We start from the raw sequence: 144179 nt of genomic DNA, 5'->3' as shown, positions 1-144179 counted from the left end.
GTTTAATCAAGGTTTATTAAAGATTTTACAAATGCAATAAAGAAAGGACAACAACAATGTGTATGAACAAATGGCGCAAAGGAACGCAGGCCTCACCTGTATACAGGAGGCTAGGGCAGAACCCCGCCCAACACAATATAATAACAAAGGGGTGGAATTCCCAGGTGAATGGAACCATAAAAACATCTACGATGTTTCATCATAAATGCAATCAAGGACTGGCACCAAACTGCCATGAAAGCTGACACACCCTCACCCTGCAACTAAATTGAATAGTAACGTACCACTTCCCCATGCCCGTCTAGGGAAAGGAACTGAATCCCAGCTATTGCTAACCACTCTTCCACTGCAGACCTAAAGCAGCCCCAAAGTCTATGGTGCCCACCATATCAGTAAACAATTCCAAATGCACATTGGAGACTTTATCCTCTTGCCAGAGAGTTTTGCTGTTGAACTCCCAAAAGAATATGTGCAATACCAAAATGTCCTCCTTCTGGGATGTCAGATAGATAAAATGCGTAGGCACCACTACACCTTTTGTGGCTATTGACAGTCTATGACAAACTGCCCACCCCATGGGCATGACATGACATATTAAGGTAAGCAAACCTAACAAGTACTGGAGCTGTCTAAATGTACACTTCTTTATACCCATGAACTGGGATAATGAGGCTGATAATCTCGTCAATTCATCCTCAAGCAAACTGAAAAGACCATCTCTTCAGAATCTATATACCCAAAAAGGATGAGCACATTGATGGACCTTTGGTCTTTTACTTGGACAGCCGAATCCCAACTTCCTCCCAACTTATAACAAAAGGAAACCCCAGCTATGTATTTTTTCTCTGGTGTATCACTACTTGTTCATATTACTCCTACACAGTGTAGTGTTTATGACTGTTATCAAACCCTTTTGTTGTCCTATTTCTAGCTCCATTTGCATACCCGTGCTAAACTTGTTAACTCGGCAGGAGATCTCCTGGACTATGTGGATTGTAACACTGTTTAGGTCCAAACTGGCACTGGTCACACTACAAAGGAAATATGGTTTTGTGATATTATTTCCTTAGGAGGACACACTACAGTCACACTGATAAATTCCTCAGATGCGTAAGATGAAGTCGCACACTTCCAGTCCAGACATGGTACTGTTGGGAGCAAAAAAAAAAAAGGTCCAGACACTGAACTCATTACCCAAAGGGGAGTGGGGTGTCATTCTTGGTGTCTACATGATGGGGTTCTCACCACGAACCCCATCATAACTCTTGCCTGACACTATGATCATCTTATGAGAAAATATGATGATTCATAGTTGTTTGGGTTTCAGGATGGAGGGCTGGACTTCCCCTCCTAGTGACATCACTCCGGGAGAAGATTGGGATAGTTATATGGTCTAACCTGGGGGGAAAAGGGGAGTTCTTATTCTGGGAAGCATGTGAGTACATGCTCATTTACTGACTGAAGAAAGTACTCTGAGATAACTAGCTGAAGCTCAGAGACCCCGACTACAAACTCATTTTGGTATTATTCTTTTCTATCTTTTATTCCAATTTCATTTTCATTTTCTGTATTGTATTGTGCTTTTATCTGTATCTGCTTAACAATCCTCTGATGTGTACTCTGTATATGTTAGTGGCTAGTACCGACCTACTCGGATTAAACAATATCTTCTTTCCATATATTCATTAGTGAAATAAAGAAATAAAGGGGACATGTTCATATGTACAGTTTCTGGCCATTATCACATACACAAACATGCCTGGGCCCAGGTGCATCGGGGAAGACCACATTGCCGTCGCATCAAGGATTGCATCCCTAACCTCAGGGGAAGTGTGTTTTCTGTCGGCCAAGCTGATGAGCTTAAGCACGACCTGCTGAGGACTCCACACCCCAGTGCTGGTATGGTTGAGGTTGCAGCGGAGTAGGCTTTCAGAGAGACCCTGCCAAGAATTTTGAGCTGGGGGAGGAGATAGGCCACCCCCATTTGAACCCCGGGCCCATCCTCAACTACATTCACCCAGTCTGTCATTACAGAGAAGCTGTTTCCTGACCGCAGGCGCATGTCTATGGTCGGTGGTCAAGTGGATCTTACAGCAAATCTCAGAACTCAGGGCATGACTAATGTTAGGGGACACATGCTGGCGCAAGGCGGAGACGGCACACCAAGAGAAGTAGTATCGGCCACAAGCCGGGACGGCAACATCTCCTGGGACAGCAGTTTTAAGATGAGGCTGTTGAAGGCTTGGGCATGTGGGTGGGATGCGCTGTACTTCTGCCGGCAATGAAAGGCCTGGGAGATGGGGAGTTGCTGGGAAGAGGCGCATGATGGTGCAGGCAAAAGGAGCAGTGGCAGGAAGAGGGGCAGATGAGGGTGAACTCAGCAAAGTGTCAGAAGCAGATGTGGAGGTGTCCAGGCTGGTGGTCTGGACTGCAGCGCCAGCACTGGCGTGACTGAGGACGGGTTGCTGGTCCACAACAACTAGATCACCCAGAGATAGCGGATGCTCCAGTGTTTGGGCATCAGGACACACAAAGTCCTCTGGTAGCTCCTGGGATTTGTGAAGTGGTTGAACAGACTGGGAGACAGTTAAAGGACCTGAAAACATCTCCTGGGAGGGGGATTTTGGTTTAATGCATATTGCACATTTTCTGTTAGTACAATAAACCTCATTTCAATCCTGAAATATTACTGTGTCCATCAGTTATTAGATATATCAAACTGAAATGGCTGTTGCAAACACCAAAATATTTAGAACTAAAAATGATTAAGATTAATAGGGGTGCCCAAACTTTTTCATAGGACTGTATATCACCAGGAACTTTAGTAGAAGTTGATCCAATATTATATCTAGACCAACAGCCTCTTTTACATAAACTGTTCTTCCCTGAATCTCAACAGACATTGAATCAGGGACTAGGATAGGAGAGTAACAATGTTTATAGTATATTATATAAGTAGTGTGGGTAGTGAGTGAACAAATATAAATCAAACCCCAGTACTTTTGATTTATTTCATTTTTTGATTTTATTTGTACTCTACAATGGCTTGCAAAAATATTCATACCCTTTGAACTTTTTCAACTTAGCCTCTGCAACGATGTGCAGAAGTTGACGGTCCTTTCCTTGTGTCTGCTCCCAGCTCTCTATTTTTGGGTCTCAGGGGACGGGCTGGAACCTCCGCGGCAGTGTGTGGGAGTTGACGATTCCTTCCTGAGTCAGACCCAACACTTCCAGGGCTGGAGGTAAGGTGGCGTGCCTATTTAAGTTGGGCTCTGGCCCTGGCTCGCTGCTGGCTATTCAGTTTTCCTGGAAGTTAGCTCTCCTGTTGCTCGTGTTCTACTTGCCTCCGTTGTGATTTCCTGCTCTGCTTTCTGACACTGTCTCTGCCTTCTGATTTTTGTACTCTCCTGTTGACGACCCTGGCTTGCCTTTAGACCTCTGCTCCCTTAACCCGATTCTGTACCACTCTGTCCTCCTGTTACCAACTTGGCTTGCTTGACCTTCCCTTTGGATGAGCCTCTGTACTGTGCTGCCCTCACGTTGATGACCCAGGTTGGACGAATACGCTTTGGTACTCTGCTGCCATCTACTGACCACTGACTGCCCCTGCCTTCTGGTTTCTTTGACTACTCTGAAGACCTGCTGGTAAGAGTTCCCAGTTTCTGGTTTTGCTGTGATTTGTGGTGCGTTGTATGTCCAGCTTTCCCTGATCATAACACTCTACCCGGCAGTAGCCAGTCCATCCCCTCCATCAGGGGCTCTGGTGAACACCTCTGTGGAGTTGGTGTGGCCCAGAGTGTGCTGGACACTCAGCGCCGTGTTTTGCCATTTTGATTAGTGTGTCTAGTACTGGTTCTCACTGTTGGCTCAGTACTGAATCTGCTATCCTAACAGTATGTTTGCAGTTGTAGAATACTTTTTCAATTTTTGGATGATGGATTGAATAGTTCTACTTGGGATGCTTCAAACTTGGGATATATTTTTAAAACCTAACCCTGCTTTAAACTTCTCCTTAACTTTATCTCTGTTCTGTCTGGTGAATTCCTTGGTCTTCATGATGCTGTTTGATCACTAGTGTTCTCTAACAAACCACTGAGGCTTTCACAGAACAGGTGTATTTATACAGAGACTAAATTGCACACTAATTAAAGGGACTCTATCATTGGAAAAAGTCATTTTTAGCTAAGCACATACTTGCATAGCCTTTAGAAAGGCTATTCCACAAGTACCTTTTGTATGTAAATCGCCTCAGTAGTTTTTGAATAAGTCCGTTTTTATGCATATGCTAATTAGCTTTCTCTGTGCAGATCAGAAGTGTCTGTTATTCTCTATGTGTATGTACAGTAGAGGCTGCTGTGCTAATGACTCGTCTCTCTGTTCTCATACACATAGAGAATAGCAGACGGTGATTACAAACACTTCCGGAGTGCACAGAGAAGGTTAATTAGCATATGAATAAAAATGGACTTGTTTAAAAACTACTGAGGCGATTTACATACAAAAGATACATGTGGAATAGCCTTTGTAAAGGCTATGCAAGTATGTGCTTAGCTAAAAATGACTTTTCCCAATGATAGAGCCCCTTTAAGTGACCTCTGAAGGCAATTGACTTCACTGGATATTATTTAGGGGCATCAGAGTACAGAGGGCTGAATACTTTTTATTTTTATTAATTTTGAAGGTGTCATGTTAAGGGCCACCAAAGTGAATTTTGTAAGGTCTTACCACATCACACACACAGACACACAATGACAGTTAAGGGTGGGGGCTGTTGGATTTCTTATTGCCTATGCCATCTGTGGTTGTCATGGGCAACGTGATTTAAAGGAGTTCATGCTAATGTTACTTTTGCTTAAAATTGTTGTTTCTGTCCATAATAATGTTCAGGAAAAAAGGTTTCAAAGTATTTAGACTTTCATAGAGGTTCTATTGAGTTTGTAAAGTGTCCAGTGGAAAGGATGGGATAGGATTTCACATAAGTCTGCCATCCATGGGCACTCATGGTTGAGAAACTGAGGGAGCTGACTTTGAACCCTTGGGTTTTGGAGATGTAACTCCATCAAAGGGCTCTGCTGCTCACACACCCTGCTCAACATAGGGTATTTAAGGTATCAGCGTGCGGTGACCTCGCACAACAACCGGTGCTTCAGGCAGATTTAGGTGTAGCTGGAGGGTTTTCCGGCTAGCAGCGGCTACTGTAGATTTACGGAAGTGGCTGCTCTTTCATCAGTAGCTCGTGAACATTGGTGTAAGTTTTTAAAAACGTTGGCACCACCAAGTTGTTAGGTCCTATATACTGTATGACAGTACACAGGAATGAGTGACTGTCCTGTGCCTCTGGACATGCCTCTGCCTCTAGCCACCTTTTTTGCTGCTGCGCTTGCCTCCATATCTACACTGCTTTCCCCCTAGACCTCACCCCTGTCCATGCCTCTGCCTCTAGCCACTTTTTTCCTGCTTAGCTTGCCTCCACATCTACACTGCTTTCCCCGCTAGACATCACCCCTGTCCATGTTGGGTCAGTGGCCTCATTGTCCACCAACTCCTCTTTCAATTGATCACTCTCCTCTTACTGCAAACAGCACATAACCACAGCTTGCCCTGATGGAAACTGTGTCTTGTCATCATCACTGAGTCCGAGAAACGCCGGTTGCGGGTCCACGACCACAAAATTGGCAGGAAATGGTGTATGCTCCAGTATTTGAGCATCAGGACACAAAGTCGTCTGGTAGCTTCTGGGATTCGGGAAGTGGTTCAACAGAGGGAGAGACAGTAAAAGGATCCGAAAATAGATCCTGGGAGGGGGAAAGGGTGGAATAACTCTGCTGGGAAGATTGGGCATGTTGGGAGGAAAGAGCACCAGACTCTTAGCAAGGAAGAGGACTTGAGGTAGTGGCTGACTGGCTGGTGGATAAGGAGCTGTAAGCATTAGCCGCTAGCCATTGTAACACCTGTGTAGGGATTGGAGTCAGGGTCAGGCAGTACAAAGGGACACAGCTGGAAAACAACACTGTGCAGCTAATGACAAAAGGGGTCGTAGGCCCTGCAGCTATAACTATGCTGTAATATCTGAGATGAGGCAGACCAATGCACTTCCTAATTGAAGTGCGCCTACCACGACTCCTACGCTTCTATCCCGGTGGCTAGGATAAGGGGAGAGGAGGCCCTGAAAGTGCTAGGGACTGGAGTCACGGGGTCACACCTAAACAGAAAGCACAGTGTAAATGCAATGCAAAACAAAAGACTAAACAGCATGGAACCAGGGAGGACCACAAGTCCCAGCAAGACACAGAAGAGAAGGCGAGGTCAGACGAGCAAGAGGTCGAGCCAGGAGATATAATAAAGGTGCCAAATCAAAAGACAAGGGATAGTCAAAAATACAAGCTGGGTATACAAACCAAGAAACAGACCGAATACAAACAGACAGGGAATCAGACTGAGCAGGGGAACCAGGAAACACAAAGTGAATGGCTGGCAAGGATCCATGCCTGGGTGGGGTTTAAATAGCAGCAGAGAAACACACCTGATGGCTAATGGCATGGAGACTGAAAGCAAGGATAAGATTAACCCTTAATGACCTAAGCACACCCAATGGAACTCCTAACACGTCTCCCAGGGAGACGCCGCGCAGCAAGGAGACCGCGGCGACTCCGTATCCTGACAGTACACCCCCTTTCAGGAGGGGCCTCCGGACCCTCAAGAGGACCCCCTGGCTTAGTAGGGCAAGAACGGAAAAACTTCTCCACCAATCTAGGAGCGTGAAGGTGTCTGGCTGCCACCCAAACGCGCTCCTCTGGTCCATACCCCTTCCAATGTATGAGGAACTGAAGGGAATTCCGCACTCTACGCGAATCAATGACCCTTTCCACCTCATATTCTAGTTCCCCCTGAACGATCACAGGTTCGGGTGGGGAACGAGTGACAGTTGCTGGAACATACTTTTTGAGTAGGGACTTATGAAAAACTGGGTGAATATGGAGGGACCTAGGAAGTGATAATTTGAATGACACAGGGTTGATTATTTCAGAAATGGGATATGGACCAATAAAGTGCGGGGCAAACTTAGAAGATGGAACACGAAGTTGGAGATTTTTTGTGGATAACCAGACCTTGTCACCCACCATAAAGTCAGGGCCAGGGCGGCGCTTTCTGTTGGCGAAATTGACTTGATTAGCCTGGGCTTTTCTCAGCGATGCCAGGCTTTCAGCCCATACAGTACAGAGAGATTTAGCAACGTCCTGTACTGAGGAAAAGGCGAATTCATTGCCTGTTCCTGAGGAGAATCTAGGGTGAAAACCATAGTTAATGTGGAAAGGAGACTACCGAGTCGAGGAGTTGACATGATTATTTAGTGCAAATTCAGCCATGGGTAAATATTCACTACATTTATCTTGGCAATCAGACACAAAGCACCTCAAATACTGTTCCAAAGATTGATTCAATCTCTCTGTTTGACCATTAGTCTCTGGGTGGAAGGCTGAGGAGAAAGAAAGAGAGAGACTCCCAACCTGTTACAAAAAGCTTTCCAAAACCTGGACACAAACTGTACGCCCCTGTCCGACACCACATTTGAAGGAATACCATGCAGACGTAAAATGTGGCGGAGAGACAACCAGGCCAACAATTTAGCTGAAGGCAATTTTTTCAAGGCAATAAAGTGGGACATCTTAGAAAAACGATCTACTACAACCCAAATTACCGATTTCCCTTTAGAGGAAGGGAGATCGGTAATAGAATCCATGGAGATGTGTGACCAGGGTCTATTGGGTAGCAGGAGTGGATGTAAAAGACCCGCTGGAAGTTGATGGGGCACCTTAGATCTGGCACAGGTCTCGCAAGAATGAACAAACTTTTTTACATCCCGTTGCCAAGATGGCCAGCAATACGTACGTGATAACAGATTCCAAGTACCAGTAATGCCTGGATGACCTGCCAGAACAGAGGAGTGGATCTCCTCTAAGAGCTCCAAGCGGAAGTGGCTAGGAACAAACAATTTACCTGGTGGTAGCGCACTAGGGGCAGCATCCTGAGTGTTGAGAATACGGGTTTCAAGATCCGAGGTCAAAACTGCCACTACCACCCCAGGAGCAAGTATATTTTCAGGTTCCCCATCAGAACTACCACTAAGACCAAAACTTCTAGACAAGGCATCTGCCTTAGTATTCTTTGAGCCGGGACAGTAGGTAATTAAAAAGTGGAACCTAGTGAAAAATAGAGCCCACCTGCCTTGACGGGGATTTAACCTTTTTGCCTTGTCTAAATATAATAAGTTTTTGTGGTCAGTTAGTACAGTAATTTTATGTCTGGCCCCCTCCAGGAAGTGTCTCCACTCTTCAAAGGCCCACTTAATCGCCAGAAGCTCTCTATTGCCAATATCATAATTGGCCTCGGTAGTGGCGAACCTCCTGGAAAAGTAGGCGATAGGTTGGAGGTTGGTAAATGGTTCAGTGCCCTGAGACAGGATCGCTCCTACACCTACTTCTGAAGCGTCAACCTCTACAATAAAGGGCAATTCAGGATTAGGATGGATCAGGACTGGGGCAGAAGTAAAAAGTTGTTTTAAGGTGGCAAACGCTATCTCCGTCTCAGGTGTCCAGGAGGCAGGATCCGCCCCCTTTTTGGTCAAATCGGTGAGAGGTTTAACAATAGAAGAAAAATTTCGGATAAATTTTCGGTAATAGTTGGCGAAACCTAGAAACCTTTGAACTTCTTTTAAGGTAGCAGGTTTCTCCCATTCAAGTACTGCAGATACCTTTCTGGGATCCATACCAATGGTACCAGGAGTAAGGATGTATCCCAAAAAACCTATCTCCTGGACTCCAAATTGACACTTGGATAACTTAGCACAGAGGTGGTTTTGACGTAGCCAAAGAAGAACCTCTTTTACATGTTGCTGATGTGACTCCCAGTCCGGTGAGAATATGAGGATGTCATCTAAATAAATTACTAGATATCTACCTAACAGATCCCTAAAAATGTCATTCACAAAACGTTGAAATACCGCCGGAGCATTGCTCAAACCAAAAGGCATAACTAGGTATTCAAAATGACCTTCAGGGGTATTAAATGCGGTTTTCCACTCATCCCCGTCTCTTATCCGAATCAAGTTGTAAGCTCCGCGGAGGTCAATTTTAGAAAACCATCGAGCCCCCACCACCTGGTTAAAAAGATCCGGGATGAGTGGCAGAGCATGTTGGTCTTTGACCGTAATCTTATTTAATTCCCTGTAGTCAATACAAGGTCGGAGGCCACCATCTTTTTTTTCAACGAAGAAAAACCCCGCCCCCACAGGAGAAACTGAAGGTCGGATATGTCCTTTAGATAGGCTCTCTTTAATGTACTGGTGCATGGACTCACGCTCTGGAGCTGAAAGGTTAAAAATGCGACCTTTGGGTAGTTTAGCTCCAGGAACCAAATCAATTGCGCAGTCATAAGGTCGATGTGGAGGCAAGGCCTCCGCACTGAGCTCGTCAAAGACGTCTTTGAAGTCAGTAATAAATTCCGGAATTTTGATATCGTTTTTGATAGTACAAACAGTATTAATATGAGAAGTACAGGAATCTTCCCATCTAACCAACTCCGAAGTTCTCCAATAAAACACTGGATCATGTACACGCAACCAGGGTAAACCAAGAATAACGTCTGCAGCCAGTTTTTTCATAACAAAAAATGACACTTTTTCAACATGTAAACTGCCGACAAAAAACTGCACCTCAGCAGTACGGGCAAAGATTTTCCCTTCCGACAAAGGGGTTAGATCTGCTCCAGATACCTGAAATGGGTATTTCAAGGGAATTAATTCAATTCCTAGAGCTTGCGCCACAACTTCATGGATGAAGTTCATGGCGGCACCTGAATCCACCATCGCCTGACATGCAAAAGTTTTGTTACCATTAACAAGAATAGCAGGGAGTAAACATTTCTCAATATTATTAGGAGGTACCTGTGTGCCTGAGTGACCCTCCCGGCAATCACTCAGGCATTGGCGTTTCCCGGCAGTGGTTTAGGTCTGGTTGGACAGTTTCTCAGGATATGTCCAGGTTTGCCGCAATACAGACACAGAGCGTTTTCTAGGCGATACTTTCTCCTGGAGGCGGTTGTGGACCCCAATACCATTGGTTCTTCTTCAGGTATAGAACTAGAGGTAGGAACAGCAGAAGGAGGTACAGGTTCCGAAAGGACAGACCAGGATTTAGCTGAGGACCCAGGTTTGCTTAATTTCTCTCTACACCTTTCCCTAAGCCTCCTATCAATAGAATTAGCCAAGGACATAAAGTCTCCTAGATTTTCAGGGACTGGATGACTTACTAGAGCATCTTTTACAGAATCAGATAAGCCTTGTCTAAAAAGGGTTAACAAAGGTCTGTCTGTCCACCCTGGCTGAGAGCTCCACTGACGAAACTCCGTACAATAATCTTCAGCAGTTCTAACTCCCTGCTGAATAGACAACAGATGGGACTCGGCCAAGGCAACTCTATTAGAGTCATCATAAATCTGACCTAATGTTTGAAAAAACTTATTTAATGAATTCCATTCAGGAGCTCCAGCAGGTAGAGCCAAGGCCCAGTCTTGTGGTGACCCTCGTAGAAGGGACATCATCAGCGCCACCTGCTCTGCTTCAGAAGAAAGGAAATTAAAACGGAAAAATAAACGGCAAGATTCCTGAAATGTTCGGAATCTGTCTGGTTTAGCGTCAAAACGGTCAGGCAAGAGCATTTTAGGATCCTGACGGGTATTCAACATGGGAAAAACTGGCGTTTGAATAGAAGAACCTGCAGCGGCTGATGCTGGATCAGGCAAAGCCTCCAGACGAAATTGAAATTATGTGGCTAGACCTCAAAAGAGCCGTGCATGCAAGAAAACCCAAGAATCTCACAGAACTGGAAGACTTTTCCAAGGAAGAATGGTTGAAAATCCCTCAAACAAGAATTGAAAGACTCTTGGCTGGCTAGAAAAAGCGTTTACAAGCTGTGATACTTGCAGACAGGGGAGCTACTAGGTACTAACCATGCAGGCATTTAAAACAGGTAAACAGAAACAGGGCGCTCATAGGGTAGTATATTAAAATACAGTAATATGATTCAGGATGGAGTCCAGAAAGGGAGGCTCAGCTTAGGTGGTTGTGCAGTTAGACACAACATTAGGGAAGGCTTATATATGAGACTAGTTGCTGGCGATGTCAGACCTCTGATGACAGTGCCAGGCTGTATTTGACATGTTGAAATGTAGCTGGAAAAGTTCCTGAAGGTACCAGGTGATGACATCTTCACAGGCGCTGGACTAAACACTCCCACAGCTGAAAGTGTATTAAAGATCTCTTTATTGGAATAGACAAGTAATCTTGTTGACTTGAAAAAGGACACACAAGTGCACAGATTGTTACCAGGCAGATGTCCAACTACTGAGCAGTGGCTGTAACGAACTGTGCATCTGTGTGTTGTCACATGACCATGGACTGTAAATCACATGACCACTGGCTGATTTTTATCCACTGGAAGTAAGCAGAATGATTAACAGCAAACAGAAATAAAAAAAAAAAACGTTAGGAATTGATACAGAAAGTATATTGGAAAAATTGTGCAACTTTACATTATGCAAACAATAACATTTGTCTCTCATTATTGGTCTGAAACTGAACCCATGTAACCCCTAAACATCTCGTAATAGTACGGTGTTGTCATCAGTACCTATATGCAACATGGCCTAGCGGGCTGCCTCTGGAGTGGGTGTTAGCTATAACTTACAGCTAGGACTCATCAACTAGGACAAAATTGGCTGAGGCAGGAAGGGAATGTATAAGCTGTGCAAGCGAATATCAGCGTACACCCCAGCTTTAGAGCTTATTAGGAACTAAGACATGAGAAGTGACCCCAATCATAGGAGTTACTAGGAAAATAGTAGGAAAATTGATGTACCCAATGCACTCTGCACGACTTGCATATTCACTTTTCACAACCCGCTGTGCATTCACGCCTGGGGTACTAATGCTTACTAAAGCCCTTGATAAATTCTTTGAGAGGTGCAGTTTTCAAATTGGAGTTACTCCCTAGATGATTTCACTTTACTGGCATCTTAGGGGCTCTGCAAATATGACATTATGACAAGTATTGCATTACTTTATTTTCCAAACATAATATTGCAGCTGATGGTGAAAATGGCCATTTTTCCAGAAATACTTCATTTCAGTGCGCAATATGCTGTTTCCAGTTTGTGTCTAAGTTCCGAACACCAAAAGCTATTGTGCCCGAGATAACCACTTAACAGTTTTTGGAGTGTGTGTCTCTGCTTACACAAGATGAGCGCAACATATTGGGAACTGAAATATCTGGAAAAATTGCAATTTTCACTTTTCAGCTGCACAGTTATTTCTGGAATCTAAATTAATGCAAGGGCTAAAAATGCCTGCTATGCTGCTTGATAAATCCCTTGAGAGGTGCAGTTTACAAAATGGGGTCATATTCTGTGGAGTCCCCTTTACTGTCAATTCAGTGGCTCTGCAAGAGTGACATGACATCCAAGAACCAAATAGTACTCCTTCCCTTCTGTGCCTGGCTTTGCACCCAAACGGAAGTTTATACCCACATATGGCATTGCTAGCCACATTATCCTGGTCACAACAGTGTCATACATATGGTTATAAATAGAGATGAGCGAACAGTGTTCTATCGAACTCATGTTCGATCGGATATTAGGCTGTTCGGCATGTTCGAATCGAATCGAACACCGCGTGGTAAAGTGCGCCATTACTCGATTCCCCTCCCACCTTCCCTGGCGCCTTTTTTGCTCCAATAACAGCGCAGGGTAGGTGGGACAGGAACTACGACACCGGTGACGTTGAAAAAAGTAGGCAAAACCCATTGGCTGCCGAAAACATGTGACCTCTAATTTAAAAGAACAGCGACGCCCAGCTTCGCGTCATTCTGAGCTTGCAATTCACCGGGGACGGAGGTTTCCGTCCAGTTAGCTAGGGGTTAGATTCTGGGTAGGCAGGGACAGGCTAGGATAGGAAGGAGAAGACAACCAACAGCTCTTATAAGAGCTAAATTCCAGGGAGAAGCTTGTCAGTGTAACGTGGCACTGACGGGCTCAATCGCCGCAACCCAGCTTTCCGCGGATCCTGAATGGAATACACTGACAGTGTATTCCCGTATACCCGATATATACCCCGATACCCGTTCCAACGGTGTGCCCCCCCACCTTCACCCCAGAAATACCCTGCAAGTCCCCTAGCAATAGAATTGGGGCTATATACACCCACTATTTTTGCTACTGCCATATAGTGCCATTGTCTCACTGGGAATTCAAAGAATATATTGGGGTTACATATAACTTCAATTCCAGGGAGAAGCTTGTCAGTGTAACGTGGCACTGACGGGCTCAATCGCCGCAACCCAGCTTTCCCAGGATCCTGAATGGAACACACTGACAGTGTATTCCCGTATACCCCATATATACACCCCAAATCCCCGTTCCAACGGTGTGCCCCCCCACCTTCACCTCAGAAATACCCTGCAAGTCCCCTAGCAATAGAATTGGGGCTATATACACCCACAATTTTTGCTACTGGTATGTAGTGCCATTGTCTGACTGGGAATTCAAAGAATATATTGGGGTTACGTGCACCCACAATTTTTGCTACTGGTATATAGTGCCATTGTCTCACTGGGAATTCAAAGAATATATGGGGGTTACGTGCACCCACAATTTTTGCTACTGCTATACAGTGCCATTGTCTCACTGGGAATTCAAAGAATATATGGGGGTTACGTGCACCCACAATTTTTGCTACTGCTATATATTGCCAGTTTCTGACTGGTAATTCACAGAATATATTGGGGTTATGTGCACCCACAATTTTTACTACTGGTATATAGTGCCATTGTCTGACTGGGAATTCAAAGAATATATGGGGGTTACGTGCACCCACAATTTTTGCTACTGCTATACAGTGCCATTGTCTGACTGGGAATTCAAAGATTATATTGGGGTTATGTGCACCCACAATTTTTGCTACTGCTATATAGTGCCAGTTTCTGACTGGTAATTCAAAGAATATATTGGGGTTACGTGCACCCACAATTTTTGCTACTGCTATACAGTGCCATTGTCTCACTGGGAATTCAAAGATTATATTGGGGTTATGTGCACCCACAATTTTTGCTACTGCTATATAGTGCCAGTTTCTGACTGGTAATTCAAAGAATATATTGGGGTTATGTGCACCCACAATTTTTACTACTGGTATATAGTGCCATTGTCTGACTGGGAATTCAAAGAATATATGGGGGTTACGTGCACCCACAATTTTTACTACTGGTATATAGTGCCATTGTCTGACTGGGAATTCAAAGAATATATTGGGGTTACGTGCACCCACAATTTTTGCTACTGCTATACAGTGCCATTGTCTCACTGGGAATTCAAAGATTATATTGGGGTTATGTGCACCCACAATTTTTGCTACTGCTATATAGTGCCAGTTTCTGACTGGTAATTCAAAGAATATATTGGGGTTACGTGCACCCACAATTTTTGCTACTGGTATATAGTGCCATTGTCTGACTGGGAATTCAAAGAATATATGGGGGTTACGTGCACCCACAATTTTTGCTACTGCTATACAGTGCCATTGTCTCACTGGGAATTCAAAGAATATATTGGGGTTATGTGCACCCACAATTTTTACTACTGGTATATAGTGCCATTGTCTGACTGGGAATTCAAAGAATATATGGGGGTTACGTGCACCCACAATTTTTGCTACTGCTATACAGTGCCATTGTCTCACTGGGAATTCAAAGATTATATTGGGGTTATGTGCACCCACAATTTTTGCTACTGCTATATAGTGCCAGTTTCTGACTGGTAATTCAAAGAATATATTGGGGTTATGTGCACCCACAATTTTTACTACTGGTATATAGTGCCATTGTCTGACTGGGAATTCAAAGAATATATGGGGGTTACGTGCACCCACAATTTTTACTACTGGTATATAGTGCCATTGTCTGACTGGGAATTCAAAGAATATATGGGGGTTACGTGCACCCACAATTTTTGCTACTGCTATACAGTGCCATTGTCTCACTGGGAATTCAAAGAATATATTGGGGTTATGTGCACCCACAATTTTTACTACTGGTATATAGTGCCATTGTCTGACTGGGAATTCAAAGAATATATGGGGGTTACGTGCACCCACAATTTTTGCTACTGCTATACAGTGCCATTGTCTCACTGGGAATTCAAAGATTATATTGGGGTTATGTGCACCCACAATTTTTGCTACTGCTATATAGTGCCAGTTTCTGACTGGTAATTCAAAGAATATATTGGGGTTATGTGCACCCACAATTTTTACTACTGGTATATAGTGCCATTGTCTGACTGGGAATTCAAAGAATATATGGGGGTTACGTGCACCCACAATTTTTACTACTGGTATATAGTGCCATTGTCTGACTGGGAATTCAAAGAATATATTGGGGTTACGTGCACCCACAATTTTTGCTACTGCTATACAGTGCCATTGTCTCACTGGGAATTCAAAGATTATATTGGGGTTATGTGCACCCACAATTTTTGCTACTGCTATATAGTGCCAGTTTCTGACTGGTAATTCAAAGAATATATTGGGGTTACGTGCACCCACAATTTTTGCTACTGGTATATAGTGCCATTGTCTGACTGGAAATTCAAAGAATATATGGGGGTTACGTGCACCCACAATTTTTGCTACTGCTATACAGTGCCATTGTCTCACTGGGAATTCAAAGAATATATTGGGGTTATGTGCACCCACAATTTTTACTACTGGTATATAGTGCCATTGTCTCACTGGGAATTCAAAGATTATATTGGGGTTATGTGCACCCACAATTTTTGCTACTGCTATATAGTGCCAGTTTCTGACTGGTAATTCAAAGAATATATGGGGGTTACGTGCACCCACAATTTTTGCTACTGCTATACAGTGCCATTGTCTCACTGGGAATTCAAAGATTATATTGGGGTTATGTGCACCCACAATTTTTGCTACTGCTATATAGTGCCAGTTTCTGACTGGTAATTCAAAGAATATATGGGGGTTACGTGCACCCACAATTTTTACTACTGGTATATAGTGCCATTGTCTGACTGGGAATTCAAAGAATATATTGGGGTTACGTGCACCCACAATTTTTGCTACTGCTATACAGTGCCATTGTCTCACTGGGAATTCAAAGAATATATGGGGGTTACGTGCACCCACAATTTTTGCTACTGCTATACAGTGCCATTGTCTCACTGGGAATTCCACAAATAATTTGGGGATTCATTCACCCTACATCTCAGGCTCTTGCCATATTCACCCAGGTTGTCAGTGCTGCACCAGCTCGTTCCCAGACAGCTCGGCCCGAAAAACACGTTACCTATATAGAGGATTTGGACAATGAAGACAACATGTTCTAAATCAAATGTCTGCACCTTCTCCAGAATTAAAATAAAGGCAGCGTTTAACTTTCAACTAGCACTGCACAAAGGAAGAGCTTATCAGCTTGTCTCATGACATGCTACTGAAAAGTGTCATTTGTGTATCTTAATGTAAATATAGTTGTATAAGCTTTTTGGGTTTTAGGCACTGCCAAGTTATTTATTACCACCCGCTCCCTTATAATGATGATGACGCCAAAGTCACTGTGGGTGTTCAGAGCTCACAGCTTTGGTTGACATTTGTCTTGCTCTCTGTCGGTACCAGCTGTCTTTTTGGATACCGTAAAGTTATGTTGACTTTATTAACAGCTATAGAAGCTTTAGCCAGGTTGTGACGGTGTGTAACCCTAACAACACTAAGTGGGATACACATTAATAGTCAGTCTATGTACGCTAAACGTATCACTGAAGTAATTTTTTTTCCCTCTCCCCTAATATAAGAAAGGAACAGACATTAGACCTAGACCGGGGTTCGAGGCTTGTAAAAATCCAGTATTATTTGTTCTTCATGATGTGAAATATGTGTTGAAAAGCAACCCAAGATGAAGTCAGCCATGTGTGCCAGTGTGTTACTTGGCATGCCTTTGCTGGCCCCAACTGTAAGGGTCACTCTCCATTTCCTCCATTTTCCACTCCCCTTCACACCATTTGTGGTGAAGCAATGGGATGCACTGAAGTGCACCCTCTAGCCTCGTGTGGGACAGGGACATCAGATGCCACTCCAACCCCCTCGTCTTCCTCCGCCAGCCAACGGTGCGAAGATGAGAGGAGTGTGCTCTGAATGTTTTCTGCCTAGCAGAGGCTAGTTCTCACTTACGAAAATGGCCCCACTTTGACCTGTATATCAGGCACAATGGTGTAGGTTTCAAAGAAACATGGCACCAACAAGTTGGAAAACGTGGGCCATGCGTGGACCGTGTTTGAGTCTGGCAAGCTCCAGATCTGCTACCAGGTTCCAGCCATTATCACAGGCGCAAAAATGCCAGGCCCCAGGTGTAGCAGGGAAAAAAAAATGCCATCTCAGCCAGGATGGCATCCCTGACCTCGGAGGCACTGTGCTGTCTGTCCCCCAAGCTGATCAGTTTCAGCACGGCCTGCTGACATCTCCCCATGCCAGTGTTACAGTGTTTTCCGCTAGTAGCTGGGGTGGAGGTTGCAGCATCGTAGGGTTTCAGTCTACTCCTGCCATGAATTTTGGCCTGGGAGAGGAGATAGGCCACCCCAGTTTGCACCCGGGGAAGAGACTCCACCACATTCACCCTGCCTGTCATTAAAGATAAGCACTGCAGCATCCCTGACCACAGGCGCTTGTCCATGTGTCGGTGGTCAAGTGGACCTTGCAGCAAAGCGCAGAGCTCTGGGCCCGACTGATGTTATGGGACACATGCAGGCGCAAGGCAGGGACAGCACACCAAGAGAAGTAGTAACGGCTAGGCCCAGCATAGGGAGGTGCCCCAGCTGCCATCTGCTGACGGAAGGCCTGGGTCTCCAGAAGCATAAACAAACACCAACATCTCCAGGGCCAGCAGTTTATCGATGAGGCTGTTAAAGGCTTGGGCATGGGGGTGGGTTGTGTTGTACTTCTGCCTGCAATGAAAAGCTTGGGAAATGTGGAGTGGCTGGGAAGAGGCGCATGATGGTGCAGGCCAAAAGGGCGCATGAGGGTGAACTCCCCAATGTGTCAGAGATAGGTGTGTAGGTGTCCTTGCATCATATACTTGCACCATATTTGGCTTTGGAAGTTAATTTTGTGCCAAAAAGTGGTTAAGACAGCGATCCCTCAGCTACTCCCGTTACACTGTCTAGTGAAATTACCATCTTTGGAAGTGGACCACCACTTGTAAGATCCCAAAGGAAGCAGGCAAGAGATGTGCAGTGCAGAAAAAAAGATGAGAAAATAAGTGTAGGCTGTAGAGCACAGAGGGATCGGAGAGGACAGAGCTGGTGTCGGCCAGGTATTCCCACAACATGCGCCTATACTTGTCCCTCCTGGTGACACTAGGCCCCTGAGTGGCAGTAATTTGTCCAGGGGGGCCATTAACGTGTTCCAGACCTAGGAATAAGTCTTCCAGCAGGGTAGAGTTTTGCATGCCTTTGCTTCTACCCACTGTTTTTGCTGCTTAGCTTCCCTCCACATCTACACTGCTTTCACCCCTAAACATCACCCCAGTTTATGACTTTGTTTCTACCCTGTTTTTTTTGTTGAATTAGCTTCCCTCCACATCTACACTGCTTTAGCCCCTAAACATCACCCCAGTTTATGCCTTTGCTTCTACCCTGTTTTTTTTGTTGAATTAGCTTCCCTCCACATCTACACTGCTTTAGCCCCTAAACATCACCCCAGTTTATGCCTTTGCTTCTACCCAGGTTTTTTGTTGATTTAGCTTCCCTCTACATCTACACTGCTTTAGCCCCTAGACATCACCCCTGTCCATGTGGGGTCAGTGGCCTCGTCATCCACCAACTCCTCTTCCAATTGCGCACTGGCCCCTTACTGCAAACCGCACATGACCACAGCTTGCCCTGATGGCAACTGTGTCTCATGATCCCCACTTAGGTCCAGACAAGTCGGTGGCGGGTCCAAAACCCCAAAATTGGAAGGAAATGGCGGATGCTGCAGTATTTCTAACACCTGTTCCTGGTGCTCGGGCCTGGTCTGTGTTGTACCCTGCACCCTGCTTAACGCAGCTGCCATATCCGAAGTTGTGCTGAGCGCATGCTAATGTTTCGTGTCCAGTGCAATGGATGGGATGGGATTTCACATAAGTCTGCCACCCATGGCCACTCATGGTTGAGCAACTGAGGGAGTTGACTTTGACGAACCCGAGGGTTTTGGAGTTGGAACTACATCAAAGGTCTGTGCTGCTCACACACTCTGCTCAACACATGATATGTTTAGTGCCAGCAGTGTGGAGACGTCGCACAACAGCCGTTGTTCCAGCAGGTACAGGCGTTGTAGGAGTGCATAGAGGCTAGCAGCGGCAACTATAGACTTTAAAAACTATCCGCACAAGCGCCACACTTTCACCAGTAGCTCAGGAACATTGGGGTACCTTTTTCAAAAGATTAGCAGCAATGAGTTAAAAACGTGGCCCAGGCATGGAATATGTTGCAGGCTGCCAAGCTACAGAGCCAATCCCAGGTTACGGCCATTATCACACATGACAACATGCCTGGGCCCAGGTGCAGTGGCAAAAACCACATTGCCGTCTCATCGAGGATGGCATGACTCACTTTGTAGGCAGTGTGCTGTCTGGCCCCCAAGCTGATGAGCTTCAGCACGGCCCGCTGATGTCTCCCCACACCAGTGTTGCAGCGTTTCCAGCTCGTAGCTGGGGTCAATTTAACAGCGGAGGAGGGTGGTGTTTCAGCCCTCCTCCCAGGAATGTTGTGTGGGGAGACAAGTCAGGCCACCACATTTTGCGACCCGGTCCACGCCTCAACTACATTCAACCACTGTGCCCAAATTGAAAGGTAGCGTCCCTGTCCGCATGCACTTGTCCATTCGTAACTGGTCACATGGAACTTTAGGGCTAAGCGCTGAATTTAGGGACCGCCTCATGTTTGGGGGAAAGTGCTGGTGTGGACGGCACAGTGCGGTGGCGCAGTAGACACTCTGCCGAAGAAGGGCAGAGTGTCCCCCAGCCGGGATTCCAACATCTCCTGGGCCAGATTTCTTGAGATGAGGCTGTTGAAGCCTTGGGCATGTGGGTGGGTTGCGCTGTACTTTAGCATGAAATGAAAGGCTTGGGAGATGGGGAGTTGCTGGGAAGAGGCGCATGATGGCGTGGGCAAAAGGAGAAATGGCAGGAAAAAGTGAGGATAAGGGTGAACTCCCCAAAGTGTCAGAGGCAGATGTGGAGGTGTCCTGGCTGCTGGTCTGGACTGCAGCGCCAGCCCTGTCAACAGTGGGAGAGGCAGTGGCCGCCAGGCCAAACGACGATTATCCTGCGCTTGCTCTCACCCACTGAGCCCAGGGCTTGCCTTCCAAATGATGGCACCCGCAAGAGGTGGTGAGATTCCTCTCCGCAGATCTCCAAACCATCTTGGACTTGAAAATTGCACTAAATTTGTCATGTAACTGACATGTATATGATGAGTCTATCCATTGTCTGTTCATTTTGGTGAAAGTCAGCCTGTCAGCTGACAGACAGCTGTGCTTGTCAGTGATGATGCCACCGGCTGCTTGTACCCCCAGTTTTTGCTGCTTAGCTTGCCTCCACATCCACACTGCTTTTGCCCCTACACATCACCCCTATCCATGCCTGTGCCTCTAGCCATAAGTCTGCCACCCATGGAAACTCATGGTGCAGAAAGTGAGGGAGCTGACTCTGAGGAACCCTTGGGTTTTGTAGCTGGTACTCCATCAAAGGTCTCTGCTGCTCACACACCCTGCTGAACATACGGTATCTAGGGTTAGAGCGTGTGGTGACCTCGCACAACAGTAGGTGCTTCAGGCAGATGTAGGCCTTGCTGGAGTGTATTGCGGCTAGCTCCAGGTACTGTAGACTTGGGAAAGTGGGTGTCCAAGTGCCGCACTTTCACCCTTAGCTCAGCTAATTTGGGGTATGTTTTTAAAAATCATTGCACCACTACATTGAACACGTGGGCCAGGCATGGAACGTGTTGGAGGCTGGCAAGCTCCAGAGCCCTCCAACAAGACAAAAAAGCCTGGCCCCAGGGGCAGCGGGGATAAACAAATTGCCATCTCATCCAGGATGGCATCCCTGACCTCAGAGGCAGTGTGCTGTCCGTCTCCCAAGCTGATGAGCTTCAGCCCAGCCTGCTGACGTCTCCCCACACCAGTGTTGCAGCGTTTTCAGCTCGTAGCTGGGGTCAATCTAACAGCGGAGGAGGAGGAGGGTGGTGTTTCAGCCCTCCTCCCAGGAATGTTTTGTGGGGAGACAAGTCAGGAAAATTCTTGAAACGGGAGAGTTTTGCATCTTTGCCCTTGCTGCCTATGGACATCCCTTTGCCTCTAGCCACCATTTTCCCTGCTTTGCTTGCCTCCACATCCACACTGCTTTTGCCCCTAGACATCACCCCAGTCCATGCCTTAGCTTGTACCCCCAGTTTTTCCTGCTTAGCTTGCCTCCACATCCACACTGCTTTTGCCCCTAGACATCACCCCAGTCCATGCCTTAGCTTGTACCCCCAGTTTTTCCTGCTTAGCTTGCCTCCACATCCACACTGCTTTTGCCCCTAGACATCACCCCAGTCCATGCCTTAGCTTGTACCCCCAGTTTTTCCTGCTTAGCTTGCCTCCACATCCACACTGCTTTTGCCCCTAGACATCACCCCAGTCCATGCCTTAGCTTGTACCCCCAGTTTTTCCTGCTTAGCTTGCCTCCACATCCACACTGCTTTTGCCCCTAGACATCATCCCTATCCATGCCTCTGCCCCTAGCCATAACTCTGTCACCCCTGGAAACTCATGGTGCAGAAACTTTGGGAGCTGACTTTGAGGAACCCTTGGGTTTTGTAGATGGAACTCCATCAAAGGTCTGTGCAGCTCACACACCCTGCTCAAGATATGGTATTGTAGGGTTTCAGCGTGTGTGAATGACGGACAACAGCCTGTGTTTGGACAGATGTAGGCCTTGCTAGAGTGTTTTTAGGCTAGCAGCGACTCCTGTGCACTTGCAAAAGTGGGCGCACAAGCGCCGCATTTTCAACAGTAGCTTCGGTACATTTGGGTATGTTTTTAAAAAACTTTGCACCACTAGGTTAGACGAGGGCCAAACATGGAACGTGTTGGAGGCTGGCAAGCTCCAGAGCCGCTACCAGGTTCCAGCCATTATCACAGGCGTAAAAATGCCAGGCCCCAGGTGTAGCAGGGAAAAAAAAATGTCATCTCAGCCAGGATGGCATCCCTGACCTCGGAGGCACTGTGCTGTCTGTCCCCCAAGCTGATGAGCTTCAGCACCGCCTGCTGACGTCTCCCCACACCAGTGTTTTAGCGTTTGCCGCTAGTAGCTGTGGTGGAGGTTGCAGCGTCGTAGGGTTTCAGTCTACTCCTGCCATGAATTTTGTCCTGGGAGAGGAGATAGGCCACCCCAGTTTGCACCCGGGGAACAGACTCCACCACATTCACCCTGCCTGTCATTAAAGATAAGCACTGCAGCATCCCTGACCACAGGCGCTTGTCCAAGTGTCGGTGGTCAAGTGGACCTTGCAGCAAAGCGCGGAACTAAGGGCCCACCTGATGTTGAGTGACACGTGCTGGTGCAAGGCGGGGACGCCACACCGGGAGAAGTTGAGACGGCTAGGGACGGCATAGTGAGGTGCCACAGTTGCCATCAGGTCCGGGAAGGCGGGAGTTTCAACAAGCCGGAACGCCAACCTCTCCTGGGCCAGCAGTTTAGCGATGTTGGCGTTCTAGGCTTGCGTGGGTGGGTGGTTAGCGGTGTATTTCTGCCGGCACTCCAATGTCTGAGAGATGGTGGATTGTTGTAAAGAAGCGCCTGATGGTGCCTTTGATGGTGCAGGAGAAGGAGATAAGACAGAAACAGGGGAGGATGAGGGAGAAGTCAACAAAGTGGCGGAGGCAGATGAAGTGATGTCCTGGCTCATCCTCTGGAGTGCATCGCCAGCACTGTGAGCAGAGGCAGTGGCATGAACGGCGGGCGACGTTTGTCCTGCCGTTGCTGCCTGCCACTGATTCCATTGCTTGGATTCCAAATGACGGTGCATTGAAGTGGTGGACAGGTTGCTCTTCTCAGGGCCCCTACTCGATTTCGAGAGGCAAATTGTGTAGACGACACTATATCTGTCCTCGGCGCATTCCTTGAAAAAACTCTACACCTTCAAGAAACGTGCCCTCGATGGGGGAGTTTTTCTGGGCTGGGTACAAAAGGGAACATCTTCGGACATTCCGGGTCTGGCCTGGCTTCGGCAAAGCAGCTGACCTCTGCCTCTGGACATGTCTCTGCCTCTAGCTACCCTTTTTGGTGCTGCACCTGCCTCAACATCCACACTACTTTCCCAGCTTGACATCCGCCTTGTCCAGGTGGGGTCGGTGTCCTCGTCGTCCACCACCTCCTCTTCCAACTCCTGTCTCGCCTCCTCCTCCTGCACAATGCGCATGTCAACTGGCTGCCCTGACAGCAACTGCGTCTCATCGTCGTCGATGAGGGTGGGTTGCTGGTCATCCGCCACCAAATCGACCGGAGATGGAATGGAGGAGACTCTAGTGTTTGAGCATCTGGACACAGATACTCGTCTGTTAGGTCTGTGGAATCGCGAAATGGAGGGGCAGGTTGCGGTACAGTCAAAGGAAGGGAGAACAGCTCTGGGGAGCAGGGACAGTTGGGGTTATTGTTCTGGGAAGATTGGGAATTTTGGGTGGAAGGAGGACAAGACTGTTGGGTAAGAGGAGGTAGAGGCTGACTGGATGGACAATGTGCTTTAAGCGTTATCCGACAGCCATTGCAAGACCTGTTCCTGGTTCTCGGGCCTACTAATCTTTGTACCATTCAGCCTAGTTAATGTGGAACTTTTGTGCAAAGCGCAGAACTTAGGGCCCGCCTGATGTTAAGGGACACACGCTGGTACAAGGCTCAACTCACCCTAAGTGCCAAAAACACTGCTGGTGCAAGGCTCTACTCATGCCAAGGGCCTCAATCTCTGCTGGTAGCTCAGCTTAAGGTCCTGTAACTTTGTTTGGAAGGGCTCATGTTAAGGGCTAGAAAAGTGAATTTTGGAAGGTCTTACCACATCACACACACACACACACACACACACACACACACACACACACACACACACACTCAAAATGACAGTTAAGGGTGAGGGCTTTTGGAATTCCCATTGCCTATTCCATTTGTGGTTGTCATGGGGAACGTGATTTAAAGGGGTGGTTGTTACTGTTTGTTGAGCTTAAATTGGGGTTTGTGTCCATCCATTTGGGGAGTAAAGAAGGTTTCCAGGTATTTTCCCACTTTGATAGAGGTTTTTTTGAATGTGGAAAGTGTGTAGTTGTTAGGCAGTGATGTTGGGGTAATAGAGGGTCTTTGGTGTGTTAGATGCCCCCAGACATGCTTCCCCTGCTGTCCCAGTGTCATTCCAGAGGTGTTGGCATCATTTCCTGGGGTGTCATAGTGGACTTGGTGACCCTCCAGACATGGATTTGGGTTTCCCCCTCAACGAGTATCTGTTCCCCATAGACTATAATGGGGTTCGAAACCCGTTCGAACACACGAACATTGAGCGGCTGTTCGAATCGAATTTCGAACCTCGAACATTTTAGTGTTCGCTCATCTCTAGTTATAAACTGCTTTTTGGGCACAAAGCAAGGTGCAGATGAGAAGGCGCTATATTACTAGATTGTTGGTTTTTGGATACCATGTCACAATACAAATAGAGAAAAGAAGAGAGTCACAGAACAAAAGGTATGATATACAGTGTGTATATATATATATATATATATATATATATATATATATATATATTTGTATCATTCCACTTTTGTGGAGCCCCTGAAGTAGTAGAACAAGAATTCATTAAGTTCTCATATGTTTCCGTGAATGGGAAAAAAATGTGGTTTGGAAGGTGGGTAGTCAAAAATAAAAATCTAAAAATGCCTTTGACAGGAAGGGGTTAATGTTCAGTTGATGATGAAAATGGCAATTTTTCCAGAAATGTAATTTGGTGTGCAATATGGGCACAATATCTTGGACATTGCAATTGTGTATCTCTTAAAATATTAGTCTTTTTAGAAGTTTTTACTTCTCATTCACTGCTCATTTAGTTCTGAAAATTAAATTAATGCAAGACTCAAGGGTTAATGCTTGTTACGCCACTTGATAAATGGCTTGAGGGGTGCAGTTTAAAAAATGTGGTCTCTCCTTGGGGAATTCCATTTTAGGCTAAGGCCCCGAGTTGTGGATACGCTGTGTTTTTTGTTGCAGATTTTGCTATGTTTTTTTGAGCGTAGCTAGAAAAGGAATTAGAAAAAAGGAAGTTCTTAGGATATGTTCACACAAAGGTTTTTCCAAGTTGAAAAATTCTGCTTCAGGTATTAAGAAACATTTTATTTACATTTTTTTTTTTTTTTTTTTTTTTGCATGATGCGGTTTTTGACACATGTTCTTCATTATGGCTTTTGTTATGGTTTTTGCTGCGTTTTTTTTGCCCCAGCACAGTGTATGGACCTGGAAACTTCCCTTAAAAAATTCCTGCGGTTTCTGATTTGTCTTTTTTCAAAACCGTGTCAAAAACGCATCAAAAACCACCACAAAAAATGCATTGCGTTTGTTCTGCCTCCTATTGAATTCAATGCGTTTTTCATGGCAGAATCTGCCTGAAGACAGATCATGTCACTTTTTTTTTTCTTCTAGTTGAAAAAAATCAGTTTGAGGAAAAAAAACTGCTACGTACTCCCATTGAAATGAATGGCGGCATTTTTTTGAGGTGGATTCTGTCTCAAAATCAGCCTGCAAAAAACTCTGTGGGAACATACCTTTAGGGCTAGTAAAAACTGCCTGGCTTATTTTGGTCCAGAAGAAAAAGACGGGTAAGTGTGATTGGTTACCTTACTTGGGACCGCCGTTTCCACTGTAAACTATTCCGTGGTTGTGGAGTTGTTCCATTGTTTTCTATGAGGTGACATGTCAGATGTGTGACTTTTTTATATTTTTGTGTATATTTAATACTTTTAACTTATATCATTAAACGTTAAGAGACAATGTAAACACTTACAGGTTCTTATCAGTTCACACGTTTCTGTAAAGAGACATGAAACTCTGTGACAAATTCAATCCACACTCCAGTGTCTGAAGCAGGGTCATGAATTTGCACTCATGAATGCGTCGTTCTTCTTTGATCTGAAATTCCCTCTCAAAACCAAAACTTTCATGTGATCAGTCATATTATGATCCTCATTGCAGAAATGTTTTGATACAGGAAGGTCCATTCTTCGTTCTTTAATTGTATGGCGATGTGATTTCATCCGCATTCTAAGTTGCTGTCCGGTCTCTCCAACATACAGATTATCAGTGGAACATTTGGTACACATTATTAAATACACCACATCAGATGTGCTGCAGGTGAACATACCTGGAATTTTATATTCCTTGTTCGAGTTCGGTATCTTTATCCTGTCAGTCGTTAGTATGTGTGGGCAGGTTTTGCAACGTTGCTAACCGCATGGAAATGATCCTGTGTTAGTTGGGGTTGACAGTGAGCTACTGACCACCATATTCCTGAGGTTTGGTGGCGGTGCTACAGACAGTTAGAAGGTTGTTAGTGACTTTGGTTAGGGCAGTTTCTGTGGAGTGATGGGGTCTGAAGCCTGACTGTAGTCTATCAAGCAGCAGGTTGGACGAGAGATAGGATGAGAGTTCGGAGTGGATGTGTTGCTCAAGCAGTTTTGAGGTGTACGGGAGCAGTGATTACACACAGTTGGACTCTGTTAACTAATTTAGTGACTTCTGAAGGCAATTGTGCGCACTTTTTTTTTTTAGGGCTATCAGAGTACAGAGGGCTGAATACATTTGCACATCACACTTTTCAGATTTTTATTTGATTAAAATTTTGAAAACCATATATCATTTTTATTCCACTTTACAATTATGTGCTACTTTGTGTTGGTCTATCACTTATCTCAATAAAATACGTTTGTGCTTGTGGTTGTAAGGGCTCGTTCACATCTCAAATGAATGGGTTTGAAAAGAGTCCGGCCGTGAGCGCCTGTGAGCATTTTGTGCTCTCCGCGGCGAAACCTTTTTTTTTTTTTACCGGACACAAAGTCGGACATGCAGGACTTTGTGTCCGGTTTAAAAAAAAAACGGTTTCGCCGCCGAGAGCACAAAACGCTCACTGGCGCTCACGGTCGGACACGGTCTGACAGGTTTCCGTCTTCTGCCTGCAGAAGATGGAAACCTCTGAACGGAGACCGGATGCTGGTGTGAACCCAGCGTCAGGTGACAAACTGTGAAAAAGTTCAAAACAGCAAGACCCAAAATCAGAGATTATCTCTGACCACAGGTTCTAGATTTTCAAAAACGGACGGGAGGATTAATTGATAAAAGGTATGTCTAGAATAGGCTTTCTAAAGGCTATGCAAATATATGCTTAGTTCAAAATCACTATAGCCAATGATAGACTTCCTTTAATTTTTACACCTAAGGGTACGTTCACATTTGCGCTGGAGTCTCAGTTTGAGATTCATTTGCAGAGTCTGAAGAAAGAAATCCTGCATGGAGGACTTTTTCCTTCACCGGTTAGTTTTAAAATGACAGACTCCATTATAGTCAACACCGACGGACGAGAACAATGTTGATGTAAAGTCCGAACCTAGTGTCATCTACTGTCTACACCCATTTTATTTTTTTTTTAAATCCCGGACAAATGATCTAATATAAGAGGACATTAGGGAGCAGTATCTAAGCATGGGGGCACTAGAGGGCATTTACCACTGGAGAATTGAGCTATGTTAATTTAAGGCGGCACATGGCATTATTAGCTAGGCCTGGTTCACATCTGCGTCCGGGCACCCCCCGAATGGAATACTGAGCGCATTAAAAAGCGGTGAGCAATAAAAGCACAAGGACCCCATAGGCTGTAATGGGGTCCATGTGTTTTCCGTGCGGTGTCATGCATATAAATACACAGTAAATGAGGTCAAATGTCAGAGTAAATAATTATATAATTAGTAAAGATTATTTACTCTGACATTTGACCTCATTTACTGTGTATTTATATGGTCCTATGGTGGTTTATACCTTATCTATATCATTAGCTTCTTTAACCCCTTCCCAACATGTGACGTAATAGTACGGCGCATGTCGGGTCTGTAACTATGGCGACCACCCGGGAGCTGGGCGGCCGCCATAGCCGCCGGGTGTCTACTGCTTTAAGCAGTAGACAACCGGCTCTAATGCCTCCGATCGGTCCCCGGACCGATCGGAGGCATTAACCCCTCCGGCGCCACGGTCAAAGGCGCCATTTTCCCGGCGGCGCATGGGCGCCGCCATTTTGCCGCTGATCGCCAGCTCCTGGAGCATGCTCCAGGGCCGACGTCACGTTGCCATGACAGCCTTTACAACCTTTACAAGGCTCCCAGGCTTGTCTGCAAATTCTTTCTTTTGCAGGCTGGTCTATGCAGCCTTCAAAAGAAATGATGATTTTTTGCAATGCATTAGCATTGTAATACATTGCATTAGTGATCAGACCCCCTGGGGTTCAACACCCCCAGGGGGTCTAATAAATGCAAAAAAAAAATAAATAAATAAAAAAAAGTTAAAAAAATATAAAAAAATATAAAAAGTATTAAAAATTCAAATCACCCCCTTTCCCTAGAACACATATAAAAGTAGTTAAAAACTGTGAAACACATACATTTTAGGAATCCCCGTGTCCGAAACCACCCGCTCTACAAATCTATAAAAATATTTTTCCTGTTCGGTAAACGCCGTAGCGGAAAAATAGTCAAAAGTGCCAAACCGCCGTTTTTTCACTGTTTTGATCTGATAAAAATTTGAATAAAAAGTGATCAAAGCAATAACATTTCCCGAAAATGGTAGAACTAAAAAGTACACCCGGCCCCGCAAAAAAAGATGCCCTATGCATCCCCGTACACGGACGTATAAAAAAGTTACGGCCGTCGGAATATGGCGACTTTTAGAAAAAAAATTTTTTAACACAGTTTTGGATTTTTTTTAAGGGGTCAAAATGTAAATAAAACCATATAAATTTGGTATCCCTGGAACCGTACCGAAAAACAGAATACAGGGGACATGTAATTTTGGCTGCACAGTGAACGCCATAAAACCAAAGCCCGTAAGAAAGTCGCAAAAATGCATTTTTTCTTCAAATCCACCCCATTCTGAATTTTTTTCCTGCTTCCCAGTACATTATATAGAATAATTAATGGTGGCATCATGAAGAAAAATTTGTCCCACAAAAATTAAGACCTCATATGGCTCTGGGAGCGGAGAAATAAAAAAGTTATGGGGTTTAGAAGGAAGGGAGTCAAAAACGAAAATCAAAAAATGCCGTCGTCAGGAAAGGGTTAAACTTTTCACCTGAAGCTTCCTTAGGCTATGTATCGTCCTATACCTGAACTTGTAATTGTAACCCTTGGTGACTATATACACCATAGCCTATTATTGTACTTTGGTACACTTGTACATATTGTATTACCGTATTTTTCAGACTATAAGACGCACTTTTTTCCCCAAAAATTTTGGGGGAAAAGAAGGGTGCGTCTTATAGTCCGAATGTGGCCACAATACAGACCCGGCAGACGCTGTAATAGGAAGGCGGATGTTGGGGAGGGCTAGACGCAGGCACATGTGCCGGGGCCTGAGACATCGCTACACTCCTGCCCTGATGAAGCCAGCAGCGGCAGGAGTGATGCTGCTATTCCACTCCTCCGTCCCTCCCCGCAATAGCAGCACCGCAATAGCGATGTCTCAGGCCCCGGCACATGTGCTGGCGTCTAACCCTCCCCGGCATCCGCCTATTACAGTGGATGCCGGGTCTGTATTGGCGGCCCCTTCAACACCCCCCCCCCCCATACCTGTAAAGTTGCAGGCCGGCTCTGCGTGGAGATATCGCAGGAGCCGAACTGTTCGGGTGACAGCCGGGAGCCTAGTGAAGGCTTCCAGGCCTGTCACTGCTATATTACTATTGCGGCTAGTCTATGACCAACCGTAATAGTAATGTACAGAATGTCCCAGGGTAAAGCGCTATTGATCCCGAAACCGTAGCGCTTTACAGTCAGAAGGGCGTTTCTGACCATTAGCCAAAGACGTCCTTCTGCCCAGCAGCACCTATCGCACTGTACTGTGGAGTGAGGAGGAACTCCCCCCTCCCGCTCCTGATAATACTCGTCTATGGACGAGCTGTGTGAGCAGAGGGAGGGGGCGTTCCTCCCCGCTCTACAGTACAGCGTGATAGGCGCTGCTGGGCAGAAGGGCGTCCCTGGCTAAGTGTCAGAAACGCCCTTCTGACTGTAAAGCGCTACGGTACCGGGACCAATAGCGCTTTACACCAGGCACAGATCGGGAAAGCCGACAGTGCGCTGAATTCAGTGCACTGTCAGCTTTCCAGCAGTATATAGAACTGCCTGTGTCCAATCTGATGAAAGGTCCTCTTTAAAAATATATAATAAAAAAAAATGAAATAAATAAGAGTTCTAAATCACCTCCTTTCCCTAGAATATAATGTGGCCTTGCAGCTGTTGCAAAACTACAACTCCCATATATTAAATATTTTTACCATTTTTTGCTGCAAATTTTTTCCCCCTATTTTCTTCCTCTAAAACCTAGGTGCGTCTTATAGTCCGAAAAATACATTTCTGTATCACTGTCTGTTGTCCTATTATCTTATTTTGATTTGTATATGTATTATATCTTGTATATAATTTTTCAGACACACTGAAGAAGGTCTTTTAGACCGAAACGTTTGTATTTGTCAGAATAAAATTTCATTTTGGAAGCATATTCACAGAGTGCCGGAAATTTCATTCCTATGTAACAACATTACTGGCCTTCTCAACTCAGGTGCCACATTTCTCCTGTTTTCTCCTCACCTGACCCCACTTAAGCGCGCACCCGACACCTCCCACCGCAACCAGGCGCGTTCACGGATTTATCACGTGACCGAATGAGGCGGGGCGTCAAGCTGCTAAAGCGGGAGGCAGAGGACACTTCACGGGACACGCAAAGACTGGGACCCCGCGGGCAGAAAACGCGGGGACCGTGCGGCCCGTGTGTGACGACAGAAAGAAGCTACAGCTCTATACGTGTAAATATACTGTATACATAGAGAGAGCGCGAGCGAGATGTGTATATGTGGGCTGAGCAACGTGAAATAAAGGCAGCCGCCTCAGGCCGAAGTAGCGGCGATAAATAAAGCAGAGTACTGTCCCTACTATAAACCGCGGGGGATAGTGGGTGAGCTGCGCCCACATAGTCACCCTCCTGTCTTTCCCCCCTCCCTTTTTGCAGGTCCGGTTCGTGAGAACTTGGTGACGTCAGAGTTCTCGCGAGATCTCTGTCCGGAGAGGCAGCGCAGTGTCTGAGAGAAGGAGGAGGCCAGAGAGACATGATGATGATGGAGCCGCCGTTACCGCCAGCCCAGGAGCCGCAGCAGACGAGTGGAAACCACGAAGACAACGAAGAGAAAAGCCCAAGCCGGGCCACTAACGGGAGTCACGGAGCAGCCAGTGAGGCACCTGCGGAGCTCAGCAAATCGGCCAGGGGCCTGGTCAGGATGTGCGACCTGCTGCTCAAGAAGAAGCAACAGCGCCAGCGGAGACAGCAAGGAGCTGGGGCCCTGCCGGCCTCACCCACTGGGGTCGGCCCGCCGGGTAGAAGTCGCAGACAGAAGCGGAGCCGGAGCAGCCGCACAGCCAGCAGCAGCGACACGGACAAGAGCAGCGAGAGCGGCAGCAGCAGCCAGGACGACGAGGAAGAGGAGGAGGAAGAGGTGTCCGAGGTGGGAGCCCCGGGCAGGAGGGAGGGGAACAGACTAGGCAGGACAAGAGACATGGGGCACACGTGTGAGGTAATAAGAGAGTCCTGACTCGGTGGCTGCTGTATTCCTGCCCCCAGTGCCCACGTACCTGTTGCAGCCCGAGCTCAGTGATCCTCTTATCTACAGCCATACAGATTAGGTCAGGGCTGTTGTCTCCCCATGGGCCTGGTTGTTTTGTAGGCCTTCTGTTTGCTCTTGGAGAAGGCTGATGTAGCTTTTTTTTTTCTTTTTTACACACGAGCTTTAGGTCCTGCGATTTGTATGGTAAAGTGGACATCAAGGGGGCAGAAATATTAGGTTCTAGACTTCCTGGCAGTAATCCAATTGATGAGCAATGGTCAGCCTCTCCTCAACCTGCAATGACTGGGAATAGTTGATGTGGAGGTTATAGAAATCTAAGTTTGAGTTCCATTTCAGTGGCAGCCCTTTTCGGGAAAGGGATCTCAGGTGGAGGCACTTATGTTTTTCATCTGTCTAGGTTTTGTGAGCTTTGGCTACTTACGGTATGTTCTTATGAAGTGGTCTGGGGTCTTGGTATGGAGCCCCGTGTATAGGTTTGTGTATGTGACATGCATGTAGGTGAACTCTGATGCACAATTCAGGACAAGCAAAAGATGTTTCTCGATTAAGATGATGTGGGAAGAGCTGCCGCATGGTCCTGACTCACAGGAGCCTGAGCCACCAGCAGGGATCTCTCCTGAGCTGCTGACTTTATGCATCTTGTTTCCGTTTGTCATATTGGTGTGCTATGGCTATGTTCACATTAGTGTCATATGTACAAACATCCAGCTGTTTTATAATCTGTAAAGTTTCCATTTGTATACCTTTTTTTTTTTTTTTTTACAGTGAGACATGGCTCTGTAGGCTGCACTATCCTGGTTGTCCTGTTATCTAGTCTCATTGTGAACAGGGCTTAAGGCTGTATTTACATTCATTTGCAAAGATGCAGGAGAGCAGTTGTGGTTGGAATTTGTTCCTATTGTGTGTAAAACAGTCTCAGGTTTATAGAAAACCTTATGAAATGCTTTTTGCAAGGAGTATGACTTTGGGTCATGTTTGTACTTTAATATGGAAAGCAGCTGAAATAGCAAAATTGCTCATCTGTGGGATATATAGACAAATCTGAAGATACATAAGATCTGTAACTGGAAGGGCTTTCTAAGGCATTTAAAAGGGATTTCACATTATTGACCTTTATCCCATTATCCACAGGATGGGGGCTAAATATCTGATTGTTGGGGGTCACTTCATGACAATTGGCTAGCAACCACGTTTTTTTTTCATCCCATTTACTTCAGTGGCATGTGCAAGACAAATCTGCCTGAGAATAGGTCATGATGCGTTTTTTTTTTTTTCCCCTCCCCCTTTCTGGTAGCTGAAATTAGCCAGAGGGAAAAAACAATCTACTACTCACTTTCATTGAAATGGATGGGAGTATTGCAAGATACTTTGAGGTGTTCCTGTCAGTTACCCCTGTAGAAAACCAAGCAAAACACGAAAACAAAACTGTGTGAACTTACCCTTAAAAGGAACTTTTTAAGAAAAAAAGGTATAGCACACCTGTTGCAGAAAGAGAGGCTCTAGACCTTAAGGCTATATGTAGGGGGCTTCTAATGCTCTCTAATCCTTAGTTCACATCTGCGTTTGGTAATTCGTTCGGGGAGTCGGCATGGGGACCTCCGAACGCACTGGCAAGCGGTGTGCTGTGAAAGCACACGGACTCAATCGACTATAATGGGGTCCATGTGCTTTCTGCGTGCTGTCTGCATGATTCGTGCGGACATGAAAGTAGATCACAATCTACTCTACTGTCCGCGTGTTCTGTGCGCAGAGCACATGGACCCCATTATAGTCTATGGGGTCCGTGTGCTTTCACTGCACACCGCTTGCCAATGCGTTTGGTATTCTGTTTGGGGGAAGGGTCCCCATGTGGACTCCTTTGAATGGATTACCAACGCAGATGTGAACGAGGCTTAAGCCTGTTAGGGTGTGTTAAAATACACAGGAACAGGAGAACAGTGGGACACAGAAAAAATGTAAGCATCAGTGGTGGATTCTGCAGCTGAATCAATTTCAAGAAGTCAAAAATCAGACAAAAGTCCCCCTGCTGATTAGGCCCAATCAAAATGCTGCATCAGCTTTTAGTCCATTTAGTGGAAAGTGGAGTGGATGTCCTCAAATTCCTCTCAAACGTTGTAGACCCCTAAGCATGTCGAGCATTAGAGGCTTGGTGTGCCTCCATATAATGCTCTTCAGGAATTATTTCCTAGAGGTTATATCTCTAAAGGAAAGTTGCTTTATAATTTTGCCTGTTTGATTCATACAGAAGCAGACCAATTAATGACTTATTCAGTGTTCCATCCACGTGTGGTCTTGATTTCCTCTGTCAACTATGGCTGCTGAATGGAACTTGTTGCATCATGGTGAGTTATGCTACAGTGAGCTCCCAAATGGCTGAATTTGCGATCATGCTGAACCAACACCTGTGTCACTTCACTACAGTGGTGCTCTGGCTGTTCAGGGGGCCCGTTGCTGCGTAAATTACTATGATTCATGGAGTTTTATTCACATCTTTGAAACTTTTTTTTTTGCACAGACACAATGTCAGACATACAGGACTTTGTGTCCATGCAAAAAAAAAAAAAAAAAAATCGCTGACCCCCACTGGTCATATACTGATGACTCTTCTCCATAGATTTGTGTAAAACATAGAGCAGCCTGGTAAGTGAAGGCAACACATTTCTATACTAAAATATAATTTTATTTTTAATTGTTACTATTAATTTGTGTAAAGTTTTTACTTTTAGTTGTGAAAGGCCCCGTTCAAACGGGGATTCCGTGGTGCATATTCCATCACGGCTGCCGCAACGGGATACTGGTACAGTCCATCCTGTCGTGGCTTTCCACTCTGGATTAGGCCCAAATGAATGGGCCTAGTCCAGAGGGTGCTGTCGCGAGGCAGACGCCACGGCTGGAACCCTGCATGCAGGGTTTTTCTGTCCGCTTGAGAAGTCGGACATCTTCTCTTGCGGACAGAGAAGGACGGGCACGGAGTGCAAAAGAACGCACCCGATGCCCATTCAAGTGAATGACAGGTGTCACGGACACATCTAGTGTCCGCTCCTAGTGTCCGTGACAGATTTTGAGGGACACTACATGTCGGACACCGACGGTAGTATGAACGCTCCCTTACTGTTTGACGTGACCCTCCCCTACTCTCATTGTAGATTTTGTACAGCCTCCTAATCCATACTCAGAGGCAGGAACAGTTCTCAATGCAGAAGCAAGGGAAAGAATAGAGATGCAGGGTATCACAGAAAATGTAATAAAGTATATTCCAAAATTTATAAGTGACGCAAATGCTACCAGAAAATCAAGTTGTCCGAAAGTTTAGTTATGCTCTAATGTTTATGTAGGAAATCTAAGACCTAGGAAGTTACATTAAGGCCCTATAAAAGGTCTGTAGGCGCCTTTTTTTTTTATTTGTATAATTTGGTGGATGTTTACAGGTGGTTATTCTGCATATTTCATCTATACCTTACATCGGATTTCTCACATGCATTCGAGCACTATATTAGGGTAACTGACCTGTGGTAATGATTCTGAATTTGCAGCGTGTCAATTTATATTGCAGATATTCCTCATAGACTTTACCTTTTGCAGTGCATAGGGTAAAAACCGCAGCAAATCTGTGGCAAAATCTATATGGAAAACATCTGCAACAGATGTCAGGCTGTCACGTATGGATGTAAGCTGCATAAAGCCATTGACACATTTGTACACATTTACCAGGTCTGGGCGATCAATCGAAGAATAACCAAAGCAGAATTTCAACCAGGATAACGGAAGTGATTTCATTATTACAGTATGTTTGAGGTTATACCTGCAGTTTAATACGGGCTGAACATGTCCAAATTGGAACTACAAGTATTAAACTATATGGTCTCTTTAGAATAGAATAAGTGGAGGTACAGGGGACGTCAGGGACCACAAGACTTCTGATTGTGCCTCAATAGGTCATGTGACTTTCTGACCGCTGAGGCTCAATCACAGCCCTCAAAACTTTACAACAGGAAAAAATAACCATTTAGATTGGCTTATTGTGGCAGTTCGACCACAAAATTACATCTAATTTATTGGATTATAATTTCTACAAATCTTATGCACAAAGAACCTGACCAGTTAATGTCTAAAAACAATTACAATTAGACAGCCATTTGTCAGAACTATGGGAAGCTTTAGGTTGGAGAGCTGTGTACAGTACCATATTCCTAACTAACATCCACTGAGTGTTTCACTAGACATAAGCAGTTACTGCACTCGGTCTGACAGCTTTACAGTATGGCCCCCTTTCCCATAGAAGGTTGATGTTGAATCCATGCATGCAAAAATGTAGTGTGACAAGTCAGCAGTTTAAGGAGGCTGTGCGTGTGTTTATACAGCCAGGGCAATTGTTGTTCTCGAACTGTTAAGCACTGATGTAAATAGGGACACAGTTATTTGCCTGAAAAAGTCTGTTGCATTATAAAAGTTGTTGGAGGTGTAAGAAGATTATCTAATATCTTGAATCCTTTTGAAATGTGAATGTCCTTCGTGGAGGCAGTTCTGTACTGGGGCTGAGAAATTTATTGCAAAATAACCAAATTATTTTGGTTCGGTTATTTTGCATCAGTTCAGTCTCAAACTGCCTTTGACTGTACACATGCACAATTGGTATCACTTATGTGATCTCATGGCATACAGTAACTGACTTATCTCTTAGGCAATGGTAATGTGAGATGGGCTGTCTCTTACAGTATAATATGACTGCGCAGTACGGGAACTGTTTGACTAGTCAGGAGCAGATACAAAATGGCTGCATTAGTTTGCCCAAAAATACCAATTTGCCTTTCAGGTGGTAGTCACAGGATGTGGATAAGACTTGGTGAAATGTCATCCACGATGCTACTGTTGTATGAAGCATGTTGCAGCTAACCCTTTGAGAATACTTTCTGTCCCAGCTTTAGTGTCCTTTTACACAGCCAATGGTGCAACTACTGGGAATGGACATTCCTAGAAACGTTTGTTCGCAATTACAAGTGACTGCGGAATGTAAATGTGGCCAGTCATTACTGCTGTATTTGCCCTTTTTATATATATATATATATATATATATATATATATATATATATATATATTCAGTTATAAACTCCCCCCTCTGTATTTGGCTATTATAGTTTACATGTTACTGCCTGGAACCATGAAAAATGTTTCATAAGAGGTTATTGAAACAATCTCAGTAAATATAGAGCTTTATGCGCTTTTAAGTACAAAGGCACTCGTGCCCTTGGTTGTTCTACCTTTCTCCTTCCTTCATCTATCACACAGGTATTTAAAGTGGCTCTGTCATTGGGAAAAGTCATTTTTAACTACCGTATATACTCGAGTATAAGCCGAATTTTTCAGCACAGTTTTTGTGCTGAAAAAGCCCCCCTCTGCTTATACTCAAGTTGGCCAAAGAAAAAAAAAAAAATAGGGGGGGGGGGGGGGGGGGTCTATGACCAGCCACAATATCAATGTATAGAATCTCCCATACAATTGTGCAAAAGAAAAAGATTTTTTTTTTTAAAAAAAAGAGAGAAATAAAAGTTGTAAATCCCTCCTTTCCCTAGAATGGATACAAAATTTCCCCACTGTGGGACTATTAAAGGATTATCTTAAAAGTAGAAAATGGCTGTGAGACTCATACACATTAGGTATCCCAGTGTCTGAAAGTGCCTGGTCTACTGAACATAGGGTATCTGCAGTGCTCCCGTTCCGTCGGGAAGGAGTTAATAGGAGCACTGCAGATACCCTATATTCAGCCATGCTGAATTCCAAGTGGGGGAAAAAAAAAACGGTCCTCAAGCTCAGGAAAGGGGCAGACAGACAACCAAAATACCCCCTCCCCTTTCCCAGCATCTACTGCACCCAAAAACTCCGACCATTTTATTTTTGAAATTTTCCAGTAGCTGCTGCATTTCCCCCCCTCCCCTAAGCTTCTACTCGAGTCAATAAGTTTTCCCAGTTTTTTTTGTGGTAAAATTAGAGGCCTCGGCTTATATTCGGGTCAGCTTATACTCGAGTAGATACGGTAATCACATCCTTGCATAGTCTTTAGAAAGGCTATTTGACACCTACCTTTAATATGTAAATTGCCTCAGTGGTTTTTGAATAAGTCAGTTTTTATTCATATGCCAATTAGACTCTTGGTGCACTCCTCTTTGCTATTGTTTCCTGTGGGTTTATACAGCACAGACTGCTGCTGACTTCCTGTTTGCACACACACATAGGAGATAATGGAAGAAATGAGTGCTGCTGGGAACTTCCTGTGCTGGCTGGAAGCTAAATAGCATGTGACTAAAAACGGACTTATTTAAAAAGCACTGAGGCAATTTACATACTAAAGGTATGTGTGGAATAGCATTTCTAAAGGCTATGCAATGATGTGATAGTTAAAAATGACTTTTCCCAATGATAGAGCTCCTTTAAAGGGAGTCTCACTGCCCCCTGCTATTTTAAACTGCTCCCATAGTGCTGTAGATGCTGTTAGCAGAATAAAAACAATACATTTCAGGGTCCCAGGTATGCTGAGGAAAAAAATTACTTTATTCAAATGAGGATCTCGGAGCACAGGAGGCATTTTCTTCTACTACTGAGCATTGCTGCATCATCCCCCCCCCCTTTCCCCCAGGGGCAGTGTGAGGATCATCACAATGTCCAGGAGGATAGGTGTGTTTAGTAATGATATATCAGTGCTCAGTAGTAGAAGAAAATGGGAATCACTATAGGGATGGTTTTAAATTAGCTGTTGTCAGTAAGACTCCCTTTAACTTTCCCACAGCTTTGACCTAACCCTGCTTGGGACAGAAAAAAAGGGTTGGGTGAGTATCATTGGGAAAAGTCATTTTTAACTAAGCATATATTTGCATAGCCTTTAGAAATGCAATTCCACACATACCTTTTGTATGTAAATCGCCTCAGTGGTTTTAAAAACAAATATGCAAATTATTCTTACCGTGCACGGTGGGCGATCGTGCACTGTCCAACGTAATCTTCTATCATGCCTTACTCTTCTTTCTTTTGGCGACGCCCTCCGCTTCTGGCTCTTCCCCGCCTTGATCTTCCTCTTCTTCTGGCGGGCTTGGTTCAAGTCCTGCACATGAGCAGTATCGCTACTGCGCACGCTCCGGTGCCATTTTTCCCAATGGCAGTTCGCGAGCGTACTGTGCAAGCACAGTATGCTCGCGAACTGCCATTTGAACCAAGCTCACCGGAAGAAGAGGAAAATCAAGGCGGGGAAGAGCCAGGACCGGAGGGCGTCGCCAAAAGAAGAGGAAGGTATGACAGAAGATGCCGTCAGACGGTGCACAACCGCCCACCGTGCACGGTAAGAGTAATCTGCATGTTCGTTTTTATAATTTTGCTGATAGAGCCCCTTTAACAGAAAAAATGTAAAAATTGTGTGCTCCTATTAAGGGGGAAAAAAAAACGCAATTTGCATCACCATATCCACAACAAAAAGTATCTGTGGTCTAACTTCCTTAGAAACAAAGGTGTTACTGCAAAATTAGCTAGAAGTGGCACCTAGTGGCAAGAACTTTACACAGATTTTTCTGGCCGAAAACCACTACATTTGTAACTTTTTCCCAGACATCCATTGTAAGGGTGCATTCACACTTTAGATACGCTCAGCTCATTCTGAGCGTAAAACACGTTCAGAATGAGCGCGTACAAAGCAGATCCCATTCATTTCTATGGGAGCCAGCATACGTGCGCTCCCCATTGATATGAATGGGCTGCTTTTTTTCCCTATTTTCAATGTGATACGCGCGTATCACACTGAAAGCAATTGAGAAAAAAAGCAGCCCATTCATTTCAATGGGGAGTGCACGTATGCTGGCTCCCATAGAAATGAATGGGATCTGCTTTGTACGCGCTCATTCTGAACGTGTTTTACGCTCAGAATGAGCTGAGCGTATCCGAAGTGTGAATGCACCCTAATAGTTTGGCAGATGGCAAGTATTTACGTAGCTGAGCATAAAAGCAATATTAACTTTAAAAAAAAGTGTTGAATTGCCGTTTTTTCACTGTTTTACCTCTGAAAAAAGTTTAAAGAAAAAGTGGTCAAAGCAATAGTTCCACAAAATGGTATACGGTAACTAAAAAGTACACCTGGCCCTGCAAAAAGACACTATGCATCCCCATACACTGAAATATAAAAGAAGTGAAGGGTGTCAAAATATGGAGACTTTAAAGAGGACCTTTCATCAGATCGGGCACATGCAGTTTTATATACTGCTGGAAAGCTGACAGTGTGCTGAATCGGCTTTCCCGATCTGTGCCCGGTGTAAAGCTCTATCGGTCCCGGTACCGTAGGGCTTTACAGTCAGAAGGGCGTTTCTGACACTTAGCCAAGGACGCCCTTCTGCCCAGCAGCACCTATCGCGCTGTACTGTGGAGCGAGGAGGAACTCCCCCCTCCCGCTCCTGATAATACTCGTCTATGGACGAGCTGTGTGAGCAGAGGGAGGGGGCGTTCCTCCCCGCTCCACAGTACAGCGCGATAGGCGCTGCTGGGCAGAAGGGCGTCCTTGGCTAAGTGTGAGAAACGCCCTTCTGACTGTAAAGCCCTACGGTACCGGGACCAATAGCGCTTTACACCGGGCACAGATCGGGAAAGCCGACAGTGCACTGAATTCAGCGCACTGTCAGCTTTCCAACAGTATATAAAACTGCATGTGCCCGATCTGATGAAAGGTCCTCTTAATTTAAAAATAAATACATTTTTCTTAAAGAGGTTAAAATGTAAATGAAACCCACATAAATTTGGTTTCCCTGGAATCAAACAAACATAAAATACAGGTGATATGTCACTGCCTGCAGAGTGAATGCTATAAAAACAAGTCCTGTAAGAAAGTTTCACAAATGCTCTTTCTCCAATTCCTCCCCACTTTTTTTTTTTTTTTGTATATCCCTAGAGGCCAGAGAAGGTGCAAAATAAAAAACAAAACCCATACTCTCCTGTTGCAGCGCTCCAGTGTCCCATCCAGTGGAGCCTTGGGGCTTATTCCGGTGAAAGTCCTCACCGGACGTGAACACAGAGGCCAATCAGCAGCCTAACGAAAGGATCCCGGACATCACAAGTGGTTCCTTTCCTTAGGCTGCTGATTTTTAGTGCAGAATTCCATCCTCTATGACATAAAACAAAGTTTTCTGTAAAGTTATTGAGCCTTTAACTTGCTTATGTTTGAACAATATCCACTTTTTCTTTAGTAAATAATGTAACTGCAAGCACTAAATTTCTTAGAGGACCTTTCACCACTCCAAGCCTGTGCAGCTTTCTGCCACATGTTATAGGCTCTGCTGCACAGACTCTGGTGCACTTTGAATTATCTCCCTAGCCCCCCTCGTTTTGGAGCTCTGAGCCCCGTTAATTCTGGCGCCCTGTATGTTAATGAAGCCGTTCAGTGTCAGAAGGGTGTTTCTGGCTATAAAGACAAGAGCTACGTCAGTCTGACACTGTCCAATTAGCATTGGACAGTGTCGGAGCTGCTTCCAGCTGCGTGTTCTCCTGAGTTCTCATGAGATCAGGCAGTTGTCTCTTCACAGGGCTGCACAGAAGACCCGGAGAAGCGATCCAGGCCGTGTATTGAAGTGGATGAAGGGGAACTTCACTGACACTGCTACAGGTAAGTAAAGAAACCCCTAAGCAATGAGCATAAGTGCCCAGTACACCCTGTGGACCTAGGTCTAGCCCCTATACAACGAGCATTAACCCCCTATAGCCCCTAGGCAACGAGCATTAACCCCTATAGCCCCTAGGCAGCGAGCATTAACCCCTATAGCCCCTAGGCAATGAGCATTAACCCCTATAGCCCTTAGGCAATGAGCATTGCCTAGGGGCTATAGGGGTTAATGCTCGTTGTATAGGGGCTAGACCTAGGTCCACAGGGTGTACTGGGCACTTATGCTCATTGCTTAGGGGTTTCTTTACTTACCTGTAGCAGTGTCAGTGAAGTTCCACTTCGACGTTTGCCTGATCTCATGAGAACTCACGAGAACACGCAGCTGGAAGCAGCTCCGACACTGTCCAATGCTAATTGGACAGTGTCAGACTGACGTAGCTCTTGTCTTTATAGCCAGAAACGCCCTTCTGACACTGAACGGCTTCATTAACATACAGGGTGCCAGAATTAACGGGGCTCAGAGCTCCAAAACGAGGGGGGCTAGGGAGATAATTCAAAGTGCACCAGAGTCTGTGCAGCTGCATCTATAACATGTGGCAGAAAGCTGCACAGGCTTGGCGTGGTGAAAGGTCCTCTTTAAGCCCAGTCACCCTCAGCTGTAGGACTAGGGCAACTCCAGAGTAGGCCCAAATGAATGGGCCTAGTCCAGAGGGATTTTCTTGACGCGGACACCACGGCAGTTTCCACCTCAAGATAGGGCAAGTCACGGAAAAAGGAAATAACCGGCTCCCATTGAATTCAATGGGAGAAAGTCTTTTGAGACGAATTTTGACGCAGATTCCGCATCAAAATCCGGACTATTTTGCCCCGTGTGAACGGGGCCTAAGGCTTTATGGCGATCTTTGGCTGCAACTCATTACCAAAGACTGCCTTCCTGCGCTGTAAAACCCGAGTTAATGCAAGTGAACGGTGTTTGCTTTGTCACCCTGATGTTTCTGCAGCTGTGACCTCAGGGTTGCTATAGAAATATAGCTTGACAGCAGAAAAACCAAATGGTCTATCTAGTCTGCTCTTATAATATTTCCTTTTTATCGTTGTATAGAATTGCTGTATTTCTCAGCGTCTTAATGTTAGAAAATCTGGTGCACTTTTAGATTGTCTAGTTTAATCTTGCACCGCTATTTGTTCTAATGGTGAATCATTTTACTTAATGTACAAAATACACAGAAATAACTGGAGATGTGAACTCTTACAGATTGATGCAGGACTTATTGGTATTGGTATATTATTTATCTGCTATAATTTATCAACCAGCTTTGTTGCAATCCTATAATAAACCTAACATAACTGCCAGCTAGCTTGGTAAGTACTGTGTACTGCACAACTTGATTCAGTATATTTCACAACTATTGTAATATAGTAGTAGTGTGATATTACACTCACCGGCCACTTTATTAGGTACACCTGTCCAACTGCTCGTTAACACTTAATTTCTAATCAGCCAATCACATGGCGGCATCTCAGTGCATTTAGGCATGTAGACATGGTCAAGACAATCTCCTGCAGTTCAAACTGAGCATCTGTATGGGGAAGAAAGGTGATTTGAGTGCCTTTGAACGTGGCATGGTTGTTGGTGCCAGAAGGGCTGGTCTGAGTATTTCAGAAACTGCTGATCTACTGGGATTTTCATGCACAACCATCTCTAGGGTTTACAGAGAATGGTCCGAAAAAGAAAAAACATCCAGTGAGCGGCAGTTCTGTGGGCGGAAATGCGTTGTTGATGCCAGAGGTCAGAGGAGAATGGCCAGACTGGTTCGAGCTGATAGAAAGGCAACAGTGACTCAAATAGCCACCCGTTACAACCAAGGTAGCCAGAAGAGCATCTCTGAACGCACAGTACGTCGAACTTTGAGGCAGATGGGCTACAGCAGCAGAAGACCACACCGGGTGCCACTCCTTTCAGCTAAGAACAGGAAACTGAGGCTACAATTTGCACAAGCTCATCGAAATTGGACAATTGAAGATTGGAAAAACGTTGCCTGGTCTGATGAGTCTCGATTTCTGCTGCGACATTCGGATGGTAGGGTCAGAATTTGGCGTCAACAACATGAAAGCATGGATCCATCCTGCCTTGTATCAACGGTTCAGACTGGTGGTGGTGGTGTCATGGTGTGGGGAATATTTTCTTGGCACTCTTTGGGCCCCTTGGTACCAATTGAGCATCGTTGCAACGCCAAAGCCTACCTGAGTATTGTTGCTGACCATGTCCATCCCTTTATGACCACAATGTACCCAACATCTGATGGCTACTTTCAGCAGGATAATGCGCCATGTCAAAGCTGGAATCATCTCAGACTGGTTTCTTGAACATGACAATGAGTTCACTGTACTCCAATGGCCTCCACAGTCACCAGATCTCAATCCAATAGAGCATCTTTGGGATGTGGTGGAACGGGAGATTCGCATCATGGATGTGCAGCCGACAAATCTGCGGCAACTGTGTGATGCCATCATGTCAATATGGACCAAAATCTCTGAGGAATGCTTCCAGCACCTTGTTGAATCTATGCCACGAAGAATTGAGGCAGTTCTGAAGGCAAAAGGGGGTCCAACCCGTTACTAGCATGGTGTACCTAATAAAGTGGCCGGTGAGTGTATATTGTTGCTGAAGGAGCAATGATGGGGAGTACCACTAGCAAATGTTGGCATGCACAGCGGAACTAGCCATCTTTCATATGGCTCCGGCTCACTAGACTCTGGAAGAAATGTGATCTCCCTGCTCAGGACAATATAAATCTGTTGGTTGTGATGTTCGTCAACTGGGCTGGGAGACTGAATCACTAAGGGATGAGAGGAAGTAGAGTATACAAGTCAAGCATAGTTGCACCCTGAAGCTTTAGATGTGCATAGACAGCAGGTAAGCGCTTAGACACTGCTTCTGCCACAATTTACTCACACTGATATCCGTACACAATTTCATAGAATTGGAAATCTTGGCACACAGGACTGACAAACATATGCCACTACACCACAGCTACCTCTTAATAAATTTAATTTGCACTTTTCTCTATGTGCAGATATGTGATTGAATTTTCAATTTTTTTTTTGCAAAGTATTGGAACAGTCAAGTTTCAAAGAGATTAGTCCGTTTGCGATAAGAACATTTGGCTAGGATCACATAGAATCTCTTAACTTCACTCTAAGTGGATTTTAGATATTTTGACTTCAGATTACTTTAAATTGCATCTATTATAGTTGCACCATGGAAGCAGCTTACTGATCAATATTGATGGCCTATCCTTATGGTACCAAATTGATCGGGGTCCAACCCTTGGCACTGGCGCCAGTAAACTTATTTCAATTGGCCGATGGCAAATGATAAAAGCTGCAATAGCTTAGTGCATGATGTTCTGGTGAATGGACCACTATAAACAATGAAGAGGCTACAGTGATGCTGGTGGTTTTTTTTTTTTTTTTTTTTTTTGTTTTTTTTTTTTAAGCGAAATCCGCTGTCAAAATCGGCCTCTTTGCCCCGTGTGGTGTTAAGCCATGAACAATATTGAAGACCTATAATAAAGCCACGAATATACTGCTCTCGTGAACCCCCCTTAAACATAGATGTTCATATGTTACACATGGCTGACTGTGACTTAAAGGGGTATTCCCATGTACATAGTTTTTTTAAAAAAAATATTTGTAGATAATTAAAAGTTAAACATGTTTGCAAATATAAGTAATTAAACACACTCACCGGCCACTTTATTAGGTACACCATGCTAGTAACGGGTTGGACCCCCTTTTGCCTTCAGAACTGCCTCAATTCTTCGTGGCATAGATTCAACAAGGTGCTGGAAGCATTCCTCAGAGATTTTGGTCCATATTGACATGATGGCATCACACAGTTGCCGCAGATTTGTTGGCTGCACATCCATGATGCGAATCTCCCGTTCCACCACATCCCAAAGATGCTCTATTGGATTGAGATCTGGTGACTGTGGAGGCCATTGGAGTACAGTGAACTCATTGTCATGTTCAAGAAACCAGTCTGAGATGATTCCAGCTTTGACATGGCGCATTATCCTGCTGAAAGTAGCCATCAGATGTTGGGTACATTGTGGTCATAAAGGGATGGACATGGTCAGCAACAATACTCAGGTAGGCTTTGGCGTTGCAACGATGCTCAATTGGTACCAAGGGGCCCAAAGAGTGCCAAGAAAATATTCCCCACACCATGACACCACCACCACCAGCCTGAACCGTTGATACAAGGCAGGATGGATCCATGCTTTCATGTTGTTGACGCCAAATTCTGACCCTACCATCCGAATGTCGCAGCAGAAATCGAGACTCATCAGACCAGGCAACGTTTTTCCAATCTTCAATTGTCCAATTTCGATGAGCTTGTGCAAATTGTAGCCTCAGTTTCCTGTTCTTAGCTGAAAGGAGTGGCACCCGGTGTGGTCTTCTGCTGCTGTAGCCCATCTGCCTCAAAGTTCGACGTACTGTGCGTTCAGAGATGCTCTTCTGGCTACCTTGGTTGTAACGGGTGGCTATTTGAGTCACTGTTGCCTTTCTATCAGCTCGAACCAGTCTGGCCATTCTTCTCTGACCTCTGGCATCAACAACGCATTTCCGCCCACAGAACTGCCGCTCACTGGATGTTTTTTCTTTTTCGGACCATTCTCTGTAAACCCTAGAGATGGTTGTGCGTGAAAATCCCAGTAGATCAGCAGTTTCTGAAATACTCAGACCAGCCCTTCTGGCACCAACAACCATGCCACGTTCAAAGGCACTCAAATCACCTTTCTTCCCCATACTGATGCTCGGTTTGAACTGCAGGAGATTGTCTTGACCATGTCTACATGCCTAAATGCACTGAGTTGCCGCCATGTGATTGGCTGATTAGAAATTAAGTGTTAACGAGCAGTTGGACAGGTGTACCTAATAAAGTGGCCGGTGAGTGTATTTTGCAGAGTTTTAAAGATTTTCTCTAAATATCTTGTGGTCACAGTCTGTCGTCTTGATCGGTTGCCTGTGGATACGACCATGAATGCAGGAACTTTCTAAGGTCAGAAAATCAGCTATGATGTCTTTATTGTGGCCGGGCTATCTTCTCATGAATGTAGTGTCCCTGCATGATAACCCAGATACAATAAGAAAATCATAGCTGAGTTCCTGACAAGTCCCAGACCATAGAAACTTTCTGCGTTATTGGTCGTAACCATTGGCAACTGATCAAGATAAGACTGTCACCACTAAGAAAGTTAGAGAAAATCTTTAAAACTCTGCAGAATTTTTAATTATATTTGCAAAAATGCTTAACTTTTAATTATCTACAAATATAGTCTGATTATGTACATGAGAATACCCCTTTTTTAAGGCCTTTTGTACTTCATAGCTAGATGTATAGTTCGTTTGGCTGTTGGGAATAGCCAAACATGTTATCGTGCCCATGACATCTCAACTGCTTATCTTTGTAGTGGAACTGTTTTACTCTGGTGTTGTGGTATCTGATGGATCAGTTTAGTATTTTTGGCTCATAATAGATCCGTCAAGCGACTAACAGTTTGAGTTTTCTTTTAATGTTTGATCAGACTCTTTACCTAGCTACTGTACTAATAAAAATAAGCTGGCTCTTACAGGGTTTTGTCCCATGGATAGAAGACTTCAGGACTTTTCTCCTATTCCACATTCATCCGCAGTGCAACCAGGCTGCATAAGGACACAATTGGTAGTGGTCAGCACTTCTATTCACTTCAGTGGACCACCAGAGATGCTGAGTTCTGTACTTTGGTGAGCTCTGACATTCCCATTGAAGTGAATGAGTGGCAGCCACCATGACCACATTCTCACGCATTTACAGTAGCTGAGAAAAGCCTAGGTGAATATAATCCTAAAGACTTTTCTTGTATTGTAAGCTGTGAGATTTCCAGAATCTTCAGTCCTTTGCACAGAGTGACAGTTTGCAGATATGTATAGGCTGTGAGGTAGATCAACCCTTCCCCCTCCCCTTTCCAGCAATAGTAAGTGAACTGCAAATTAGAAGGGAGACTCCTTGTGGCAGCAAGTTTAGAGAGGTTTTTAATGCAGAAAGCAGCCACATTTTTTTTTTTTTAACTAAAGTGTACTATATTGTGGCCCAGAATCATGTGGTCTATTAAAGCTATCTGTTAAGTTGTCTGAAAAGTAAGTGATCATTTAAATGTGTAACTGGATGCTAGAGGTTATTATCACATACGTGGACATGCAGATGAATATCAGTCAGGGAAATTTAGCAGTCTGTTTTCTTAAGTCGTCTTAATTGCATAGGTGCAAAACATGGTAACATCAATACAAGATGTCTGCTACCCACATGGGCTGCTAGTGTTGTCAAGCTTGCTCTTTGCTGATGAAAAAGTGATTATGCATGATCAGGATGTGTTTTTCTGTTAGTGTGTAAAGGTCCAGTTTCAAGTTTCACCTTCCCCTGACCCACTTTTTTTAAATTTATTTTTATACATATACGTCAACCGTTAGAGTATCAAATCTTATTGGACAAACCTCCCAATGGTGTGGTGTTTTTGTTTTTTTTTATTCACAAACTAAAAAATCATCCACTGTTCCAAATTATGCGCAGCAGAGTTTCTAAAGAGCAGAAATGGTCATTTGATGAATTTGCAGCATTAGAAGTTCACATTTATTGAAATTTTAAGCCATTTCAATTAAAAACTTGACAAGTCAAGTATCATGTTAACAGAAGATCCGTTCTTTGATGTCACATTCACAATTCTTTTATCTGTTGAACTTGTAATTTTTTTTTTTTATAGTTTCTGCTTAAGTTTCTTCAGGATGTCAGAATATCTTCCATGCTGCTGTTTTGATGTAAACTTCCTTCACCCTCATCTTTTGCCTGCTCCAAGGTTCTTAATAGGTTTGAGTTCAGGGAAGGATTGTGACCCTAAAGGTGCCTATTGGCTCTCTCCCCCATGATTCCTGCCAAAAACTTAACACTACTATCTCCTTGCAAACTTTGCAGCCTTCTGATCAGTAAACTAGACTGCTTCAAATTTAGTCTTCATGTATGTTTGGGCCCAATCGTTTTGTCTTGTGAGTACTGTTTAAAAGTGGACAAAAAAATTGTACGCACAACTGCAAGCCTATGGAGGATTCTGCACCTTGAGGTTCGCGGAACTCCAGAGCTTCAAATATGTTTGCTGCGTCGTACTGGTATTTCAGCAACTGCTCTCAATCCAATGAATTTGTCTGGCGGAAACCTCCTTCATTATGCCTTTATCTGCACAAACCCATCTGTGTGCGAGACGAGCACAAATCTCTTCACAGTATGATCGACAGGGATCCTGTCACTCAGACATGATTTATTCTAAGTACCACTTTGGAATAGCCTTAAGAAAGGCTATTCCTCTCCTACCTTTCGTCGTCTTCTCCGGGCCGCCGGTCGCCTACAATCTCGGGGTTTTTTTGGAATGCAAATTAGCTCTTGCAGCACTGGGGGCAGGCCCCAGCTCTCAAAAAGCACTGGGGGTGTCCCCAATGCTGCGAGAGAACTCTCTTCAGTGCCGCCTCCATCTTCGTCGTCTTCCGGCGGTGTCTTGTAATTTCTAGGCCTCGGGTAGAGCATGCCCAGAGACCACAAGAAAATGGCCGCTTGCACAGTATTGTAAGCAGCCATTTTCCTGTGGGCATGTGCAGTCCGCTCTGCCCGAGGTCTAGAAGTTACAAACCACCGCCGGAAGAAGACGCTGAAGAGGATGCTGCTGATGAAGATGGAGGCGGCGCTGGAGAGAGTTCTAACGCAGCATTGGGGACGCCCCCAGTGCTGTTTGAGCGCTGGGGCCCGCCCCCTGTGCTGCGAGAGCTAATTTGCATACCGAGAAAAAAACGGGATTGTAGGCGAACGGCGGCGCGGAGAAGACGACGAAAGGTAGGAGCCGAATAGCTTTTCTTAAGGCTATTATGACGTGGTACTTAGAAAAAATCATGTCTGAGTGATAGAATCCCTTTAAGCTTTTGAGAAACATATGTTTTCATACCTTGTCCATGGCATTACACTACTTGACTCTTTTTAGCATCAGAGACACCCCCCCATTTATTTTTTCTTCCCCATATTGCTTTAAAGCTGTGGCCTTTATAATAATGTGGAACATTTTTTTTTTAGATTAAGACCCCATGTAGCAAGCTGCAGCAAAAAAAAAAATTGTTCAACAGCCCTTCTCTGTACTTTATAGAAATCTACTGTGAGGGTCAATCACAAATACATAAGGCTTAAAAACCAACAAACTTTATTGATAGAGATGATCAAGTAGTATTCGATCGAATACCTCCACTGTATAAATATTGGTGTATTCAGTTGAATACCACACGGTAAACACTGTAAAAATTTGACTCCTCTTCCACCTTCCCTGGCACTTTTTTTTACACCAATATTTATGCAGGGGAGGTATTAGATCGAATACTACTCTCTCATCTCTATCTCTATTGATATATAAAAGGTATATCTTCAAAATACCGTCTCTGTACTTTCCTTCCTTTTATACGGTAAACGCCAATGTTTCTGTAGGTATAATTGACATGCTGTTACTTACAAATAGTGACAGTTTTTGAAATTACAGTATTTTTGTTGTTTTTCTGTAATGTGTGGATGGGAAGTCAGAATCCCATCCACTTTGCAGGTACTGTAAAACGCTGCGGGTTTTGCTGCAACATTTCCACCTTGGCTAAATCCCGGTGTTTTCACAATGTGTGGCCTGGCTTAGATTTCCTTTCTTTTGGTTTCACCTGGCAAACTAATCTATCACAGATGATTGAGATTTGATTTCAGTGATCCAAACAGCTCTGAGACACAATTCCAGCCATGAGTGTAATTGACAAACGAAAAATGTGATTTTTGATACTTAAATCTGATTTGCGCAATTTGGAACGCTGCATTTAGCATGGCAGTCCATATCAAAGAATTACGCAAGATATAGAGTGCCTCGGCCAACCACAGACATCAGGAGTTTCCACCATTTGTGTTGAACCTGTTTTTAACTAATCCTTTTTCTATCAATGGATCAGTTAGACAGAAATGCTAGTGCTTGCCACTAAATGTCCTCCCATAATGGTAATCATTACTCTACTTACTATTTTTTTTTTCTAGTTTTGCATTATGTAAACATATTATTCTGCCAACTCAAGATTGCAGGCTTACTACTGCTGCTCTTTTAATAAATATATATATATATATATATATATATATATATATATATATATATATATATATTACAAAAAAAAAAGAAATTCTAACACTATAAATTCTGTCCTAGTTCCAACTACCTCACACTAGGTTCACACCTGCGTTCTGGTCTCCGTTCTGTGGTTTCCGTCTTCTCCATGCAAGAAGACGGAAACCACAGACCGGGTGCGGCGGTGAGCGTTTTATGCACTCCGCCGTGAAACCGTTTTTTAAAATCCAGACACAGAGTACTGCATGTCCGACTCTGTGTCCGGATTAAAAAACCCGGTTTCGTGGCGGAGAGCATAAAACTCTCATCGCCGCTCACAGCCGGACAGCTTTCTCACCCATTCAAATAAATGGGTGAGAGAGAATCCTGCAGTTTTCCGTCTCCTGCTCCGTTTTATGCAGGAAACGGAAACCTGCATAACAGAGTGCCGGGCGCAGATGTATTTTAATTAAATGACACATTTTGGAAATAACGTTGAACCCAGGCATTTGACTGTACCCATGGCTTCTGAGAGGTTCTTCACAATGACTGCTGCGCTCATTGGTACAAATGAAGGTTACAGATTGTCCTGCAGAAAGCAACTCTTTAACCTCTTCCTGCCACAGGCGTTGTACGATTTTTCATTTGACTTCCCGCCTTCCAAACCCCATAACTATTTATTTTTCTGTTCAGTCATATGAAGGCTTAATTTTTGCAGCTTTTCACTTCCCATTGTTATAGGGTCTTTAAGTTACAGATGAGAACATCTCAGGAACCCCTTTTAAAGGGGTATTCCCATAACTCTTGTTCTGCAGCCTGAAGGCTCTGTGCTCTCTTCACTTCCTGGATTTCTCGGCACATTGGTGGGCGGGTTTTCACTTGCTCTATCTGCTATGCATTAGCACAGTATGAAGCTGATGTGGAAACTGATGTAGCAGAGCTGGATTTGAGTCAGCTTGCATTACATAAAGAGGTAACAGAGTCCTTATCTCAGCCCATACCAGCCAAATTCAACTAAACCCCCCTCCCCTGTCTGAGGAGCTCCATTGCTTGTCAGCCCCCCCCCCCCACCCCCCCCCCCCCAATCTCAGAGCAGGCAGCTAGTCACTTGGGAAATGAGCAGATAACCCCAGAGGCCATAGAAACGCAGTGTCAACAATGAAGTGAATAAATTAAGGTAGCGGCCAAACAAAGCAGTTTTGATAAAGCAATGTATTTAGGAAAATGTATTAGTACCTAGGGCAGTGGCTTCCTAGTAGTCCTGTGATTGTGCTACCCCCGCCCCCCGTTACTGATATCTCGTTCATGGGCACTTCTGAAATTCTCTTGTATGCTGGCAGACCCTCCTCCTGAGATATACTGGTATCCCATGTGGCACCTGGTCATCACAGGGGGATAATTTGTCTTTTGTATAAACTTTATTTAGAAGGGGTGGTGTTTTTGAAATTGGTGGAGTGTTCACATTTAGTATTCTGTGGTCACCTTGGTGCAGTGAATATTAATGAAGAGATGGTTCTAAAGTCTCATTTTATGTAAATCTTAGGTTTGTCATGTTTTAAAAAACACACAACCTGCTGTGATATACAGTCATGGCCAAAAGTTTTGAGAATGATACAAATATTAATTTTTGCAAAGTCTACTTCTTCAGTTTTTCTAATGGCAATTTGCATATACTTCAGAATGTTATAAAGAGTGATCAGCTTAACAGCAATTACTTGCAAAGTTAATATTTGTCAAGAAAATGAACTTTATCCCCCAAAACACATTTCAACATCATTGCAGCCCTGCCTTAAAAGGACCAGCTAACATTGTTTCAGTGATTGCGCCATTAACACAGGTGTGGGTGTTGATGAGGACAGGGCTGGAGATCAATCTGTCATGATTAAGTAAGAATGACACCACTGGACACTATAAAACGAGGCTGGTGCTTGGCATCATTGTTTCTCTTCTGTTAACCATGGTTATCTCTAAAGAAACACGTGCAGTCATCATTGCACTGCACAAAAATGGCCTAACAGGGAAGAGTATCGCAGCTAGAAAGATTGCACCTCAGTCAACAATCTATAGCATCATCAAGAACTTCAAGGAGAGAGGTTCCATTGTTGGCAAAAGGGCTCCAGGGCGCCCAAGAAAGACCATCAAGCGCCAGGACCCTCTTAAAAGTGTTTCAGCTGCGGGATCGGGCTACCAGCAGTGCAGAGCTTGCTGAGGAATGGCAGCAGGCAGGTGTGAGTGCATCTGCACGCACTGTGAGGCGGAGACTCTTGGAGCAAGGCCTGGTCTCAAGGAGGGCAGCAAAAAAGCCACTTCCCTCCAGAAAAAACATCAGGGACAGACTGATATTCTGCAAAAGGTACAGGGAGTGGACTGCTGAGGACTGGGGTAAAGTAATTTTCTCTGATGAATCCCCTTTTTGATTGTTTGGGACATCTGGAAAACAACTTATTCGGAGAAGACGAGGTGAGCGCTACCACCAGTCTTGTCTCATGCCAACTGTAAAGCATCCTGAAACCATTCATGTGTTGGGTTGCTTCTCAGCCAAGGGAATCGGCTCTCTCACAGTCTTGCCTAAAAACACAGCCATGAATAAAGAATGGTACCAGAATGTCCTCCAAGATCAACTTCTCCCAACCGTCCAAGAGCAGTTTGGCGATCAGCAATGCCTTTTCCAGCATGATGGAGCACCTTGCCATAAAGCAAAGGTGATAACTAAATGGCTCATGTGAACAAAACATAGAGATTTTGGGTCCATGGCCTGGAAACTCCCCAGATCTTAATCCCATTGAGAACTTGTGGTCAATCATCGAGATGCGTGGACAAACAAAAACCTACAAATTCTGACAAAATGCAAGCATTGATTGTGCAAGAATGGACTGCTATCAGTCAGGATTTGGTCCAGAAGTTGATTGAGAGCATGCCAGGGAGAATTGCAGAGGTCCTGAAGAAGAAGGGTCAACACTGCAAATATTGACTTGCTGCATTAACTCATTCTAACTGTCAATATAAGCTTTTGTTACTCATAATATGATTGCAAATATATTTCTGTATGTGATAAAAACATCTGACACACATAGAAACCAGAGGGCAGCAGATCATGTGAAAATATAATATTTGTGTCATTCTTAAAACGTTTGGCTATGACTGTAGAGATATATATCTGTGTATCAGTATGAAAATTCTGCACGGAAACAGTCACTTTTGACACTTTGGATCAGAAAAATCACCTATTTACAATGGGTGTAGATGTGGTGCTGTCTGTCAGGGGGTTCAGCTTTAAAACCCAAAGGGGAAAGTTTTTTTTCGGCTAGACTCAGTTGGACATTTACGCATATAATATTCTGCTGAATAGGGATCCCTATGTACCAGTACCATTATGCAGGGAAGTTAATTTACTATTTAAGGCCCAACAGGACGGAAACACCGCAATTTGCCCGTGGCAGAAACGCTGCAGGAAAAATCACAGCATTTTACAGTACAGGCAAAGTGGATGGGATTCTATTGAATCCCATGCCCACTTTGCGGTAAAATCCGTGGTGCAAACACTCCATGATTTCCAAAACCGGCGCGGTTTTGGAAATTACAGCATGTCAATTATACCTACGGAAATGCTGGTGTGTTTTCCATAGTAACAAAGTCCTCGTAGGAAAACTCGGCGTACTTTCTGTTTAAAGCGCTGTGGGAAGAACTGCGATGCTTTCCCACAGCGCTTTATTGCTGCGGGATATCCCATGGGGCCTTAGCCTTAAAAATGGCTGGTATAGTGGTAATGTGCTCGCCCTCTCTACAAAGCTAAGACTTCAAGGACCAAAGTAAATTGAATGGAGAATTAAAATGGAACTGAAATTTAAACATTGAGATCAAATCTGTTTGTGTTTCAGTATAGGAAATAAATAAAATAGGGTAATAAACTTTAAATGTCAGCAAATATGATTGTGGCGATATATGGGGTTTCTATATAAAATATGATTTTTATATATACTCTCCACAATCCTTGGGGGAAAAAAAAAAAAAAAAAACGCTCCCACTTTTGCTGCTATTTGCTTTTTTACGATTCACCTTGTCAAGGCCTCTCCCAGGTTGATGTACAGTGTTGGCCAAAAGTATTGGCACCCCTTCAATTCTGTCAGATAATACTCCTTTTCTTTAAGAAAATGATTGCAATCACAAATTCTTTGGTATTTTCATTTAATTTGTCTTCAATGGAAAACCACAAAAAGAATTGTCAAAAAGCCAAATTGGATATAATTCCACACCAAACATAAAGGGGGTGGACAAAAGTATTGGCACTGTTTGAAAAATCATGTGATGCTTCTCTAATTTGTGTAATTAACAGCACCTGAGGCACCTAACAGGTGGTGGCAATAACTAAACCACACTTGCAGCCAGTTGAAATGGATTAAAGTTGACTCAACCTCTGTCCTGTGTCCTTGTGTGACCACATTGAGCATGGAGAAAAGAAAGAAGACCAAAGAACTGTCTGAGGACTTGAGAAGCAAAATTGTGAAGAAGCATGAGCAATCTCAAGGCTATAAGTCCATCTCCAATGACCTGAATGTTCCTGTGTCTACCGTGCGCAGTGTCATCAAGAAGTTTGAAGCCCATGGCACTGTGGCTAACCTCCCTAGATGTGGACGGAAAAGAAAAATTGAGGAGAGATTTCAACGCAAGATTGTGCAGATGGTGGATAAAGAACCTCGACTAACATCCAAACAAGTTCAAGCTGCCCTGCAGTCCGAGGGTACAACAGTGTCAACCCGTACTATCTGTCGGTGTCTGAATGAAAAGGGACTGCATGGTAGGATACCCAGGAAGACCCCACTTCTTACCCAGAGACATAAAGTCAGGGTGTAGTTTTCCAAAACTTACCTGAGAGCCAAAAAACCTTTTGGAAGAATGTTCTCTGGTCAGATGAGACAAAAGTAGAGCTTTTTGGGAAAAGGCATCAACATAGTTTACAGGAAAAAAAAGAGGCCTTCAAAGAAAAGAACACGGTCCCTACAGTCAAACATGGCGGAGGTTCCCTGATGTTTTGGGGTTGCTTTGCTGCCTCTGGCACTGGACTGCTTGACCATGTGCATGGCATTATGAAGTCTGAAGACTACCAACAAATTTTACAGCATAATGTAGGGCCCAGTGTGAGAAAGCTGGGTCTCCCTCAGAGGTCATGGGTCTTCCAGCAGGACAATGACCCAAAACACACTTCAAAAAGCACTAGAAAATGGTTTGAGAGAAAGCACTGGAGACTTCTAAAGTGGCCAGCAATGAGTCCAGACCTGAATCCCATAGAACATCTGTGAAGAGATCTCAAAATGGCAGTTTGGAGAAGGCACCCTTCAAATCTCAGGGACCTGGAGCAGTTTGCCAAAGAAGAATGGTCTAAAATTCCAGCAGAGCATTGTAAGAAACTCATTGATGGTTACCGGCAGCGGTTGTTCGCAGTTATTTTGTCTAAAGGTTGTGCTACCAGGTATTAGGCTGAGGGTGCCAATACTTTTGTCCAGCCCATTTTTGGAGTTTTGTGTAAAATGATCAATGATTTGACTTTTTTTTTTTTCTTTTTTTTCCCCATTCTCATGTTTTTTCATTGCAAGCAAAATAAATGAAGATGTTAATACTCGTTTTCTTCCAGAAAATATTGCAAGCACAAATTCTTTGGTATTATCTGACAGAATTGCAGGGGTGCCAATACTTTTGACCAACACTGTGTGATGTGCTGACACCTTATTCAGAGATACGTGGACCTGTTCAGTTCACAACAGATTTATTTGGTGTTTGACAAATTAATGTGGCTGCATCTATTGTATGTATGTGAGAAGCTACTGCCTTATCTAATGGCGGCTTTTCACAGACAAGTGGCATGTACAGGTCACAGGTCAAAATGATCACTCTACTGTTAGATGGGGGAATTTGAGGGGTGCAGTTTTGAAAATGGGGTGATTTATGGGGATTAGACTTGTAAGCATTGTAAAAGACAAAGTTTATTAAAGGGATTCTACTACTAAAACTTTTTTTTTTTTTTTTTGTGCTTAAGACGTTGGAATAGCCTTTAGATAGGCTATTCCTCTTACCTTTAGATGTGGTCTTCGGCCAACCGTTCTGTAGAAATACCAGTTTTTTTACTGGTATGCAGATGAGTTCTCTCGCAGCAGTGGGGGTGGGCCTCAGCGCTCAAACAGCTGCCAGAGAGCTCTCTCCAGCGACACCTCCGTCTTCAGCTGAAACCGCCTCTTCTGTCTTCGGTCTTCTGTCTAGGTCCAAAAATGGCCAGTGGCCATTTTTGGGAGGCCGCATTTGTTCTTGTACTTCAATACAGAAGTACCACAATACCACGTCTAAAGGTAATAGACTAATAGCCTTTCTAAAGGCTATTCTGACGTCTTAAGCACACAAAAAAACAGTTTTAGTGGTAGAATCCCTTTAAAAGATGTAATCGTAAATCATTGATATGGTAAATAAATAACTTGGGTGATTTTTCAAAGTTTACCACGAACATGATGTGCATTGGAGATGGAAATTTATTCATCCCTCTATGCCACTTTTCAGCAATTGGTCTAAGGCTGGATTCACACTACTGCCGCTGTCCGCCCTGGGGTATCCGCCCTTTTTGCACAGACACAAAGTCCTACATGCAAAAAAGTTTAAAAAAAAGAGGCTACCTTTTATTTTGTAGCAGCTTTTAAAGGGGCTCTATCATTGGGAAAAGTAATTTTTAACTAATCAGATCCTTGCATAGGCTATTCCACACCTACCTTTACTATGTAAGTTTCCTCAGTGGTTTCTGAATAAGTCCCTTTTTATTAATATGCTAATGAGCTTCCAGTCAGCACAGGAAGTTCCCAGCAGCACTCATCTCTATTATCTCCTATCTGTGTGTGTGCAAACAGGAAGCTGAGTCATCATCAGCAGCAGCAGCAGCCTGTGCTGTACACATATAGGAAACAATAGCAAAAGGGTGCAGGATGCATCGTACATCAGTCTAATTAGCTTATGAATAAAAACAGACTTATTCAAAACCCGCTGAGGCAATTTACATATTAAAGGTAGGTGTGGAATAGCCTTTCTGAGGGCTAGTTCACACTGAGTTAACGCACGCGCATTCTGGCACATATACCCATGTCAGAATGTGAGCGCTCAAAACAGATCACATTCAGCTCACATTCTGACACGTGTATACGCGCTAGAATGCGTGCGCATTAACTCAGTGTGAACTAGCCGTAAGGGCTATGCAAGGATGTGATTAGTTAAAAATGACTTTTCCAAATGATAGTCACTTTAATAAAACTTTCACAAGCCTGCAGTATTGGTGTATATGGTAGAGTGCTGCCCAAACTGCATTTCCATAGTCATCGCTAATTGCTGCTGTTATATCTCTGTGGCAACAAAAATGCTTAGTGACCCTTCACCATAGTACAAATCCCCTATAACTCTAGTTCTTTAGGGTAGTGATTCTGTGGTATGGCTGTCATACTGGTCAATATCAATGCTAGAACTAAAAGAACAACATGACATCATTTGTGCAGAACTGTATATAAAGTGCCAATTGTTTCCCACTTGTCCTTGAATACAAACAATACATTGACACTCTGGGAGGGAATATTTCATCATCGTGCAGTAGAAGGAACTTTAAAGGGATTCTACCATTAAAACCATTTATTTATTTTTTGTGGATAAGACGTTGGAATATCCTTTAGAAAGGCTATTCGTCTCTTACCTTTAGATGTGATCTCCGCCGCGCCGTTCCTTAAAAATTACCGTGTGCAAATTAGTTCTCTGGCAGCGATGAGGGCGTCCCCACTGCTGCTCGAGAACACGATCCTGCGACGCCTCTATCTTCGGCTGGATCCTCCCCTTCTCTGTCGTCTTCCTCCTGCGTCACCTCTGACACCTGCGCAGTTGGCTCTGCCAGTGGGACACTAGAAGAGCCGACTGCGCATGCCAGTTGGCGGACATTTTTGGGAGGCTGCTCTTGCTCTTGTAGTTCAGTGCAGGAGCGGCCTCCCAAAAATGGCAGCCAGCCGGCATTTGCACTCTGCTGGTGTCTCACTGGCAGAGCCAACTGCGCAGGCGTCGGAGGTGATGCAGGAGGAAGATAGAGGTGACGAAGGATCGTGTTCTCGAGCTGCAGTAGGGACGCCCCCATCGCATTTTCAGCGCTGGGGCCAGCCCCCATAGCTGTGAGAACTAATTTGCATAGTGGTAAAAACCGGTATTTCTAAGGAACGGCGCGGCGGAGATCACATCTAAAGGTAAGAAATGAATAGCCTTTATTCTGACATATTATCCACAAAAAAAGAGGTTTTAATGGTAGAATCCCTTTAATCTTTTTATGGCTTTCTTTAGTAGTAACTCTCCATGGAAAGACTGTGTAGGCATTTGTCACTTATAAAATTGTTTGGAGGTTGAATACTGATCGATGCACCCGGTGAGTGTGTGCATCATTCCCTTCGCCTTAGTATGCCCTGTACTAAAAGGCCAAGACGTAATACATTTTGCCAGAATGAGAATTTAAATGGCTGACGCAACTTAAAGGGAATGTGTTGCCAGGAAATGACCTATTTTAATTTCAAAATCATGTTTTTGTGTTATATTCAACCCTTTCCGACGTTTCCTGTACTAGTATGGCAGATGTCGGGTGTCTAATTATGGCAGCCGCTCGGGAGTCAGGCAGCTGCCGTAGCTGCTGAGTGTCTGCTGTTTTATACAGTAGACACCCAGCAGTAACGCCCGTACTGATCACATTCACTAACGCCTATGGCGCCTCGGTCAAAGCTGACAGAGGCACTTTTTCAACGGCGGCATGTGGGCACAACCATGTTGCTGGGGATCGCTGGCAACCAGAGCAAGCTCTGGGGGCTGGCACTCAGTTTCCACAACAGTTGGGAGCCTTGTGAAGACTCCCAGGCCTGTCTTTCATTATATTCTATTGCAGGCTACGCTGTCAGAAACTAAAATTGAAAAATGATTTTTTTTTAATTTTTTTTTTGTCTACCAGCGGAATTATAAAAAATGACTTCTGTTCATCAAAATGGGAGCAGTATCGGGTGTTCCTGCAAAAGAAAGGCTTTACTCAATTCCATTGACAAAAAAGTGGTGTTTGATGCAAAAGTAGGGGCGATAAATCAAAAATAACGAAAACCGACCGTTAACCAGGATAACACATGTGATTTTGTTTGCATCAGTTATCTACGGTAGTGTTTAGTTTGGACTGAACATTTCCAAATCAGAACTTGTAATACTCTGGGACTGAAGAGACCACAGGGGGTACAATAAGTGGAGGCAAAAAAACATGGTTTCTTACGATGAGTTCACACTAGCACCCGGACTCCGTTTTCAGGTTCCAGTCTTCTGCATGCAGAAGACGGAAAGCTGTCAGAGCGGGTCTGGCCGTGAGCGCCGGTGAGCATTTTATGCTCTCCGCATGCGAAAACGTGTTTTGTTTTATTTAAACCGGACACAGACGGTTTAGCGGCAGAGCGCATAAAACGCTCACCAGCGCTCACGGCCGGACATCTTTCAAACCTATTCAAATAAATGGATTTGAAAGAGTACTGCAGATTTCAGTCTTCTGCTCTGTTTTGTGCAGGAAACTGAAACCTGTATGAACGGAAACCGGGCACAGATGTGAACGAGCCCTTACCTCTCTTGGGCTCTGATGCGACTGATCTCTTTTTGGTTCATCTGACTGTCAGGGACCTCCGAGGCCTGTAACTGGGCCTTAGTAGCTCACGTGGCACTGTGACGCACAGACACAAATATCACAACATTGCATGAACCATGTTTAAATGTAACGGGGTTGTGTAGAATCAGAAGGTTATGCAGGTACTCTTTCTACTTGGTTACATCAGTGCCTCATTCACCCCCTTCCTTTTGTCAACAGGAGGAATGGGAGCAATGCCACCAATTTAATTTCCTTCGCCCTTCTAATCTTCATCACTATTCATGATTGCACGTGTTTTTTTTTTTTTTTTTTCTCTCCCTCTCCAACAGTGCACGTAATTCAGCGCACTGACGGCTTTCGTGTTATGTGCCCCGGGGCTGGAGATATCGGAGCTGTTAGTTTCCGCACCGATCTCTGCCCAATGTCAGAGGGACAATCTTGACAGTCTAGCTGGGCTATGAGGAATACCCTTCCTGACAGTACTGTCCGTAATGCCTTCCCCACTGCATGGGTGTTATGTTTGTGTATCTGGAGAAAAACAATTTTGAAGTCTTATGTAACAGAGGCAGTTGGTGCACTCTGTCCTGGGAGCGCTGCACTTGCAAGTAGTAATGGGTGATCAACTGTGAATACGTGAGGTGGCGCAGGCAGGAGATGGGGAGCTTCTAGTGCACCAACCTCATTTACGTAAAAGGCAGTTTTTCTCTAAAGCTAGAAAAATGGTGTGTGTAATGTATGTATATATCACCGAAATATACTTAGGAAATGGTGGGGGCAGCTGAATATGCTTTAGGAGGCAGTACTCTGTTGAGGTTTTCCAGAATCACAATATTAAACAATGTCTTTAGACTTTCGGATTAGAAGAGCTCTGCACCTCTCTTCACAACGTGTGTGGCATTGCAGTTCAGTCTTTCACTTCAGTGGAGCTGAATTGCAGTGCCGCACCTGACCTGTATACAGGTGTGAAACTGCTTGTGGGAGAAGGCGGCCATATATTTCACTTCCTGGACAGCCTCTTTAAAATGTATTGAAAAGGGTCTTCTCAGAATATTTGCACTGTCTCTGTTGAATAGGTTTTTTATGTATGAAAACATTTGCTATGATTATATACTTAGCATACTGGTAACTGTTGTCTTCTGTCAATGCCACTTTTTTTCTGTCTGGAAATGCCAACCCCATCGTCTTCAATACTGTGAGAACTATATTTTGTGTTGGGGCCTTTATAAATATATTAGTTTACCCTTAACTGTGACTAGTGGTGTGAGGTGCAGCCTGGTTGTGGCTACCTGTGACTAACATTCAGCTATGGTGCTATTCAGTCTGTATTTGATATGTTTAACAAGGGGTTACAGAGAATGTCACAGGTTTAAAAAGCCTAGTGGTATAGATCATGCCATAGGTGCTGTCATCCTGAGTATTTAACAGTTGTAAAGCTATAAGCCCTGTGCTAATTAGGGTATACTAGCCAAGTGGGCAGTAACACTGTGATTTCTCCTGGGGCGGGCTATTTGTGTGCTATGTCATGCCCACTTGGCTAGGTATACATAAACAAAACAGCAGAATACACAGGGTGACAGCACCTATCTGATGCATACATCTGAGCTTTTTAGACCTGTACTTTGTACTCTTTAAGTAAATCTGTCACATGTAGGAACCAGGTTTTGCCACATCTGCCCCTAAATTCTTCAGTATAGCACAATGTAAGTGGATGGAGGCCTGAATTAGAACCTAAGACCTGCAACTCTATCTGGCTACTGTATATTTCATTTATTGGATGAATTCTAATGCTATCTGCACCAAAAACCACATGCAACAGGCAGCTTCAACTGCAGAATCGCAATGTTTAGGTTGTATTCACACAAGGCAGACATTTCACTGACTTGTCACTATTCATGTGAACAAGGTTGTTTCAGCTCCAAGCTCATGTACCCCATTATAGTCTGGATTTGTTCATGTTCATCATTTTTCTCATTCTTCTGGTCATGTCATGCCAGAATAACCAATTTCTGCTAGGTTCACACTAGCGTGGGTCTCTGTTGTTCGGAACTGAAAAGGGACCAGAACGATGGAGAGCCAGACCGCTACAATAGTGGATACACATGGAGACTATAAGGGCTAGTTCACATGGGGCATGGGACCGTGTATTTTGGTCCTGATTTTGATGCAGGAAGCCTTGTCAGAATAGGACCAAAATGAGCCTGTTGTGGCTTCCGACAGTTGTGGCTTCCCGCTCCGGAGTAGGCCCAAATGAATGGGCATAGCCCCGAGGGTGCTGTCGCGAGGCGGGTGCCAGGGCTGAATCAGCCGTGGAATCCGCCTGAAGAAAGGGCAGCTTGCTCCCCCCCCCCCCCTTTTTTTCTGTGAGCGGGAACATGCCGTTCATGGTAAAAAGGAAACTAGCAGTCTACATAGATCTCTATGGTGAGGGGGCAGATTCTGAGGTGGATTTAGCGTCACCATCTGCCCCTTCTTGCCCCTTGTGAACAAGCCCTAATGGAACCTGTGGCTTCTTAACTGAAAGTGGTGGAGAAAAAAGGCCTCCTTGCAAGACTTTTTTTTTTTTTTTGCTGATTTTCGGAGGTCTCTGTGAATCTTCAATGGAAAGTGATGGCGATGTGAACCCGGCCTTCCTGATTTAAGATTTAAATGCATCAAAGCAAGTAAAGATGGCTGTTGTGTTAAGTTCACACTTGTACCTGGTATCCAACCACCTGCAAACAGTTTTGGTTTTTCTAAAAAAAAACCAAACAAACAAAAAAAAAAGTTTGGTACAAAAAGGATTCCAAACTGTTAAATAGCGGATACCCGAATCCGTCCCGAATCTACCCTGGTTGCTGTCCGTCTGGTATCCTTATTGTCCTGCAAGTCCAAATTTTCTGCCCAAAAAGCGGATATCAGACAGAAATGCTCCAAACGCGCACCTGCGCATGGTTTTTACAACCCATTGAAATCAGTGGGTCTTAAAATGAACTGTTCAAAATCAGCTTTTGGGCCTTTGAAAAGTTTTCAAAAACTGGATTTGCATGGAGCGCCAAACGCAGATGTGAACTAAACTGTATTGAGTATGGTGTCAGTGATGCAAGCCAACACTACAGCAGGACAAGCAGCAATGTTCAACAGAAAGCCATAGTGGGCGCTATAGATGTATCTGTCCAGTGTTTAACACCAGCAGAGCCTGACAAATCCTATAATGGGGTCCATCATATATCCGTTATGGTGCCAGTCCTTGCCGGGAAGGCTTTGAGGGAACCAGTGCTTAATGGCTTCTGAAACACGTGAACCTAGACACACATATATATATATATATATATATATATATATATATATATATATATATATATATATATATATATATATATATATATATATATATATATATATATATATAAATATTATCGATGGAGGCTACGAATTGACCCTCAAACGCAGATGTGAACAGAGCCTTGTTGATCTCAGCCTGGTGACAACTGCTGGAGTGTGGCTTGGCACTAGTTTCTGTAGTGTGCCTTCATGTGCTGTGTGTAGATGCCTTATATATGTAGTGTTTTATTCGCGATGACGTCGTTGAGCCGTGTTTTGAGTGACCGGTCACCACGTCCATATTACAGAAAGTGGTGGGTGGAAAAACAAGCGTGTGACTTTAAGATCAGACTGCGTGAGTCACCCCCGTGTGTGTTGGTAGAGGCCTGCGCGGTGACTGCAGAGCTGCTCCGGGCGAGAATAGAACGTTCCATTTCCTGTTCCCTGGCTGACAGAGGAGGGTTCCTGCTGGCACAGATCTAATCATAGTGCAGCAAGAGCTATGGCTGTGTGAGAAAACATGGTGGATACGGCAGCCGACATGGAAGCATATGTTCTAGAAGACATCCTGGAGGTACGGCGTGAGGGGAGGAGGGAGCGGAGCCGGGGCTAGTGGCAACTCATAGCTAGACCTTGTACGTTCTCCTCTGCTGCGGACTCCGCCGCTGACGCTGGCATCTGGCTGTTCTCTGCTCGACACCGGCGTGGATGTGTGCTGTGGCTGCCGGGCCGGGATCGTGGTGGGGGCAGCGAGGGGCCTGCCATTACATAAAATGCCTGCGTGCCTGTGACCTTTAGATTAACTCATTAGAAGGTGGGGTCTGCAAAGCAGCTTTCTCTTAGTATCAGATGTCTTGCACAACTCGTCCAGAGGCCTAGCACTCTGCACCGCTCTCACATGACTGTCAGCTCCCCGAACTAGTGGCATTGGAAGACATCCTGCTGCTTGTACACCAGATTAGTAGTAGATTCAGCTCTTGGCCTAGCTAGTGGCACACAGCAGTGCTGTCAGTCACATTGTGCACTCTTACCACCAGGAATGCCAAGTAGTCCTTTATGATATACCAGTTAAATGCCCCTCAGAATTTTTGCAGGCCTTTTGGCTGCCACTCAGCTTTCCCAGAAGCTGATATAACTAGAAAGTAACTATAGAGGTGGCAAATGGTGGTGGGGGGCATGTTCACACCAACCATGTACAAGAAGGAATGGTGTGTCTGGGGATCTCCATGACTTGGAGGATTATAGAACAGACATCCAATATTCTGACATGTCAGGCAATGACTAAAGAAAAGGGCTAAAGGACTTGTGTATCAGTGTGTTGTGGTGAGGCACTCTAGCTTCTTATTTTGAGAAGGATTATTTGCACTAAGCTGCATGATCAATGAGCATATTCTGTGGTCCGTAGCTGAGTCTAGAGCTGACTTTGCAGAAGAGATGGTCCAGCGTTTAGCAGTACTACATACGTAAATGAATCTGCTGATAACCCTGTGATGTTCAGAGACATCACTTTAGTTAATACACCTTAATCTCTAGCCTCTTACTTTTAGATTTTTCCTAGTTCAGCTGCATGCATATGACTGGTCTTTGGCATTTCTAGCTAGAATGCCAATTGGGCACGTATCAAAGGAACACTTAATGAATTAGTCAGCAGCTGATGTTTAGCATCTGTCTATAGCCCATCTAGAGATACAAATTGAAGCAAGTTCATGCCTCCACTACAAGTTATCACAAGGGGTGCTGCCACTACTGATGCCATCTAGCCTGTAACTGCAAATCTACGCCATTAAACCTTCACATCTCAGCTGACTTGCTGTACAGGACGGTTTTCTGGACTTCCTGTCTGTTGTCCAATTACTCAGTCTCTCAGCAGCATAATATGGCTACTCACAGGAAACAATTACATTAAGCCACTCATAGCTTGCAAAAATTATCGGTCTATATTGTCTTCAGGGCCAGCATGTAGAAAAAGAATTGCATATTTTTGTGACTGTTTTTACATGTTTTTTTTTTTTAATTGCTACCCTTACAGTAACTTTATGCTATACAACTGTCTGGCATTTGTATATTCATTCATAGAGGTTATATAATCTTCATCATGGGTGACCTTATAGGATATGAAGAGGAATCCAAGCAGCAAAGTGGTTGAGCTATTGGTAGGGTGAGCCATGGGGTATGGTATATCACAGCTACCCCCAGGGTGGGTGAGTATGGAGGAGAGTCTGATGGTGGTATGGATCTCAAATGAGGGTACTGGGAAGTATGCCTATCCCTCCACCCTGCCTGCTCTTAGGACTAGAAGAATGGGAGAAATCTAGATCACCATGAGGCAGTATCAGAGTGCTGGCTCCAGGTTTCAGTGAGGGTGGGTTAGCAGGTTGCGGATTTTATAAGGAAAAGTCATGATTATACTCGTGCTTGTTGCACATTGACTGGGCATTCCAGGTAACAGATAAAAGGAACAGTAGAAGGATAAGGAGATGAGATGCAGTGGATATTAGCAGGACCTCTGTGCTGGGGGAGTTGAAATTGAAGGTGGTTTGGAAATGCCCAGCATCTAGGAGAAGGTTGAGAATACCGTGCCTTACAGGGGCTTTAAGTGGCCAGTTTTGTTCTGGTTTGGAGTAATGTTGTGAAACATCCTACATATAAATTGGATGTCCCATGCCACATTTGGCAAAGTAGCCAGGCATTCTTACTGTGCCTGAGACACTGGATCATTTGTGAACATGTTTTTCTTAGGGTAAGGACACAATGTTCGAGCCCTGCTTCTGAAGCATTGCTTCATACATTGGGGTATATGTGCGACTGGTCGACTTGTATTTCTCCACTCTCAGAGATGTCAACCGGGTCACCCATAGTAAACGAATCACACAACATTGTGAGGCACTTCCCAATATCTAAAATAATACCCTTGTTATGGGCATTGCTGGTGCATTGCAGAGAAATGGATAGAGTGCTACTTTTGTGTGTGAATTTCATTCCAAGTGGCACAGATTTCTTTATGCCTTCCTGCCCCTCTTTCATTGGTTTCAATTTGATATTGACTTGTGGCAAGACAGCCTGGGAAATCGCACTGGTGCACTAAGAGATCTCGCTCCTGTGCAGTATAATCTGAATTCTGAGGCATGCGCAGTATATTTCCTGTGGTGCCACAGAGGACTTCTGCACTTGCTGTACGATTCACATGTTCTCTACCGGTGAGATATCCCATTGGTGTGGAGGCTGTGCTGGTGTCAGTCTTTTTATTGAGTATCTGCTTCTCTGTAAAGGTGCAGTGGTCTCCTCAAAGCTGTGAAGTGTCCTACAATGCAGTGTGGTAGGTCATTACGCCACTAGGCTCCCTTTTGGCACCTTCTCGCTGCAGCCTTTTTAATTTTTACTTTTAAGCCCCGCTCTTTCTAAAGACATAATAATTTTCTTTCGATGGACTAAATGTACTTACCGGTAATACAATGTACTAGGAAGTATGGGGTGAAATTGAGGAAAATGCCCAGCTGTGCAATTTTCAAATGGGTTTTAATTTTGCGTCACTAAGTTTGAAAAAAACTGACTGTATAAAGTACAGTATATTCTTTGAATCCCTTCTACTGTTCTGACTCAATTTATAGTCTTCACATTTTTTTTTAATGCCTTTAAAATTAAACTTTGCAGAATAAAAAGTTCCTTGCATTTCCGTAGTTCAACACCAATATCTTATTTTAATTTTTTCACTTTTCAAGTAGGTGTATAGCAAGCTGCAGGTTTTGATACGATTTTGCAGAATGTATGATGGTTGGTTCCCTTTTCGTTCAATTGTGATGTGAAGTGATGAGAAAAGTGATTCATCTATTTTTTTTTTTTTTTTTTAAAGGGGCTCTATCAGCAAAATCATGCTGCTAGAGCCCCACATATGCGTGCATAGCCTTTAAAAAGGCTATTCAGGCACCGTAAAAGTTATATTAAACTACTCCCCCCGTTTTAAAATAATCTAAAAAAGAATGTGCTCTACTTACCGAACGTGCACCCTGGGCGGGCATTCAGGGTGTGTCTTCATCTTCTTCCCCGCCTCTTCTTCCTCCAATGTCCTCCGGTCCCGTCTGTCTCCAGCGCTTGCGAATGGACAGTGATAGCCTGGGCGCATGCGCAGTAGCTGTAGTAGAAGCCGCATGCTACTGCGCATGCGCCCAGGCCGGTTTTTCATATCAGTGTCCGCGAGCGCTGGAAGAAGACGGGACTGGAGGACATCGGAGGAAGAGGAGGCGGGGAAGAAGATGAAGACACACCCTGAATGCCCGCCCAGCGTGCACGATCCGTAAGTAGAGCACATTCTTTTTTAGGTTATATTTTAAAAAACTGGGGGGTAGTTTAATATAACATTACCGATGCCTGAATAGCCTTTTTAAAGGCTATGCACGCATATGTGGGGCTCTATCAGCATGATTTTGCTGATAGAACCCCTTTAATATCGCTCAAGCATTTTTTGATGTATGGATATTTCGTGTTTGTGCTTTTTTGTGATCTAATGGTTGGGGCAACTTCTCTGTTGCTGTGGGTTATAGTATTGTTATGAAGGCTAAGGTCACACGTACTGAGATGCAGCAACAAAAAAAAAAATCTGCTGAAAAATTTGTGCCAGAAATTTATTTATTATTATTATTTATTATTATTTATTATTATTATTCATGATCTGTCAGTTGTTTGACAGGATTCAGCTTCTTCACTACTTACAAAGCACGACAACTTACATTTGTATAGATATAACTACAAATTGTGGAGGTCCAGGCTGTCTGACTAATCTTCCAATTTATTTAAAAAAAACAGCAAACCTCAAATACAACAAAAATATTAAAATGCTGTGGGAGAGAACAATACGCGGGTCCTTACAATGCAGACAGGGTCTCTTTGTCATTGTGCAGAGAAGGTGAAATGTGTACTGAAGGTAATAGGGTTTGGCTCCATGGTGGCGACCCAAGGAATGCAGGCCTTTATAAAACAAGTGACATTATAACACACTTTTTGGCATCAAATTACATGTAATACATTTACAGTAGGAGAAATACAGACCTTAGGCAAAACAGTATAAAGGCACACCAAAGTTACCCAACCACGGACACCACAGCCTTTAAAGTTTAGAAGTAACCTTGTGCTTGCTTTATCCGCCCTCTCCAGTCAAATTATAGCATTTCGCTTGGTGTGCAGCTCTTTCCTGGTGGGAACCATTGCTTGGATCCAGTGTTCTGCTAGAATTTTCCTGGCCCTGTAGAGAATGCAAAATACTCCCAATAAATTCAGGTGTATGCTCCATTTTGGCATCTAACAAGCTAGACTGTCAAACTGTAGGTTGGGAACTAATAAAATAAACCAGCTTTTTCAGATTAGCCAATAGGGTTCTAAGTAAGTACACGCCATAGAATATATAGGAAGTCGGCAACTGACTGGAGCTGGAATCTGAGCTGTGCCACATTTGTCACATAGCCTGTGGTTTTTTTTCACCTATGAAACACCCCCCCCCCCCCAAAAAAAAAAAACAAAACAAAAAAAAAAAAAAAACACAGTGATTCCGTTTGACGTGGCAACTATAATGGGTCCAAGGCCCTCTGCAGCTCCCCCCTTTGATATTACATTCAGAGCTATGTGAGACTGAAGATTTGGGGGCGTTATTTGAAATTATCAAATGCAAATGGTGGTAGATTTGTTCCCCACTATAGAGTGGACAGGGTTGCTGTATAGGAGTGGTGCTATGCATTCTCTGTCCACGCACAGCTGATCGGTATGTAGGCTGGATGTCCAACACAGACAGATCACCTCCTGTGATGACCACCTTCTGTGGATAGTCTCCCTCCCCCCCCCCCCCCATACTGATGACCTGTTTGGGGCTAGGAAAAACTTTTTTTTTTTTTTTGCCTTTTGATCGGACTACCTACCGCTATTTGTTTGCCAATTGTTTCTGTATATCTAAGTGTCCAGGACAGGGGTGAATGGATGACTAAGACCTTGCACTATACAGAAGTAAAACTTGTGTCTTGTGTTTCTAAAGTTTTTTTTTTTTTTTTATTTGTGCGCTTTTTTTTTTTTTTTTTTTTGTTTACTTCATACAGTGTCCTGAACTTTATACTCTTTTACTTATTAGGAGGAAATGTGAGCAGTGTATTGTTGCAACATAAGTGAAATCCTCAGAGCTGCAGAATCTCTGCTCACTGTCAGTCTTTGACTATGCATTGCTGCAATAATAATGCTGGGTCCCTGTTTTGCAAAGTACGGTATTAAAGGGGTGCAAACGGCCAGAAGGCCAGTGTAACTAGAAATTTGTTGTTTATAACTTCTGTTTTTTTTTTTTTTGTTTTTTTTTTAGGGTATGTTCAGATGGCGGAATTTGCATTCTGTGTGTGAACACTTCTGCGCGGCTAGTTGCGATGGAATGCTGATGCAGTCCGCTGGCATCCTATCGTGGCATTCCACTCTCGATTAGGCCCGAAGAATGGGCTTCATCGGGAGGGAGCCTCGTGCTGTGTATGCGGAATCCGGGTTAAGATAGGGCAGCTCACTACTTTTTTTTTTTTTTTTTTTTTTTTCTCTCCCCCCCCCCCCCCCCCTGCTACTAGCTAATTTCTGTGTCTTTTCGGTGACTCATAGGGCTGTATTTTTGTATAGTTTTTATTTTTGCACGTACTTTTTAATATTTGGGAAAATATAAACGAGTAAAAACGTGGCTGTTTTTTTACTTTCATTTTTTTTTTTTTTTAAAGTCTAATACAAAGTGCAACAGTTTTTACTCTGTTATGGTAATTTTATTTTGTATGATGACGGGGATGAGGCTATAACCGTTAATAAGGGCATGTTATTGCCTTTTTATTTTTTCCACCCCACATTGTGTCCCCATAAAATCATAATAGAACTTTTTGGACATCTGATCACTTTTTTTCAGGAGGGTAGGGGAAGCTGATTTTCCCTGCAACTGGGGCTGGTACATTTAGCCCTAGTTGCAGGAGGAATACATCCTCCTGGCCGCTACTATAAAGTTGATCTGGGTCTTGTAGGTCCCAGCAGCTCTAACATACTCCGATCCCAGCGGATCATGTGATTGCCCAGGTCAGAGGGAAGCCTCATGGTGGCACCCATAGCATTGAGCGCTGTATACACGGCGATTGCCTGCCTTCTCTCTGGGAGCTCTGGCTGAAGTTATGAAATTGTGTAGCTGATGAAATTTGGATGTATCGGTATGTTCTTGCAGAACAAGGCAACCACCTTCCTGACATACATACCCAATGGAAAATCTGGAAGTGGTTAATCACTTTTCTTGTTTTTAATACCTTTTTATACTTTATATATTCTCCTTTGGGACATTTTTTGTTAGTTTACATAACAGATAAAACATAGGTAATGTAGTATACTGCCTGAACCATTGAAAGGCAGCTTATTAGGCCATTCCATTAAGTCAGTTCTGTATGAACTGAATTGCCTATGCAGTTATTTGCTTCTCATTATTTCTAGGTGCTGTGCTTCTAGGTATCTGTGCAGTTGACTGTGATATACTATGTGAGTCCATACATTACTGGCAGGAAGTCCAGACCGTGATCACTACCTATACAAGTTGCATAGTTTGGCTATAGTATTGGCATTCAGCAATTCTATAAAAGCTAATGTACTAAACTAACAAATTATAACTGTTAACTTTATACAGGTGGAATCTTTCATTTTGGACCAAGATGATTTGGAGAACCCCATGCTGGAGACAGCATCCAAGCTCCTTTTATCAGGCACAGCCGATGGAACAGATTTAAGAACAGTAGATCCTGAGACACAGGCAAGATTAGAGGCGCTTCTAGAAGCTGCAGGTATGTTCAGCTACTCGTACAATAGATATTTCTCCTGAACACTTAAAAAGCACAAATGAAACCTTTTCTAATGCATCCTACTTTCTGGGTGGTAATTGAGGCTTCAGACATTGCTTTATATCAGTGTGGTTAAATAACTAGGGCGGCATGATGTACCTGGAAGTGACTCCATGTAGTGTAGATATGGGCATTCATAAAACTTCCATTCACACACACTTCACATCTAGCTTAATGGAGAACATTTTGTTGATACCATTAAAAGTGCCACTTGGGAACTCCTTTAGACGTTCACCCTTTTTAGGCATTAAAGCGTACCTCTGGATTTAACCTTTATCCTATCTTCAAATTGGCCATGTGAAACTTAGAAATTACTCAAAACAAATTGAAAACTGAGTTATTTCTTCCTTATGTCTGCTGTTACATCTGTCCTCCAAATCCTTAAGATATGCGTTTGCCTTGTATTTCCGTATGGAGCCTGTCTGCATAGATCTCTTGTAAAAGCCGAGGCGGTGATCTGAAGCTTTGTTACGGTAGGTGCATCGGAGGTGCTGGTGTCATCACCCGGTGACTGTAGGTGAGATTTGACGGAGGCAGCTGAGAGATTTGCAGGCAGTTGTCACTTGTTGGGCCCTGTAGTCTCTGAACATTTCTGTATGACACCTACTTGTCATATATTGTACAAAGTAGCCGATATGTGAACTTGACGATAGGTCAGCTCAAGGAAGGAATGAGCCGGTTAATAAAAATGACCATGCTTTGTGCAGAACACCACACCGGCAAGGTACACAGCTGAACTGTGTGTATGAATGGAAAAGTGGAAGAGCTTTGTGTGATATACTGTATAGGGAGCAGAGGTATGAAATGTTGTGTATTGTGCAGGGCTGTGTGTATTACAATGGTATGCATACATGTAGTCTTTGTGTGCATAAATTGTAGCAGTTCTGTATGTGTATATTGCATAATCTTTGTGTGTGTTCTGTAACTGTCTATATACATGGACCTCTGCTTTCTACATGTAATCCACAAATCCTCAGTATTTGCACATTACATGTGGAGACACAGGGGCAGTAGGCTCAAAAGAGGGCACAAAGCCACCTAGAATGAGATTTATGAAGACTGGCTCGTGCCTCATCAAAATTCAGGCGCATCTTTGGCTGAGTTGGGCACCTGCACTGTGCCTGGCATACGTGTCATGCATCCTTTGCGCCAGTAAACTGGTGTAAAATATCATAAATCTGCAATTTCTTTGCCTGAAAGCCAAACGTGGTGGTGGTGGTGGTGGGGGGGGGGGGGGGTAGAATTTTGCATATTGGCATGGAGTAATTTCATACTCTATCTCTGTGACAAGAAAAGCAATCATGTCTAAGTGTCCTTTTAATGATCCTGAGATGGACAGTAATTTTTATTTTTTGTTCCAGTGAGCTGGAGGTACGCTTTAAGTTGGTGCTATTTATTTATTTTATCCTTCTACTTTAAATGCAGGACAACCATTTCAAATATTTTGATGTGGTATACTAGAGAGGCTCGTGTATCTGTGTATACTTTTGTTACATACTTATAATGGTATCCTCTTTTAAGGCATCCACATAATTTGTTCAGTACTGGTGAGAAATTGCTTTTGGTGACCACCAACACTGAGCACCTTCCCTTGGATGTTCTTAAAGGGAATCTCGGCCCTAACAGTGGATACCAGAAGATAACAGTAATGATACTTGACACATCTATACAGTAGCAGAAATGTGACCACCAGCCCTGAACACTGAAGCAAATCCAAGGAGGTCCATGACGTTTTTACAGTACAAACATTATAATGAACATTTCACCTCAGGGACTAGTTTTTTATCTTGTAAAAATATCCGAATATTTTTTACTTCCTTTTGTTGGCTAATGCAGCTATTGTATTGCTAGTTTCCCTTAATTTAACCCTTTTCAAAGGGTATTGTAGTTTTGATGGACTCCACTGTTCATGCCTGCTAGCCTTATCAGCCTAACTTATATGCTTTCTAAGTTTCCTTGCTGCTTTGGGTTATCTTAGTTTATTCCTTTTATTTACTGATAAAATTAGAGAATACAGACAGTTGAAGGCTTCTTTAATCGACATATTTAATAGCAATTCAAAACCTGCTATGTTACATACGTTGAGTAGCACCATAGCGATTAAAGTGGAATTTTATTAGGTGGATTTGCTGTCTCACCCCCCCCCCCCCCGCCAGAAATTAAATAAGCAGGGGGCAGTGAAGAAAATACACCCCCAAAATGTACTCTCCTGTCCCTGTTGCCCCGGTGTCCTTCCGTGTCATCTGTTCCCTCATCGTCTTCCAGCGTTGTGCTGATCTGCTGTCCTCAGCGGTCATGTGAAAGCTGATGCCAATCGGCAGCTTCAGCATAACCCCGGGAAAGACTTGGTAGAGTAAGGTTTTTGCTGTCCGCTTGAAAAATCGGACATCTTTGTGAACAGACACTTAAGGACAGACACGGACTATAAAAGAACTCACATGATGTCCCATTAAATCAATGCAAAGTATACGGACACAGCTAGTGTCCGATGGTAATGTCCGCACAAAATTTTGCACGGACACTAGCTGTCGGACACTGATGCTAGTGTGAACACCCCCTAATTCTATGAATTGTACCAGTTGCAGTGGTAAGAAATTTGTAAACTATTTCCGGAATGGTTAATACAAAATAAATTAATTGGTCTGCAGTGATTTAATTTTTTCTTGCTGGAGCGACAAAGCTGTGATTTTTTTTTTTTTTTTTTTTTTTTTTTTTCCCCACCACCTTTTAAATTCATGAATACATAGTATTCATGGGATGTCCTTCTAGGTGCATATCAATGGCAGACATGGGCAAGTTTGTTAAATCCTAAACTAACAGAATCACTGCTGTAGCAGTGGGACAGTAGCTGTGTATTGCAGTTGTTTCTTGCTCGTAATTGTATTGCATAGATGTTACAAGTGTGCCTATGCACAGGATGAGTATCCTGATGCATCAAGTGCCCGCCACTAAGATGAGCATAGTCTTCTTTGTATCCTCAACTAGTTAACTGAAGCAAATGGACTTGGCCACAAAATTTATAGTAATGCAAATAAATATGTAGGCATAAATAATTTTAGAAGCTGGATAACGCCTTTATCTGCAGATACATCCACAGCAGTGCTAAATACTCAGTTTCCTTGTGCACAATTTTCTTGGCTTTATTTGACTTGAGACTGCTTTGATCACTGTTATTTGCATGCAGAGTTTCTGGGAAGAAAGATTTCCCATGATACATCTGCCTGCTCTCACTCTGTTTACTGCTCACAAGGGGGGGGTGGAGTGAACTTGAACATCACAACATCATATGACCTCAGACGTGGGGGTGATTTTCTACATTTTATTTCGTTGCAGTGGAGAAGGGAGGGGTACACGGTGATGAATCATGGGAAATGTAGTTTGTTCAGATTCACTGCATGCACACAGTCATACAAAGAGTCTCAAGTAAAATAAAGCCGAGAAAAGGCAGCACAAGGAAACGGTATTTAGCACTGCTGTGGATGTATTTGCAGATATTTTTTGGAAGCGGGATAACACCTTTTAAGTGTTTGCTATTTACACAGGGAAACAGCAACTAGGTTTAGCTAAATGATAAAGTATAGAGTCGGATACAATATATGGAATACTGTACTTATGTCTTGGCTATACCTGGCTATTGTGCATTTAACCCAGTCAGGGTTTTATAAACCCTAACCCGTCAACTTGGCCAAAATCCATCTCCTGCATAGGCTGCTCAATTCCCCTATACATGAACAGGGTTTGCTGATATCCTCACAGGTAGTACAGGGTTTTTTGGGTATTTATTCGACTGTCCATTTAACAATTAACGCCTGTCCCGCCAGTCCAGCTGTCAACAGGCTAGTACTAATCCAAATCTGTTACTTCTAAGTAGACCCTGCACATGCTAGCATTACCAGTGACGCTGCGTTCACACTAGTGTTCGGCAGTCCGTTCTGTGGTTTCAGTCTTCTGCATGCAGAAGACAGAAACCTGTCGGATCGGGTCCGGCCGTGAGCGTTTTACGCTCTCAGCCGCGAAACCGTTTTTTTATTTTTGCAGAGTGCTGCATATTTGACTGTCTGGTTTAAAAAAAAAAAAAAAAAAAAAACTTTCGCGGCGGAGAGCATAAAATGCTCACCGCCGCTCACGGCCGGACATCTTTCAAACCCATTCAAATAAATGGGTATGGAGAGTCCTGCAGGTTTCCGTCTCCTGCTTTGTTTTGTGCAGGAAACGGAAACCTGCAGAACAGAGCTGGGTGCAGATGTGAACGAGCCCTTACCTCATCACACAGAATACAATACCTGCGTATGGTTGTACATGCAGCGGCTCAGTTTCAGGCCAGTTTAGTGGAGCTAGCAACTCTTCCTTCAGCAACTTGGTATATCTTATTAGCTGGTAGTGAAATTGGGGACTAGGCACAGTTGTTAAGGTTGCTAGTGCTGCTGGTGTCCCTCTCCATCACACTGGTCAAGAGCAGGTAAAAGTCTGTGTACAAATAGGTATATGTATATTTTTTGGTCCTAGCACTTGAATCCTGTGGGTAGTAGATAGGTTGCTGAAGTGGGAACCCCCCTTTATGTTCACTCGGGTAATCCCAGGCTTTATGTATATGATTACAGAGACAGCGGCAATTATTGTATGCATTTGTGGACGATTCTCCAAAGCTTCACATGCTCACTCTGAAAGTTTCGTCTCTTTTCAGATGGCTTTTTAGAGGCTCACATTTGGACACCATTTCACAGTTAACTAACTTTCTTCTACTTGTCTGATTATGGTCTGTATTCATTTGACTGTATCTGGAAAATTTGAAGTAATCCTCACACTGTATACTGTTCAGTAATCAAAAGACTGTAAACTGACAGTACTGGGGTATAGTCACATGATGTACTTAAATGGCGCTTGCCACGATTTTTGCAAAATCATGCAAAAATGACATTTTATATATACATACTTGTAAGTATGTCTAACAATCTTGCCAATTTCCAAGAATGACCCTCTTATCTGGTGCTGATATAAATTTTGATATAAATTTCTGCACTCTTCAACTTTAGTGTTTTATGTAGATTTTCTACACACACACTTTATTTTCTGTAAAATAGTGTTCAAATGTGGTCATGTCCTATAAAGTTTTTTTTTTTTTTTTTTTTTCTTTTGAGCGGCTTTTTTTTTTTTTTTGCTAAATGTTTTCCAACTAGTTTAATGAAATATGCCCCTTTGCATTAGCTGTATTTCGTGTTGCCCATTTGTATTAAGCAGATGTCTCTACAGCATGTAAAAATTAATTTCTGCAGCCAGTAAGCTTTGAGCTCAGCTGTATGTTAGTTTTGCATGACTGAACTAACAGTAGGCCTTTTCCCTATTTTTGTTTGATTTCTTCATTCACCTACTAACTGGCTTGGCGACTTGTGCTAACAAGGAATTGGTAAATTATCCACTGCTGATGGTAAAGCGTTCGCAGATCCTGAGGTGCTTCGCAGATTGACGTCCTCGGTCAGCTGTGCGTTGGATGAAGCTGCTGCTGCACTTACAAGAATGAGAGCTGAGAGCACCTCAAATGCAGGGCAGACGGACAAGTAAGTAGATTTTGTGAACTCTTCAAGAAATTCGATGTTGAGGTTTATAATTTCCAAACCCTTTTTTAAACTTCTGTCTTTAAGGGCGGGGATCAGACCTGGCAGAAATACAGATATTGATCAAAGGGTGAAACTTGAGTTGTAAACCTATGGCATAACAGGCATGCTGTAGATTTTAACGTATGGTTTCTCTCAAATTAGCTGTAAAAAAAAAAAAAAAAAAAAAAAAAAATTTAGCACATTTTCCATGTCTTATAGCTTTGAATAATGTTTTCTAATACTATACAGTACAGTCTAGAGACTGTGCGTGATTCTGAGAAGTCCAAAAATCAAATTCCCTGATCATGCACCACATCTATTAACTTCTGCACTAGCGCCAGAATTTTGCCTAGCGTTCTCATTTACATTTTTGAATCTCAAAAAACAAAACTGTTGGCTATGAGCAGAGTATCCAATAAATTCAGTAAACACTTTCTCCTCTTTCTTATACTTGAAGGCCGTGAAATAAATAAGTTAAAATAGTTTCAGGCCCTCTGTGCAAGCACCTGAATAATGAATTGGTGTGTGTCCTTCAAAGCAATGGCTGTTTACAGTAGACCTTTGCTCCAGCTAATAGAGGCTGGGTCGTCCTTCCCACATTACATCTCATCTATCTGCCAAGTCTGAACAGTACTCAAACATGCAAAACCAAAGCTGTTCCTATCCATTCTTCAAAGGGATTCTACCATTAAAAACTTTTTTTTTTTTCCCCCTCATTGACATGACGGGATAGCCTTAGGCTATTCTTCTCCTACCTTTTAGATGCCTTCTTCACGCCGCTGTTCGGTTAAAATCCAGTTTTTTTGTTTTTTTTTGCCGGTATGCAAATGAGTTCTCTCACCGGACTGGGCCCAGTGCTCAAACAGCACTAAGGGGCGTCTCCAATGCTGCGAGAGAACTCTCCAGCGCCACCTCCATCTTCAGGTACGGGCTCTCTTTGCGTCTTCTTCCGGGGGTGGCTTCAAACTTCTAGGCCTCGGGCAGCTGACTGTGCATGCCCGCTGGCCACAAGAAAATGACCGCTTACACTGTGTAAGCAGCCATTTTCTTGTGGCTGGTGGGCATGTGCAGTCGGCTTTGCCCTAGGCCTAGAAGTTTGAAGCCTGCGCCAGAAGAAGACGCGTGAAGATGACGTTCCTGAAGAAGATGGAGGCGGTGCTGGAGAGCTCTCTCGCAGCATTGGGGACACCCCCAGTGCTGTTTGAGTGCTGGGGCCTGCCCCCAGTGCTGCAAGAGAACTCATTTGCATACTGATGAAAACCGGAATTTTTATGGAACGGCGTCGCGGAGAAGACATCTAAAGGTAGGAGAAGAATAGCCTTTCTTAAGGCTATGCCATCGTGTCAACAAGAGAGAAAAAAATGTTTTTAATGGTAGAATCCCTTCGGTGCTACTAGCCTTATGGGTGGCGATGACCCTTTTATACCTTGTAATGACACTTTTTACCTTTGTGTAGCTTTGTACTGATAGTTTCTCATTTGATTATGTTTATTGTTATGGGATCCACTGTAGAGAAAGCTTAAATGTCCCCTGATATACCTCTGATAGGAAGTAAGAATTGAATGGGCTGGATTTCAACCACTTAAAGGGGCTCCATCACTGGGAAAAGTCATTTTTAACTAATCACATGCTTGCATAGGCTTTAGAAAGTCTATTCCACACTTACCTTATGTATGTAGATTGCTTCAGTGGTTTCTGAATAAGTCCGTTTTTATTCATATGCTAATGAGCTCCCAGCCAGCTCAGGAAGTTCCCAGCAGCCTCCTCTCTCCTATTATCTCCTATGTGTGTGAGGCAAACAGGAAGCTGAGTCATCATCAGCAGCAGCAGCCTCCCATAGAAAACAATAGGGAGAGGAGTGCACGATCTATCGTGCACCAGTCTAATTAGCATATGAATAAAAACAGACTTATTCAGAAACCACTGAGGCAATCTACATACTATAGGTAAGTGTAAAATAGACTTTCTAAAGGCTGTGCAAAGGTGTGATTAGTTAAAAATGACTTTTCCTAGTGATAGAGCCCCTTTAACAAGTGACACACGAACATCATGATGTTGCTAAGGAAGTATGGCTAGAGTTTAGCAGCTGAGCCCTCTCCATACCTGCAGTATAATGCAGCCAGTACCAATCAGACACCCTTCCCTCACTAACAGCCGTGATTGGTGACTGCACCACTTATAACTGTTAACCCTTTAGATGCGCCAGTCAATTGCCATTTTGGACCTAATCAAAGCTCACGGAACATCAATGGTTGGACGGTATTGGTTATGACAGTCATCAGTCTGTTGAAGGCTCTCAGGCTTGTCATTGCTAAGATTCTGTTATACACTGGTATTGGTAAAACACAAAGTTAAGGTATAAGCTTCCTCTGTTTCCGACTATGAATTATAAAATATATATAAAGTTGTTTGCATATGTAAAACATGTTTTTCTGATTCTCACCTTTGCTTTGACAGCCGCAGTTTAGCAGAAGCTTGCTCTGAAGGAGATGTGAATGCTGTGAGGAAGTTACTAATTGAAGGCCGCAGTGTCAATGAGCACACAGAGGAAGGGGAGTCCCTCCTTTGCCTTGCCTGTTCTGCTGGATATTATGAACTTGCACAGGTTAGAAAAATAAATTGCACATAACTAAATGTTGTTTATGTACTGTGTGGGCTTTCGGTTTGAAAATGGTTAGTGCACAGGTTTTGCTGATTTTGACTTTGTGAGGCTGTTATTTGAAAATGTGGTCCAAGCTGCAAACAGGAGGCGCTGAACAGGTTCAGACCACCCATCCTAATATGGTCCAAGATTGTGGACATAAAGTAGGGTTGCCCACAGCGAGCAGAGATGTAAATGATGATGATTATGGTTAATATTTTCCCATAAAATGATCAACCTGCTTAGCTTCATTTTGTACTTCTGTCTAGACTCTAGAAAATATTTGCTAATTTGTCAAATGCTGAAATTAAAGATGAGCTGCAGTAATTTGTCACAGCCGTTCTACAGAGAACAGTGCAGCGCTTCCTTCTCTGTTCTCTCAGGTTTGTTAGTGCTGACGGAATAGTTCAGATGTCTGTGCTTTTCTGCCAGTAAAATATGTATTTCTGTTTTCTGGATCAAGGTGGTTTTTTTTTTTTTTTTTTTTTTTTTTTTTTTTTAAATCTAGGAAAACTGATCTCCCTGAATAAGAGGTGTGAAAGCAGCCTTACAGGATGTCATGAAGGATCTGTTTAATGGATCCTTTGAATTGCACTACTATTTAACAGAGTAGTAACAGACCCTTCCAATGACTTTTTATATGCCCCTTACTTATAGTTAAAACCTAACCAGAAGTTGAACAAATCACAACTTTTATCAAGAATTAATCTGTTTACTAGTCTTGGATATTTGGACCCTCGAGTGTCTGCTAGACATTAGAGATGAGCGAGTAGTATTCAGTCGAATACCTTGCTCCCATAGGAATGTGTGTAAGCGGCTGAACACCAAGGGGTTAAGCGCAGTCAATATTTGATGCGCTTAACCCCTTGGTGTTCGCCTGCTTACACGCATTACTATGGGAGCGCGGTATTAGGTTGAATACTACTTGCTCATCTCTACTAGACATGCTATATATATATTTCAATACAATTTAATACTTGCATATTCTCCTAAAGATTGACATTCACCATCAGGCTCTGTAACACTTGCAATGCTGCAATATGTTCACCATTAAAGGGCCTGGATAAAATCAGATGTTGAATAAGGCATTGTGTATATGGCTGGAATTTAACACATGTACACCAGAACCCCAGTGTAGATGTGTTAAATCTCTCCTCCCCATTGATTTAAATGTAATTAATGTTAGTTTTTTAACAGATCAAAACAATTTTAAAGTCTATATGGGTTCATTGGGGGGGGATGGGAGGACAACATAATGTAATTTGTGTTCTATCCTTTCATGAATCAAACGCCATACAAAGCATAGTATTTTTTGGTCTCAAAATGTTTTTTTGTTTTTCAAAACCATAGCACCTACATCTGTGCTGTCAGTGAAAAATAGTGAAAATGGATATGTGAATAAAGTCTAAGAAATATTGCCTCATATTTGAAGAATTGTATGATAGATAATTTAAACAAAACAAAAAAACAAACCCTCAATTGTTGTCTTTTAATTACTGTTTGGCGTTAAACTGAGAATCCGGAAATAAGTGACTACTAGGTTGAAAAGCTGTAGTGAAAAAGCAACATCTTGTATTTTCTTATTGGTGAAATGAAAACCTGCTAATGTGTGCTCCCTCCTCTTCTGAAGGTTCTTTTGGCTATGCATGCTAATGTAGAAGATCGAGGTATAAAAGGAGATATTACGCCTTTAATGGCTGCTGCTAATGGGGGACATGTTGAAATTGTGAAGCTGCTACTAGCTCATGATGCTGATGTGAACTCCCAGTCATCCACAGGTTAGCTATTTTATTTTGGTTTCCCATGTTAATGTAAGTGCTGAAAATATATTTAGTATTTTTTTTTGCATCACTACAATATATTACTTCGTTATTTACACAGGAAACACAGCACTTACCTATGCATGTGCTGGTGGCTACGTAGATGTTGTAAAGGTGCTGCTGGAATCAGGTGCTAGCATTGAGGACCACAATGAAAATGGTCACACTCCCCTTATGGAGGCAGGGAGTGCTGGGCATGTGGAAGTGGCCAGAGTTCTTCTGGAGAATGGAGCTGGAATTAATACTCATTCCAATGAATTTAAAGAGAGTGCACTTACCTTGGCTTGCTATAAAGGTAAATTGTATTGCAGTATATAGACATCTGTTGTAGAACTGGGCGATTAAGCAAGATCACTGAAACGGAACATCAATATAATGTAAATTATGCTGGTTGTTCACCATAGTTGTCTCTTTTTGGTTGTTACAATATTTGTGAGGTTCTAGCTTCAGTTTCATTCCCAAAACTATTATGCTCTGAGGTCTCTTCACACCCCAGAGTAAATTGAGCGAAGGCCAAGGAGAGGTGATCAAACTTAGTGTTACTCCCTCTTCTCTTCCCTTCCATTCTTATGACGCTAGGAACCGCTGTGGCCCAATCACCTGATGGTGCAAAGCTTGAGTCTATGCTTCACAATTCTAAAATATTCACTGAGGCCTCAATGGTCCATTATGTCAGATAGAAGGAACTGCTGTTTATTTTACCCTGGGGTCTCTTCAGTCACGTGTCGTCATGATGCTTGCATACTATGCATTGTGACGCTGAGGCACAATCATGGGCATCAACGGTCTGACACCAGGCAGAAGACCTGAAGACATCAGGGAGTTGTGCCGGAGCACTTGAGGGGAGTAACACTGATCCTCCACCCTGGGCCTCTGATCATTGTATTCTGGGATCTAATAGGTTTGGCCTGAGTGAAACCACCAGGTGAATCACCAGACCGAATCTTGCTAGGGTCGCTCAAGTCATACTGTAAAAGGGCGTGACTGAAATAATTGCCATTAATTGTAACTGAGGTACAATGCTCAATTAATCGTGATTTTTGGTTAGGGTCATAATCACCCAAATGCTATAATGTATCTCTCACTATGTATTTTGTTTGTATATGTGGTTTTTTTTTTTTTTTAGCCTTTATGCTTGTCTCTTGTAGGACATTTAGAAATGGTGCGATTTCTGTTGGAGGCTGGGGCTGATCAAGAACATAAAACAGATGAGATGCACACTGCCTTAATGGAAGCTTGCATGGTAATGAGATCTAGTTGTATTTTATGATATAACAAATAGTATGCTTCCATTTTTCTTAATTAAAAGTGGCTTGCCTTTCGTTGTTTAAATTTGCAAAATGTAAAACTGTTCTTAAAGGGGTTGGCCACTTTCAGATCAATTATTGTTTGTATAATAAAAAGTTGTACAATTTTCCAATATACTTTCTGTATCAATTCCTTGCGGTTTTCTAGATCTCTGCTTGTGGTCATTCATTCTGCTACTTCTAGTGAATAAAATTCTGACCATGGTCATGTAATATACGGTCCATGACAGTAAATCACATGACTATGGTCAGAATTTTATCTGCTAGAAGTAATCTTGACTGACAGCAAGCAGAGATCTAGAAAACAGTGTGGAATTGATACAGAAAGTATATTGGAAATTTTAGAACTTTTATTATACACACTAACATTTCTCTCAATATTGGCTGAAAGTGGTCAGCATCTTTAAGTATTTCTTAGCAGCAGTAATAGAGACAGTTTCTTGTTAATGGCACAACTCTTCACTAGGGCAGTAACAAATGGCAGTTTTTGGACTGGTAAAAAAAAAATGGTGCACATATTTTTGTATTTACCATCTTGGCTCAATTGACCTCTTCATGTCAGTTCAGCTAAACTGTTTTCCACACTTAACGGGAGTGTCACACTGTGGTCAGTTCATTGGCTGGAATTACAGATTTTCTCAACATCTCTTACCTGTATAGGTAGCATCTTTGGCTAGCTAGAAGTCAAATAATTGTAGATGGTTTGGTTTGCGGCTGATAGAACTTTAAGTTTGCCATTGTAGCCATACAATGAAGTGTGTGGTGTGTGGTTTTTTTTTTTTTTTTTTTTTATAAAATTCTACATGCGTTAATATTGTTCTTAATGTCCCACAGGATGGCCATGTAGAGGTGGCCCGACTGCTGCTAGATAGTGGAGCCCAGGTGAACATGCCAGCTGATTCATTTGAGTCTCCGCTGACTCTCGCGGCTTGTGGTGGCCATGTAGAACTTGCAGCTTTACTCATAGAACGTGGTGCCAACCTGGAGGAGGTAAATGATGAAGGCTATACACCTCTCATGGAAGCTGCACGAGAAGGCCATGAAGAAATGGTTGCATTATTACTTGGGCAGGGTAAGCTTTCTTTTATATGCCTGTTTGTTTCAGAATATCATGGTTTCTTTGTGAAAATCCTGAGTGGCAAACCGTATGCAATCTTCCCTGGCAGCAGTATGTTTTTCCTTAGGTACGACAGATTTACTATGACTCATGCCAGTAAACTGGCTGGCTCAGATTTCAATTCTGGTGCACAGGAACACCTGAGATGTGCCAGAGTTAAGATGCTGGGACTTCTTAATTCTGCCAGATCCCACACAAGCTGGAGATCTTAGTAAGCCTTTATAAATACCCCCTCCCCACAGTGTGTGTGTGTTTTATTTATTGATGGATTTTATTTTTTTTTTTTTTTATTTTTTTTTTTTTTTGTTTTTCCTCTCCCCATTTCAGAAAAAGTGCAGTGGCAAAAGTGTTTTATGCTAGCTGTGCTTAAGCCTATACAGAATTGCGGAAGCCTTTATACCCTTGTTAGGTGCAAAATAATTGATTTAAACACTTTGTGTTGTAGGAGCAAACATCAACGCTCAAACTGAAGAGACTCAAGAAACTGCCCTCACTCTGGCCTGCTGTGGCGGTTTTCTGGAAGTTGCAGACTTCCTCATTAAAGCCGGTGCTGATATTGAACTAGGCTGTTCCACGCCTTTGATGGAAGCTGCGCAAGAAGGTCACCTAGAGCTGGTCAAATACTTACTTGCAGCTGGTATGTCTGCTCTGGCATTGCATATTAATAATTAGTGTGGTTCCAGTTTTAACACCTTCTCACAGATTTCCTCTTTTTTTTTTTTTTTTTTTTTTTTTTTTTCCAATTTTCGTTTTGACTCCACACCTTTTTACATGCTCACAGCCATATGAGTGATAAATGCTAGCACCATGAAGTACAATTTGTCCAGCAAACCTTATTAATCTGTACAATGTACTGGGAAGCTGGAACAAAATTTAGAATGGGGTGGATTTGAAGAAAAAGTGCATTTGTGCGACTTTTACATGCTTCATTTTTACGGTGTTTACAAAGCAACCAACATGACATGTCTATGTTTTGGTACGATTCCGAGGATACCAAATTTATATGGTTTGATTCTTATATTTTAACCCCTTACCAAGAATCGGAAACCTATTTTGGCGCCAATGTACAGGGAGGGTTGCATAAGGTGTCGTTTTTTTGCGTGAAACCTGGTTGCTATGACGGCCGCTCTTCAGTTTAGAGGTGCGACCTCCATCTTTAAACACATGGCTTCTGCTGTACTGTTACGGTGGATGTCGGGAAAAGGATTAATGTAACTTATAATGTCCCGGAACTCTAAAAATGGTTTACATTTCACTCCATAGGAGCAAATGTTCACGCAACAACTGCAACAGGTGATACGGCTCTAACCTATGCTTGTGAAAATGGGCATACTGATGTGGCAGATGTATTGCTTCAGGCTGGTGCAGATTTGGTAAGTCTCACAATTTGTACATGGTCTATGTTAAGAATTGTTTAAAGGTCAAACACTTAAGGATTTTTTGTTTCAGGAGCACGAGTCTGAAGGAGGGAGGACCCCACTGATGAAGGCAGCAAGAGCTGGTCATGTCTGTACTGTTCAATTTCTTATCAGCAAAGGTACAAGTCATCATCTTATTACTTCACATAACCGTTGTTCACATTCTCCTGTTTGAATTTATCATGTTTTGGGTTTGAGGTCTTTGTAATTTTGAGCTTCATAGACCATTTTTGGGTGAAATAAATTGATCCTCGAAATGATGATAAAATTTTAATTTAAGTGACCGTTTATGAAGACCCCCATTCTAACAATTGGTGGGTGTCGCAGCAGACTGATCCTTGTCAAATTTAACATTAGCCAGCTGTCCAGTGGATAGGTGACAAATGTTTGTTTATGAATATAATGTAAAATGTGTTCTACCTTTCTCAAACTTGAGATACCAGAAATTCACACTCCTTTCAAATCTGTCAGAAACCCTGTATTTCACATAGTTTAGTTCAGCTATATACCAGAGAGAAACCAGTCAAGAAACCATTTGTTACGAGATGCCCCCATATTTATAGTCATAAATTGCGTAATCCCTTTGTGTAAAATCATGTACAGGTCAGGGAATGCAGATAACTAGCACACCCCACATGTAAATGTGACAGATTGCACAGGCTCAGAAGTAGAGTAGGTGCGATCAGCTGCAGGACAGTAACAGCAATCCCAGCTGTTTAATGCTTTGTATTATGTATGATACATTTCAATTAATGGGCACAATACACATTGTAAAACATATATTGGGACAGTTAATGGAGCCCTCTTAGTGGACTTTGGGATGGAAGGAGTGTAGGTGGAGTAACAAAAGCTTAAAAAGTAAAAGGAAACTCTCCGAAACTCAATTTTTTTTTTATTTTTTTTATCCATCAAAATGTTGCATGTTCTAAAAACAAGAAAAAAAAGAACTGCATGTATTTACGATCGACCCGTTCGTAACAACATAGAACACTATTACACTATATTATGCTATTTTACCTGCACAATAGATGGTATAAAAGTAATGCCAAAATCACCATTCTTGTTTATCCTACCACCCAAAAAGCAAAATACAAGCGATCAAAAAGTTGCTTAAATCGATCTCACTCTAAGATTATTCTAACCCATGGAATAAATTAAGAATGTTGTTTTCACCATTAGATTAACAGCACATAACTTGCAAAAATGAAGGCAGAATTGCTGTACTTTCCCACTCTCTCCCAGAAAGTGCTTTGGTTTTTTTTTTTTTTTTTTTTAAATGCAACAAAGCACACGTATGGCTATGTTAACATGGGTATGTAAAAGTTACAGCTCTTGGAAGATTACGATGAAAAATACTGCTTAAGACCATGTCTTTGAATGAAATGGATCACTTAATGCAGGTTGACTAGTTTTAATAGTTTTCTATTTATTTTTATAGGTGCAAATGTGAATCGCACAACTTTGAACAATGACCATACTGTCCTGTCTCTTGCGTGTGCTGGAGGACATCTAGCTGTGGTTGAGTTGCTTTTAGCGCATGGTGCTGATCCAACACACAGGTTAAAGGTAAAATGGTTTTCAAATTTGGTCTCAAATGTTAATTTTACTCAACACAACTGTTTTAATAGGGATTGTATGGTAGAAACTGTCCTTTACTTCAAGTTGTACTTTGGCTATAGAGCAGCAGGGGTGTAATGTTGTCTAGCAGGGAAACTAGTTTATTCGGATTCCTCATATCAAATTACTTTGTAAACTGAATAAATGCTGCTTAGACTACAATATATGCTGATTAAACCTTTAGTGAGTGCTATGGCCTTTTCATTAAATGTTGTGCTTGGTATTGCTGGTGGGTCATCATGCATTTGAATGGGACTGAGCTGCAAACAAGTTATGACTGACCTGTGAAGCTGTGCTCACCCAAGCAGGAAATGGACCCTCACTGATCAGATCACCGTTGCAGGAAGTCACATAGAACTAAATGGATTCATGGTTGAGCTTGTTTTATGCTCATGGGGAACTTCTGTGGACCCCTGTTAATGTGATCGTTTTCACAATAGCATTTGTCCTCAGGATATGATCTTGTAAAGCAGGGGGTTCCCCCTCCCCAAAAATATGATTATTAACATCTCCTCTCTAAGTACTGGTATTGAGATGGCCCTGCACAACTGCTTACAGGGAGCAGAATTTTCTTTTTGATGTTTAGAGCTTGAATGTATGCAAATAGGAGCTAAGTATTTTTCATAAATTGTATGTTTACATTAAAATGACCCCAGTCTCTCCAGTATAATAATGTATTTGTAAGCATTTACTTAGATATACATATATTGAGCTAGATATGTTGGTAGATGGATGTGACTTTTTAATGTAACGAAAATTAGAATGAAATAAAAGTCTGTTCTTCTGTCCACTGTTGCTTGTGTGGACTATTCATAACTGTGCATGTTGCCCAGAGTAATGATACGCAGTCTTTTATTTCTTGTACAATTTGTTTTAATGTCAATTTTAAAAGGTTATTTCTTTCTGTAGGACGGTTCCACAATGCTAATTGAAGCTGCCAAAGGAGGTCACACCAGTGTGGTTTGCTACCTGCTGGATTATCCAAATAACCTCCTATCTGCTCCTCCACCTGATGTTACACAGTTCACCCCTCCCTCCCATGACCTAAATCGGGTAAACTACTTTTTTCAGAATTTAAAAAATTAAAATTAAGCTTTCAGTGAAGGAATAGCTATATTAAATCTGTAATTTTTGCTAGGCTCCCCGTGTTCCAATGCAGGCACTGCCAATGGTTGTACCACCCCAAGAGCCAGACAAGCCCCCTGCAAATGTTGCAGCAAACCTTCCCATCAGAAATAAAGGTCAGTTGTGTCCACCCCTTGACTTCTCTTCTGCTTACAATGTTATGTTAGACCTTGCATACACAAACTTTCCAAAATCTTGCATAATGAAATTGCATATGCTCCATTGCATCCATTGATAGATTTGAGGAACCTTTGTGAGGTCTGGATACTGCAAAAGAGTGAGGATGATCTGGTTAGATGTTTTCCAGAGATCTCCAGTTAACATCACAAATCATACTTCTCTTGCAGAGATTTAGTGTGATACTCTGTGATCTCTTAATCAATTTTTTTTTGTTTAGAAACTGCATTAAAAGTTGGGCTAACTTTATTTTACATGCAGTCATAAATATTACCTTTCATGGCAAAGTTAGTGCTGGGTGACCCTAAGGGGCCCCTTCACACGGAGTATACGCTGGCTGGTTCTGAATGTGTAAACGGTCCGAATCAGCGGCATTTAAAACAGATCCCATTGCTTTCTATGGGAGCTGGCATATGTGCGCTCCCCATAGAACTGAATGGAAAAAAGCAGCCCATTAATTTCTATGGGGAGCGCATGTATACCGGCTCCCATAGGAAGCAATGGTATCTGTTTTAAATGCCGCTGATTCGGAACGTTTACATGTTCAGAATCAGCCAACATATACTCCGTGTGAAGGGGCCCTAATAACTGGGAGCACATGTGGCAGTCTCTTGCTCCTCTAGACTGCATATTAGGCATTAAATTTCTATATGGGGCATAGGACTGTAGGAACTATGTAGTGAGTGAAGGCCAAGGAATTGCCCTTCAGAATTGGACATGCTAAACTGCAGCTGGGCCCAGGCCACTGAATGACTTAATTTTTAATTCACTATAATGATGTACTCAGAAGGGTAAGTTCTGCTTTACTTTACATTTTAACTAAGGTACTCACTTCATATGTTCTTCTTTCAGTAATTGTTTGCCGATAATGGATCAAAGCTTTAAGTAGAAAGGATTTATTATTATTTTTTTTTTATATATTTTTTAAATATATATAAACCAATAGTGCAAGTGAAATAAGAAACTGATCGTTCTCCATTTTTTAGGCTTCTTTTCCTCTTTTATCTTTCTCCAAAGCTACTTAATTCACTGCTCAGGTCTGCCTTTATTAAAGACAGAATGGACCAGAACACATGTAATGTGTATGGCCTGCTTAATGAATAGCTCTTACAGCTTTGTCCTCTCTCCCCCCTGTTCTGGACACTTGCACTGCTTGGCTGCATATTGTAATCTTTAGCAGCTCACAGACAAGAAAGATCAGGTTGCATAAGTCGAGGAAAGGTGCAGAGTGCAGCCAACAGTAATTTTTTTTTTTTTTTTTTTTTTTTTTTTTTAGCATTACTTGGAGAGATATTGGTTTCTTATATGTGCTTGTACTATATATAATAAATAAATATATATTTACTTCTGAAAATAAAGCTGAGTTACATTTGTTTTTAAAGCCCCCCCTCCATTTTTTTTTTTTTTTTTTTTGTAAATAATGGATGGAGGGGCAGTGTGCATGAAACTTTAAGCCTTTGATCCTGAGATGGTCCATGCAGATTTCTTGTCATAATAGTGGGATGACACTTGACTTTGCTAACTTAAATACCCATTTTATTCTCTCACTTTTGCAATATCAGAGTTGATCCTACTGAATTCAGTACTACGCCTTGTTTCCTTTTTCCTCCTTCTCTGCATAAATGTTTCCATTTAATTTTTCTGCTTTCTTTTTTAACTTTTTGTTTTAAAAAGATTAAGCTGAGTTACCTGCAATTTATTTTTTTTTGTTTCCATACTTTTGTGTTTAGCTCTAGCAAGTAATTTAAGAAACCTATAACTGCTGTTTTGTTGTTCTGCTTTGTGCACCCACTTGTTTCTTGTCTCCATTTCTCTTTAAGCAGCAATACCAGCTTCTAATTCATAGCTCGAGTATTTACAAATTGGCCAGGGTTTGATGGTTTTTGTGTTCTTCACTTGAACTTTTCGGCTGCGTTGCACACTACTGTGTTACAACAGTCACATGAATATCCAGGTTTTAAGTTGTTTGTTTATGATATATCCTTAATATCAGATTGGTAGGAGCCTTTAAAGAGGACCATTCATCAGTTGGGGCACATGCGGTTTTATATACCGCTAGAAAGCCGACAGTGCGCTGAATTCAGCGCACTGTTGGCTTTCACGATCTGTGTCCCAAGTGAAGAGCTATTGGTGCCGTAGCTCTTGAACATTAGAAGGGCGTTCCTATTCCTAAGCCTATAGCGCTGTACTGTGAGAGCAGGGAGGAACGCCTCCTCACAGTACTGCGCTATAGGCGCTGCTGTGAGGAAGGACATTCCTGACTGTCAGGAACGCCCTTCTGATGGTGAAGAGCTACGGTACCGGCACCGATAGCTCTTCACCGGGGGCACAGATCGGGAAAGCCGACAGTGCACTGAATTCAGCACACTGTCTGCTTTCTGGCGTTAGATAAAACCGCATGTGCCCCAAGTGGTGAAAGGTCCTCCCCATGCAGACTCCACGAACAGAATACCAAACGTAGATGTGAACCAGGCCTAAGAAGTACAAAGCAAAAACACAAAAATTAAAAAGGTTTGCGGCTCCTAAGGGTTAAAAGCACAATACTGACCAAAATATAGTGTGAAAGTGACTTGAAATGACGATCCTGAAATACTCAGTTATAAATTTCTGGGAGAAATAGAGGAATACAACAGAGTGTATGTATGTAGTGCAAGACAAAATACTCAAGAATTGTTGAACTGGAATTTTTTGAGACCAGAGTCCTGCCAAGTTCTCTTCGCCATTAATCTGTCCAGAGCTCACTGCATTAAGGCGACTCTGTTGTTCTGTCTTGTGTGGATCCTAGTCTGGCTTGAACTGTACTTGATCATATATGATCAGTTATTTGGATCCGTACATTGCCTTTTTGTTTTGTTACTTGTAGAACAGCTTCTTCAAAGCTTTGCCATAAGGACATAGTTGCTACAAAGAGCCCTTCTTAAAATAATCTTCCGTTTAAGTGATGCATAAACCATGCGGTACAATTAGATGTTCTCACCTCACATTTCAAAGCTGTCGTGTAATGAGGCTTTTTTTTGGGTTGGGCATATCTGCAGAGTGCATGGCTTGTGGATTATTTGTTCTACTCAAGCCCTTCACTTCAAAGTGCCTGTTGCCATGTAAGAAACTAGAAAATCACTTTGGGATTTGTACATAAAAGATCTCTAGATAAGACGTAACCTGTTAAACATTTGAAGATGAAATGCCGTAGCTAATTTCTGGATTTTACTTAGACCCGGTGAGACTTCAGTGCATTGTACCCAAAATTATAGACAACAACCTGGGATGTGTTTTGTATATTGCCATGACATATTTGACTTGCATCAAGCTGGTATTGCTAATTAAAGAATATTTGTATCCGGTTAGAGCACATACAGCTATTGTACAAATCGGTGAGAAGCAGAGCAGATGGCACAAGGACTGGACCCATATCCTTGAATGAATGAGCCCTAACTGCAAAACGGACAGGAATGGAGCTTGTGCTGGGTTTTGCAATCGGAGTTCAGGCCCATATAAATCGTGCTTGTGTGCATGGGGCAATAGAATTGAATGGGCCAGTCTATCTGTTAAAATATGGATGTGCACTGCTGAAAAATAGGATTGTGTGCATCAAGCCTACTAATATCCTTGGAATTATTTATAAGACCACGCCACCATGGTTTTCATTTAGTGTGATATCCTTTTTAAAACCCCATTCTATTTATTTTATGTATTTTATTTTTGCCGATCAATGCTCTTGATAATTTTGTCCACCCCTAGGTTCACAATCCATTCTATATTGAAATGGTAGACCCTTACTGAGATTAGTGCTCGACTCCTGATCTTCTGTTGCCCTATTCTATAACTAACATAGTGACTGCTTTCACTCTACAAATTTAGTTTCTTCCCTAGAGCCATTTTATTCATCCTTCTCCTCTGTTTTTTTTTCTTTTGTAATTTTCCGCTAATTGTCAGGTGAAGGTTTCCAACTTTCTCATAAATCCAAACGCATGGAGCATAAGCCTTTTATCCGTGACTGTACTTGATATGTTAGGTTTCTTAATAAGATATGTACTAATATTTGGTTTATGGGTGATCTATTTGTAATAGTGTTATAGTTGTGTGGATGTTGTTCATGTGCCTGTCCTTTTCAAGTCTACCCTTGTCTGGCAGTATCAGTCATGAGGTTACCATTCCTTTTGCGCTTCCATTTGGTTCTGAGGGGGTTTCTTTTTCACACAGCTGCATCTAAGCAGAAGTCCAGTGGCCATGTGCCAGACAGCGGCCAAGATGCACAGGGATACATCAGCAGTCAGTCTCCAGAAAGCATTGTAGAAGAAGCTCAGGGGAAGCTGACAGAATTGGAGCAGAGGATCAAAGAAGCCATTGAAAAGAATGCACAGTTACAGTCATTGGAGCTTGCCCATGCTGATCAGTTGACTAAGGAAAAAATTGAGGAGCTGAACAAAACACGAGAAGAGCAGATCCAGAAGAAGCAAAAGATACTAGAGGAGCTCCAGAAAGTAGAAAGAGAGCTGCAATTAAAAACCCAACAGCAGCTTAAAAAGCAGTACTTAGAAGTGAAAGCCCAGAGGATCCAACTTCAGCAGCAGCAGCAACAACAGCAGTCTTGCCAACATCTTGGGCTGCTAACTCCAGTAGGGGATGGGGAAGAGATCACAGAGGTAGACTATGCTCACTTACAGCAGGTTGACACCATCCTGCTTAAACAGGACTCCCAGCAGACTGCAGTACCTATGGGCTTTACTCCCATGCAGCCATTGGCAATGCCTCAAGCTTTGCCACTGGCAGCAGGTACATTATCCCCGGGGCCTATTGCAAATCTTGCAGACCTCCAAGGAGTTATAGTGGGACAGCAAGAATTGGGTCAAGCACAGCTAACAGGGCTTGGGCAAGGTGTCCTGGCAGAAACACAGGAAGGGTTAATGATAGCCAGCCCTGCTCAAACCCTCACTGACACGCTGGATGACATCATGGCAGGTGGGTATGATGGATTGCAATAGTTCCCTATGATTTTTGCCTTGTTCCCATTAACTATTTACGTTTAACAGGCAACTTAGTTCACATGTTAGAGCTTTACATTAACTTGCATTCCTTTTTCAGCCTCTTGAAAAATGCTTTTGTTCCAAGCCCATTTTCACTATAAATGTGGTGTCAGATTTTTCATTGAATAACCTGCACCAAATATGTGCTTTTTTTCTTACGTCTAAAACTGTAAGCAGATCCCAGTTTTATTGAAAGCATTGATGGTCTGTACAAAGTCTATGGAACTGATGAATATTAGCACTGTACTCTGCCATCTCCATTGATCTCAGATGCATTTTTATGAAGACTGTCAAAAGCAAACTTGTCTTGGTGGCCCATAGTAACCAAGCACAGCTATCATTTTCCAGGAGTGTAATGCAAAATAAAAGCTGAATTGTGATTGGTTACTATAGACCATTAAGACAAATTTTTTTGTTTGAACCCGCAAGATGCATGCTCAATAATAATAATGATGTTTATTTATATAGCGCCAACATATTCCGCAGCGCTGTACAATTTGTAGGGTTCAACTTCTTGCTCCATTCCAACAGGAGAAACGGGACCCATGTTTGTATTCAATGGGGGGTTCCTCTGGTAGGACCCCAGAAATCATACATTTTACATATTCCATAGTAGATGTCAAGTTTTTGTTGCCTGCTTTACAACTACATTTCAGTGAACGTTATCCCTGGATCTTAGCTAATGTTAAGGTATCTGGATAAATAAGTTGCATGGTTCTGATTTGCATGACAGGCATGATGTGTTAAGGCCCATTTCTCATCTGATATTTATAGAATATCTGCAGGATGTTTTTTTTGTTTTGTTTTTTTGCTCCAGAGATGGGTCCAGAAAGTTCATGATTGTATATTTTCGTTTGAATACACTTCTGGCTTTGACTCCAAAAACTGGTTTTTATTTACAAATAAACCCTCAAACTTATAATTGTGGAGCCAGATGCTTGTAGTCTGAAATAATTGTGAGGACCAACATCTAACTCCCAGTCTGAGGCTTGAGTTGTTACCAAGGTGCAGCCCTGCTACTGAACTTAAGTTCTCTGACCTGTTCTGGCATAGTGTCACTTCAGTGGTCTGGGGCAGTGTTTCAAGTGCAGGAGGAACTGGAACAAGTTCATCTATAAAAGTCTGGTCAGACTGATCCAGGCTTCTTTGCATTGCGGAAGTCTCTGAATGGGCCTGGCATGTGCACAGTGCTAACCAGTACAAATCTGGCTTTGAGCCATGGACAACATGTGAAACCCTGTTGGAAGAGTTTGCATAATAGAATAAGTGTGTTTTATTTGAAAGTGTAAGCCCCCCCCCCCCACTCTTCCCCTAAGAACTCTATTGACCATGGGTCATGCCTTTATTATATGAAAGGCATTTAAGACGGTGTGCCTTACTCCTCGCCCTCTAGTAAGGATAGCTTCAAATCTGTACCCGTGCGTGCTTTAGCTAATCCAGCTGGGTTTCCGGGACAAGGGACAGAAGCCCTGCAGTCAGTTTTCAAACCCATTCAAGTGAATGTGAAGTCCCGGAAACCCTGCTGGATTGGCTAAAGCGCGCAGATGTGAACCCGACCTTATTGGTGTCAATTTCACTGACCGTTTATGGCTCGGTGGTACATAACTGTTTGGAGGCAAGGCTCTTTTCACTGCTCTACTACAGGAAGACATGTGCATGGTTTAGCTGGTGTGGCATACATGCTAGGAATGTGTATGGCTACATTGGATAGAAAGACTGCTCATTTTAATAACCAGTCTCTGGTATACTGTACTAAGCAGAAATGTAATGGCCAACTATGTGAAAAGCATACATTTTATACAGAAATTGAGAAACAAGACACAAACATGACTGTCTTGTTTAATGAACCAACAATCTAAGGGCAATGTTGTGTTCACGTTTTCAAGCGATGCTTGTTATGTACAAATGAGACAGCTGAAAGTGTTAATTTGTAAACAGCAGCCATCACACAGATGTGTGAAGAGAGCCTTCATGCAGATGTGGCGAATGTTTGCTTTATTTTATGAGCAGCTATTTGGCCATCCAGGATGTATCAAGCATGTATTTAACATTTAATGCAAGCGGATGACTTATTGTTTTCAAGCCCTACTAAGTTTAGATATTTTATTCAACAGCAGTGAGTGGAAGAACGTCTGCAATCTCAAACACTCCTACCCACAGCATTGCAACTTCCATATCCCAACCTCAGACACCAACTCCAAGTCCCATTATATCTCCTTCCGCCATGCTACCAATCTACCCTTCCATAGATATTGATGCGCAGGTAAGTTATAGAAAGCTAATAATAAAGTTGAAACAAAGGGGCATATTTAACAGAAATCCGACTCTTGTCCATAAATGTCACTTGCTGTGCATCATAAATGAAGTGTGCACCAAACGGAACAGAAATGACACTTTTAAACCACGCCCTTCCTGATGCTGACGGCTCATTACCAGGCAAATGTCTAATTACTGTGCCATGACTATAACGAGCTGTGCACCTGTGTGAATTTATTTATTTGATTTTTTTTTTACACTAAGTTAAATAAGCAAAATGAATTGCAGCAAGCAGAGATCTAGAAAACTGCAATGCATTAAGTATATTGGAAATTTGTACTTTTAAAAAGACAAACTTCAAGCAGTTTCCATTGCATCTTTAAAAATTGTGTTTTTTTTTTTTTTGTCTGAGATATAACTGAATTGAGCCTACTCTATCCTCATTTTACACAGCCCATTACTCCTGTACTCAGCTGTTCCAGTCTCTCACTGAATGTTACTGTCAATACAGAAACCAGGGGGAAAAAGTTGACTTTTAAAGAAAGGCGTTTAATTTAATAAAGTATATTACAAAATGTATTTGTGACATAAATACTGCCAGGAAATCAAAAGTTGTCTGAATGTTTGGTTACACTTTAATTTAAAAACATAGGAAATCTTGTCTGCTACAGAATTTTAGATAGAAAATCTTCTTTTTAAAGACTAACTATAAAACAACTTTTTGTAAATGAATAGTACATGTGAATTTAAGAAGATTTGTATTATATCTTCTCCTCCTTCCCTTCCCAAACGTGATCTTTAATAGCCGCTGTATGTGATTAGACTCACGCAGAAGTTTATGGGGAGGGGGTGAATTGATATATCTGTTTGTACAATGGTAGAGCATTATGTTACAATATATAGTGGACTTTTATTGGATTCGTTAAAACAATTATTTCAAGGATAAATTAAGTCCTAAAAACACCAAAATGTGGGTGGCTGGACCTTTCAATAGTGTGTATGGTCTAAATATACACCACTTTAAATCCTCCCACAGGTCTCTGCCCAACCTTACATCAAATGGAAGCCTCAATACAAAAACTCCAAGGCTCCTACAATACCAAGACATCTAGTCAGAGTCCCATAGATTAAATGAGAACCCTGACTTAAAGGCAAACAGGACTAGGCTCGTTCATATTGTGTGCACCTAGACTCAATCTCTATTCTTAATAAAATGGTTATAGAGAGTTTGCCCTACATCCTTTTATCCCCTCAACAGGTTTCCCCAGCCCTAGTTTGAAATGGATTAATGTCTGCACGATTTGTGATATCAATCACAGTTCCCCTGCCCTAGATGGTAGGACAGGGTACTTAGATGTAATGCATTATGTAAGGCCTATCTATCTATCCATCTATCTATCTTTATTTTTTGATTTAACCAATTTATTAGCCCCCCAAGGGGGCTTGAACTTGTAATCATTTGATTGCAAGTCCCATAGATGGCAATACAAGTGTATTTCTGTCTATGGGAGATTCTATACATTACTATTGAGGCTGATTATAGACCAGCTGTAATAGTTATATTGCTATGACAGGCCTAGGAGCCTTCAGTAGGCTCCCAGCTGTGCTAGGAACAGGTCGGCTCCTGTGACCTCGCCGCACAGGAGCTGGCCTGCAATTTTACAGGTATGGGGCCAGTGGGGTCCCTGAAGCAGTGGTTGGTATGGATATTCTTATTATAATTTGTGGTTCTCTTTTGTAACAGACGGAAAGTAATCATGATACCGCTTTAACGCTTGCTTGTGCTGGTGGACATGAAGAGCTTGTGCAGACTCTTCTGGAAAGGGGAGCCAACATTGAACACAGAGATAAAAAAGGTAGGGGGTTTTCTTCATTGGGTTAAATCGAAATTACAATTAATTGAACACTTTGATTGTTACAATTAATGAGTTATTCTAGGACACTTTTATACCTACCAGGCCCTCTGGTTATGCTATGCCATTGAATGTTTTTCACATATCAGCAATTTTGATTGCCATTGGATAGTGTACAGTTAGTGACATGTTGGCCAATGTGAGACAGGACAGCATGGATACAAAATCATTAAAATAAGCAATGTGAGCAAGTTCACAAGGATGAGTTGAGCTGACTTTTTTTTATTTTTGGTTATTCTTCAAATTACATCCATATCCCTATTGACAGCAGTTCAGGCTTAGCATGCTCTCCGTATATTTGGGAGGGTCACATTTTAGATTGGATCTCCTCAGAACAAAGAAAGGAATGCTTTCCATGGCCTTTATAATGATGTTTTTTGCCTTTAAAACATTGCATGTTAATCTGTTATTTTATTGGCTAACATACTTTTAATCAGGTGGGGTTTTTTTTTTGTTTTTTTTTGTCTTTTTGTTTTGTTTTTTTTTATCTATATAAAAAGGTTTTACACCACTTATCCTGGCGGCAACTGCTGGTCATGTTGGCGTGGTTGAAATATTGCTTGACAATGGAGCTGACATAGAAGCTCAGTCTGAAAGGACCAAAGACACACCGTTATCGTTGGCTTGCTCTGGTGGCAGACAAGAGGTATCAATTTCTTATATTTTTTATTTTTTTATTTGATGTCAAACTGTTCAAGTCCTTTTAGTTTTTTTCCTTTCAGTTTTGATGCATATGTGTGTAGAAGAGATAAATAAAAATCTTGAGCAGTTTACCAGTTTTCCTTTGGCAGTTTGGTTGTAAATGATGGTCCTATTTTTTATTTTTTTTATCTAGTTGGCAGAGTAATTTTCACTTTTTTTTTTTTTTTTTTTTTTTTTTTTTTTTTTTTTTTATGGACAGGAGAAAGGGAGTTAAAAACTTCTGAATCTATTAGCTGCAGTTACAGTACTGACCAAAAAGTGCAGCGGTGACAAATGGAGCACTATGGTTAGCTGTAGCTTTCTTTCATTTAATTTTCCTCAAACCTACTGTGTATACGTAATTTTGCTCCATTCCTCCTGTGTTCATAACAGAACAGGTTCCCTTTATATGAAATGCTTGGTGCAGAGAGGTTAATGAGGTGTGTATATATATGAGCTTTAACATATCTAGCACATCTGCAATCTTGGTTGTGTTTTTTTTTTTTGTTTGTTTGTTTTTTTTGCCAAGCCTGCTTTCTTTTTTGTTTTGTTCATCCCAACCCCCCTCCCCTTCCCCCCGCCAAAGGAATTACACAGGAAGCAAAGATTGCAAATGTGCACTTAAAGGGGCTCTATCATTGGGAAAAGTCATTTTTAACTAACCACATCCTTGCATAACCTTTAGAAAGGCTATTCCACACCTACCCTTAGTATGTAAATTGCCTCAGTGTTTTTGAAGAAGTCTGTTTTTATTCATATGCTAATGAGCTTCCAGCCAGCTCAGGAAGTTCCCAGCAGCGCTCATCCCTGCTATTATCTCCTATGTCTGTGCAAACAGGAAGCTGAGTCATCATCAGCAGCATGTGCTGTATACACCCATAGGAAACAATAGCAAAGAGGTGCACGATGCATCATGCACCCAGTCTAATTAGCATATGGATAAAAACTGACTTATTAAAAAAAATCACTGATGCAATTTACATACTAAAGGTAGGTGTGAAATAGCCTTTCTAAAGGCTATGCAAGGATGTGATTAGTTAAAAAATGACTTTTTCCAATGATGGAGCCCCTTTAAAGTTGTTAGGAACTGGTCTCAGCAGAACCTCCAAGTGTCAACCACTAAAACACATATACATTAACTTTTTAACAAAATTCTGACTTCTTCAAGGATGGCTAATTGTTACAATACACTTAAAAAAAGAGTCTGAGCTGCAAGAAGTTTGTTTCTGTAGTAAATAATTACATAGCATCATGCAGTAAAAAAGTGCTGCAGGAATAACTGCGGCGGTAAATCATTGCGGTTCTTCCCACAATGCTTTGTATAGAAAATTTGCGGGTGTTTCCTCTGCAGACTTTGTTTCAATTATACAAATAGGGAAACCGCCACCGTTTACATAGGTATAATTTCCAAAACGGCAAACCAGTCACCATGTATTCTCTACAATCCCATCTACTTTGCAGTGACTGTGGGTTTATTTTATTTTTTTTTTTTTTTGCAGATTTTGCTGCAGGTTTTTGAGCTAAATTCAGGAGTGGCTCTAGAAGTAATGAGTGCTTCCTTTTATATTCCCCATTCCTTTTCTAGTCAGTCCTAGGCTTGGCTCAAGAAACCATAGCAAAACCTGCAACAAGACAAACAGCTTTTCTGCAATGTGGAGCCTTAGTCTTAAGGTATCTTCTAGCAGTGAATTCTATGAAATGAACTGATAGATGATACCCCCATGACTAGTTTAATTCATCTTGGTTATGTAGCACCGATCTGCTTCAAAGCTCTGGTTTGTTCATGATTTGTTAATCATTGTTCTAGAATTAGACCGTTACAGAGAAAGATACTAAGTTTACTTATTTTCTTTTTCTCCTCAGCACATAATGTATTAAATGAACATTTCTGGTTTTACTGATATGTTGAATTATTCTATTTCATTTTTAGGTGGTTGAGCTGCTGTTGGCTCGTGGAGCGAATAAAGAACATAGAAATGTTTCAGATTACACCCCTCTAAGTTTGGCTGCTTCTGGTGGTTATGTCAACATCATCAAAATCTTGTTGAATGCTGGGGCTGAAATAAATTCCAGGTCCGTGTGTTCAGTAAGAAGATGAAGTGTATTTGTTGAAAAAAAATACTCTTGGAAGTGTGTATATAGATATGTACGTATATGTTGTACACTACATATGTACATACACATACTAGATATATAGCCAACCAATTCAAGAAATCTACCAAAATACTTAGTTTCCAATTAATGGCAGTGAATGTTTTCATTGTGTGTACATTGGTTTTCATCTCTTATTTCCACAAGTGAACATCAAATTCATCAATTAATCATCAAATGGTGTATTAAACTTGATTAATGCGCCAATTAGGCCTAGTTAAATAGCATTAACCCATTTGTGCAACGGAAAGTACTTGCATGAGATTGGCAACAAATGATTTGCCTTTACCCCTGTAGGGTCAGGCCACTTTGGCAGCAGTCTGTGTGACTAGTGCATGCAGCTACCAGTGATTACACAATTATATAAGTGCTTCCTTGTACAATCATGTAACCATTGACTTCCTCGTACAGGTAGTGTTTTGTCTCTAGTGACTGCCGCTATTTTGGAACAAACCGTAAACGATTGGTGTGCTCCACCCAAAACTATTACATATAGAGCTAATACTTTTCTGCTTTTTGCATTCTAGAAACATAGCACATTCACTGCGGTACAATAGTCTTGCTACATTAGCACTATGTTTTGAAAGCTTTCATTTTCTAGTATACCAACTGAAAGTCATAGTTTCGGCAAAATAAACACAATCCAACATGAGGCTCTTTTGTTTCCATTTTACATGATTTACCATGATATGCATTTTATGCCATTCATTTATTACAACTAGATGTCACAATAATGGAGTATAAACTATACTACTTACAGTCTCTGTGATTCCCCTTCCCCTTTTTTTTTTTTTTTTTTTTTCTCAGAACTGGTAGCAAGTTGGGAATATCTCCCTTGATGTTGGCAGCCATGAATGGGCACACTGCTGCTGTTAAGTTGCTCTTGGATATGGGTTCAGATATCAACGCACAGATAGAAACCAATCGAAATACAGCACTTACTCTGGCCTGCTTCCAAGGAAGAACTGAAGTGGTTAGCTTGCTGCTTGACAGGAAAGCGAATGTGGAGCATCGAGCAAAGGTAAGTGTTATATTGGCCACAGTGTATGAGGGTTTTGAAATGAATAAAGGCTTGTAGCAGTTTTTCTTTTAGCACTGCTTTTAACTTAAAGGGGTTGTCCAGGATACTGTTTTTGGGGTGTGTGTGTGTGTTTTTTTTTTTTTTTTTTTTTTTTTTATCCTGGACTACCTCTTTAACAAACGTGACTCTTCTAATCTGTATGTCAAGGTGTTCAGCAGTGAGGTATGCAAGCTGTAGTGATCTTGGGATGACTTATAGCTGGGCCTCCATTGAATAATCCTAGTTAAGAACTGCATGGCCAGCTGCAGTGACTGAGTGACTGCTTACATTAAATAGTAAATTAAATATTACAAAAGAAAATTTAGATGGACAACTTTGATGGTCTGGTGGTATTTGTTTTAAGAAATTTATTAAAATTCTTTAAAAAATATTAGCTCCTGTTTGTGAAATCTTGCCTTTCACTCTTCCCCTTGCTATCCCACTGATAGCTGTCCCTGCTTTTCATTTTGTTATCGTGTGAGGGCCATGTGAAGAGCAAATGAGGGTGGGTAGGGTCAAACATCTAGATCACGGGCATTATAAAATTTACACACTTTTTGGTGTCATATGAAAGGGGAGGTTGTCGTTTTGTTATGGTACTACCGTTTTATGATTTTCAGAGATATCACTGGTTCTAAACAGTTGGGATTAGGATTCTCATACACTTTGCAGTTGCTTATGAATATCCAAACCAATTTTGTTTTCAGACAGTGATTTCTTTAAGTGATACAGGTAGAAATCCATCATTGGTGTCATAGGAAAGATGAAAATCTGGTCATGACTTTCATACTCTGTGACCATGTGCGCATAATTAGGTTGGTGAATATATATCCGCTGCACTGAAGTCAGCTGAGGTACACCAACCTTTTAAAGGTAGTGTCCCAAGATTTTAACTTCACCGAGTCACAAGACAGGTGAGAAGTGCCTGATAGGAACCTCCTGATCACGACTAGGAGGGTGGAGGGGGTTCCATGTACCTACATTTAAGTGGATCAGTGGTTAAAGGGGCTCTATCACTGTGAAAAGTCATTTTTATCTAATCACATGCTTGCATAGGCTTTAGAAATGCTACTTCACACCTACCTTTAGTATGTAAATTGCCTCAGTGGTTTCTGAATAAGTCAATTTTTATTCATATGCTAATGAGCTTTCAGCCAGCACAGGAAGTTCCCAGCAGCCTCCTCTCTTCTATTATCTCCTATGTGTGAGAGGCAAACAGGAAGCTGAGTCATCAGCAGCAGCCTCCCATAGGAAACAGGAGAGGTGTGCACGATGTATTGTGCAACAGTCTAATTAGCATATAAATAAAAACGGACTTATTCAGAAGCCACTGAGGCAATCTACATACTAAAGGTAGGTGTGGAATAGACTTTCTAAAGGCGCTATGCAAGGATGTGATTAGTTAAAAATGACTTTTCACAGTGATAGAGCCCCTTTAATGTATATTACTGCTCCATTCAACTATGTGGCACAAACAGCGAAATTTACTACTTTAGAAGTCCCATAAAATTCAGTGAAGCAACAGTGTTCATATTCCTTGCTTCCAGTCTGAGAGCTGCAGTAGAACACCTGTCGTGATTGTTAGGAATCTGACCATTGGGATCTCTGCATTTGAGACTCCTATCGCTTATCCTGTGTATAGATAAACCGTGATCCTGGCAACTACTTTAATATCTATGGGTAACATAGCTATGATTAAGGGGCGTTGCCCCTAAATGCGTCAGCGGGTAGGTATGTTGCGTTAAGTGTCGTCCCGTTGTATGTCTCTGATTTTTCTACGCCTGCTCGATGTCTTGTAGCAAGTTTTATATGGACAATTTTTTCAAATTAAAAGTTATGTTTTAAATCAACGATATTCTGGAGTGCTGGAAACCTATTTTTTCTTTTGTGCTTTCTTATGGTTGGTCCTTGCCCGGAGGACTGTACGTGCACTTTCTAATGAGCATTTGGCTGTGGACTTATCTATATGTGCATATTTAACATGGTTATTGTTGAAATTGTAAATGCGGTATCACAAAATATCAATTCAGTTTTATAGTTGGCCTGCTTTACTTGTAGTCTTCACAAGTGTTTTGAATCACCTGGGATATGTGTGTGTGGTGTTTTTTTTTTTTTGTTTTTTTTTTTGTTTTTTTGTTTTTCTTCCCTAGTTGGATATGACGGCTACAAGAAATTCTATTAAAGGGGTATTCCCATGTCCCTTGCTCACCAGTCTTCGCTGCTGTAAAGACTTCTTTCTTCCTGTTTTTTTTTGCGTCAATTGGTGGGCGCGTATAACATTGAAAGCAATAGGTAAAAAGCCTCCATTCATTTCAATGGGTAGTGTGCGAATGCCGGCACCCATAGAAATGAATGGGAGCTGCTTTTTATGTGCTCATTCTGAACGAGTTTTACGTTCAGAATGAGTGGAGCTGAACTCCGTGTGACACCTCCCTAAGACAAAGAGTTCAGAAATGCAAGCAGCTCTGAGCAGTCACTTCCCCCCTCCTCTATCTGAGAGCAGGAAGCTAGGTCACGTGTGGTGCAGACACAGGAACAGCTACAGACACAGGCTCGCTCCAGTGCACTTAGCTCCCTCTCCCTCCCCCCTGAGAGCAGGCAGCTAGGTAACTTGGGAAATGAGTAGATAATACCAAGGGCCATAGAAACGCAGTGTCAACAATGAAGTGAATAAATTAAGATAGTGGACAAACGAAGCAGTGTATTTAGGAAAAGTCTTAAATCCACATTAACAAGCAGTATAGATAGGATCCTTGTTATGGGACAACCCCTTTAAATGACTTCTCTTGCTGTCAAATTCTTACAGACTGGCCTAACTCCATTAATGGAAGCTGCATCTGGTGGTTATGCAGAAGTTGGACGGGTTCTTCTTGACAAAGGCGCTGATGTTAATGCTCCCCCTGTGCCATCTTCAAGGGATACAGCTTTAACCATTGCTGCGGACAAGGGTCATTACAAGTTTTGTGAGCTACTTATTAGCAGGTATGGCCATAAGCCTTTTATTATTAGGTGTACAATACTTAAATATTTACCCTTATTAAATGTGTATATTTGTTCAGTTCTATGACCAGACTATCAGTGATCCTGCTGACATTTGTGCTGTCAGAGGCTTATTCTTTCTCAAAAGCTGTTATGCAAAGCGGTGTTTGAAGAGGTGTTTTGTTTTTTTTTTGTTTTTTTTTGTTTTTTTTTTTATACAGGGGAGCTCACATTGATGTACGGAACAAGAAGGGAAATACACCACTTTGGCTGGCAGCAAATGGAGGTCATTTGGATGTTGTTCAGCTGCTTGTTCAGGCTGGAGCAGATGTGGATGCAGCAGATAACCGAAAAATAACTCCGCTAATGGCCGCATTTAGAAAGGTACTTTTCTTTTTGTAATTGCTGATTAACTTTTACTGATACTGTTGTATTTTTCATATATGATCATGTTTTTGCTTAAATTTTTGGTTCTGCCCTTTCTTGCAGGGTCATGTTAAAGTGGTGCGATACTTGGTGAAAGAGGTAAATCAGTTCCCATCAGATTCCGAATGCATGAGATACATTGCAACAATTACAGATAAGGTAAGCTGGTTTTGGCAATTAGTTGAATTTGTGGTATAGAACGTATCTCATGTTCTAACAAGATGCTATTCTTTCAGTTAACTGTAGCAACTTCAAATAGTTTTTTTTGTTTGATACTTAAAGGTTTTTCATGTATCTGGTTAAGTGTATGCATGGGTTATTACAGTGTATTATCTAGAATTTTGTCTTAGGATTTTCCTAAATAAACCTTTATGTACACCTGCATAGCTAGTAAGGTTGTAAGCATCCAATGGATCAAATTTTAGGCTCCAAAAAATTCCATCTAACTAGGGCCATTGCAAATAGTATAACTTGCTGTTGAAGAAAAATGTAAAGGGGCTACCCAGGAGTTTCAGAAGATGAAACGGTAAAACAAAAGAAAAAAATACTCCTGTCCCCGGGCATGCTGTGCCTTTGCCTTTGGATGTCCTATACTGCATGTGGCTGCTGAGACTAATAATTGGCCACAAGAAAGGAACCAGTGATTATATGTGATTGCATCTCTCAGCTTCCTCCGAGTTCTGGAATTCCTGGACCCAACCCCCTTACACTGTCAGTAGCTAGCAGTGAGATTTGTTTGCCTTTTAAGCCTTTTTTTGGAAAAATGTAATTTGTTTTCTTTGGAGCTGATAGTTTCTTGCTGGACAATTAGTATTGTGTCTGATTTCAGGAGATGTTGAAGAAGTGCCACCTTTGTATGGAATCCATTGTACAAGCCAAAGACAGGCAAGCTGCTGAAGCTAACAAGAATGCAAGTATTCTCTTAGAAGAGCTGGATCTAGAGAAGGTAAAAACTTGCTTGATGACTTAAGCAAATATATAAAGAATTATTAAAAGAGAAACCTCTTATTAAAGGGATTGTCCAGGACTAGAAAAACGCGGTGTTCTTCCAAAAACAGTGTCACACCTGTCAACAGGTTGTATTGCAGCTCAGCCTCATTAATTTTATTAAAGCCAGGCGGCAACTCTAGATACAACCATGCATAGAAAGGTGGGGCTCTGTTTTTGGTATAAGGCTTCCATGTTTCTAATGTTTGACAAGATATCTGTTTTGTTTTTTTAAAGAATTTTAATTGTCATTTGAGCAGAAAATATTCTGGGTTGGCAAAGTGCCTTGCAGCAGAATACATTGACTTTATTTTAAATTCTAGCTAAGAGAGGAAAGCAGAAGGTTGGCATTGGCAGCAAAGCGAGAGAAACGCAAGGAGAAACGGAGGAAGAAGAAAGAGGAACAAAGGAGGAAACTTGAAGAAATTGAGGCTAAAAATAAAGAGAACTTTGAGCTCCAAGCTGCTCTTGAGAAAGAAAAGCAAAAGGTTGAAGGTAATGAAGTTCATTTTGGCAAAAAGTTTTGATTTGGACAAGTATTTGTTTTTGCACTTTCTCCAAACTGCTAGACAATAATTCCAGATCATAAGCTTGACAATGAAAATATTATCTTCCCAGAGGTCAACATAACACCATCTAGTTTGTGGTAGAAGTGATTGTCCTTCTAAAACATTATTAATCAGACATAGGTTAAATCTGATACATCTTTACATATCATACAAGGTCACTACTTGGTCCTTGGATGAGGTATATCTTCTAAAGTAATCAATGTTCTCTGCAGTATCCCTGGGCTAGATAGACAATGGATGAAATAAATCATAAGGATCTCTTCTCCAAAATGAAATAAATTTCCCATCATTATTGCAGAGGTTGCTATAAACAGTAACCTATACCTCAGTCTGTGAGCTTCCAGTTCTAGGAGTAAAAGAGAATATTCCAGTCAGGAAGACGGTGAACTCAAAACTCCATAGCTGTGTGAAGTCGTCCCCCAGCAGTATGTTTATTTTATAGCAATAGGCCTTAAAATTTACAACCTAGATTTCATCCAATGGGCATTAAACCTTTTAGAGCGTCGCTTCCAATCATAATTGCCATAAAATATGAAGCATTTATACCTTAAACGAACAGTGTTTTGTGCAGAACATCCTGCCTTAGACAATGGATTCCTGAATAAAACATCTATAGCAATGGTTAGTAAAAAATTTTAGTTGATGTTTTTTAGGCCCTACAATTAATAAGCTTATTGCCATATTTGTTTTCTTGGCTCAGTAGCCAAAAATATTCATTGTTTGGCTTCATGTCCAATAGATGAACCTCAAGTGTTAATGGAACCGCCTAGTGCAACCACCACCACTACTATTGGGATTTCTGCTACATGGACCACGCTTGCAGGCTCACATGGAAAACGAAATAACACTATAACCACAAACAGCACGAAAAGGAAAAGCAGAAAAAATAAAATTGCTGAAAATGTTCAGATAATCTTTGAGGACCAGCTCCCCATATCATATGGGCAACAAGAAAAGTTAAATGGAGAGTCCAAAAGTAGCAGCACATCTGAAAGTGGAGACAGTGACAACATGAGGATCTCAAGCTGCAGCGATGAAAGCAGCAACAGCAGCAATAAGAGTGACAATCATTCTTCTACCAATGAAAGCAGTCTGCAGGGCAAGAAGAAGCCATCTGTCCTAGTCTCCTCCCCAAAGGAAGAAAGAAAAGTACCTTCTAAAACTTCAGTGAAGTAAGTTTCAGAAAATATTTATTTGTTCCTCAAATGCCTGTATCCAAACAAAAAGGCTTTAGTTTGTGTTTGCCGCTAAACTGCAGATGAAAGCTAATCTTTCGGACAAGGTTTGATTTTCTGGCAGTATTTTTGTCATTAATCTTGTAATATACCGTATTTTTTGTACTATAAGACGCACTAAGGTTTTAGAAGAGGAAAATGGGGGGGGGGGGGGGGATTGAAGCAAAAAAAAAAAAAACTGTGTCCGCTTACCTGCAAAGCTGCAGCTCCCAGTTCTTCTTGGTCCGGTCCTATGTCCTTCACATATCTTCAGAGTGCCCTGCGCCTTTTTTTTTTATATGAACTTCTTTTAGTGTCCGAGAACCTTACCCTGATTTTCTCTACATTTTACACAGCCCATCCACTAAGCCCGTTCCCCATACACAGTAATATTCATTAAGAGGCAGAAATGGGTCGCAATACAGAAGCAAGTGAAAGAATGAAAAAAATTCAGAATTTCACAGCCAATATTTACTAAAACATGTTACATTTATTACGCTAGGTTCACACTAGCGTTCGGGTCTCTGTTCTCAGCTTTCTGTCTTCTGCATACAGAAGATGGAAAGGTGTCAGAGCGGGTCTGACTGTGAGCACCGGTGAGCGTTTTATGCTCTCCGCCGCGAAACCGTTTTTTTTTTTTTTTTTTTTAATTGGACACAGAGTACTGCATGTTCGACTCTGTGTCAGATTTTAAATAACCGGTTTCACGGTGGAGAGCATAAAACGCTCACCGCCGGACATCTTTCAAACCCATTCAAATGAATGGGTATGAAAGAGTCCTGCAGGTTTCCGTCTCCTGCCTCTGTTTTGTGTAGGAGACGGAAACCTGCAGAACGGAGACCGGGCGCAGATGTGAACGAGCCCTTAATGATACAAATAATACCAGAAAATAAAGTTGTCTGAAATTTTAGTTAAACTTTAAAGTTTTGTATAAAGTACTTCCCTATTAATGGGTGTATTAAGTTACATTTTCACTCTGAAGTGAGGAAGTGTGTAATCTTTCAGTGATAAAGCTACAATGAAATATAATGCTGCTCATCTACAGCATATGCTTATTAACTGTAAACAGCTGGGTCAGTGATTGAAGACATCTCCAATAATGAGATATTAAATGATGATTTCAGGTGCAACCAAGTCATCTGAGTGGTTAGTGTTACTTTACTTTTGTTGAAAGCAATGCAGTGACTCTCTTGCGGGGAGATCGTGGAAACAGGTCGGTGTCTCTGGCACCAGGAATCTTCTGAAAATCTTGGACATACCAATCACAGATTAGGCCCCATGCACACATCCAAGTGTTCTCGAAATATGGGGTGGAGTATGCAGCTCCCTATAGACATGAATGTTTAATGGAATGCTCTCAGATGGCACTCAGAGCGCATACCATTATGCATTCATGTCTGCGGGGGCTTCCGGTTTTATTCCGTTCAGTTAACTCGGAAGCACAATCTGTTTTGTGCATGTGGCCTTACTATGAACTCTGCCTCGCTCAATGGTAATTTTTCACCACCTTTTTAACTATGTATTTTTTCATGGTTTATGGTTTTTTACTAAGGTTATTGTATATTTCATTGTGTTTAAGATTATCAGAATCTATAGTCGAAACAACAAGCAATTCCTTGTCCACAAGCAGCAAGACGGGTCCTTCTCCACTCTCATCACCTAATGGCAAATTGACCATTGCTAGTCCTAAAAGAGGTCAGAAGAGGGAAGAAGGGTGGAAAGAAGTTGTCAGAAGGTATGTTTCTGTAGTATTTGAACAATGTTCTATCCTTCATAAGCCAGCTGTTCAGTCATGAGCAAAGATTGTGTGCAAACCCTTTATATAGAATACTAGCTGGTACCCGCGACTTCGTCTGCGGTGATTGTAGAAGTGGGTATATACAGGCGCGGGTAAGGTTTTCGTACTGTGTATAAGGTATGGGATATGAAATGTAACTTTGTATCTTGTTTTTTCTGTAATTCAGAGAATACGTGAGACTTTTGTGTTGAAGTTAATTTGTATATGAGCTGCTATATATACGGTGTTGTGAGAAACTTTACATAGTGACTTTGGGACAGAAGTATTTGAAGTTAACCCTTTCCCGCCGATGGCATTTTTTGATTTTCGTTTTTGACTCCCCTCCTTCTAAACCCCATAACTTTTTTATTTCTCTGCTCCCAGAGCCATATGAGGTCTTAATTTTTCCTGGGACAAATTTTTCTTCCTGATGCCGCCATTATTTATTCTATATAATGTACTGGGAAGCAGGGAAAAAATTCAGAATGGGGTGGATTGGAAGAAAAAATGCATTTCTGCGACTTTCTTACGGGCTTTGGTTTTACGGCGTTCACTGTGCAACCAAAATGACATGTCCCCTGTATTCTGTGTTTTGTTACGATTCCGGGGATACCAAATTTATATGGTTTTACTTACATTTTGACCCCTTAAAAAAAATCCAAAACTGTTTAAAAAAATTATTTTTTGAAAAGTCGCCATATTCCGACAGCCGTAACTTTTTTTATACGTCCGTGTACGGGAATGTATAGGGCGTCTTTTTTTCCGGGACGGGGTGTACTTTGTACTTCTACCATTTTTGGGAAATGTTATTGCTTTGATCACTTTTTATTAAAATTTTTATCAGAATCAAAACAGTGAAAAAATGGCGGTTTGGCACTTTTGACCGCTACGATGTTTACCGAACAGGAAAAATATTTGTATAGCTTTGTAGAGCGGGCGATTTCGGACGTGGGGATACCTAACATGTATGTGTTTCACAGTTTTTAACTACTTTTATGTGTTCTAGGGAAAGGGGGTGATTTGAATTTTTAAGCCTTTTTATTTTTATTTTTTATATTTTTTTTTACTTAAACTTTTTTTTTTTTGCATTTATTAGACTGCCTAGGGGTATTGACATGGGTGGGCGGTGTCGTGGATTGTCAGAGCGGTGGGAGTTGGCAAACATGGCTGCTCCGGAGCGTTATAGAGCGCCTCCTGGAGTATCGTTAAGGTTAGGGGCAAAGTGCTAAAGTATATGTATATGTGATTGTGTGGGGTTAGGGGCTAAGCTGTAGAGGGCAATATGAATTTTGTGGCTTGCTATGGTCCAAAGTGTGTGAGATTGCAGAGATGGTGGTGTGAGTTTGGGTTTTGTGGGGGGTCCTGGCACAAACGTATGTGCGCTATTGTGACAAAAAGTAGCCTATTGCGCAATCGGGTGTATTAACTATGTTTGTGGAAAATTTCAGCCAAATCGGTGGAGCGGTTTTTCCGTGATTGAGGAACAAACATCCGAACATCCAAACTCACAAACCCACAAACTTTCACATTTATAATATTAATAGGATTGTTGAGAGAGTAGCTTGTATGAGTTGGCATTTCTCATATACCTTTCTTTTATAAACTCAATATGTGTGTTCTTTTTTTATGACTATATATTATTAAACTTTGTCTCAAAACTGGAAATGGTTGAAACTCATTCCAATTGAGCAGGTTTTTATGTAGATCTATTTCTCACTTATTTCATTGGGGGTACAGTACATTTGGTTATAGATCTGGCCACTAGGAGGCTGACACAAGGCATAGCAAAAGAGGTCTGCTCCGCTTCTAGGCTATACTGTCTCTAGACTCTCTGCTAGCCAGTATTAACTTAGTGTGTCCGTAGGAGGCAGACATGACCTGACTCAGGTCTTTCTGCCTTGTATCGCTTTTTTTTTGTGTGTGTGTGTGTGTGTGTGTTTGTCGGAGATGGTATAGTCCAGAAGCGGAGCCGACCTCTTTTGCTATTCCTAGTTCTGGAGAAAGCCCATAGCACTCCTATCTTCTAGACCAGGGGTAGGCAACCTTTGGCACTCCAGCTGTTGTGAAGCTACAACTCCCAACATGCCCACTTTATCTGCTGTTCTTGGAACTCCCGTGAAAGTGAATGGAGCATAATGGGAGTTGTAGTTTCACAGCAGCTGGAGTGCCAAAGGTTGCTGATCCCTGTTATAGACGGTGCACTAATAGTTTCACCCCAATAATTGTAATAATATAGATCAGGCACTCAAACTTGTTGTATACGTTACCATTTATCTTGGCAGTGTTACATGTTCTGCCCTAATTCTCTTGCGTAATCTTATTTTTTTCACAAGGCAATCCGGGTCTGACGAAGGTCCGTTGTTTGGACCGAAAAATGTTTCACCCGTTTTGTTATGGATCGCATGTTCTACAAATAATTTTTTTTTTTTTTTTCTATACAACAAATTTGAGTTCCTACCATATATACTCGTATAAGCCGAGGCCCCTAATTTTACCACAAAAAGCTGGGAAAACTTATTGACTCGAGTATAAGGGGGGGGGGGGGAATGCAGCAGCTACTGGAAAATGTCAAAAATTAAAATGGTCGGAGTTCTCGGGTGCAGTAGGTGCTGGGGAAGGGGGTGTTTAGGTTGTCTGTCTGCCTTTTCCCTGAGTTTGAGGACTTAACACATATTTTTAAATTGGGCCAGAGGATGATTACAAAAAACAAAACCTACTGATGTTGCTACCAGCGCGGTCCAGTCCAGTTGCTTCAATCCTGGACAACCATTTAATAAATCTAGTCCTGCATGTTAAACCTCTTTACAAACCTCTTGAATGTTCTTGTTAAATTCCTTTGTTGCTTCTAGGTCAAAGAAGGTGTCCGTACCATCGACAGTTATTTCACGAGTCATTGGCAGAGGTGGCTGTAACATCAATGCTATCAGAGAGTTCACAGGAGCCCATATTGATATAGACAAGCAGAAGGACAAAACTGGTGATCGAATCATAACTATCAGGTAAAACTTGTTTAATCACAAGAAAAGCAAAAAATAAATAAATTCTTAAGCATTGTCTGAAACAGCCCCCGTAAATATCAGCCAATCTCCTAAAATCTCACTTCATATGCACCCTGCAAACAGCTGTAGCCAGCTAGGCAAGGTTGCAATAGTTTTAAATATACAGAAATGGCTGAAGTCCACTGTAATGGTTCATATAAGGGCGAGGAACCCACACATGTATACAAATCAATAAGTGAGAAAACTATACATAGATTACATATAAAACACCCCCTAACCACCAATTTACATATCCAAGTCAAAATAACATCTAAAATACGATGGATAAAAAAAAAAAATCCCTTGCTCTGAACTTGCATGTATGAGATGGACTTTTTTTTTCTTTTTTCTTGTAAACTACATGTACTGGTATGTAAGCTATATGCTTATTTTTCTTATCTATTTAAACTACATGTAGTTTACCCTGCCCTGTTCTAAAGGTCTTGGCACCCATAAAATCTTTGTGTATAGGTATTTTGCTTTTGTTCAGATTCCATATACAGCTAAGAGTAGTGGATATACTTCAATAAATACACCTTTGCCTAACATAATTAGGCAATTTGCAAAAATTAGAGTGAATGCAAACGTCCTTAATTATCATTTTATAATCCATTTTCTTTGAGTAATTTGTTTAAATTTTCTTTAAGCCCTTCCGACATCTGCTGTAATAGTATGGCAGAGGCAAAGTTTTTAAAGATGGCAGCCTTAGACTAAGTAAACCTAAAAGGTTGCTTTAAACATCAGAAGACCTCTGTCTTAAACTATTTGCACAGATTACTGTATGGTAGACGTTTTAAACTATTAATGATCACTTACCAGTTCTTGTCTTGTTTACCTAGGGGAGGAACAGAATCCACCAGACAAGCAACACATCTCATAAATGCACTTATTAAGGATCCTGATAAAGAAATAGATGAACTGATCCCAAAGAATCGCTTGAAAAGCTCCACCACAAGTTCAAAAGCAGTATCTTCATCCTCTGCTACTGTTTCCTCTGTTAATTCAGTTATGGGAATCAAAGTTACAGCGGTCACAGTCTCTTCGTCATCACAAGCTGCCTCTGCTCTCACTGTGCCAGCTATTACTTCAGCATCTGCTCACAAGCCCTTGAAAAATCCAGTGAATAATGTACGACCAGGATTTCCAGTCTCTTTACCTTTGGCTTACCCCCCTCCACAATTTGCTCATGCTTTACTTGCTGCTCAGACTTTCCAGCAGATTCGTCCTCCACGGTTACCTATGACACACTTTGGAGGACCATTTCCCCCAGCCCAGTCCACCTGGGGCCCATTTCCTGTCAGGCCTCTAAGTCCTGCACGAGCTACCAACTCTCCTAAATCTCACGTGATGCCTCGCCATACTAACCAGAATATCAGTAGCCCTCAGGTGATCCCAGGAGCCCCTTCGTCTACTAGCCCAACAGCTACCACAAACTCTGCGGCCTCAGTGCCTGTCTCCTCTACAAATGGGAGCCTCAGCTCACCTTCAGTCAGGAGACAACTTTTTGTCACAGTGGTCAAGACCTCTAATGCTACTACAACTACAGTAACTACAACTGCAAGCAATCACATCACCACACCGACAGCCTCAACCTGCCCTGTTCCCACTGCCAAAGAACATCATTCAATGTCATCACCTTCATCTCCTTCCCCACCATCCTTGCCTGGAGGGGGATCTAGAAGCAGCCCCTCTGATTGCCTGACATGTTCTCCAAACAAAGGGACCTCACTTTCCAATGAACAGGATTTGGTAATCCAACCTGTCATGGAGATTACAAGCTCAGGCAACAGTAAGCAAGCGAGCTCTACCTCTGGGAGTACCACAATGCACTCGGCTCATCCACACCCTCCAGTGTCTGTTTCACAGGATTCCCGGCCTTCACTAATCCAGACACAGGTTCCTCCTCCCTCAGACCCAAGAATGGCACCATCTCTCAACTTGGCAGTCAGTTGTCCCACTCACCAACCTGCTCCCATTCCTTCTAACATCCCAGCATCCTACCCCCTGACTCAGTCCTCTATAGTGTCTACACCATCTGCTGCTAAAATTGAGTCTCCTGCAGTTAGATCTCACCTCCACGGAACAAACCCTGCACATAAGAACCAGGTCACGGTTCAAAATTCCCCTGTGCCAGGCATTGTTCCGCATCCAAATATTAAGAGACCCCAAAGTGTACCTTCAGGTCCACATCCTTCCAGTCTAAGTACACAAAGTGCTGCTCAGAGTTCCAGTCATCCTTCAGCTAAGCCCTTGGCCCCCAATTTTAGTTCTCCTCTACCCTTTAGTCCTTTTAGCACACTCTTTGAAAACAATCCAAATCCCACTCATCCCTTTTGGGGTGGTTCTATGGTCTCCTCACAGTCTGCTTCAGATTCTATGCTTTCCACACAGTCCACATATTTGCCAAATCCAGAGTCTATGCTTCCATCTGATACTTCCAAAGCCCCAGGTTTCAGGCCACCAATGCAAAGGCAAACTCCAAGTCAGTCAGGTGAGATTTATTTTTGTTCTAAATAAATATTTACAAGCCCGGTAATCCAGAAATATGCTATAAAATATGTTCATTTTATAGAAAAAGCTCTGGTTCTGTCAGCATATTAAGTTAGCATTTTCTTCCCTTGCTTAAGGTATTGTGAACATGGATTCCTCTTACACGTCTGTGGCATCATCTACTACTCACTTGGGTACCTTTGCCTCTAACATTTCGGGAGGACAGATGTATGCACCTGGCGGAGCGCCTGCAGCTGCTAATTTCAACAGACAACATTTTTCTCCTCTCAGTTTATTGACCCCTTGTTCATCAGCATCTAGTGGTAAGCAAAGACTGTCTAATTGTACCCGGTGTCTTAAATATACGGAACGTTACATAACTGTAATATGGTCAGTTAGTGGATAAATGACACAAAAATGCATAGTGCATCCCCATTTCAAGCCAGGGAAAAAGATTATGTACTTTGCATAAGTGACAATCAGATGTACCACCATATTGGTTTTTTGCATTGGCTTCTTAGCACTTCAGAACAAGCTCCTCCATTTCTCGATACCTGGCCTTCAGAAAACTTTGAAACATTACTTTGTTTTATAGGCCAAACCAGAAAATATCTTCCAAATGAGAAGATAAGTGTTTTCTCCGTTTTGGAACACTGTTTTGGGCCAATTTGGAAGACTTTTGCTGGTTTGGTTTATACCAAATCACAAGACTAGTTGAAAGTTGGGCAATACCATTTACAAAGGCCTCTATATAACCTTTTCGTTTCATTTTTTTTGGTCTAGATTCTTCAGCCCAGGCTGTCTCTGCTGGTGTTCGAGCACAGTCTCCTTCACCTTCAGGAGTTCCTATGGTGTCTGAGAAACCAAATTCTGTGCCTCATGACAGGAAAGTCCCTGTGCCAATTGGAACAGAGCGATCTGCGCGCATACGGCAGACTGGGACTTCTACACCATCTGTAATTGGGAGTAATTTGGCAACGTCTGTTGGACACAGCGGAATATGGTCTTTTGAAGGAATGGGAGGCAGTCAAGGTAATAAAGATTAAACATTATAAAATAGACCTGGCAATAAACATTATCCAAATGTCTTATCCAAATCCTAATAGAAGTTATTACTGGAGTATGGACTTGTTTTAGGATTTTAAAATTTGCATCTGTTAAAGCATGCCTCCAATTATAAAATAACTTCATAAATGAATAGTACAGGTGAAGAGAGAACTTTTGTGATATCCCAGCTTCACTTATCAGGCTGCTAGCCATCTCCTTAGATTCTCGCTCCTGCCCGTACTCTGCCCCATAAACTTACCTTATTCTGAGCAGTGATGGCAGACACTGTTGTATGTTTTAAGATGACTTGGTGTATTGTCACAGGATCAAAAGAAATCTTTCCATGTATCAATAAATTAACCTTTAATTAGCTTTCATTTAAATATGCAAACCTTAAATTCAACACCTCTTTGGTGGTGAGCAAAGCAATGCTCCACTATGTAGGGTAGGACATCTTGTTTCCCTGTAAATTAGCAGCCATCAATCAGTGTTGTATTCAATACTACTGCAGTTATGTCAGAAGTCCTGCTCATGTACCCACTGGTAAACATTCTTTAAGACCTCCTTGAGAAACCAACTTCACTTTTTGTTTTTAGATAAAGTATCAGACTGGTGCCACACAGGCATGGGAAATCACATGATGCACAGACCCATGTCTGACCCTGGAGTGTTCTCACAACATCAAGGAATAGAGCGAGATACGTCTGGCATTGTAACGGCTTCAGGAGCATTCCATCAGCATGTACCTGCTGGCTACATGGACTTTCCAAAAGTTGGGGTAAGTAGTTTTTCCTTTCATTATTTTGTGTATACATTATCATAGATCCATTTTTTTTTATTATTATTTTGAAGTACTGGATAAATGGAGGACTTCTGATTGGATGTGTTTACACCTCTAATATGAAATGTTCTGGTTTCCTTACAGGGCATGCCATTCTCCATGTATGGAAATGCAATGATTCCTTCTGTAGCTCCAATGCCAGATGGCACCGGTGGACCGATTTTCAATGGACCTCATGCTGCTGATCCTTCTTGGAATTCGCTCATAAAGATGGTTTCAAACTCCACAGAGAATGGGCCTCAAACTGTAAGTTTTTCAAGAGAATCAGTAGATCAATTCCTGTTTGCATATTGAGAATAATTTTTCTTACGTCAACCGTGGCCTTTCTTATTTTGATTGGTTGTGGTACAGGTGCGGACTGGAAGGGAGGGGGATGAACTCTGCACTATCCTGTGGAAAATGTTTAAGCTGTCTAAAAGAGGGCATAGCATTTATTTCATAATCTACTTTTGAAAAATGAAAGTTATGCTGTAATGTGTGTTGCTCAGTGCAGCAAAGAAATCTGCTGCTTAAAATCAGATGACATTGGACTTTTTTTGTTCTGTTTCATAAATCTGCCCCATAAAGTTTCCCTTGAGCCCATACACCAGATAGTCACTCTTCTGTTCCTTTGTCTTCTGAACACCCATTGGTCAAAATTTTTGACCGGTCACGGACTGCTTGAAAGTTTAAGGGTACTTGCATGTTAAAACTTAAATGAAGGGCCGTTGCATGAGTATGTTGACAGCAGTGGTTTTGCAGACCTTTGTTACATGCCGGGTTTTCATCATATTACAGTGTTTCAGTGTTTGACTATTGATGCTTGTGCCAAATTCAATATAGCTCCAGTCCAATCAAGAAGCTATAAAAGTGCATGAAATCTGTATGTTACATTACTTCAGAATATTTAGTGTAATATGTCATTAATTTTTTTTTTTTTTTTGTTTATACAGGTTTGGACTGGAACCTGGAATCCCCACATGAACAGTGTACACATGAATCAGATGGGTTGATCTGAATTATCTCGCTAGCATGGAAAATCCTTCAGCGAGTAGGGAAAATAAAACACAATACCTTCATCCCACTGAGGCAAAAAGAGATGACATACTCCCAGATCATCCTACTGATGTGCTTGACTGAAGTGTGTAGGCTTTTTGCAGATGAACTTACTAACTGACCTTTTTCTGTGACCGTTGTGACCGCCCAGTTCTCATTACCACAAATTTCACTATAGTTAGCCCTCTCCCACTTTTTATTTTATTTTTTCCTTTTCTTTTACTCCCCAATTCCTTTTTTTTGTTTTTTTTTTTTCCCTTTATGGACATTAACTTTATTTTCCTTGAAGCTGTTTGGCTGGTTGGTTTTAGTACTGTAAACTGCTTCTGAGCAAACACAGAAAAATTAGCAAAATTATGTAACTGATTCTGAAGTTTTAGAATGGCAAATAAATGTACAATTGTTTACATAACAGAAATGGCTAAGCAGAGAATTCAGTATGTCAGTATAGAGGCTCTACATGACGTAGACTTAAATTAATGTGAGATGTACCTTCATATTCAGAAATCTGGATGTTTCCTTCATACATTAAACTATTAATAAGCATATATGTTCTGCTTGTTTCATTAGTCTGATCAGGCCTCTGTCAGGCAGTAAGCATCATCCTGTATGCTCGTGCAGGGACTTAAATAGAATGACAGTAGTAGTAACTATGATTAAGACGGCCATATTTTACCTCAGTGGCTCAAAGTTTACACTGAAATATATGGTCACATATAGCCACGCAGGGCGTATGAAAAACACATTGTTTAGAAATAAATCAACCAACAATTACAGAGAATAATCTTTTGCACATTGATGTTAGTAGGTTGGACTTTTACTAATTTTACACAAAGCTTCATAGGTGGTACATTCTAACAACGAGGCATTACACAAAAAGCAACCAATGAACAATACACAATTATCCTTTAACTTGTACACCCTTTTCATGTCCCTATTCCAGGGCCCAAACTTAAATCTGCCCCTACTTAGCTGCCTTCTCCCCCTGAGATCTGTGGGCCCAGGTTCCCTAGCTCTGAGATGTCCCATTGTAGTCCAAATATTGAGAAGAGAGGTGACTTCAGTAAGATTTATAAAAATTGGGTAATAGGATAATTTTTAGGCTTACTCTAGCCAGCAAAGTGAAGTGGGTAACGTCAGACGTGAGTCCTTTGCGCAACTTGACTCAGTTTTTGGCAGGAGAGGCTATGAGTGGGAGTACATTAACCAAAATGTTACCTGTATTCTATGGATCAGTACGATTCTGCAGATGTCAAATATATTCATCATATTCTGACGTTTTATATTTGTATAGTACTAATTTGCCATTTCGAGGAATGTCCCATCGCTGGGATCATTTTTTATCCAAATTATTATGGCCAGCAAAATGTTAAGAAAGGAGATTCAGCTTCCCTCCCCCCTCAACAATGTTCACTGTATGGGGGAAAAAAAAATGACACCGGGATAATATATGTGCTACACTTTTAAGTACTTTTTTTTTTTTTTTTTGCAATAGAAGTCAATGGGAGACCAGTCTGGGAGCCTTTAATACCACCGGCAGTCCACCCCAAAATGTCTCTTCAGCATCAAATAAGGTTCTGTTCAACTTTGGGGCCCCATTTCCATGTAAATTGCTGTTTTATTCATATGCACTTTGAGGGAAAGGACCTTGAGGCTTTTCTTGGCTTGCCTGGGTGGTTTTTAGACACCTTTAGTCTAGATTCTTTAGAAAAGTACTTGCCCTCCTTTGCATGTGAATAAAACTGCAATATACTTGACAATGGGGCTCTAAAGATAAATAACAGAGTTGTATTTGGAGTATGTATAATCACCTCTAAAAGAGTCTGTGAACAGTAAATTGGTTATAAACATATAGTCCAGAGGTTCTTGACCCCTGACACATGTCAATAGCGGCACACAAACTAAATTTGCCTGGCACTGCAGTTTGAGCTCGAAGGAAGCAAGTAGAGGTAACTCCAGCAAGGGGTTAACTCCTCTGAGAATGGCCAGACAGAAAACAAGCTAGCAGACCAATAGGTTATCTGAAAAGAACTATGCTAGGGCTGCGGCAGGTCAGGGAGAAAACAATTAATCCCCTAAGGCCCCATTCAGACGGGGCTAGGGACCACATATTTTGGTCCTGATTTTGACACAATCAGAATAGGACCAAAATGCGCCTGTCTCAGTTTCTGACAGTAGCGGCTTCCCGCTCCAGAGTAGGCCCAAATGAATGGGCCTAGTCCGGAGGGTGCTACCGCGAGGTGGACGCCGTGGCTGAATCAGCCGTGGAATCTGCCTGAAAAGAAGGCAGCTCACTCCCCCACCAGCGGGAACAAACCACTAGCGGAGAAAAGAACACTAGTGGTCTGCATAGACCTTACCCCGGGTGAACAAGCCCTAAAGATCCTGACCTGATGCAGCATGGTTCTCTTTTCAAATAACTTTGAACAAGTGATCTGCCAATGTCTGGCCGGTCTCAATGGAGCTGACCCTTACTGGCTTTACCTCTACTTGCTTACTACCAGCTCTAGCACGTAAGTGCTTTATTTATTGGTATTATGTCTTGTGCAAAGTATAGATGGACAAGCAGCAGTCCAGTGCAAGGAAATGTCGTGCCATGCGGAAAAATGTTTTGTGCTGGACTGCCACAGCCAGGAACTTTTAGACCCCCTTCATTCCATATACATGTAAGGGATAAAGAGGAAACAGTAGTCCCATGTAAGGGATGGAGGGTGCAGTGTGCCATTTTACCACACAAATAAAGCACTGGTTGTGGTGTGTTTTTTTTTTTTTTAAACTAATAATGGATGCTTTTAATAGCATCCAGTGAACATATGAATGAAACATTAGCCCAGTATCACAGGGTTGTAATACTTTTCATTTAGGGGACAAGAACCTTTTAATTATGGCATGGTACAGAGTAACTCCTCTTTGATTTTATTTTTCATTCGGCAAAAAAAGGGTTGCCCAAACCTGGTATCTTGCTTCACACATCTTGTAACGGACTCCAAGCAATGTGATCTAAGGACACACATGGTATGGCCTACCACTGACTGGGGATTGAACAATCTACAAGCAGAAAATGGTATTTCGCCAACTTAATATGAAGAGCAGATTTGGTAATTACCTGCAATACCTCCGACAAACAGTCCCAAGAACTCTCCAGATACCGTAGGGTCTTATCCACATACAAAGTGACCACCTTCACATACTCTCTTGCCAGACCACTTCTGAAGCACAACAGCTGGTGTTCAATTGCTATTACTTACAAGACCCTCAACCCACAAGAATCAAAGGCTACCTGGCCTTTCATAACTATTGTAGGTTCTTGACCGTGGATTTACCTAGCATAAATCAATTTTGATTTGGCTATATAAAAGAATAACTTAAGTAACATAGTTAAAATGTTGGTTAAAATCTTCCTCTACTTGTGATGGCAAAATAGGCCTGTAGGATTTGCCGAGTGTCATGACCTTACTGCACTTGGGTATAACCACTATCCTTGCCTCAAACATCTCTAATTTAGGACGAGGCATAAGCTCAGCCGCATAGCACTTCATTCCACTGGAAGCCTGTCTTAGGAGACTAAAGATTTTCATGAGAAGTCAGTGCAGTTTATTGGTGGCAGTCATTTAATGGATCTGTCTTTAGCGTTCATTCTATTCTTCTGTTGCTGTGATGGGACATAAAAACAGAATCCATGCCATAGTTGAGAAGCAATGTACACACATACTTTAAAAACAAAAAGTACATTTAAGTAGAGAAAAACATTTGACATGTTGCTGTTGGCACGTGTTTTTGTCCTTGCAGGTGTTGCCTACATTCACACAACTGAGGTGTAAAACTGGTATGAAAGTCCATTTTGCATCCTTTCACTGATCCCTAATACATTGTAGTGTATGGACAAATCAGCAAAAACTGACAAAATTAGAACACGACCTATATTTTGACTGTCCGTTACAAATGACCATCAAAATATCAATTATGTGAATAACCCCAATGCACAGACTGTGACACAAATGTAGCTGTGTGACTGTTGATTTTCACTGTTGTTGTGTGAATGCAGGGTTAGAAATGAAAGGCCTACAATGATATTCTTATGTGATGAAACTGAAATTCTTTAACATTTGTAACAAGAAAATGTTATCTGGTATTTTGTATATTCTACTGAAAGCCATAGATCAGGTTCTGGCACCCAAAAACCAGCTCATAGTGTATGCAGCCCAACAGGATGCCAATGTAAAATTAGAAATCCTTCTCTATTTCTCAACCCTCTGGGCCAGAAGGCCATTATAGGTTTTGAGACCGATGCCATCTTTCTCTCAAATTAACTTCTTCTGCAAGAATTAAAAGATGGTCTATTATCTCCCCCAAGCAAAGTCAATTATCAATACTGTTTTACAGAGAATTTCTGAATTCTTAAGCAAATTAGGTAGTGCTATTAGATCACCCATCCTACCTAAGCAGCAAGAGCACTGTACCCAGGGCTGAAGTCCCACCCCCAGTGCGCCAATTGTCTCATTTGCATATGATTTCAAAGTTGTTGATCTCGAATTTAACAAGTGATACAAATCACAGAAGTAGGTTGTTCATTGCTGTAATGTGCATTGTAACTTGGTGGGAACAGTTGAATATGCTTGGGGGAGAGAAGATTCCTTTTAACCCCTTCCCAATATCCACTGTACGGCAGATGTCAGATATTTCAAGAGGACCTCTCATGTCCTCAGGCACATGTGAAAGCAGACAGTCTGCTTTCCCGTTATGTGCCTCCGGCTAAGAGATATGTGTCCTTACCAATATCTCTTTACGATCAGAAGGGTGTTCCTGATGGAGGAGGAGGTGGCTTGATTCACATGCAATTGTATGTTTTTTCGCTTTATGCAGCCTGTCAAACAAATGCTGGTATTTTGCAATGCAATAGTGATCAGACCCTTGGGTTTCCAGACACCAAGGGGGATCTAATAAATGAAATATAAAAAAAGGTGAAAAAAAAATTATAAATTACTGTGCAACGCAAACACATTAGGTATTACTGTGTCTAAAACTGCCCGGTCTACAAACTTATATTTTTCCCATACGGTAAAAGCCATTGTGCTAAAAAAATAAATTGCTGGACTGCCATTTTTTTTCTGCTTCAAATAATTTTAATAAGTGATCAAAGCAATAGACATTCCCCAAAATGGAATAACTAATAAGTACGCCTGGCCTTTCAAAAAAACAAACAAACCAACACTCCATCCTCGTGCAGAAACATTAAAAAAAAAAAAAAAAAAAAAGACGCTGCAGGTAGACCAAGATGTCAGTTTCCTATCCCTCGCTGTGCCATGTGAAAGGAGAAATGAAGAAGAGAAAGCGCTTTAATGGGAATTCAATTTAATCACTGTTACTTATTTACAAGAATTGCTCAAAGTGCCAGCCGCCTGCCTCGATGCAAGCAGTCCAATGACGGGAGATAGAGCGACGCACCCGTTAAGAGACTCCGGGCAAGGCCCTCACCATGAAGAACACAGCCGAGATGCGGTTCACGAGCTCTTCACGGGTTGGCACAGGAGTTGCTTACACAACGGACTTGACATGACATGTCCCCACAAGAATTACTGTTACATTAACAATTACATTTACGTTCACAAGCTTACATTCACTGTGTCGGTCTACCTACAGCGCCGCCACGGTGCATTTCCAGTTACATGTTCATTAATAAAAAATAAAAAAAAGCTTCATATACTATTTAAAGGCCACCCTTTCATTTTCTGTACTTACTTTCTGGATACCCTGTACAGTGTTTTAGTTAAAGGGGTCTTTATTTTAGTAGTGCTGCCAAGGGGCCCATAAACTTAACACATTACTCACCTCTCCCTGGGATTCATCACACAATGAATGGCCGCCTCCTCCTCCCTGCTGGCTCAATATTCACAACGCTGTGGCTGCCAGGATATCCTCTCTCAATTTATTTAGAATTAAATTTAACTTTATTAATTTTCATTAAGTGTGAGCCTGGGATTTGAACCCACAAACCAAAGTTCACATCTACACAGAAACTGCTAGAGGACTTTTAACTCCGTATGCGTCCATGTCAGCAGTCTGGCTCTGTTGTTCAGGAACCGCTGGCGCAGATGTCAACTTTGCGTAACATCCTTTGCAAACAACTGTGTATTTTGTGATCCGTGTGTCAACATCATACAGCATCAGTGCTGTATGTCTGCAAAAACAAGACAGTATTGCTTCAGAGTGTCATCCATATTTGCAGATCTGCAAATACGGATGACACATAAGTAAAAATAACCTTGGTGGTAGCTAGGTAACTGTTCCGCAAATAAAGACAACACGCGGAATACATACATGTTCCATCCCTAGTTTTTACTCTGCCATAGGCTTCTATAGGTTTTGCACCACCGAATCTCAGCCCACAGATGGATCTGTGGAATACACAGTAGTGTGCTTTGGCCCATAGGAAATGAATGGGTCAGTGAGCTATAACGGGAAAATCATCTCTAATCATACAATGTACTGGCAAATAGACAGATTTCTCTATGTGTCATACAGATGCAGGGAATGCACAAAAGCCTGGTATGAGAAAGAAAGTACCTAATGGAAAAAAAAGTTAAAATAAGGTTTTAGCAATTTATTAAATGATTCAGTAAAAATAAAGAGATCACTAAATGGCATACATAAGAATAGCGCAATTGTTAATTTTAATTAGTACCAATCTGTGGTCTAATATCATACATATCATCTGGAGATATATATATATATATATATATATATATATATATATATATATGCAAAACATCCCTTAAAAGCCACTCCTACTTGCCATCACCCTGTGAAGGGCTCTCTCAGATTGACCTCTCTAGCTATTGCTTCCAGCAGCGACAGTTCTGGTCCTCATTGCCTGTTTTCGGAAGCCCTGCCCTGGTGGTCAAGACTTAGGAATAGTTGTTTGTGTGAAGCTAAGGCTAGGTTCACATGTGTGCATGGGTCTCCATCATTTGGGTCCTCTACCGGTCCACTAAAACAGTGGTTACCTGTGGAGCCCATAGACTATAATGGGGTTCTGCTGTTTGTGCAGGACTTCTCTGCTGATTTTTGATGGTTTGTGTGGCAGAGACTTTGCTGCAGAAATGAACATAGTCTAAGGAATAGCAGCACAGAAACCATATACAGAAGATGTCCAAGAGGGAGGAATGGTCATCGGCCGTGACAATGGACAAGATGAGATCTCCCCCGCCCCCCCCCCCAAAAAAAAAAAAAATATATATATATATATTACTATCTGTATCAGTATTGCCTGCCGTCCTCAGCCACTCCACCAATGCCGCCTTATACTATATTTCACATGATTCCCTGCAGAGCCCATGTACAGTAGGAGACCACATGCACACACCATTAATGCGGCATAATCTTCGGCGCACCAGTATTGAGGAATGCCAGAAGGAACCACATAAACCCCATTCACAAACGGCGCGGAGAGCAATATAAACGACGCCATCACAGGAAGTGCCTGGGTGTCGTCACTAAAAAGCGCCCTGTGCAATTCGGATGTCGCACGTGACGTCTGTCGGAGTTAGAAACCTCCCGTGGTCATAGAGATGAAACAAAATAAAAAATGAGAAAGGTGACCATGAGACGCGGGAGACGTAAGCCTGGCAAGGTCAATGCTGAGTGTCTGCATACATAAGTCCAGCGCCATCTGCTGCTTATACTGTGGTACCGCACGTGTGTGATTGAATGGACGTATTTCAAGTAAGTGTCAGTGTATGATATTTCCTCAAGTGCTTCTTTGGTCTAATACAGGATATACTGCAGCAAAAACAGTCTGGCACCAAAATTATCCACTGTGGCTAGATCAGTTTTCAAGCTGTGCTTTCCGTTGCGTTTCCTGAGCGCTTCTGTCTTGTGTAGACTTGGTAATCCCAGTTTCTATGTGAATTACATAGTTATCACGTATACAGGTCAGGTCCTTATATAAAGGGATTCTGTCATTGGTGCCAGTGGTTTTGAGATAAAGATATGCCTAACTGTAATGCAGTTACTCTGTGGTCTGTGGAGGGTAACAGCCGTCAGGGGCAATATGTTTCATAAGGAGTTTAGGGGCATATTGCGCCTGTCAGGCTCAGGCTGGTAAATTGGCTATATTTTCCTTTTTGTATTTCAATGCTCTAAAAGTGATCAGTTACCTTAATAGGAATGTAATAAATGAGAATACACATAATCAGGTGGAAAAAAAAAAGTTTACTAACCAGAAAAGTCATGTGTTTCAAAGTGCACACATTTTGCTACTTGCAAGAAAAAAAACAAAACACCGTTTTCGTCAAAAACTATTAGTAAACATAAAATTTAGATAAGCAAAACAAATGATAAGGTTGCTGAAATAGTACTGTACTCAAAATCAGTCACTATCAGATGTTAGCGGTTCCCCTGTAAAAGTACAGTTGCAGAGCAATGAGCATGATTTGCAGATCATTTCTGCATGAGACAGGCAAATAGCATTTTTGCAATTTTTAAATGTATAATTTGAGAGTCTCCTGAGTCCTGTTTCTACAGTGCAGGTGTTGCATCTCTGTCTTTTGGGTGGTGGGGGAGCCGGTGATTCTTCGCGTTCTGTGCAAAATTTTCTCAGCTGCATTTGCATGCTAGAGGGTATTCCAATTGTTTTCACACTTCTTCTGCGAAGCTCTGCAAGGACCAGTTGATGAGCCAATGTTTTTAGATAGTCTTCTACGATGTGATCCCAGCTCATATGTCCCAACTTTTGAAGAACTGAAAGAGGGACAAATTGTGTGGCGCGCCTGTGGCAAATTTAGCCCTACCCACTTTTGTGTTGACTCTGCCTATTCTCATAAATTTTTCATGTGCCCGCACACAGTATAATCCTCCTACAGTCACCCGTAAATTATATGTCCCCCCTCTATCTCTCCTCCAGTTTCATATACACCCTTCATCTGTCCCCAGATTCATGTCCCCCCCATCTCTGTCCCCAGATTCATGTCCCCCCCCCATCTCTGTCCCCAGATTCATGTCCCCTCCATCTCTGCCCCCAGATTCGTGTCCCCCCTCCATCTCTAATTGTCAGTGAGTCCTCACTTGGAGCAGGGGTTTGTTTGGATGAGGGTTGGGATCACACATGCTATAATTTTTTTCTTTTTGGAGTAGGAGCAATAGCGCAAAGCCCAGATGTTCATATTTTATATAAAATAAGGCTGAAGAACACTTCTTAGAAGTATCTTTTCTGCAAATATTTTTCCTTAAAATCGCAGCAACAAATATATATTTTTTTGCGGAATTTTTTTGTTTTAAACTTCACCACACACCTCCAGTTACACAATGTGTGAAAGAGGCTTCAGAATTATGTGAAGAGCTAGGGTATCTAAACGTACCATCATCTTCAAGATCAAGTGACAGAATGTGTGTATAACTTTTACACATTCTATAGCAATTATGTCCCATGATGTCTAGGGTGTCCTATACATTTTGACCTCTTCAGTACTGCACCTGGAGGGTTTCACTATGTATGGGCAACTTTTTATGGACAAAATTTTAAAAAAAAAAAGATATTGAATATCTCATACTATTATCTTTGTTTTGGATATATCCTATTATGTTGTATTTGTGAATTCTTTTTATCTTTAGGTGTATACGTCAAATCTTTGCTTAAAGTGGTTGTCCGGGATAACTAGAAATCCTTACACCTAGTCTAAACACCCTCCCCCTCCTACTTTCTAAATAACATCTTTTATCAAAAATAGTTAGTTACCCATATCCTGAGGCAGTCATTTGATTATCCGGTGACAATCCTTTTCCCTATTTCCAGAAATGGATCATCACTACTATTCCCCAACTTTTCAGACCCTAGAGTATAATGATTAGAGACCCAGGGGAGGATACAAACATTAAAATTTACTTGCCTCTTCCTGGTTCCGGCACACTCCCCGCAGATTGCTTCAATGATGGACCAGACATCACCTGACCCAGGCCAGCGTAGCAATGCATAATGATGCTGGCCTGGGTCACGTGACGTCACCAAAAAGGCCCGAAGCCTGCCAGAGCACAGGAGAGCTAAGTAACAGTGTTTTTTTTTTTTTTTTTTTTTTTTTTTTATGTTCCTTCACCTCCCCTGGTCCAACAATCATTATGTTCCGAGGTCTGAAAAGACCCTCAGAGTATAATGATAGCAGTGTTTGTTGGAGTTTGCTGGCCTGTGGCCTCACTTACCAATCCTCTGCTTCTGCTCACAGCCGCATCCGCAGAAAGGAAAGCGCAGGCGGCCGTGAGCAGGAGCGAGGATCCTTAAGTAAAATCGGCATTAAAATTAGCATTGCAGTGTATTGTATTAGTCTAAAAAGGAAGTCTAAAAATAAAGGCTTTAAAGGGGTTGTCCAGGGAGTATAGAATCACTGACTTGTTCCAGCGGATTCTTGATGATATAGGGGTTCTGGCCTAGTCCTGACCCTGTGTCAAGTGATCGCAAGAAGCACACCTTAACAAAAACTTTAAATTTGTCACCCTAGCATTAATGTAGAATTCTCTGAATTTGGATATACATGTTAATGAAATTCACTATATACTATATCTCTTTCTTTAGATTTGGAGCAATGTTTTATAAGTATGTAAAGACCCTGACAATTTGGACCAGAACCACTGAGCTTTATTCTGTAAGAGTTTTGTTACCAAACAAATTTCAACATGCAAGGTCCTTTGGAACTAGTGATATCAAAAAACATCAGCAAGGACTCGGGAATCCACAGCATAGTCACAGATGGTTTTATGGAAAAAGTCCATCATTTGCATCGCGTGTGCTTACTTCACCCCAACACAGGGCTATTACCTCTGCAGAGCCTCTTGCTGCTGCATCTGCGGGGCAAGTAAACAGTGATTATGGCGTCTTTGCAAAAATGGCTGATTCTGCCCCGGTTCATTTGGCTGAGAAGATTCTAATTGCTATTCAAGAAGTCACAGGACTACCATGGTGGTTGAATATTATGTGCACAACAATAGCGCTGAGGACAGCTGTCACCCTTCCTCTTTCAGTATATCAGTTGCACATTCTAGGCAAGGTGCGTATTCTACTGCTTTATACTTCATATTTTAATATAGGTTCGCAAGGCCTAATCTGGTGGTGTTTTTAATGTGAACTCTGCCCTAAAATCAGGCAGATTCCCCATGATTATGCCTCGTATTGTTTTCAATGAGAGGCAGATCGGAGCAGGAAAAAATAAGCATTGATCTTGCTGCGGATTCTGGCACACTGCTCTATTTCACATTTCCACCGCTTTTCTAGAGGGGCAGAAGTGAAGAGGAATTTCAGGCATATCTCTGCCTAGAATTCCTTTTCTTCTTTGGCTATGTCAATCACCCTTTATGTATGCACGCCTGGTTGCTTTGTTTTTTGGCTGTTTCTTTTATTTTGTTTGTATAAAACCTTCTTCTTGTCTTCAAAACAATCCCATTCAGATGAACAAAATCAATCTTCCTCCTAAACTGGAGTTTTAAAGAAATGTGCCCTGTATACTGAGTAGCGCATCCTTGCACACTTGTTTACATATAGTTCATCCCAGGAAAATGTGTATGTTGGTGCTATCAAGGCAAGTAGTCCGTGTGCTGAAACCAGAGAGGGTGCAAACAAGCCACTTTGGCTTTACCCATGTATTTAGATACATGGGTACAGCAGTGAATTGACCCTTTTGGATCAGCTAATGGAACACTTGGCTAAATCTCTGGTATCCCCTTGTTTTTAGCCCTCAATCTTGAAGTTGCTAGTCATTTAGTTGACACTGTCATAATGAGCTCATCGCTAGAGCTTTTTATTTTATAAACTACACTTTTCCTGCCAGTGATGTTCAGTAGGTACTGCTGCATCCTTAAGATTAAAGGGAGTCTGTTAGATCTAAAATTCTGCCCAAATAGTGCTGTTTTGGGGCCCTTTAAAGGGGCTCTATCATTGGGAAAAGTCATTTTTAGCTAAGCACATACTTTAGACAGGCTATTCCACACATACCTTTTGTATGTAAATAGCCTCAGTAGTTTTTGAATGAGGCCGTTTTTATTCATATGCTAATTAACCTCCACTGTGCACTCCGGAAGTGTCTGTGTGCACCCTCTGCTATTGTCTGTGTGTGAGAGCAGGGCGATGAGTCAGCAGCAGCCTCTCTGTTCTCACATACATAGAGAATAACAGATGGTGCTCACAGACACAGCCAGGTTTCTCTACAGACAGCCACATGTGTTTATAAGACCTCTGCTTTAGATGACAATGTATTCCCCTTTAGCAGGCAGTGTGATTTTCAGACAGATGAGTCACCGCTGTCTGGAGGCACATTGGGCCCACCCAAATTGCACTTGCACGATCATCTGCATATACATAAAAATGTAGATATTTCTATATTGCTTCTTGGCTCCTATACATATTATTGCTTTGGGAACTAATGTTAGACCTAACAGACTCCATTTACAGTGTACCTCCAATTATAAAGTAACTTAATACCTGAACAGTTCAGGTGAATCTTAGAAACTATGTAGTATATCATTATTAAAGCAAAATTATGCTGTATGAGCCCCACAAATGCGTGAATAGCCTTTTAAAAGGCTTCGGCGACGCCCTCCGGTCCTGGCTCTTCCCCGCTTTCACCGTCCTCTTCTTCCAGTGGGATTGGTTCAAATCCGGTGCGTGCGCAGTAGCACTGCGCAGGCTCCAGCGCCATTTTTCTCTATGGCAATTCATGAGCGTACTGCGCATGCGCACTACGCTCGTTTGGTTCTCAGGGGAACTGAGCATACTCAGTATCCCATTGTGAAAAATGGCGCTGGAGCTTGCTCCGGAGGGAGCACTACTGTGTACGCGCCAGATTTGAACCAATCCAGCTGGAAGAGGAAGACGTTGAAGCCGGGGATGAGCCAGGACCGGAGGGGGTTGCCGGAAGAAGAAGGCGTGCCAGAAGATGACGTCGGACCGCCCAGCGTGCACGATAGGTATAATTTACATATTTGTTTTTATGGTTTTATTTTAAAACGGGGTGTGGGGGTAAAATAAGATTAGCGGTGCCAGAATAGCCTTTTTAAAGGCTATTCACGCGTATGTGGGGCTCATACAGCATAATTTTACTGATCGAGAAAAAATGCTACTTTCTCCATTTATCTTCCACTCCTTCCCTTCAGTTTGGTGTGTCAAGCTGTCTCCATATCTAACCTCACTAACCAAAATCTATGGGAAGGCTGCAGCCAGCACATGATTTATTGCTTCAGTAAAGCTGAGGTCACACTGAGCTTTTTGGTCCAGATTTTGACGCGGAATCTGCATCAGAATCTGGCTCCAAAAAAAAGCCTCCCGCGACTGGATGCTGCGTCCACAGGGCCTCCCCAATCCACCGGACTGGAGAGGTATGCAGTTGCGGCATTCCTCTCCAGATTAGGCCCAAATGAATGAGCCAAGTTGGGAGGGAGGTGTCGCGCCGTAGTTTATTCTGCTGCGGAATCCGCAGCAAAATAGGACAGCTTGTTTCTTTTTTCTGTAAGTGGGAAAAAATGCTAGCAGAAAAGTGAAGTGAAAAGAAGTGAACAGCTTCCATTGAAGTCAGTGGGAGGCGTTTTTTTGGAACCGGATTCTGAGGTGGATTCAGTGTCAAAATACGGACCAAAAATCTCAGCTTAAGGGAGCTCTTTATCATTATACAGGTTAAGTATAGTAGAGCCAAAAGGCTATCTTTCTAAGTGCAGCAGAGCTTATCATCTGAAGTATCATGTGTTTATCTTCTGGCAGCCTCTTCCTACCCAATATCCTTCTCCACAGAGGTTAGAGGTATCTCTAAAAGCAGGAAAGAGGAAAGAAACAATGATAAATGGGAAAAGAAATATTTTGTTCTAAAAATATACAAAATTTTACAAAGTTTCTTATATTCACTCATATTCAGTTTTGTAAATGTTTTATCGCTGGAGGTATACTTTTTGGATAATAGGAGGCAAATTTATTAGGACTGGCATATCATGTGCCACAATAGATATCTATGCCAGTCAGGAACTGGTGTAAATTTCCATAACACATGCCAGAAAAGAGGCGAGAGTTGTAATATACAGTCCTATGAAAAAGTTTGGGCACCCCTATTAATCTTAATCATTTTTAGTTCTAAATATTTTGGTGTTTATAACAGCCATTTCAGTTTGATATATCTAATAACTGATGGACACAGTAATATTTCAGGATTGAAACGAGGTTTATTGTACTAACAGAAAATGTGCAATATGCATTAAACCAAAATTTGACCGGTGCAAAAGTATGGGCACCTCAACAGAAAAGTGACATTAATATTTAGTAGATCCTCCTTTTGCAAAGATAACAGCCTCTAGTCGCTTCCTGTAGCTTTTAATCAGTTCCTGGATCCTGGATAAAGGTATTTTGGACAAACAATTCAAGTTCAGTTAAGTTAGATGGTCGCCGAGCATGGACAGCCCGCTTCAAATCATCCCACAGATGTTCAATGATATTCAGGTCTGGGGACTGGGATGGCCATTCCAGAACATTGTAATTGTTCCTCTGCATGAATGCCTGAGGATTTGGAGCGGTGTTTTGGATCATTGTCTTGCTGAAATATCCATCCCCGGCGTAACTTCAACTTCGTCACTGATTCTTGAACATTATTCTCAAGAATCTGCTGATACTGAGTGGAATCCATGCGACTCTCAACTTTAACAAGATTCCCGATGCCGGCATTGGCCACACAGCCCCAAAGCATGATGGAACCTCCACCAAATTTTACAGTGGGTAGCATGTGTTTTTCTTGGAATGCTGTTTCTTTTTGGACGCCATGCATAACGCCTTTTTTTTATAACCAAACAACTCAATTTTTGTTTCCAAAATGAAGCTGCCTTGTCCAAATGTGCTTTTTCATACCTCAGGCAACTCTATTTGTGGCGTACGTGCAGAAACGGCTTCTTTCTCATCACTCTCCCATACAGCTTCTATTTGTGCAAAGTGCGCTGTATAGTTGACCGATGCACAGTGACACCATCTGCAGCAAGATGATGCTGCAGCTCTTTGGAGGTGGTCTGTGGATTGTCCTTGACTGTTCTCACCATTCTTCTTCTCTGCCTTTCTGATATTTTTCTTGGCCTGCCACTTCTGGGCTTAACAAGAACTGTCCCTGTGGTCTTCCATTTCCTTACTATGTTCCTCACAGTGGAAACTGACAGGTTAAATCTCTGAGACAACTTTTTGTATCCTTCCCCTGAACAACTATGTTGAACAATCTTTGTTTTCAGATCATTTGAGAGTTGTTTTGAGTAGCCCATGATGCCACTCTTCAGAGGAGATTCAAATAGGAGATCAACTTGCAATTGGCCACCTTAAATACCTTTTCTTATGATTGGATACATCTGGCTATGAAATTCAAAGCTCACTGAGGTTACAAAACCAATTTTGTGCTTCAGTAAGTCAGTAAAAAGTAGTTAGGGGAATTCAAATCAATAAAATGATAAGGGTGCCCATACTTTTGCACCGGTCAAATTTTGGTTTAATGCATATTGCACATTTTCTGTTAGTACAATAAACCTCATTTCAATCCTGAAATATTAGTGTCCATCAGTTATTAGATATATCAAACTGAAATGGCTGTTGCAAACACCAAAATATTTAGAACAAAAAAATGATTAAGATTAATAGGGGTGCCCAAACTTTTTCATAGGACTGTACCCCAGCCTGCCCAGGTCCCCACCCTGCACCATCCCCCAATTGCACAATGTGGTGGGCGAGTTGTAGGCTTGAGGCTTTAAAGGGCCTTGCACTAATCAAGTAGAAGGAATGATGAGCTTGATACTGTGTCGTAATGCCAGGGCCCCGGGGAGGGCGGCATTTTTGCTTACCTAAGCCAGTCCAGGACAAGCTGTCCTGGACTGGCTTAGCGTCACCGTCACCGAGCGGTGGATTGGGGAGGCCCTGTGGACGCAGCGCTGCTCCAGCGGCCTCCCCTCACGCTCAGGCAGAGAGCAGGTCCTCTCCGTGCCTGCTCTCTGCCTGCTAATGCTGCTCCACCACGCCCCCTTCGCTCTGCCCCACCCCATTTGCTCCGCCCCCTCCGCTCCACCCCCTGTTCCCGGTGGGGGGGCGGCTTTCTGTCGTCTGCCTTGGGCGGCGAAAAAGGCAGGTTCACCCCTGGTCGTAAACCTCCTGTTATGTAAATTTGGAGAGCCTTTCCCATGAAGAACTTGGGATAGACTTCCGGTAGAACACATGACCGATAATATTCCACACACAGCGCCTTTGCTCTTAATCTTGATCTGGGCAGTTGTAGTTTCTACAGAATGTCCTCATTCTGTCCTGTTAACCATACTAGCTATGATTTGTTTTAGAAACCTTTGCTTTATCTTCAGCTAGGTGGAAAAATTACAGCCAGAAATACAAAGTTTAGCAAAGGAACTGCGCTATGAGGTGGCTGTTTATGGGAAGCAGCATGGCTGGAGTGACAAAGTTGCAAAGTAAGTTTCTCATGATATTATTATATACTGTGTTATGTGTTTGTAGTGTGTTTGAGAAGCAGATAATGGTAGCTGTATGTGTGCACCACACTCTGAATTGTCACAATCCTAACCTGGCTTCTAACACACAGATGTAACAAACTAAGCTATTGGAGCTTTGGAGTTAGAAGAAAAGTAGCTTAATGTGATGATCTGCTTGTGTGTATCTAGTCCATTGACACACACCACATTACAGCTACTTTGACCTACAACAGCTGAACGGTTTTTGCTTCTAATCTGAAATGCATACAGTTATTAAATTTTCCCATTCTAATTCCACTATGTCCTTTCTTGTTTGTTTCCTACAAGTTCAGCCAAAACTTTGCAAAAAAATGTTTAAAAATTCTTGAGTTTCTATATTTCACACCTGTAACTTTTTTATATTTCTGTGTACAGGAACGTATAAGGCATATTTGTTTTGTTTGTTTCTGCGAGTCCAGGTATACGTTTTAGTTATACCATTTTCAGAATATCTGATGTCTTTGATCATGTGGTGTGTTTTTTGTTTTTTTGTTTTTCCTGCTATAGCATTCACTGTAAATATGTGACTGTGTGGACTTTTACCTAGTTATAGCTCAGTTAGAGGGTTGCTTAAGAGAATATTACAGCCAGCTTTCTATTAAAAAGGAAGTTAGGTTAGTTAAATTATATTTAAAAAAAAAAAAAACACCAACAAAAAAACACCAATATTTAGCTGTCCCTAGCATTCTGGGTTCTGGCGCCATGGCCTGGTACAACGGTACCCAGGCTTGTTCCGGTAGCAGTCCATGCCAGTACCCATGACCGCTGAGACCAATCGGTGGTCACAGGAAAGGAACGGGGAAAGTCACCGATGACATTTGTGATGTCCTGGTTCTGTTCCTGTGACATCATGTGCAGCATAGTCTTTCACCGGAGCAAGTCCCTAGGAGTCACTGGACTGGAAAGTGATGAGGTATGTGAGTATGAAGTGTGTTTTGGATTTTTTTGTTTTTTTAATATTTCACCTTCCCTGGCCTTCTGGCCCAGAACTGTAATTTTTGGACAACCCTTTTAATAGCTTTGTAATTTTGGTAGTGTACTTGAACTTTGTCTAAAAGTTTTTGAGTAACCAGGTCATTGAATGCAGCATTACAGGCTACTAATTTATATGTATGATTCATTTCAATGCAGGTTTCATTTCCGTAAAAACATGAAAAGGTTAATAACGCAGCTTTATGTGCGAGATAACTGTCACCCATTTAAGGCCAGTCTGATCATGTGGATCCAGATACCTATGTGGATCTTTGTTTCTCTGGCTCTGAGGAATTTTAGCTATGATGCAATTGGATCCAATACAGGTAACTCTGATCTACCACTTTTATATGTTTATAATATGGTGTCCCCTCAGTGTCCTTTTATAGTTGATATCTGGTGATGATACAATTATTGGCTGTGCTCACATGGGACGTGTGCGCTGCGGAATTTCAGTTGTAATGAAACTGGTAGTGTCATTTTCAAAAAAATCGCTGCAGTTTTACCCAAAGAGTGGTAGCCACTGAGAAAATTAGCGGTATACAGTGTTGGCCAAAAGTATTGGCACCCCTGCAATTCTGGAATTTTCCCCTGCAACACAAATTTGCTGAACATGTACAGGGTTTTGCCTTCTTCTGAATCAATGGCTGTATATATAGGTACTCTAGATAGTCATCTACAGTGCAAACACCACCTGTCTATCTGGGGTACATACAATGTTGGCCAAAAGTATTGGCACCCCTGCAATTCTGTCAGATAATACTCATTTTCTTCTAGAAAATGATTGCAATCACAAATTCTTTGGTATTATTATCTTCATTTATTTTGCTTGCAATGAAAAAACACAAGAGAATGAAAAAAAAAAAAAAAAAAAGTCAAATCGTTGATCATTTTACACAAAACTCCAAAAAATGGACCGGACAAAAGTATTGGCACCCTCAGCCTAATACTTGGTAGCACAACCTTTAGACAAAATAACTGCGAACAACCGCTTCCGGTAACCATCAATGAGTTTCTTACAATGCTCTGCTGGAATTTTAAACCAACCTTCTTTGGCAAACTGCTCCAGGTCCCTGAGATTTGAAGCGTGCGCTCTCTCTCAAACTATTTTCTAGTGCTTTTTGAAGTGTGTTTTGGGTCATTGTCCTGCTGGAAGACCCATGACCTCTGAGGGAGACCCAGCTTTCTCACACTGGGTCCTACATTATGCTTCAAAATTTGTTGTTAGTCTTCAGACTTCATAATGCCATGCACACGGTCAAGCAGTCCAATGCCAGAGGCAGCAAAGCACCCCAAAACATCAGGGAACCTCCGCCATTTTTGACTGTAGGGACCGTGTTCTTTTCTTTGAAGGCCTCTTTTTTTTTTTTTTTTTTTTTTTTCTTTCCTGTAAACTCTATGTTGATGCCTTTTCCCAAAAAGCTCTACTTTTGTCTCATCTGACCAGAGAACATTCTTCCAAAACGTTTTTTGGCTTTCTCAGGTAAGTTTTGGCAAACTCCAGCCTGGCATTTTTATGTCTCTGGGTAAGAAGTGGGGTCTTCCTGGGTATCCTACCATATAGTCCCTTTTCATTCAGACGCCGACGGATAGTACGGGTTGACACTGTTGTACCCTTGAACTGCAGGGCAGCTTGAACTTGTTTGGATGTTATGCTGTGTTCAAACATCAGTATGCCATCCGTCTGTTTGAATTCAGTTTGACACTGAATTCAAAGATAAGTAGATAAAATAAATGTCCTTATGTCCTCCTTATCTCTACTCTGTTTACAATTGCTACTTTTAAACCCCTTATCTGTCCTCTAGGGGAGGGAGAACGTTTGCTATCAGCATAAAAAGGTGTCAGTATACAATCAGTATGTGTATCAGTCCATTTTGAAGTGTCAAACTGAATTCAAAAGGACGGATGGTATACTGATGTGTGAACATACCCTTAGTCGAGGTTCTTTATCCACCATCCGCACAATCTTGCGTTGAAATCTCTCATCAATTTTTCTTTTCCGTTCACATCTAGGGAGGTTAGCCACAGTGCCATGGGCTTTAAACTTCTTGATGACACTGCGCAAGGTAGACACAGGAACATTCAGGTCTTTGGAGATGGACTTGTAGCCTTGAGATTGCTCATGCTTCCTCACAATTTTTCTTCTCAAGTCCTCAGACAGTTCTTTGGTCTTCTTTCTTTTCTCCATGCTCAATGTGGTAACACACAAGGACACAGGACAGAGGTTGAGTCAACATTAATCCACTTCAACTGGCTGCATGAGTGATTTAGTTATTGCCTCCACCTGTTAGGTGCCTCTGGTAAGTAACAGGTGCTGTTAATTACACAAATTAGAGAAGCATCACATGATTTTTCAAACAGTGCCAATACTTTTGTCCACCCTCTTTTTATGTTTGCTGTAGAATTATATCCAATTTGGCATTTTGACAATTCTTTTTGTGGTTTTCCACTGAAGACAAATTAAATGAAGATATTAATACCAAAGAATTTGTGATTGCAGTCATTTTCTGGAAGAAAATGAGTATTATCTGACAGAATTGCAGGGGTGCCAATACTTTTGGCCAACACTGTAACATGCTGGTGCTACAAAATTAAGCAAATGTTTTTGTAGTGGAAACTGTGTGTAATGTAATAATAAAATATATATATATATATATATATATATATATATATATATATATATATATATATATATAATTTTATGCATCTCAATAAATTAGCATATCATTAAAAAGTGGTTGTGTTTTTTTTTTTTTTAAGTAATTCCATGGAATAAGTGAAACACATATATTATATTGAGTCATTACAAACAGAAAACTTTTTGAAGTGTTTTTCTGTTAATGTTGATGATTATGGCTTACAGCCAAGGAAAACCCAACAGTCATTGTCTTAGAAAATTAGAATATTAGACCAACTTTAAAAAAAATTATTTAACACAGAAATGTTGGCCAAATGAAAAGTGTGTCCAGTAAATGCCCTCAATACTTGGTCGGGGCTCCTTTTACATGAATGACGGCATCAATGCGGCAATGTGACATGGAGGGATCAGCCTGTGGCACTGCAGAGGTGTTATGGAAGCCCAGGTTGTATGATAGCAGCCTTCAGCTCGTCTGCATTGTTGGGTCTGGTGTCTCTCCTCTTCCTCTTTAGAAGGTTAAGGTCAGGTGAATTTTTCTGGTCAATCAAGCACTATGATACTGTGGTCATTAAACCAAGTCTTGGTACTTTTGGCAGTGTGGACAGGGGCTAAGTCCTGTTGGAAAATGAAATATCCATCTCTAAAAAGCTTGTCAGCAGAGGGAAGCATGAAGTGCTCTAGAATTTCCTGTAGACGGCTGCGCTGACTTTGGTCTTCATAAAACACAGTGGACATACACCAGCAGATGACATGGCTCCCCAAACCATCACTGATTGTGGAAACATCACACTAGACCTCAAGCAGATTGGATTGTGTACAGTAGCCTCTCCTCTCTTCCGCCAGACTCTGGGACCTTCCAAATTTACTTTCATCTGAAAACACCTTTGACCACTGAGCAACAGGCCATAACTTTTTGATGATAGTCTAATTGCTGCACTAGTATATAATACAATATTGTATAGTCTACCTATTTGTGTGCAATTTTATATGTCAGCAATTAAAACCATTAAATACATTGCAATACAGGTTTTCTGCACTGCAGTTGGTATTGCAGGCACTAGGTGGAGTGTTTACTTACTGCTATGGTTTTCTGGCATTTTTGCAAGGTTACATAGTCTTTGCTATCTCAGTGCATGTATTTTCTACCTCTTGTGGTTACACTTTATAGTATAAATTAATAAAACATCGATTCACACCAGAAATTCTTTTGTTTACAGCTGAAATGTTTGTAATAGCATATTCAATAGCAATTTTGTTACTGAGCAGGAGCTTGAACTTAATTCTGTGTATCTTTGTACACGTTTGTGTACACATATGCATCCATACAGTACTGTATTTAAAATCAATGAATATATCTGAAGGGGTAGCCAGTACTTCCAAGTGCAATATGAGATTCCTCTTTCACTGTGGATACTGATGGCCTTACTCTTTCAATGTGCATGACATGCCTTACTCTAAGTTCACACCTGCACTCTGTTTCCGTTCTTCAGGTCCATTTGAAGACCCGGAAACCCAGTCCACTTAAAAAGCGGTCTACCAGGTTTTCACCCGAAAATACAGAGAGAAATGTCCTGCTTGAACGTTTCTCTCCACTTTTTTTTTTTCAAACCGATTGGAGGGCAGAATCCCTGAACATAGAGCGAGCACTAGTGTGTATGGAGCCTTATTATTCACAGTTATTGATTGTTAGAATTAGGGTCTTATCTTTATCATTTTTTTAATTTACTCAATTCAGACATGTTATTTTCAGATGAGTTGGTTCACAAGCAGCTACAGAATGGGGGGGCACTATGGTTCCCAGACCTCACAATGCCGGATTCCACTTGGATTCTTCCAGTACTTTTGGGCTCTATCAACTTGCTGGTAGTGGAGGTATGAGTAACAAATGATTGAGTGTAAGAAAGTGTTCTTATTGACCCTTTTTGCTTATTTTACACGTTTTTATAAAATGTTGCTTTTTTATACTATTATAATATTTCTGAAAGACACTGTTGTCCTGTATATAATAGTTGTAATTGTCTTCTGTACTTCTAGAGCTTAAAGTTTTACAGGTAAATTTGCAAGCAATACACTACTTTTCTATTCAGTTACATATCTTTTAAAGGATTTTTCCAGTTCTATTAATTGATGACCTAGCCTTAGCATAGGTCATCAATTGAAGGTTGTTGGGGGTCTGAGTGTCAGACCAGTACTGATCTTCAGATGATGGCCTGTCCTAACGCTATGTCATCCGTGAAACCCCTTTTAAGGTCTCTGCTCAGGGGCCCAAATGACAACTTGCACATGTTTAAACAGTAGCAGTACAAGGAAACCTGTCATTGTATTATGCAGAGAGTTATCTTTCAGCTGTTTGTGAGCCTTCAAGAGTTGTCAGACAATAGGAAAATACTTTTGCTGATAAATTGGACATTAGAATAGATATGACTTATTTCTGAGTATCTAAGTCTCATCATCTACAGTGTATTATTGGATTAATCAATCTGCCCTCCCTTTATTTCCCTATTAGCTATACGCTTTGGATAGCTGTCAGCTGACTGCTAGTTTGGATAACACTTGCTTCTCCCTACTCACACATGCACATGTCAAGCATGTCTACACTAAGAAAGATTTCAACATGTCCTATCCTATCAGACTGTTCACTTTTTTTTTTCTCCTGCCATCTGTTGACAAACCACCTTGCAGATGAGATGACCTGCTGGTCCCACTGATATCAACAGGTTCAAATAACATTGGTCCACACCTATTAATGGTTAGACTGTGTAAATTTGGGCAGTATGGAAAGTTTTGCATCCGTCTGACAGCAGTTTTCACAGATCCCTCATAACTTGAGTCTATTGAGGGATCTGTGAAAATGGACAAAAAACAGTCGGCTCTAAAGAGGTCCCCTTGTTGCTGGCAGATGGTCTTGCACAATTTAAAAATGTGTACTAACAACTTTATTGGCATTGTATTAATGCCCTTAGTGGAAGTAGTGTTTTTGCAAAACATTGTGTATTTGCACAGATTTTTTGCTATATTTTGATGCATTTTATGCCATGGTCTACTTGCAACAACAATGGTACATTTGTCCCATGATCTAAAGTGTATGGTCAGCTTTACTCTTCCCGAAAAATTATTATGGGATCATTTACTAAGCTACTGTATAAGCCGAGTGTTAACCCCTTCTTGACAGAAAAGGAGCACTGCAGATACCCTGTATTCAGTAGACCGGGCACTTTCAGACAAAGGGATACCTAATGTGTATGTGTTTCACAGTAATTTTCTACTTTTATATGTATTCTAGGGAAAATAAGGATTTAGAACTTGTGTTTGTTTGTTTATTTTTTTTTTTAAAGCTGCTTTTTTTTTTTTTTTTTTCCCCCCCTTCACTATTTATGGGAGATTCGATACATTACTATTGTGGCTGGTCATAGACCCCTCCTTTTGCTTGACTCTGGCTTTGATATAAGCCGAGGGGAGCTTTTTCAGCACAAAAGCTGTGCTTAAAAACTTGGCCTATACTCGAGTATATACGGTACATGTGTCAAAAAAGTGTTCCTAAAATTGTGACAGTAGGTGTAATATTGTGACTTATATTTTACCTTACTAAGTAGACAGGGATCAAGCAATCTCCGTTGAGCATCTGTCCTGCCCTGCATTATACAGACAACCCATTGATTTAAATGGGTATTGTGTAATGTGGTGGTGCTGCAAGGAAATGGAACACTTACATCCAGATTTAGCCGCAGATTATTTTTTTAAATTTATTTATTTATTTTTCTCTAGTTAAGAAAATTGACATGCAGATCCCTGGTTGTTCTGTACAACTTTTTGCATGTGTTTTGATGTTTGTTTTTGATCCATGAAGTTTTCATATAGCAGAGCAGATACTATGAAGATGATGTAATGCTAATTAGTTGAGAAAAAAAAAAGCTGTATGAAAATATATAGCAATTGGTGACTACAATGGTATAGTCAGAACTCTGAAAGAATATTTCAATACGACGAACATAGAGGGAGTCAAATCTGTCCAGAACAATAAAAGATTGAAATAATAGAAACTTGTCTGGTTTGGATGCCTTAGGGAAGAGGGGTGATTGTAGTCTCTGAATAAAAATGTCCATCCCATGCCATTTGGTCCAGTCTGTCATTCTGTAATGCTTTGCTATGATGTTAATCCATCTCAGTAGCCACAGGCTTATAAACACTTTAAGCAATACAGATGATGCCGTTTTAAAATGCATAATATTAGTTTAAAATGAATCCTTGTGACATTTCTGAATTTTCACCTCCAAACAGATGTTTGCCTTACGGACGACGGAGCTATCTAGATTTCAGAAATATGTAACCAATGCTGTTCGTGGAATATCTGTTCTAATGATTCCCATTGCAGCCAGTGTTCCCTCAGTAAGTAACTGGTGTTTTTGCAGCCACCATAATGGACATTGCATTTATCTAGTAGTTCTGTGATCTTACTTTCTAAAGGGGTCATCCAAGACGTTAACACCTTAGCACCACAGCTAATTCCAAGATGGTACAAATCTTCTACAAAGACTTGTACCATCTGGTGGTGCGCACAACTTCATTAACTTCCTATTTATTCAGTTGTTTTGGAAACTGGATAAGCAAAACTGCTGACTCAGCACGCGTTTTAAATAAAATCGTAATTGTGTACATTTTTTTTGAAGGGGGGGGGGTATTTGTTTTTATGTAATACAGCAAAAAGAAAAGTAGCAATTTTGCTTGTTTTTAATCTTTTTTTTCTTATGCGTATCTGCATGGGTATTTAACATGCAATAGTTTGATCACCTTACTAAGGATACTAAGAGGCATCTTTAAAGGATCTTCCCCTGGCAGCATTAACTTGGCCCCTAAGGCTGGTCTTACACGACCGTAGATTTGCACCGCAAATGGTCCACAATTGCGGGTTCAAAATTGCGGACCATTTATGGTCCCATAGTTTTCTATGAGGCCTCTTTCACGACCGTAGATTTTGTCAGTGGTGCGGCACGCCACAACCGTGGTCCGGACAGTATACCGCATATCCGTAATGGCCGTGCGTGCATGGCATGGAAGGTCCAATAGAAGTCTATGGGTGCGTGCATTTTTGCGGATATACACTGAACATACATCAGTGTATAGCCGTAATTGCGGATGTCAACATGTGTGTTTTGTTTTTTTGCGGATCCGCATAATACTGATACACACGCAACGTTGTGGATGCACTTTGCGGATGTCTGCGGAATTGATTTTTAAAGTGAAATTTGTGTTGCGGATCTGCAAATTGGGGACCGCAAAAACCACTATGGTCGTGTAAGACCAGCCTAAGGGTTTATATAGCTGTAAATGTCTCCAATATTGCCAGCTGTGCCAGGACATCAACTGTAACATACAACTGATACCTGCTGCTGATGGCTCTGACTCAAGTGGCTAAAACAGAGGGAGTACTCAGAGTCTAAGCACCTCACATCTAATATTGATGGCCAATTCAAATTATAGTCCGTCAGTTTAAAAGTCATTAAATAGAACCTGTCATTTCAACAAACTTTGCATAAATGAATAGCATGGGCAAGAAACTATTTAATATATCTTATCAGAGAGAATTGCCTCTTTCTGCTGTTATCAGGCTGTTTCCCTGATTCCTCCTCCCTCTGCTAAAATTAGTTTAACTGTGAAAATCCCTGCTCTGTCTGCAGGTCACATGATTCTGATGACTTCTCTTCCCTTCTATGTGCTCTCTCTGCCCCTCCTCATTGGCTAGTATGGAGATGAGATAAGAAAGCTGTATCTTACACAGTCAAAGCGCTTCATTCAGTATAGGTACTTCTCTATTCATATCCTGTATAATCTTGGGTGAGATAGAGGGAGATACACTGCAGATTCCTTCTCTGCCTACAGTGTGTAGAGTAAGACAACCAGCTCAGAGAGGACTGCAGTTTTCAGATCTAGTGAGGAAAACAGGGATGCTATGTACCCAATATGGGTTGGATTTTTCACTTTCACATTGATGCTTTGAACACAAAATACTGCAAATTGAGGAAAACTATCAGGCACTATTAATAACTATACCATAGAAATATCATTAAAGTAGTGGA

The 144179-nt window shown here is 42.1% G+C and overlaps 2 protein-coding genes across 5 annotated transcripts in view; both read left to right on the top strand.

The window, feature by feature from the left end:
• Positions 1–31087: 31087 nt before the first annotated feature.
• Positions 31088–118543, top strand: ANKRD17 (ankyrin repeat domain 17). 4 transcript variants are annotated; one of them, XM_075284886.1, is made up of 35 exons: positions 31088–31224; positions 31428–31917; positions 71481–71634; positions 77132–77246; positions 79743–79890; positions 81557–81704; positions 81808–82041; positions 82895–82989; positions 83888–84125; positions 84616–84807; positions 85434–85543; positions 85620–85707; positions 87027–87154; positions 88115–88258; positions 88344–88446; positions 92708–93466; positions 95646–95794; positions 97532–97643; positions 98201–98346; positions 100312–100454; positions 101340–101553; positions 104399–104574; positions 104793–104955; positions 105061–105156; positions 105827–105943; positions 106308–106479; positions 107293–107725; positions 109347–109502; positions 112394–112543; positions 113422–115073; positions 115210–115395; positions 115856–116104; positions 116716–116897; positions 117045–117206; positions 117893–118543. In XM_075284886.1, exons 2-35 carry the CDS (start codon positions 31525–31527, stop codon positions 117950–117952), a joined length of 7767 nt encoding a protein of 2588 aa, XP_075140987.1. In that variant the 5' UTR covers positions 31088–31224; positions 31428–31524; the 3' UTR covers positions 117953–118543. The 4 variants fall into 4 exon arrangements, with proteins under 4 accessions (XP_075140987.1, XP_075140979.1, XP_075140972.1 ...); XM_075284878.1 differs by having other exon boundaries at positions 77090–77246; positions 95649–95794; XM_075284871.1 differs by having other exon boundaries at positions 77090–77246.
• A 7021-nt stretch (positions 118544–125564) lies between these two features.
• COX18 (cytochrome c oxidase assembly factor COX18) overlaps positions 125565–144179 on the top strand; it is a 19022-nt gene continuing 407 nt past the window's right edge. The window contains exons 1-6 of the mRNA XM_075265174.1: positions 125565–125717; positions 128557–129028; positions 134335–134435; positions 135627–135793; positions 139856–139977; positions 142384–142491. Of these exons, the coding sequence (XP_075121275.1) occupies positions 128567–129028; positions 134335–134435; positions 135627–135793; positions 139856–139977; positions 142384–142491 (960 nt within the window). The 5' untranslated portion in view covers positions 125565–125717; positions 128557–128566. The remainder of the gene's footprint in view (positions 125718–128556; positions 129029–134334; positions 134436–135626; positions 135794–139855; positions 139978–142383; positions 142492–144179) is intronic.

The sequence above is a fragment of the Leptodactylus fuscus genome, chromosome 1, assembly GCF_031893055.1.
Source record: "Leptodactylus fuscus isolate aLepFus1 chromosome 1, aLepFus1.hap2, whole genome shotgun sequence".
Lineage (NCBI taxonomy): Eukaryota > Metazoa > Chordata > Amphibia > Anura > Leptodactylidae > Leptodactylus > Leptodactylus fuscus.
The sequence above is the reverse complement of the archived record's forward strand: the minus strand, read 5'-3'. Positions and strand labels throughout refer to the sequence as shown.

What these genes read in the sequence shown, in the direction of transcription:
- ANKRD17 (XM_075284871.1), top strand. Translation starts at nt 31,525, where the DNA reads ATGATGATGATGGAGCCGCCGTTACCGCCAGCCCAGGAGCCGCAGCAG. An exon ending in GAACTCCCAGTCATCCACAG is followed by an intron (nt 81,705 to 81,807) that starts GTTAGCTATTTT and finishes TTATTTACACAG; the next exon opens with GAAACACAGCACTTACCTAT. An exon ending in TGCATTATTACTTGGGCAGG is followed by an intron (nt 84,126 to 84,615) that starts GTAAGCTTTCTT and finishes TTTGTGTTGTAG; the next exon opens with GAGCAAACATCAACGCTCAA.